Source organism: Salvelinus alpinus, chromosome 5 (genome assembly GCF_045679555.1).
Source record: "Salvelinus alpinus chromosome 5, SLU_Salpinus.1, whole genome shotgun sequence".
NCBI lineage: Eukaryota > Metazoa > Chordata > Actinopteri > Salmoniformes > Salmonidae > Salvelinus > Salvelinus alpinus.
In genome coordinates this window covers 74,786,178-74,929,877 of record NC_092090.1, presented here as the reverse complement: position 1 = coordinate 74,929,877, position 143,700 = coordinate 74,786,178, and the positions used below count along the sequence as shown (strand labels likewise).

At 41.6% G+C, this 143,700-nt stretch overlaps 5 protein-coding genes and 2 long non-coding RNA genes across 12 annotated transcripts; 2 read left to right on the top strand and 5 right to left on the bottom strand.

Moving 5' to 3' along the window:
- Positions 1-244: 244 nt before the first annotated feature.
- Positions 245-3,500, bottom strand: LOC139576783 (E3 ubiquitin-protein ligase NEURL3-like). Its single transcript, XM_071403241.1, has 4 exons — positions 3,365-3,500; positions 1,860-2,360; positions 1,189-1,374; positions 245-826 (listed from the first exon to the last, which is right to left on the bottom strand). The coding sequence occupies exons 1-4, from the start codon at positions 3,423-3,425 to the stop codon at positions 672-674; spliced, it is 903 nt and encodes a 300-aa protein (XP_071259342.1). The 5' UTR covers positions 3,426-3,500; the 3' UTR covers positions 245-671.
- A 2,970-nt stretch (positions 3,501-6,470) lies between these two features.
- Positions 6,471-9,473, top strand: LOC139576784 (homeobox protein Nkx-6.3-like). Its single transcript, XM_071403242.1, has 3 exons — positions 6,471-7,324; positions 8,118-8,287; positions 8,429-9,473. Exons 1-3 carry the CDS (start codon positions 6,916-6,918, stop codon positions 8,657-8,659), a joined length of 810 nt encoding a protein of 269 aa, XP_071259343.1. The 5' UTR covers positions 6,471-6,915; the 3' UTR covers positions 8,660-9,473.
- A 1,009-nt stretch (positions 9,474-10,482) lies between these two features.
- LOC139576785 (uncharacterized) lies at positions 10,483-15,488 on the bottom strand. Its single transcript, XR_011675172.1, has 2 exons — positions 13,943-15,488; positions 10,483-13,184 (listed from the first exon to the last, which is right to left on the bottom strand). It is a non-coding gene; the product is annotated as an uncharacterized lncRNA (long non-coding RNA).
- Positions 15,489-31,965: 16,477 nt separating this feature from the next.
- Positions 31,966-58,987, bottom strand: LOC139576782 (inositol polyphosphate-5-phosphatase A-like). Of its 6 annotated transcripts, none has more exons than XM_071403236.1 (16): positions 58,506-58,986; positions 51,393-51,434; positions 50,946-51,046; positions 50,561-50,648; positions 41,337-41,400; positions 40,600-40,703; positions 40,301-40,353; positions 37,774-37,893; positions 37,477-37,561; positions 37,256-37,351; positions 37,084-37,158; positions 35,949-36,022; positions 35,753-35,864; positions 35,557-35,625; positions 35,328-35,385; positions 31,966-34,567 (listed from the first exon to the last, which is right to left on the bottom strand). In XM_071403236.1, exons 1-15 carry the CDS (start codon positions 58,563-58,565, stop codon positions 35,344-35,346), a joined length of 1,185 nt encoding a protein of 394 aa, XP_071259337.1. In that variant the 5' UTR covers positions 58,566-58,986; the 3' UTR covers positions 31,966-34,567; positions 35,328-35,343. The 6 variants fall into 6 exon arrangements, with proteins under 6 accessions (XP_071259337.1, XP_071259336.1, XP_071259339.1 ...); XM_071403235.1 differs by having other exon boundaries at positions 31,966-34,563; XM_071403238.1 differs by lacking the exon at positions 35,557-35,625 and having other exon boundaries at positions 58,506-58,987.
- Positions 58,988-64,569: 5,582 nt separating this feature from the next.
- LOC139576781 (glycerol-3-phosphate acyltransferase 4) lies at positions 64,570-107,522 on the bottom strand. Its single transcript, XM_071403233.1, has 13 exons — positions 107,337-107,522; positions 102,394-103,080; positions 93,594-93,663; positions 93,185-93,485; positions 76,885-76,959; positions 76,675-76,764; positions 74,909-75,002; positions 74,562-74,677; positions 74,106-74,161; positions 73,882-73,967; positions 71,483-71,611; positions 68,318-68,397; positions 64,570-66,420 (listed from the first exon to the last, which is right to left on the bottom strand). Exons 2-13 carry the CDS (start codon positions 102,565-102,567, stop codon positions 66,312-66,314), a joined length of 1,380 nt encoding a protein of 459 aa, XP_071259334.1. The 5' UTR covers positions 102,568-103,080; positions 107,337-107,522; the 3' UTR covers positions 64,570-66,311.
- A 2,743-nt stretch (positions 107,523-110,265) lies between these two features.
- LOC139576780 (DNA-directed RNA polymerase III subunit RPC4-like) lies at positions 110,266-128,147 on the bottom strand. Its single transcript, XM_071403232.1, has 9 exons — positions 127,958-128,147; positions 117,355-117,523; positions 117,209-117,252; positions 112,349-112,506; positions 112,096-112,220; positions 111,821-111,989; positions 111,481-111,731; positions 111,248-111,400; positions 110,266-110,912 (listed from the first exon to the last, which is right to left on the bottom strand). The coding sequence occupies exons 2-9, from the start codon at positions 117,520-117,522 to the stop codon at positions 110,793-110,795; spliced, it is 1,188 nt and encodes a 395-aa protein (XP_071259333.1). The 5' UTR covers position 117,523; positions 127,958-128,147; the 3' UTR covers positions 110,266-110,792.
- An 861-nt stretch (positions 128,148-129,008) lies between these two features.
- On the top strand, positions 129,009-131,380 carry LOC139576779 (uncharacterized). Its single transcript, XR_011675171.1, has 4 exons — positions 129,009-129,653; positions 129,750-130,075; positions 130,248-130,781; positions 130,894-131,380. It is a non-coding gene; the product is annotated as an uncharacterized lncRNA (long non-coding RNA).
- Positions 131,381-143,700: the final 12,320 nt, after the last annotated feature.

Genomic DNA, 143,700 nt, shown 5'->3' with positions numbered 1-143,700 from the left:
ATAGCGTTTCAATCAGTTACGTCACTTGCTCTGAAACATAGAAGTAGTGTTTCCCCTTGCTCTGCAAGGGCCGTGGCCTTTGTGGAGCGATGGGTAACGACGCTTCGTGGGTGACTGTTGTTGATGTGTGCAGAGGGTCCCAGGTTTGTGCCCGGGTCGGGGCGAGGGGACGCCATAAAGTTATACTGTTACATGAGCTGCATAAGTATTACTTCACAAAGTGAGCAGACCACACTAGGCCGAGTAGCAGTTATGTTCATGGATTTTATTACACATATAAAACACATATATATTTCTACAACAGACAACATGTCTTAAATAACAGATACAAAAAGTAGACAATAAAAATACAGTATGGGTAAAAGGCAGCGATTGATATATGGTCCTAAAACAGTTATATATCAAACAGAATAGTTATCAGCACAGGAAGTCACTCTTATAGAGTAATAGATCACAGTCAAGTAAAGTACATGTACAAGAAAATATAGCTTTACACATTCAAGTCTTTTTGTGCAATTTATGCCAATAGCAGCAGGTTACATTCATTATCTTTTCAGTAGATTGTGCATTTTCATTTCTTCCTCTTCTCAGCCTTATTGTGGTTGTACCTCAACAGCATTTGATCATATCATCATATCAGTTTGTCATGTGATGGTCTGTGCCTGGGGCGTTTAGTTCTTGATGTTCTGGCGACACAGAGGGCAGGATCCAAACTCTTGGATCACTCTGGTGGCACACTGGAGACACAGGCACTGATGGCCACACCGCAGGCTGATACAGGCCTTCTGGCTCATACACACTGCGCAGTCCTCTACACTCTCACAGTCTGCAATCAGAACAGATATGCTCAGTTACATGTGGGACTCGGCTCGGCATGGCTTTGAAGTTAGGGTGGTTAGTGGTGTGGTGTCCAAAAGGTTGCTCACTCGTATGTGAGGCTAACATGTACTGTAGCTACAGTATGTCATTGAACCAGCATGGCTTAGATGTTTCTATAAATGTTTAGCTACACAATAGTACATGTGTGTAAAATGTTAGTCTTGGGAAAATGTTTGGTTTGAAATAGTATGGAACATTATTATTTTAAGAATAGCTAGATGAGAAATCAAGTAATTACATTCAAATGAAGGATATTTTTCATTTAAAAGTTTTAAAACAAGATAGAGTTTGTTGTATCGTGACACTTACTTGATGTCTGCTTATTGGCTGGACATGGAAGAAGATATCTCTCATGCCTGTCATGACAAATTTGCTTCACATTCACATATGTGTCTACATTGAGCGAGGCATGTCTCTGATGAGCAGAACAAGAGGAATGCCGTTGAGGAGCAGGACAGGATTTCCGATTACACAAAAAGTATTTCTTCTCCGAACCTACAAGAGATAACCAGATGTGCGGTTAGTCACTAACAGTTGGACATCAGTAGTTCCTTCCTGCAGTCAATGACCAAAAGCGCCCTCTTTGGCCTCATGGGTGGAATGTTATTAATATTTTTCATAATTTCATAATTAATAAAGATTATTATTAAAAACCTAACGAAAATCCAGTGTTTCTATGCCAAACAATTTTGTTATATTTCAGTCTTCTCTGACGTGTATATATAGCATAATATTGGGATGCAAACTCAAAATGGGATGCAAACTCTATAACTGACATGGTACATGTCTTCTTTTTTAAGCCCATAATCATGTGTGTGAGGTGTATACTTTTTTTTCAAGTAGATTTGTTTACGACTACCAAGAATCACTCTGTGTGACAATGATTTAGCCAACTGCAGTAATAAGTTAAACTAATAGGTCAAAAGAGAAGGACAGACAGACTGTTCATTCATACATGTTCCATTGATTTCTGAACTTACCCAGTAAGAGCACAGAACAGGTCTGCCCATACACGTCAAACATGGCCCACAGGGGCCAGCTGAGGTCTACTCCCTCCAGCAGTTTGTGTTGTCGGCCGTTGGCATTCCTGAAATACAATGTACCGCCATAGGAGACCCAGAACTCCAGCTCTGAGCCTGCCAGGCAGCACATCTCAGGCACAGGAGCGGCCCAGTGACCAGGGATGTCTGTGAGGTCTGGGATGGCCATGGAGGGCAAGGCTCTGGCAATTGGAGGTACAGTGGTGAAGCCTATACGCATGGCTCCACACCAGTTCAGCCCACACTGTTCCACTCGCAGACGCACCCTCTCCTGGGGCCGTATCGGGCGGCTGCTGAACACCAGGCCATGTCTGAAGGTGTCCCCAGTCCTGTCTGCCCGTCTAGCCCCCTGGCTCAGGCTCACCAAAGCCCCCACCGCCTCCCTATGGAAAGTCAAGGGGCCCAGGCAGCGAGGTCCACAAACATGTGCTGGCTCAAGCTCTAAAGAAGATTTGAAAAGGGGAAGTAGGGCTAATCATTTGAATGCTACAGTACCTCAGTCAGAGATGAAATAGATAGCTGTTGTTGACAGACATAATGATTAAAATGATAAAAACAACATAGAAATGAATATCTGAATGTGACTGAGAATGAAACTGCTTTACTGCTTTATGGAATTGATTCTATGCAAGCCAACAAAGTAGATTGCATCGGTATAGGAAAGGCTTTTGTCAAATAATCTTAAATGACAGCAATTCTCATTCACTGATCAATACAAATACTGAATGTTACTTGCAAAAGAGGAGATGAGATTATATTAGTGTTATTATTATTTTAGTTTTGCATTAACACTGCCAGCAAGAAAGGCAGTTACACTATGTTGATAGATAAATATTAAGGAAGAGTCTTGTTTACATCACATTCCTGTTTACAGTGCCCTAAACAATTATCTGATTTGCCTTACATTAAATTGTATCTCCCCATTAACCTGTTCTAAACTTGTGTTTCAAATTAAATCTTTCATTCACATTAATAATAATTTAGCCCCCTCTCACCCTGGACCAGAGAAGCCTCTGGATAGCAGAGTTCTTGTCACTAGTAAATCTAATTCCTAGTCAAGCCATAATAACAATTTAAAAAAATAAAACAGATTATATGGCTGGTTGCCAGAAAATCTCTTATTCAATTGTATATCGTAAATGACAGATGGGTCTTCCTCTAGGATCTACCATATGCATGGGTAACTGCCATGTATAGTATGTCAGTGTTGTGAATGACAAGCTTTACTGTTATCTGTGCCTACCAGAATCCCTTGACGTAAATGTGCATGATACATTGAAGGAAAAATATTGTAATGTTTGTAGATATAAAGATTCATTTTACATAAGACCATTATAATATAAGTGGTTGGTCTACATCTCTGAAAATATACTAGAAGTAGACTTCCCTCCTATTACAATTACAACACAGTTGTCATCATTCATCAATGAAGAGACGATCCTTACCAAGGCTTCTGCTGATCATCTTATACATGTTGCTCTTCGTATCCTCTGTAATGTAATGCATAGCCACATAGTACACCTACAGTAGGTTGAGTAGTTCTGAGGTGGTGGGTGTGTTCGCAGGCTTTATACTCCTCTGTCTGCCCACGTGCCTGTAGTTTATACACACAAGATTACTCATCACAAGGAAAGGAAAGGGGAGGGCTAAGGGGCAGGACCGTACTCTGGAAAAGTACCTACATTCTAACAGAAGAGACCATGTTTTCATTTGCTTTATCTAACACCATTTTCTGTTTTATCCAACACTTTGAGATCTTTGAAAACAGTAACATTTTATATTTTTAAAGCATGATACAAGTAAACTGTGGGAAATCAACCAGAGGTATCACGCCCAAGTGGTTTCACTGTCATTTTACATTATTCAAGTTATGAATAAACCAGGTTCTTTAAGTAGGTATATATAATGTGAAGATAATTACTGCTAAACCAGAAATTACATTATTCTTTCAGCAATAAGGAATTCCCCCATGTCCAATGACTACACATGTAAAGCAGGTAGCTACAGCCTACAACGCAAACAACAGAATGTTGTATGCCTGTATAAAACTTTTCTTTCAATCTTTTTTTAATCCAAGAATTGTAGGTTCCACTTTCTAACCATCGCTATATGCACCACATATTTTTTTCATGGGGAGAGGATCATTTATAACAGTAACAAAAGAAGTAGCCACCTAAAAAGTATATATAATCTTACCTGCCTCGTGAGTTACTGAGAATCAGTTGGGGTTTTCCATTTCAAATGTCTAAAAAATAACTAGAAAACTCTGTGGAAATTCTACATTTGAACCGTTGCATCAGCTCAAACATCCATGATTGATTCAGTGAGACGGTAATATGATAAAGTAGTCTCTATTGGGCCAGGGCCAGGGTGAGGTATCTCACAGGGGACTTGACATGGTGGCAGTGAGTTGACCTCATTGCAAAATAGGCTAATGGCATCACTTCCCTCTCAACTCTACCTCCTTTCAAACTGTTGTTTTTGAAATGATCTTGAAAATGTGCAATGGTAACTCAAAAAGCCTATGTCATTCCAACCTGGACTCATGGGTAGATGTAACATAGTAAATCTAAATCTGTCTCCCTCCATTTAGTAGGATATGTTACGTTTAGCATGTTATGTATTAATTTGTGTATGTCCATCATCCATTTCATATGATATGTTATGAATTGCAATTCGTATGTTATCTTATGATTTGCAATTCATACAACATGTTACTAATTTGCAATACGTATGATATTTTAGGAATTCCAATTTGTTGTGGCTAACGTTAGCTAGATGGCTAACGTTAGCTAGGCTAGGGGTTAGGGTTAGGAGTTAGGTTAAAAAGGTTAAGGTTAGGGGAAGGGTTTTTCTAAAATGCAAAGTTGTTGCAAAGTAGCTAAAAAGTAGTAAGTAATTGTGAGGTTGCTAATTAGCTAAAATGCTAAAGTTGTTCATGGTGAGATTCAACCTGCAACCTTGGGCTGCTAGACCCCAACCAACCACCAACTTTCTGTCTTATGTAACCATACCAAACATAACATATCATACTAATTTGAGTGTCCCGGGTTTATGTTTACTACGTTACCTCTAGTCTATGAGACCAGGCTGGTCATTCAGAACAAGGCATGTCAACCATTTGTGGTTACAAATCAAACTGCTGGTCACCCACTGCTCAAATTGGCCAGGGAAAAAAAGGTGAATTTGGCTGCCCTCTGTTGGAGGTTGCGGCATCAGCAGGTTCAGCATCATGTGACAGGATACAGACCATCCCAATTTACATTCCAAAATCATGTCACCACTTTTGGAAAGTTACTGGACATATCGATAGTAACCAGAAAAAAGTAAGGAGAAAAGTGAGCTAATAGTCACATGTTAGATCTCCCCTCCCCCCACTAAATTGTCTCAGGAAAACTCCAGGTCAGGATTACACAAGATTATGCAACGCTCTTGGCGTTTCCCGTAGACTGCTATCAATCTGTCCTCACAAGAGCAAACAATACCAGTGTTATGAATTTGACTTCTGCTAAATGTGCACATATAGACACAATTATAGAAATCAGAGCAATATGTGTGCATATTACAAATAGACTAGTTAATAATAATAATTCTTATTATTCTCTAATAATAATAAGTTTAATAATTCTCTAATAATTCTCTAATAATTTGTGAGTTTACATTTTGTAATAAATATACCCTTCTACATGCCGTGACGATTTTAATTTGTTTTTTTATCCTAAATAATAACTCAAATATATTTTTTTAATCAATTCACTGTTTACATTTATATTTCCATAGAGTATTAAATACATTTGAATAAAGATGTGGGAAATACAAATGGATTTTTATCTATTAATGGAATGAGTATGAATAGATACAGAACAATGACTCCATTAGAGATGATGCATAAAATGGACAGAGAATAGTCACAGAATGCAACAACATAATAACCAAACTTCCATCAAAAGAGAAATCCAGCTTTATAAGAATAACCACTATTCAAAATATCTTATGAAAAAGCTAGTTGTTTTACTTTCTTTTTAATTGAACCTTTATTTAACTATTCAAGTCAATTAAGAACAAATTATTATTTACAATGACGGCAAATGGAGGACAAAACATACATCAAGACAAGAGACACCACAACACTACACAAAGAGAGACCTAAAACAACACAACATGGTAGCAACACAACATGACAACACAACTTGACAGCAACACAACATGACAACACAACATGGCAGCAACACAACATCACAACACAACATGGCAGCAACACAACATCACAACACATGCAATGGACTAAAACAGAGGAAATATAAATCTGTGTGCCGAAGCTACTTCTTCCTCAGCACCACAGAGGGCCAGCCATGTCAGGCCATCAAAAAGCAACTTGTTCCCACTCCACCTTTTCAAAACACTATTAATCTGCTGTTTTCCAATAGTTGGCTTTGACCAGGGAGCCAATAGAAAGACATGAGAGCTGTGAGACCCTGACCAATCCTAAGCAGGATTCTAATGTGGCCTATCTTTATCAAGGTGCCACTCCACTTCAAGATACTGCTTATTTATGACCCCCGAGGAGAGAGCAGGGAGGAGATATTTGTCTTGAGGAGCAACTGTGAACACTCTTTCTCAGGTGCCACAACACCTGATGCTAATTTTGGAATTACCACGTACAGTGCAATGGCACAAAACAGGTGAAGGAAGAGAGTGAAGAGGTTTTATGCTGGTACCTGCCCTCTGCTGTCATAGCCAGCTAGAGAGACACCTCTGCAGATACCAGTGACCTGGAGTAATCTGGTCCTCAGTTAGGGGACATTGGCATTTGCATCATAGGTCATCATTTGAACATCAAAAGACTGGATTAAGAAATAAGAACACAATCAACAAACCTGTATTCATCCAGCTTGGTGAGAGAGGTGAACTTGAACCTTTGTGGGCCACACTGGGTCTTTTCATGACTGGACCTTGTTAGGTGAGTTGGTGAAATCTGGAGGCGGGACCACTTCCCATGGATCCCAACATACCGGGGTCTTTCCTGTTTAACAACAGCCTGAACCAATTCTCCTCGGACTTAAAGACACCTGTGTGTCAGTTCTCAGTGCCCAACTCCTTCTGCAAGCTCAACCCAGGCCTGAACAGCCAGCTGCAGGCAGCGGGCACAGCCCAAGGCATTAGCAACATTCTCAGCCGTTCCATGATGGGCGCTACAGGCACCACCACCCTGCTCTCTGGATACCCCACCATGGGGGGCTTTGGCACTGTGGACCCAGGGGTCTACTACAGCTGTGCAGACTATAACCCCTCCCTGGGCAGCTTCACCAAGCCTGGCACTGAGTGCCCCATGAAGGGTCGCAGTGGCAGTTGCTGGGCAGAGAGCGGGTGCGAGTGGAGAGGAGGGAGGCAGCAGTGCACAGACAGTGAGTCTAACTCCACACTGTAATCAGCTTAACATCACACCACTCACTAACCAACTGCCTGAGGCAGGACATTGGCTCTTATCAATCATCCATGATATTCAGAGAACTGTATTATTAGCTAGATTATTATCATGTTTTTCTACAAGCTCAAACTAATTAATAAATGTAATTGTGTAAATTACTCTGTAATTGCTGTTTAATTCAAAAACATCTTAGTTAAAACATTTTAATAACTTAATTTATCTCATTCAAGTTTTTAATTCAAGGTTCTGTTAGTTAAAGGTGTAAATATATTGTTGATAGAGTGTACTGTTGTCTTTGAAATACTCAATATTAGATATTGTAATCTATAATGTTATTTTATGTGTCATTGTTTAAAAACTGATTCATCCACTTGACATACATACAAATATTTGGAACCTGATTACATGCTATATCCAAGTATAATGTTGTGCAAGTCACATAAAACCTTTCAAGATTGCTTTTAAAATATCATATATATATGTGAAAAAATGAGGTATTGAGAAATGTATTCTTTCTACTATTATATCTGATAATCTTTAAAACAACCATCCTAAAAATACAGGACAATTGGTTGTATATATGTCCTATGTTTTGTTTATTCATTTTGATTCCTCCAATATAAGAATATTTGACTAACATTTTACAGTTAGGAGATTCATATCTATGTAATTGACCAGGTCATCATTATTTACTCCACTATTAATATGAAGTCCCCAAATGACTCAATTTAAAAAAAAATACTTAACTGTAATATATACTTTATTTCCAGACAGTGGGCATCTAGGAGATATGTCAGGCAGGAAGAAGCACACCAGACCTACATTCAGTGGACATCAGATATTTGCCCTGGAGAAAACCTTTGAGCAGACCAAGTACTTGGCCGGGCCAGAGAGAGCTAGACTGGCCTACTCCCTGGGCATGACAGAGTCACAAGTCAAGGTAAAACAGATCTACATGCATGCACTAACAATTATACACTTCATCTTAATTCAAGTTGTAAAAAGTATTACAATATTGTATAATGTAATGTAAGCTGGTTAAAATAAGAAATCCCACTAAGTAAATAAATGATTTCATCAGGTGTGGTTCCAGAACCGACGCACCAAGTGGAGGAAGAAGAGTGCCTCAGAGCCTAGCTCCACCCAGGCCACACAGGGTGAGCATGGAGGAGAGATTTCGGAGAACGAGGTGGAGGATGAGGAGTACAACAAGCCTCTGGACCCCGACTCAGACGACGAGAAGATACGACTGCTGCTGCGTAAACACCGCCGGGCTTTCTCTGTACTCCACCTTGGACCACACCACGTCTGACACACTAACACAAGCGCACACACAAATCAGATGTGCATGTTGTAGCAAGGGGTATCATGAAACAAATCATTTTGTAGTATAGACCCACAATTTAATATTCAAGCATGTTAAAAAAGACACATTTACAATACAGTAAGTTTAAGGAGAAAAAGGGGTAATAGTTCACTTGAACTGTTGCCTTGACGTACAGTACTGTATAATGAAAACAGAGAGATGTTACATATGTAATGATTGGTGAAACAGTTCAATTGAGAATTGAACATATCAATGCGTTTCAATGTGGAAACTGGTTTACTGTTATGTGGGAAATCCATTATGATAATCTGTTCTGATGGTTGTATCAAACGTGAAAGGAAATTGTTTCTAATGTATAAAGACACATTATAGCAGACAAACTGTATAGATGATTTGTAAAGCATTGATAATGCAGTTTACAGTACCTGTTTTATTTGTACAGAACAAACACAAACACTATTTTGTTTTATCAAATTAATTTGCTTGTTGTACTCCTAACATTCAATGTCCATTTGAATTTGTTCACAGTCAACTGCTGTACAGTAACTATGAACACAGAATACTTATATAATTAACCTTTATTAATTTAACTTGAGAGCCTGGCAATGCTTTTTTCATACTGGCGTTGAGGGCACACATAACTCAAAATAAGTCTTAACATTCTATTTCGACTAATGTGTTGGCAAGCTTTCATGACATTTGAGGGTTTCTGCGCATCCAAAATAAGTCCCATAAGTATAGTGTAAATAAATGATGAAATTTGGAATTGTAAAATAAATTGCGAATTATTTATTGAAAACAATGGTAAAATGATTGTGTCATGCCTTGGTTTTTCTGTAATTGTTTTCAGATAAAAGACAACAATCTCAAAACAAACGACTAATAGCACACTGGATCTGACATTAAAACAGGCACTGAAGTCTATATCAGCAATAGAGATTACAAGTGACAATTAAGACAGATCGGCAGTAGGGAGGCACAATCATTGAGTAGAAGAGAGGGGTCAAAGGCCAATCCCACTGTGATCTATATAGTTACCAGGGTGCTGTGACTGAACTGGCTGGAGTGTTCTGTGTTGAAGACCAATAAATCAGACTCATCAGCAATGATGAAACAATGATGCTATTGTTGATAATGAAACATCAAGCGTTAGGTCGCTCTACAATCAAGCAATGTCTACATCACCAGATAAAGAGGATATGTTAACAGCCACACTTTACAGACTACAAACTTTTAGAAATATTCCCAGAATAATACATAGTGTATCAGATAACTTTCTACCACTGAGAGTTATATACTGTAAACAGAAGAGACAAGGAAGCTAGGAGAAAAGCTGAAAAGCAATATTGATGTCAGTGTTGCCATGGTTGGGAAACGAAACCTCCGAAAATACAGTACCAGCCAAAACTGGTAATGTATGTTACATTTCAGGTGCATCCAGTTCTGGCTGTAAACACTGGAGTGAAACAATTCCTCTGAAATCACATGGCAATGTTTGTGTCAGGCAGGGCATGCCATTACTGGTGTAACAGAAAACGAAAGACAAATAGCGATCATAGTTACCTACCCAAAGAAAAACACTTGCATGACCCTGCGAGAGGTGCAAGTAGAATGCCAACTGAGAAGAATCAAGCTAGCAGCAATAACAATGACATTGGTTTTACAAGGTACCTACTGGGCACAGAAGTCAATTCAAAGTATATTACACGTTGGTTTAGCAGAATTTAATTGAAATGACGTAGAAACAAAGTTGATTTAACCAGTGTGTCCAGTGGGTAGAATCTCATTAAGGGAGAATAATACAGTAATATAATTGCAGTGGTCAACATTTATTTACAAAACTGGAAGCATTACAAGAATGTAGTGTTTTTTTTGTGTGTTCGACCAGAAAATTTGACAAACGACATTAGTCCACTCCATCTAACAATACTACTGGCCTCATGTTGAACTCTAAACCAAGAGCAATCCCTGGAGGGCATTACAATATGTTGACAATACCATAAATCAACTAGTATAAGTATATTATTGAGTGGGACTTGCACTTTCCACGCAGACCCATACATTATTGATAGTAAACTAATTAAGGACATTTGACAGGGTACAGATTACAAGGATAATCTATCTATACATTTGAACTAATGAATCCTTGTCATATCAGTCTATAATTACTTCACAGCAGATTGAGTGTCAGTCAATCAACACACACTACAGAGGAAGATCGATTACAAATGATGCATTTTCTACCTCAAAATAAGAGTACAACATTTGAATAACTTCATTAATAGGCATTAATCATTTAAATGCATTCTGAATATTTGATGCAACAATTAATCAATAAGAAATCCATGATTATATTTTTTGAAGTCTTTGAATTAGTCCTTATTAAAGCAAAATGATGCAAACTATCCATCCATTTCATACAAAACAGAACATGGACAATGAACAAAGATCTGAAGAGGTTGCTACAGCACAAATAAACATAAAACATAGAAAAAGAGAGATACTCAATAAAATAACAGAAATCAAAATAATACATAGGTGTCAAGCTTCAAATTGTTTGAACTTTGCGTGTGTGAACGTGTGCGTGGGTGTGCATGTGTGTGCGTATGTGTGACTGTGGTATCAAACATCCATTCCAGACACATCCACATTCAAATTAAAGAGTGGGATGGTAAACAAGTTATTGTTTAGTAAAACGGTCAAATTGATCACAGTAACTGAAACAGTCCAGAAGATGCTGCCTTGTAAAACAATGGATGCATTATTAAAAACAGAATAACATTGTGTCAGCTCCCCTGAACAAGAGAAATCTCTATTAGTACACTCTTCAATTCTCTAAAAACAAATGAAAGCATATTTATGAATCTCTTAGGAGCTACTTTAAAAGGACCCAGTCATAGTTTGTGGAATAAACCACTTCGTGGTAACAAGAACGTAGCTACCTACTGTACCACCGGCAAAACGCATCAGAAATGAAAATAGACTACATAATCGTGATGTCCTTATAAGGGAGCAGCAAAATCAACTCCTATCAGTGACTGATCTAGCAAGCTTGGTGTCTTTTTGTGCTGATATTGTCTGAATGTGGAACATTTCCATTTAATTGAATATTCACAGAAGCTGACACAACATTTAGCCACCCATGTCTGCTCTGATGTCCGATAGAGTAGACTAACCTTACAGTTGAACCATATGTTTGTACATTACATAGGCCCACCCCATAATATGTCAACGTACAAGCCACCAGAGAGTATACCCAGCAGAGTGTGGTAGCAGGCAGACAGAGCTGTGATCATCAGTATTCAGCAGCATGTAGATGTTATACTTTAGAGTCTGAGGGAATCCAAGGCTCAGGTCCGATGGGAAAGGAAGGCACATTTCCACATTTCATACTGACCTTATGGGCTCCCAGCCTGAATCTGCCCCACTGGTCTTTTACATCATTTTATTGATTTAAGCTGAGTAATTACAACACCATTGAGATTGTAGGTTAGGAAAAATGACCTCAGCGTGGCATTAGGGGGCAAATGGAGCGTTTTGTTGGAGTTCACTGTTCCAAGGATGAGCTGGGATAGTATGTACGTACTGGTAAAATGAATGCTTTCAACAAAAGACTGCACAATATAAGAATGTACAGATAAATGTGTATTACACTACTGCTCTATTCTGACAAACATGCTGAGGGTGCATTGAAATACTGTAGCAGCTTTAGTTTATTGTGTTTGTGAATGTTTGCTTTTAGCATGCTTATATTGATAGTAAACAGTTAAAAAAGTAAGAAAATAAATAAGTAAAATAAAAGACTACTAACATACAAATGAAAAGCATGCATCCATCTTCCATTCAGGAATGAAGGTCAATACTTAATTATAAGCCCTTGACACTTTAAAACCGTTTGAACACCTGAAGTCAGGGTATTTACTTGGCAGAGTGCCAGAGTGTGAGTGTGTGTGTGTGTGTGTGTGTGTGTGTGTGTGTGTGTGTGTGTGTGTGTGTGTGTGTGTGTGTGTGTGTGTGTGTGTGTCCTCACATGTCTCATTCCTCCCATTGGGAGAGAGCTGGTCCCTCCCTGACAAGACCATGGCCTAAACATCAGCAGTCCCACAGTCACATAGTCTATTGTCTTTACGTTGGTCCTATTCCATCCAGCAATCCTATTCCAACGATCCATCACTGAAGAGAGGACTCCCAGAAAATACCCTGTCTCGGTGTACATTTTGGGGTCTGGATGGCAAGACTTATGGCCAAGCACAGGACAGAGCAAATTGTCTGTCAAAAAAATCCATAATGCTGATGATCAAATCTGTGATGATGTCACCCAAGTCATGGCAATCAATAACTTGGAGTGAGAGGAGAATAGAATGTGAGAGGCTTGGTTGGGTGGAAACTGACTGCATGCACTTCAGGGAGAGGCTGGGTGCCGTGACTGGGTAGGAGCTGCTCTGTTTATCCTCTGGTACTGATAGCGGAGTGGGAGTGTGTGATGGTGATGACCAATGTTGGATAGACACTGGCTTACATAATGGGAGAAAAGTTAACTCTTTACCATCCACAAGGAAAACATTCAGTAACATCTAGAAATCATCTAGAAATTCTTTCAATGTGTCAATTAATGATATAGGATTGCTAAAGGAGTTCCTAAAAAACTAAATAAGATAAAAGTCAAAATTGGGTGAAATCCTGCTGGATTCATAGACGGAACCAGGATAGCCATGGCAGACCAGAGAATCACATATTATTTGCTTTGGTATGCTGTCCCTCTCATTGAAAAGCCCTTCCGATAAGTCCTTCCGATGCAAGGCTTTTATTACTGTTAGAACCTTCTGAAGAGGAATCCTCTTTAAGGAGAAAACCATCATATGAAAAAGTCATAGAAATGGCAGCAAAACAAAATCACAGCCGTAAAAATGCCAATACACTGCCCTGCACAATGAATGTCTCTCTGGACGGCGATCTGTCTGGTAATGAATGAAAAGAGGGCCCACATTGGGCTTAGTGTAGCCACCCACAGCGACAGTAGAGAGGATTCTATAGACATAGATGGCCCAGCTACATTATGGACAAACGAGACAGTTTGTCCACAGAAGCACTTCATCTTAGTTCATATCCCAACAGCACTCCACTGGGCCAGCCTGGTCTATGGCTCTCTGGAGAATAAGGCACTGGACAAGATTACGGCCTGTGATCGCTATTTCAGAGACCCCCTGGATATAATCCTGTTAACCTACAGAACATACACTACACACTCACTAGCACATATACTCTTACCACAGAGGGATCCTTGTCAATGGCCATTTGTCTTCAGTGCAAAGGACAAGAAAACAGGCTGGGGAAATGGTTCATCAGTTTAGTCCTGTTTATCAATGGCCATTTTCAAGACGAGACATGTTACATTATATATATACAGTACCCGTCAAAAGTTTGGACACACCTACTCATTCAAGGGTTTTTCTTTATTTTTACTATTTTTTACGTTGTAGAATAATAGTGAAGACATCAAAACTATGAACTAACACATACGGAATCATGTAGTAAAAAAGTGTTAAACAAATTAAAATAGATTTTATATTTGAGATTCTTCAAAGTAGCCACCCTTTTCCTTCAATACAGCTTTGCACACTCTTGGCATTCTCTCAACCAGCTTCATGAGGTAGTCACCTGGAATGCTTTTCAATTAACAGGTGTGTCTTGTTAAATGTTAATTTGTGTCATTTCTTTACTTCTTGATGCGTTTGAGCCAATCAATTGTTTTGTGACAAGGTAAGGGTGGCATACAGAAGATAGTTCTATTTGGTAAAAGACCAAGTCCATATTATGGCAGAACAGCTCAAATAAGCAAAGAGAAACGACAGTCCATCATTACTTTAAAAACATGACAGTCAGTCAATCCCGAAAAAATAACTTTGAAAGTTTCTTGAAGTGCAGTCGCAAAGCGCTATGATGAAACTAGCTCTCATGAGGACCGCCACAGGAAAGGAAGACCCAGAGTTACCTCTGCTACAAAGGATAAGTTCATCAGAGTTAACTGCATCTCAGATTGCAGCCCAAAGAAATGCTTCACAGACTTCAAGTAACAGACACATGTCAACATCAACTATTCAGAGGAGACTGCATGAATCATGCCTTCATGGTTGAATTGCTGCAAAGAAACCACCACTTAAGGACACCAATAAGAAGAAGAGACTTAATTGGGCCAAGAAACATGAACAATGGACATTAGACTGGTGGAAATCTGCCCTTTGGTCTGATGAGTCCAAATTTGAGATTTTTGGTACAACCGCCATGTCTTTGTGAGACGCAGAGTAGGTGAACGGATGATCTCCGCATGTGTGTTTCCCACCGTGAAGCATGGAAAAAGAGGTGTGATGGTGCTTTGTTGGTGACATTGTCAGTGATTTCGAGTTCAAGGCACACTTAACCAGCATGGCTGCCACAGCATTCTGCAGCGATACGCCATCCCATCTGGTTTGTGCTTAGTTGGACTATCATTTGTTTTTCAACAGGACAATGACCCAAAACACACCTCCAGGCTGTGTAAGGGCTATTTGACCAAGAAGGAGAGTGATGGAGTGCTGCATCAGATGACCTGGCCTCCACAATCACCCGACCTCAACCCATTTGAGATGGTTTGGGATGAGTTAGACCGCAGAGAGAAGGAAAAGCAGCCAACAAAAGCTCAGCGTATGTGGGAACTCCTTCAAGACTGTTGGAAAAGCATTCCTCATGAAGTTGGTTGAGAGAATTCCAAGAGTGTGCAAAGCTGTCATCAAGGCAAAGGGTGGCTACTTTGAAGAACCTACAATATAAAACATATTTCGATTTAACACGTTTTTGGTTACTACATGATTCCATATGTGTTATTTCATAGTATTGATGCCTTCACTAATATTCAAAAAATAAAAATTATAATAAAAACAAACCCTTAAAACCTCTACCACTTCTCTCTCCCGGATCCGGGATCCTCCTCATCAAAAAAGCTGACTAGCATAGCCTAGCCTAACGCAACAGGGATATCATATAATATAATTTCATGAAATCACAAGTCCAATACAGCAAACGAAAGATAAACATCTTGTGAATCCAGCCATCATTTCCGATTTTTAATATGTTTTAGAGCGAAAACACAATATATATTTATATTAGCTCACCACAATAGCCAAACACACAACGCCATGTTTTCACCATGTTTCCACCGCAAAGGTAGCTTTCACAAAACCAACAAATAGAGATAAAATTAATCACTAACCTCTGAACAACTTCATCAGATGACAGTCTTATAACATCATGTTATACAATACATTTATGTTTTGTTCGAAAATGTGCATATTTATAGCTACAAATCCTGGTTTTACATTGTGAATACATAGCCATGATGCACCAAATTGTCCGGAGAAATTTTGGACAGTCACGTAATCTAACCAAAAAACTCATCATAAACTTTACTAAAAAATACATGTTGTACAGCAAATGAAAGATACACTGGTTCTTAATGCAACCGCTGTGTTAGATAAAAAAAAAAAACTTTAGTACAACATACAGCATGCAATATTGTGAGACAGCGCTCACCAATTCTCCGCCTTGTTGGAGCCAACACAAACCACAAAAATACGAAATAACATCATAAATATTCTCTTACTTTTGATGATCTTCCATCAGAATGTTGTGCAAGGAGTCCTAGTTCCAGAATAAATCGTTATTTTGTTTTAGAATGTCCATTTCTTCTGTCGAATTAGCAACTTTGGCTAGCCATGTGGAGGGCACATGTCCAAGAAATCTTTGCGCCTGGAACGAAAAATTCCAAAAGTCCCAATAAACGTCGAATAAACTGGTCAAACTCGGTTGAAAATCCTACTTTATGATGTTTTTCTCATATGTATCCAATAAAATCAGAGCCGGAGCATTTCGTCGTGTATACCTAACGCTTTTCAGAAGACAATGTGAGGTTCCCTGGTGCGCAGTTGAATACTGACAAAAGAGCGGACCTGTCACTCCAAAAGCTCTCATTCGGTCTCACATCAAGCTAGACACCCCATTCAACATTCTACTGCCTGTGGACATCTAGTGGAAGGCGTATGAAGTGCATACAGATCCATAAATATAAGCCAGTTGAATAGGCAGGCCCTGACACAGAGCCCCATTTTCAGAATTTTCTCTTCCTGTTTGGAAGTTTGCTGCCAAATGAGTTCTGTTTTACTCACAGATATAATTCAAACAGTTTTAGAAACTTCAGAGTGTTTTCTATCCAATAGTAATAATAATATGCATATTGTATGATCTAGAACAGAGTACGAGGCCGTTTAATCTGGGCACGATTTTTTCCCAAAGTGAAAATAGCGCCCCCCTATTAAGAATGAGTAGGTGTGTCCAAACTTTTGACTTGTACTTTAACTGCCACTGAATCTAGGAAAGTCTCAGAACACCTTAGGACGTTCTGGTGCAATTTCATTTCAGAAAGGAAACGCCACGTTTAACCATTTATTTGATAGAATTACAATGCATAGTCTAGGAGTTAGGTTCTGCTCCTTCAGGGTAGCTCACTGCCAGAGCAAAGCATCATACACAGATGTTAAATAACTACAGGAGGTCAGTACGATATGCTATACCAAATCCCCTGAAGGAAGAAACAGAACCCATACAGGTGAAGGCTGGGGTGGTAATTGGATATCAGAAAACAAAAAGCAAAAAGAGTAACAACTAGTTACACCAGCAATGGCAGCAAGACACACCAGTGCATGAGAACATCATGGAAGCATGTGTAGAACTGGTCAACTTAAATAGACTGCATGTAAGTAAAGTGTGAATCCAACTGGTGCAATAACTGCTGATGTGATCAGCTGATGCCACCACACTCAGGTTTCCCTTTTGAACTGCTTTCGCTTGATATAAAAGTCAAAGTGAAAAAGTAGATTTCTAAGAGTAGCCCAGTTCTGTGATAACTGCAGAAGCAGTTCATTCATGAGACATGCATATTCATAGCAATTTTTCATCATCTAAGCCAGGAAAGCTATTTCCATTGTTTTTGGTGAGCATTATAGATTTCAGTTGCTCACTGCAGACTGTACTGTTTCTGCTGATACTTTTGCCTTTGCACTGAAGATAAATCTGAGACAACAGTATTGGATCAACATTTGTATTCTTAAATGCAACTTACAATTTCAGTTGACTTCTTCTTTCTGGAGCTTTAAAGAGTATTGATTGAAAAACTTGGCCAGTTTTGACGGTCCAAAATAGCCAGCCCATTCCACCTTGAGAGGGCACTTTAATATCCCATATATTTCACACAAAGTCCTATAAATATGCAGACCACTTTTTTTCTACATTAAAGGTGAACTTGTGTGATGATTATATTTTAAAAGTCTTTGAAATAGTCATTATTAAAGCAAAATGATGCAAACTATCCATCCATTTCATACAAAACAGAACATGGACAATGAACAAAGATCTGAAGAGGTTGCTACAGCACAAATAAACATAAAACATAGAAAAAGAGATATACTCAATAAAATAACGGAAACCAAAATAATACATAGGTGTCAAGCTTCAAATTGTTTAAACTTTGCGTGTGTGAACGTGTGCGTGGGTGTGCATGTGTGTGCGTATGTGTGACTGTGGTATCAAACATCCATTCCAGACACATCCACATTCAAATTAAAGAGTGGGATGGTAAACAAGTTATTGTTTGGTAAAACAGTCAAACTGATCACAGTAACTGAAACAGTCCAGAAGATGCTGCCTTGTAAAACAATGGATGCATTATTAAAAACAGAATAACATTGTGTCAGCTCCCCTGAACAAGATAAATCTCTATTAGCACACTCTTCAATTCTCTAAAAACAAATGAAAGCATATTTATGAATCTCTTAGGAGCTACTTTAAAAGGACCCAGTCATAGTTTGTGGAATAAACCACTTCGTGGTAACAAGAACGTAGCTACCTACTGTACCACCGGCAATACGCATCAGAAATGAAAATAGACTACATAATCGTGATGTCCTTATAAGGGAGCAGCAAAATCAACTCCTATCAGTGACTGATCTAGCAAGCTTGGTGTCTTTTTGTGCTGATATTGTCTGAATGTGGAACATTTCCATTTAATTGAATATTCACAGAAGCTGACACAACATTTAGCCACCCATGTCTGCTCTGATGTCCGATAGAGTAGACTAACCTTACAGTTGAACCATATGTTTGTACATTACATAGGCCCACCCCATAATATGTCAACGTACAAGCCACCAGAGAGTATACCCAGCAGAGTGTGGTAGCAGGCAGACAGAGCTGTGATCATCAGTATTCAGCAGCATGTAGATGTTATACTTTAGAGTCTGAGGGAATCCAAGGCTCAGGTCCGATGGGAAAGGAAGGCGCATTTCCACATTTCATACTGACCTTATGGGCTCCCAGCCTGAATCTGCCCCACTGGTCTTTTACATCATTTTATTGATTTAAGCTGAGTTATTACAAAATCATTGAAATTGTAGGTTAGGAAAAATTACCTCAGCGTGGCATTAGGGGGCAAATTGACCGTTTTGTTGGAGTTCACTGTTTCAAGAATGAGCTGGGATAGTATGTACGTACTGGTGAAATGTATGCTTTTAACGAAAGACTGCACAACATAAGAATGCACAGAGAAGGGGGACTCAGTAAGATGGCGCTGACAGAGATGGTCGTCTCGCTTCGAGTTCTTAGGAAACTATGCAGTATTTTGTTTTTTATGTATTATTTCTTACATTGCTATCCCAGAAAATCTTAAGTCTCATTACATACAGCCGGGAAGAACTATTGGCTATAAGAGCAATGTCAACTTAACAACATTACGACCAGGAATACGACTTTCCTGAAACGGATCCTCTGTTCGGACCACCACCCAGGACAATGGATCTAATCCCAGTAACCGACCCAAAAAACGGTGCCGCAGAAGGGGCAGACGGAGCGGCCTCCTAGTCAGGCTCCGTAGACGTGCACATCGCCCACCGCTCCCAAGTATAATACTCACCAATGTCCAGTCTCTTGACAACAAGGTAGAAGAAATTCGAGCAAGGGTTGCATTCCAGATAGACATCCGAGATTGTAACATTCTCTGTTTCACAGAAACATGGCTCTCTCCGGATATGTTGTCGGAATCAATTCAGCCACCGGGCGTCTTCATGCATCGCGCCAACAGAGATAAACACCTCTCTGGGAAGAGCAAGGTTGGTGGTGTATACTTTAGGATTAACGACTCATGGTATAATCATAACAGCATACAGGAACTCAAGTCCTTCTGCTCACCCGACCTAGGATTCCTTACAATCAAATGCCAGCCATTTTACCAGTTATAGTCACAGCTGTGTACATTCCCCCTCAAGCAGACACCAAGACGGCCCTGAAGGAACATCACTGGACTCTATATAAACTGGAAACTATATATCCTGAGGCCGCATTTATTGTAGCTGGGGATTTTAACAAAGCAAATTTGAGAACAAGTCTACCTAAATTCTATCAGCATATTGATTGCACTACGCGCAGGGGTAATACTCTCGACCACTGCTACTCTAACTTCCGCGATGCATACAAAGCCCTCCCCCGCCCTCCCTTCGGCCAATCCAACCATGACGCCATCTTGCTCCTACCGTCTTATAGGCAGAAACTCAAACAGGATGTACCAGTGATGAGAACCATTCAACGCTGGTCTGACCAATCGGAAGCCACGCTTCAAGATTGTTTTGATCACGCGGACTGGAATATGCTCCGGTCAGCCTCAGAGAACAACATTGACCTATACGGTGACTCGGTGAGTGAGTTTATAAAGAAATGCATTGGAGATGTTGTACCCATTGTGATTATTAAAACCTACCCTAGCCAGAAACCATGGATGGATGGCGGCATTCGTGCTGCATTTAACCATGGAAATATTGCTGAATATAAACAGTGTAGTTATTCCTTCCGCAAGGCAATCAAACAAGCGAAATGCCGGTATAGGGACAAGGTGGAGTCGCAATTCAATGTCTCAGACACAAGACGTATGTGGCAGGGTCTACAGGAAATCATGGACTACAAAAAGAAAACCAGCCACGTCACGGATGTCACGCTTCCAGACAAACTAAACACCTTCTTTGCCCGCTTTGAGGATAATACAGTGCCACCATCGCGGTTCACTAACAAGGACTCCTTCTCAGTGGCTGACGTGAGTAAAACATTTAAACGTGTTAACCCTCACAAGGCTGCTGGCCCAGACGGCATCCCTAGCCATGTCCTCAGAGCATGAACAGAGAAGAAGGCAAAGATAACTGAACTAAATGACACTCACTTCTGTCATCATTTAGTGCTTTGAGAGGCTAGTCAAGGATCATATCACCTCCACCTTACCGGCCACCGTAGACCCACTTCAATTTGCATACCGCCCCAACAGGTCCACAGATGACGCTATCGCCATCACACTGCACACTGTCCTATCCCATCTGGACAAAAATAATACCTACAGTTCGGAAGTCGGAAGTCTACATACCCTTAGGTTGGAGTCATTAAAACTCGTTTTTCAACCACTCCACAAATTTCTTGTTAACAAACTATAGTTTTGGCAAGTCGGTTAGGACATCTACTTTGTGCATGACACAAGTCATTTTTCCAACAATTGTTTACAGACAGATTATTTCACTTATAATTCACTGTATCACAATTCCAATGGGTCAGAAGTTTACAAACACTAAGTTGACTGTGCCTTTAAACAGCTTCGAAAATTCCAGAGAATGATGTCATGGCTTTTGAAGCTTCTGATAGGCTAATTGACATAATTTGAGTCAATTGGAGGTGTACCTGTGGATGTATTTCAAGACCTACGTTCAAACTCACTGCCTCTTTGCTTGACATCATGGGAAAATCAAAATAAATCAGCCAAGACCTTAGAAAAAAATGCCTGAAGGTACCACGTTCATCTGTACAAACAATAGTACGCAATTATAAACACCATGGGACCACGCAGCCGTCATAGCGCTCAGGAAGGAGATGCGTTCTGTCTCCTAGAGATGAACGTACCTTGGTGCGAAAAGTGCAAATCAATCCCAGAACAACAGCAAAGGACCTTGTGAAGATGTTTTAAAAAAACAGACTACGGTTTGCAACTGCACATGGGGACAAAGATGATTATTTTGGGAGAAATGTCCTCTGGTCTGATGAAACAAAAATAGAACTGTTTGGCCATAATGACCATCGTTATGTTTGGAGGAAAAAGGGGGAGGCTTGCAAGCCGAAGAACACCATCCCAACCATGAAGCACGGGGGTGGCGGCATTGTTGTCGGGATGCTTTGCTGCAGAATGGACTGGTGCACTTCACAAAATAGATGATATCATGAGAAAGAAAAATTATGTGGATATATTGAAGCAACATCTCAAGACATCAGTCAGGAACTTTAAGCTTGGTCGCAAATGGGTCTTCCAAATGGACAATGACCCCAAGCATACTTCCAAAGTTGTGGCAAAGTGGCTTAAAGATAACAAAGTCAAGGTATTGGAGTGGCCATCACAAAGCCCTGACCTCAATTCCATAGAATATTTGTGGGCAGAACTGAAAAAGCGTGTGCAAGCAAGGAGGCCTACAAACCTGACTCAGTTACACCAGCTCTGTCAGGAGGAATGGGACAAAATTCACCCAACATATTGTGGGACCCTTGTGGAAGGCTACCCAAAACGTTTGACCCAAGTTAAACAATTTAAAGGCAATGCTACCAAATACTAATTGAGTGTATGTAAACTTCTGACCCACTGGGAATGTGATTAAAGAAATAAAAGCTGAAATAAATAATTTTCTCTACTATTATTCTGACATTTCACATTCTGAAAATAAAGTGGTGATCCTAACAGACCTAAGACAGGGACTTTTTACTAGGATTAAATGTCAGGAATTGTGAAAAACTGAGTTTAAATATATTTGGCTAAGGTGTATGTAAACCCCCGACTTCAACTGTATGTAAGAATGCTGTTCATTCACTACAGCTCAGCATTCAACACCATGGTACCCTCCAAGCTCATCATCAAGCTGGAGGCCCTGGGTCTCAACCCCACCCTGTGCAATTGGGTCCTGGAATTTCTGACGGGCCAGGCCCAGGTGGTGGAGGTAGGAAACAACATCCCACTTCGCTGACCCGCAACACTGGGGCGCCTTTTCAACCTCAGGAGGCTGAAGAAATTTGGCTTGTCACCCAAAACCGTGACAAACTTTTACAGATGCACAATCGAGAGCATCCTGTCAGGCTGTATCAACCGCAAGGCTCTCCAGAGGGTGGTGCGGTCTGCACAATGCATCACCAGGGGAAAACTACCTGCCCTCCATGACACCTACAGCAGCCAAAGTCACAGGAAGGCAAAAAGATCAAGGACAGCAACCACCCGATTCACTGCCTGTTCACATCGCTATCATCCAGAAGGCGAGGTCAGTACAGGTGCATCAAAGCTGGGACCGAGAGATTGAAAAATAGCTTCTATCTCAAGGCCATCAGACTGGTAAACAGCAATCACTAACTCAGAGAGGCTGCTGCCTACATTGGCACCCAAACACTGGCCACTTTAATGGATCACTAGTCACTTTAAACAATGCCACTTGAAATAATGCCACTTTAATAATGTTTACATATCTTACAATAATCATGTCACATGTATATACTGTATTTTCTACAATCTATTGCACCTTGCCTATGTCACTTGGCCATCGCTCATCCATATACGTACTTATATGTACATATTCTCATTCACCCCTTTAGATTTGTGTGTATTAGGTAGTTGTTGGGGAATTGTTAGATTACTTGTTAGATATTACTGCACTGCCGGAACTAGAAGCACAAGCATTTCGCTACACTCGCATTAACATCTGCTAACCATGTGTATGTGACCAATAAAATTTGATTTGATAAAAGTGTATTATACCACTGCTCTATTCTGACAAACATGCTGACAGTGCATTGAAATACTGTAGCAGCTTTTGTTTATTGTGTTTGTGATTGTTTGATTTTAGCATGCTTATATTGATAGTAAACAGTTGACACTACTAAAATATAAATGAAAAGCATGCATGCATATTCCATTCAGGAATATCAGAAGGAATGAAGGTCAATACTTAATCGTAAACCCTTGACACTTGAAAACCGTTTCACTAGCTGAAGTCATGGTATTTATTTGGCGGAGTGCCAGTGTGTGTGTGTCCTCACATGTCTCCTTCCTCCCATTGGGAGAGAGTTGGTTCCTCCCGCAGGGGCGCTGTATGGGGGGGAGGGAGTTAGGATGATTCTAAGGGCCTGTGACTGACATGGACGCTAAAAAATTATTAGAACATTAGGTAAAAAAGGTTCAATGTTAAATTATTAACCAATCATCATTAATATAATGTGTTATTTACAATGTACTAATAAAACTAACGGGTTCTTTTTCTTTTCTTTTTTTTTGGCAAAAAGTAAACATTCAGAGAGCCTCTGTATGCCAGGCCCAGGGTCAGCAGCCCTGTCTCCCCGTCCCCATACCCATGAACCAGCCCTACTCCCAACTGAAGAAGGAGTAGACCTGCTAACATGCACGCATTTTGTGTACCAACTACGCAATTCTCTGTCCATGTACGCAGGTACGAGATTCGAGTTAAAAGTACGCATAAATTAATAGGGCCTGATTATTGTTAGTATTTTTCTTACTTTCTTACTCTAAAGTTTCTTTCTCTAATGTGTCAGCAGTTCACTCGCATTTGCTAGTGAAAGAAATGAAATGCAAATACGAAAAATAACTGGTCGCATTTTTGCGAGTGTGATATACATTTCATTCTGCGTCCCATTAGTTGTATTTTCCACGCTACTTTACGAGGATCACGCAAACTGATATACTGTAACTATGATCCACGGGAGTTTAGGAGACTGAGTGATGAAGAATGAATGAGTGTCCGGTATTAGCTATAGAGGCAACGCTTCCAAAATGCCTTTGCACTAGATTCGAGATTTTATAAATTTCTAAAATCTGAAATGATGTATGAGCTGCAAAGAAATGCAATAGGCACCTTTACATAGGCTGAAACACCGGACTCTTCTAGCGAACAGCGTTCAGATTCCCTTTGCCGTAGCCTACGTATTAAGCTTTGCCGTAGCCTACGTATTAAGCTTTGTGTAGCCAGTTTGCGGTCTGTGTCGATGCGATACATTTTTTGTGTTTTTATGTTTTCAAAAATGATTTTGCTTTTAGTGTTGATTATGAACCGTGTCTAAAAAGTCAATGCTTGTGAGCTGGCCCTAGTGATTAGCCCTGTTTGGGAGGTAACAAGCGTTCCTCTACTATAGGCTAAACGTGGGGGCATGTGCTAAGAAAAACGTTATAGATAATTATCTCCATTCTACACTGTACATGTAATGGAATTGATTTGGTACAATTCTATAATTGCGATCAGACTCACAAACAGCGCTCGGTCGAGCGTGCGGTGGAAAGAAAACCCCAATTCGGCGTGTGCTATGCGTGAGAGTTGAACCTCCAATTTGCCACACGTGTCTGGTACTCTAAACAGTTGGACCGGGTTGGCAGGTCTGAAGGAGGTGAGCAGCATTGTGTTTTAATGACATGTCAGTTGGCATAATTGCAATGCATTGAGGACAGGAATGTGATTCTCCAGTCAGAAAAAAATATCACTTGACACAGAGGCTGCCGATTTCAGAGCCTTAAAGGAAGAGATGCAGGCTCTTAGAGTTGGATGGGAGTCTCTCCTGATTGAGACAACACTGATTGCTATGCAAATGTCTGTTGCACCTCGATTTAGCAAGGAACAAAGCCGCCAGAGGAAAAGGAAGATATTCCATGATGAGACCTCTCAAGAGGAGACAGCTCAGGACAGTGCATGTATGCTGTTTCGGACCACAGTGTTTTTTACTGCTATGGACAACATCATAAGTGTCTTGGCCACTAGGTTCCACACCACTGCTGTTCTGAAAGTTGGGCAGATTAGTGAGGATAAAGTCCCTTCTGTGTGCCAACCACTGATCATGTATTCCAGAGATCTTACACCTGAGTTTCAACATGAAGTAAGACACCTGAACACTGTATATGCTGCCACTTTCCCCCCTAACTTGGCCCCTCTTGGTCTCCTGAATGCAATTTGTAAGATGCAACTGCAAAGCATTTTTGGAGAAGTGTTCATTGCTTTATGTATATTTTGCACACTGCCTATGACTGTTGCTGGTGGCGAGAAAGCTTTCAGTAAGCTAAAACTGATTTTTTTTAAACTGTTTGAGGTCCACTATGTTTGTTTTTTAAACATTTATTTAACTAGGCAAGTCAGTTAAGAACAAATTCTTATTTACAATGACGGCCAAGGAACAGGGGCAGAACAACAGATTTCTACCTTGTCAGCTCAGGGATAGGCTTTCCAGTCTTGCCATGCTGTCCATTGAAAGTCAGTTAGCTAGAAAGCTAGACTTCAAAAACTTGATCAGTGACTTTGCTAGCAAGAAGGCTCAGCGCTGGGCTCTTGGTGAGTAAGGCTGAGCAAGGGCCATTGATAACTGCTAAATGGTATTGCTATGGATATTGGATCACTACACATGATGCCCACAGGCTGAGAACAAGACTGAGAACAGACTGAGAACAAGATATATCTCAAAGTAATGGCTGGATTACCATAACATTTGTTGTGCACAATCAAGACCCCAGTGGAAGAAACCTATTGATTTGGTGACCACTTGAACATTGCTCTAGCGCCACCATCAGGCCTTTTCATTTCCACTTTTACAGCTGCTTATTTTCTAGTTGGTATGTATACTTAGTTAAAAAATCTGCTGCTGATTTTTATTATTTTGTTTGTTATATCATTCTATAGATGTTAATGTTAATTTATTTTAATTGAAGAAGTTAATGTATATTTAAGTTATATTTATTTTAAGTTATTCATTAATGTTAAGAGCATTTTTCATTCAAGAATTTGACCATTAAAATTACATTTAGACTGTAAAAGATGGCCTTTGGCACATTTCTTATAGAGGGCAGAATATTGCATGCATGTCTGCAGTGTTATATTTTCACAGCTCACCGTCAGTAAATATCGTACAGTAAATATTGGACTACAAGAGAGTTGCAAGCCTGCAAAGGTAGAGTTATTTAAAGCTTTGAATGGGTTGATTAGGTTCTGGAGGTGTGTGGTTAAAGCAATTGTGCAGGGTTGGTGTGGCTTGTGGTGGAGGGGCCCAATGATTTTTGGGGCCCAAAATCCCTGGCGGCGCCCCTGCCTCCCTGACAAGACCATGGCCTAAACATCAGCAGTCCCACAGTCACATAGTCTATTGTCTTTACATTGGTCCTATTACATCCAGCAATCCTATTCCAATGATCCATCACTGAAGAGAGGACTCCCAGAAAATACCATCTCGGTGTACATTTTGGGGTCTGCCTGGCAAGACATATGGCCAAGCACAGGACAGAGCAAATTGTCTGTCGAAAAAATCCATAATGCTAATGATCAAATCTGTGATGATGTCACCCAAGTCATGGCAATCAATAACTTGGAGTGAGAGGAGAATAGAATGTGAGAGATTTGGTTGGGTGGAAACTGACTGACTGCATGCACTTCAGGGAGAGGCTGGGTGCCGTGACTGGTTAGGAGCTGCTCTGTTTATCCTCTGGTACTGATAGCGGAGTGGGAGTGTGTGATGGTGATGGTCAATGTTGGATAGACACTGGCTTAGATAATAGGAGAAAAGTTAACTCTCTTTACCATCCACAAGGAACACATACAGTAACATCTATAAATTCTTTCAATGTGTAAATTAATGATATAGGATTGCTAAAGGAGTTCCTAAAAAACAAAAGAAGATACAAGTCCAAATTGGGTGAAATCCTGCTGGATTCATAGATGGGACCAGGATAGCCATGGCAGACCAGAGAATCACATATTATTTGCTTTTGTATGCTGTTGTCACGCCTTGGCCATAGAGAGGCTTTTATTCTCTATTTTGGTTAGGCCAGGGTGTGACTAGGGTGGGCATTCTAGTTTCTTTATTTCTATATTTTCTGTTTCCATGTTTTGGCCGGGTATGGTTCTCAATCAGGGACAGCTGTCTATCGTTGTCTCTGATTGGGAATCATACTTAGGCAGCCTGTTTTTCCACCTTAGTTGTGGGTAGTTGTCTGTGTTAGTGGCCTGTATAGCCCTAGTCAGCTTCACGGTCGTTTTTGTTGTTTCTTGTTTTTGTTGGCGACATTTACAAATAAAAAGAAATGTACGCTCACCACGCTGCACCTTGGTCCGGTCATTTCCACCCTGACGACAGTCGTGACAGCTGTCCCCTCATTGAAAAGCTAATTGACAGCCGTAAGTCCTTCAGAACCATGGCTTTTATCACTGTTAGAACCTTCTGAAGAGAAAACCTCTTTAAGGAGAAAACCATCATATAAAAAAGTCATAGAAATGTCAGCAAAACTAAATCACAGCCGTAAAAATGCCAATACACTGCCCTGCACAATGAATGTCTCTCTGGACGGCGATCTGTCTGGTAATGAATGAAAAGAGGGCCCACATTGGGCTTAGTGTAGCCACACACAGCGACAGTAGAGAGGATTCTATAGACATAGATGGCCCAGCTACATTATGGACAAAGGAGACAGTTTGTCCACAGAAGCACTTCATCTTAGTTCATATCCCAACAGCACTCCACTGGGCCAGCCTGGTCTATGGCTCTCTGGAGAATAAGGCCCGGGAGCTGGACAAGATTACGGCCTGTGATCGCTATTTCAGAGACCCCCTGGATATAATCCTGTTAACCTACAGAACATACACTACACACTCACTAGCACATATACTCTTACCACAGAGGGATCCTTGTCAATGGCCATTTGTCTTCAGTGCAAAGGACAAGAAAACAGGCTGGGGAAAAAGGAGGAATACACAACGATTCATAGGTTAAGTCCTGTTTATCAAGGGCCATTTTCAAGACCAGACATGTTACATTATATATATATACAGTACCCGTCAAAAGTTTGGACACACCTACTCATTCAAGGGTTTTTCTTTCTTTCTTTTTTACATTGTAAAATAATAGTGAAGACATCAAAACTATGAAATAACACATACGGAACCATGTAGTAACCAAAAAAGTGTTAAACAGAATGCTGGTACTTTAACTGTCAATGAATCTAGGAGAGTCTCAGAACACATTAGGCCGTTCTGGTGCAACTTCATTACAGAAAGGAAATGCCACACTTGGAGTATACCTACCAAAAGATACACCCAAACTTTATTGCATGAATTACGATCACATCAACAAGAAAATATATGATGACCTAGACAGGTGGAACTCACTTCCCTTAGATCTTAGTAGTAGAATTGAAACAATCAAAATGAACATCCTGCCGAGGTTACTGTATTTGTTCCAATCACTGCCCATAGAAATCCCACCTAAACAGTTTAGGGAATGGGAAAAACGGATATCAAGGTTTATCTGGAAGAGTAAGAGAGCAAGAACTAGATATACAACATTACAATTACCAAAAAACTGGGGGTATGGCCTTACCAAACCTAAAAGATTATTATGTGTCAGCCCAATTGAGACCTCTGGTTTGTTGGTGCAATTCAGAATACGAATCCAAATGGAAAGACATCGAGACTACTTTGACAGAGATACCCATACAGTCAGTTTTGGGAAATAAGGACATGGTAAAATAAATATACAATAGACAAAATCAGTGGATTAATTTCTCTCTGAAGACATGGTTTAGGGTAGTTAAGCAAAATAATTTAGACAGAGATCAAACTGCTGAGTTGGCCCGCATACGACCCCTGCTTCATCCCTGCAACTCAGGACAGCAGATTTAAACAATGGACGCAGAAAGGCATCACATCATTCAGTACAATTATAAGGAATGGGAACCTAGATAACTTCCAGGACCTAAGTAAAAAACATGGCTTGGATAAACAAGATTTTTACAGATACCTACAAGTCCGACACTATTTCTTAAGGGAGATAAAAGTGACTGACCCTCGAGCACCTCCAAAATTAATCCAAGTATTCACTAACGCATACAACTTGGGGAGTAACAAAAAAAACAATTTCAAATCTCTACTTGGGTATTCAATCCTCAAAGAAACATTCTACAAACTAAATTAAAAAGAAATGGGAGCAGGAACTTAACATTGAAATAACTGATGAAACATGGTTGAACATATTAGAGACTCAACAAAGCTCCAACAACTCAAGGTCATGGAGAGAATTCTGTTGGAAGAATGTTATACGTTTCTTCATAACACCTAAACTGAAATCAAAATAGACTGGCTCACCACACCCTTGTTGGAGAGAATGTTATACGTTTCTTCATAACACCTAAACTGAAATCAAAACAGACTGGCTCACCACACCCTTGTTGGAGAGAATGCGGTCTATTGTGGGCAGACCACTCTCATATCTTTTGGTCCTGCCCCGCAATCGAAACTTACTGGGGAGAAATAAGATCTAACATTGGAAAAATAATGGGATTTGACATAGAACAAACATTCATTTCTTTGTACTTGGGTGAAATACCTGACACAATAGAGAAAAGTACCTCTTGAAGGTCCTACTGGCAGCCAGTAAAAAGGCTATCACTAGGAAATGGCTACAAAAAGACCCTCCCACACTGACACAATGGATAGACATTGTAGAAGAAATACACCACCTTGACCTTTGCTTTAAGAACTCAACAGGAGAGAGGTCAGGAATACTGGGATAAATGGGTTTCATACTTGGAAAAGGTCTAATTCAAAGATGCCAATGTAACTAATATGATGATAAAGGTATGAAGTGCACTGTAACTGCCAGATCTTTTTTGTTATTTTATTTTACTTTATTTGTACTTTATTTGTGTTCCTACAATAAAAACTAAGTATAAAAAAAGAAAAGAAAAGAAAGGAAATGCCACGTTTAACCATTTAATAGATAAGATTACAATGCATAGTCTAGGCGTTAAGGCTTAACGCCTAGACTATGCATTGTAATCTTATCTATTAAATAAGATGGCCTTTTTTAAACTCTTAACGGTTAAGCTCTGCTCCTTCAGGGTAGCTCACTGCCAGAGCAAAGCATCATACACAGATGATAAAATAACTACAGGAGGTCAGTACGATATGCTATACCAAATCCCCTGAAGGAAGAAACAGAACCCATACAGGTGAAGGCTGGGGTGGTAATTGGATATCAGAAAACAGCAAGCAGAAAGAGTAACAGCTAGTTACACCAGCAATGGCAATGGCAGCAAGATACACCAGTGCATGAGCACATCATGGAAGCATGTGTAGAACTGGTCAACTTAGAAATCTACTTTTTCACTTTGACTTTTATATCAAGCGAAAGCAGTTCAAAAGGGAAACCCGAGTGTGGTGGCATCAGCTGATCACATCAGCAGTTATTGCACCAATTGGATTCACACTTTACTTACATGCAGTCTATTTAAGAGTAGCCCAGTTCTGTGATAAATGCAGAAGCGGTTCAGAAATGAGACATGCATATTCATAGACATCTTTTATCATCCAAGCCAGGAAAAGCCATTTCCATTGTTTTTGGTGAGCATGATAGATTTCAGTTGCTCACTGCAGACTGTACTGTTTCTGCTGATGCTTTTGCCTTTGCACTGAAGATACATCTGAGACAACGGTATTGGATCAACATTTGTCTTCTTTAATGCAACTCACAATTTCAGTTGACTTCTTCTTTCTGGAGCTTTAAAGAGTATCAATCGAAAAACTTGGCCAGTTTTTACGGTCCAAAATAGCCAGCCCATTCCACCTTGAGAGGGCACTTTAATAGCCCATTCCACCTTGAGAGGGCACTTTAATATCCCATATATTTCACACAAAGTCCTATAAATATGCAGACCGCTTTTTTTTCTACATTAAAGGTGAACTTGTGTGATGTGTCGTCTATGGTATTGTATGTTACATTTCAGGTGCATACAGTTCTGGATGTAAACATTGGAGTGAAGCAATTCCTTAAGAACTTAATCTGAAATCTTATGGCAATGTTTGTGTCAGGCAGGGCATGCCGTTACTGGTGTACCGAAAGAGAAAGACAAATAGCGATCATAGTTACCTACCCAAAGAAAAACACTTGCATGACCCTGCGAGAGGTGCAAGTAGAATGCCAACTGAGAAGAATCAAGCTAGCAGCAATAACAATGACATTGGTTTTACAAGGTACCTACTGGGCACAGAAGTCAATTCAAAGTATATTACACGTTGGTTTAGCAGAATTTCATTGAAATGACGTAGAAACAAAGTTGATTTAACCAGTGTGTCCAGTGGGTAGAATCTCATTAAGGGAGAATAATACAGTAATATAATTGCAGTGGTCAACATTTATTTACAAAACTGGAAGCATTACAAGAATGTAGTGTTTTTTGTGTGTGTTCGACCAGAAAATTTGACAAACGACATTAGTCCACTCCATCTAACAATACTACTGGCCTCATGTTGAACTCTAAACCAAAAGCAATCCCTGGAGGGCATTACAATATGTTGACAATACCATAAATCAACTAGTATAAGTATATTATTGAGTGGGACTTGCACTTTCCACGCAGACCCATACATTATTGATTGTAAACTAATTAAGGACATTTGACAGGGTACAGATTACAAGGATAATCTATCTATACATTTGAACTAATGAATCCTTGTCATATCAGTCTATAATTACTTCACAGCAGATTGAGTGTCAGTCAATCAACACATACTACAGAGGAAGATCGATTACAAATGATGCATTTTCTACCTCAAAATAAGAGTACAACATTTGAATAACTTCATTAATAGACATTGATCATTTAAGTGCATTCTGAATATCACTGATACAACTATTAACTATAAAGAAATCCATGATTATATTTTTAAAAAGTCTTTGAAATAGTTCTTATTAAAGCAAAATGATGCAAACTATCCATCCATTTCATACAAAACAGAACATGGACAATGAACAAAGATCTGAAGAGGTTGCTACAGCACAAATAAACATAAAACATAGAAAAAGAGAGATACTCAATAAAATAACGGAAACCAAAATAATACATAGGTGTCAAGCTTCAAATTGTTTAAACTTTGCATGTGTGAACGTGTGCGTGGGTGTGCATGTGTGTGACTGTGGTATCAAACATCCATTCCAGACACATCCACATTCAAATTAAAGAGTGGGATGGTAAACAAGTTATTGTTTAGTAAAACGGTCAAATTGATCACAGTAACTGAAACAGTCCAGAAGATGCTGCCTTGTAAAACAATGGATGCATTATTAAAAACAGAATAACATTGTGTCAGCTCCCCTGAACAAGAGAAATCTCTATTAGTACACTCTTCAATTCTCTAAAAACAAATGAAAACATATTTATGAATCTCTTAGGAGCTACTTTAAAAGGACCCAGTCATAGTTTGTGGAATAAACCACTTCGTGGTAACAAGAACGTAGCTACCTACTGTACCACCGGCAATACGCATCAGAAATGAAAATAGACTACATAATCGTGATGTCGGGAGCAGCAAAATCAACTCCTATCAGTGACTGATCTAGCAAGCTTGGTGTCTTTTTGTGCTGATATTGTCTGAATGTGGAACAGTATTTAGCCACCCATGTCTGCTCTGATGTCCGATAGAGTAGACTAACCTTACAGTTGAACCATATGTTTGTACATTACATAGGCCCACCCCATAATATGTCAACGTACAAGCCACCAGAGAGTATACCCAGCAGAGTGTGGTAGCAGGCAGACAGAGCTGTGATCATCAGTATTCAGCAGCATGTAGATGTTATACTTTAGAGTCTGAGGGAATCCAAGGCTGAGGTCTGATGGGAAAGGAAGGCACATTTCCACATTTCATACTGACCTTATGGGCTCCCAGCCTGAATCTGTCCCACTGGTCTTTTACATCATTTTATTGATTTAAGGTGAGTTATTACAACACCATTGAAATTGTAGGTTAGGAAAAATGACCTCAGCGTGGCATTAGGGGGCAAATGGAGCATTTTGTTGGAGTTCACTGTTCCAAGGATGAGCTGGGATAGTATGTACGTACTGGTAAAATGTATGCTTTCAACAAAAGACTACACAATATAAGAATGCATAGAGAAATGTGTATTACGCTACTGCTCTATGTTGACAAACATGCTGACGGTGCATTGAAATACTGTAGCAGCTTTTGTTTATTGTGTTTGTGAATGTTTGCTTTTAGCATGCTTATATTGATAGTAAACAGTTAAAACAGTAAGAAAATAAATAAGTAAAATAAAAGACTACTAACATACAAATGAAAAGCATGCATCCATCTTCCATTCAGGAATGTCAGAAGGAATGAAGGTCAATACTTAATTATAAACCCTTGACACTTTAAAACCGTTTGACCAGCTGAAGTCAGGGCATTTACTTGGCAGAGTGCCAGAGTGTGTGTGTGTGTGTGTGTCCTCACATGTCTCATTCCTCTCATTGGGAGAGAGCTGGTCCCTCCCTGACAAGACCATGGCCTAAACATCAGCAGTCCCACAGTCACATAGTCTATTGTCTTTACGTTGGTCCTATTCCATCCAGCAATCCTATTCCAATGATCCATCACTGAAGAGAGGACTCCCAGAAAATACCCTGTCTTGGTGTACATTTTGGGGTCTGGATGGCAAGACGTATGGCCAAGCACAGGACAGAGCAAATTGTCTGTCAAAAAAATCCATAATGCTGATGATCAAATCTGTGATGATGTCACCCAAGTCATGGCAATCAATAACTTGAAGTGAGAGGAGAATAGAATGTGAGAGACTTGGTTGGGTGGAAACTGACTGCATGCACTTCAGGGAGAGGCTGGGTGCCGTGACTGGGTAGGAGCTGCTCTGTTTATCCTCTGGTACGGATAGCGGAGTGGGAGTGTGTGATGGTGATGACCAATGTTGGATAGACACTGGCTTACATAATGGGAGAAAAGTTAACTCTTTACCATCCACAAGGAAAACATTCAGTAACATCTAGAAATCATCTAGAAATTCTTTCAATGTGTCAATTAATGATAAAGGATTGCTAAAGGAGTTCCTAAAAAACGAAATAAGATAAAAGTCAAAATTGGGTGAAATCCTGCTGGATTCATAGACGGAACCAGGATAGCCATGGCAGACCAGAGAATCACATATTATTTGCTTTGGTATGCTGTCCCTCTCATTGAAAAGCCCTTCCGATAAGTCCTTCCGATGCATGGCTTTTATTACTGTTAGAACCTTCTGAAGAGGAATCCTCTTTAAGGAGAAAACCATCATATAAAAAAGTCATAGAAATGGCAGAAAAACAAAATCACAGCCGTAAAAATGCCAATACACTGCCCTGCACAATGAATGTCTCTCTGGACGGCGATCTGTCTGGTAATGAATGAAAAGAGGGCCCACATTGGGCTTAGTGTAGCCACACACAGCGACAGTGGAGAGGATTCTATAGACATAGATGGCCCAGCTACATTATGGACAAAGGAGACAGTTTGTCCACAGAAGCACTTCATATTAGTTCATATCCCAACAGCACTCCACTGGGCCAGCCTGGTCTATGGCTCTCTGGAGAATAAGGCCCGGGAGCTGGACAAGATTACGGCCTGTGATCGCTATTTCAGAGACTCCCTGGATATAATCCTGTAAACCTACAGAACATACACTACACACTCACTAGCACATATACTCTTACCACAGAGGGATCCTTGTCAATGGCCATTTGTCTTCAGTGCAAAGGACAAGAAAACAGGCTGGGGAAAAAGGAGGAATACACAATGGTTCATAGGTTAAGTCCTGTTTATCAAGGGCCATTTTCAAGACCAGACATGTTACATTTTACTGTATGTATGTATGTATGTATGTATGTATGTATGTATGTATGTATGTATGTATGTATGTATATATAAATAAATAAAGGTTACTTTGTGGTCGCCCATGCAGACATTAGGGCCCAGTATGTTGTAAACCACACTGCTCTCTCCCTCATCCCTCTGAAATGAAACAACATTTTTTTTAATAGGCCTATAGAAAGTGCCTCCATGGTAAATAAATAAATGAATCAAGTCGTCAGTAAGTGTGGATGGCAGAGCGTTGCCAGCGCGTTGCCAGCTTACTCACCTTGTGGATGATGTCTTGGGCAGTGTGAGACATAAGGATACGGTCGCACCAGGAGGGGCAGCGAGTGTTCATGTACTGGGTGGGTTTAGTGTAGTCTTCACTATAGGGGTAACTGACAGAGACAAACAGCATGGCATCTTCAGGTAGTAGTAATAATGACCGTAATAGTGACAGGGCTGTCAGGGATGAGGCTTACCTGGGTGGAAACCGGATTTCTTCCTCTGCAATGACATCTTGAAAGGCTGCAATCTCCTTGTCATATTTCAAAATCTGAGCGATGTAGAAAGATTAACAATTACTGGAGGACCCAAAACTTGTAATCTGCTAAACATAAACATCTGCATAATGTGAAAATTCTATTTCATAACTATCTCTGTGGTAGGATGTAATTTAATTAATGAATTTAATGAAGTATCTTCTGTGGTTGTTTTCTGTTTTAGAACTGGTAGCCAAGGCAGTAATCAAATCAAATGTTACACGTCACCTGCGTCGTAAACAACAGGTGTAGACTAACAGTGAGATGCTTACTTACGGGCCCTTCCCAACAATGCAGAGAGAAAGAAAATAGAGAAATAATACAAATAATAATAGATACACAATGAGTAATGATAACTTGGCTATATACACAGGGTACAAGTAGCGAGTCGATGTGCAGGGGTACGAGGTAATTGAGGTAGATATGTGCATATACAGCAAATAGGAATAAAGTGGCAGACAGTAAACAGTAGTAGCAGCTATGCGATGAGTCAAAAAAAGTTAGTGCAAAAAAGGGTCAATGCAGATAGTCCGGTAGATATTTGGTTAACTATTTAACTAACTATTTAGCAGTCTTATGGCTTGGGGGTAGAAGCTGTTCAGGGTCCTGTTGGTTCTAGAAGGTGCATCCACTTGCCATGCGGTAGCAGAGAGAACAGTCTATAACTTGGGTGGCTGGAGTCTTTGACAAGGTCTCTGACCTCCTCCCTATAGGCTGTCTCATTGTCGTTGGTGGTCAGGCCTACCACCGCCGTGTTGTCTGTAAACTTAATGATGGTGTTGGAGTTGTGCACGGCCACACAGTCGAGGGTGAACGGGGATTACAGGAGGGGACTAAGCACGCACCCCTGAGGGGCCCCTGTGTTGAGGGTCAGTATGGCGGCTGCGTTGTTGCCTACCCTCACTACCTGGGGGCGTCCCGTCAGGAAGTCCAGCATCCAATTGCAGACGGAGGTGTTCAGTCCCTGGGTCCTTAGCTTAGTTATGATTGTTGTCATGGCAGTGAGCGGTAGACCATGATATTAATATGGGTGGGGTGTAAATTTGTTGATGTGTACAGTAGAAAATGTTCTCACCGCTCTACCGTTGTCCTCTCTGAACACTGCCTGGTGCAGGTAGGCAAACATCTTGGTCTCAATATGGAGAAGAATCTTGAGATGAAGGAATTGGGGATACAGTAAACATCTGAATCTGAATAACAACAAGGAGACAGTAGGATGGAAGACGTGGATGGATGGGGAGGCTCACCTTGTGGTCATTGTCCTTTTCCTCACAGATTATTTTCTCCACCTCGTTACTGCTGTCCTTCTTCACTGTCTGCACCTCTGCTGAAGTGGACAAGTTCTAGAACACACACAAACACACCACACACAGTTAGGTTAAAAAAAGTCAACAGTCAGCTGACCATTAGTAAGGTTTCCTGATTTTCTGATTCTGATTAAATTCTTGAGGAAGTGGGTCATATATACCTGGACCAGGCTAAGGGTGTCCAGGCGGAAGTTGAAATCCCCAAACAGGAAGAAGGGGAGTGGAGTATAGCTGCTCTCTGATATCCTGGGAGGAAATGACACCGGTATGAGTCAAATGTTTTAGCCTATAAATTGAGTCCTCTATTTTAAAATGATTGTAAACGCAGATCTACATACACTTGCAAACCAACTTGCAGACAACTATTTTTTTATCTAGATTCCCAAGTGGGTTTACAGTATCTCTCTCAAGTAGGTGCACTTGAGTTGTTCTTCAAAGCTGAGAATGGGCAGGCTAACCTATTGATGACATATCTGAGGGCCTTCTGGCGGTTGGCTGAGTAGATGGAGGGACTGGCATTACAGGCAATGAGGTTGGAGGCATCATGGAAAAGGTGTACGTTGACTAGGTCCAGACCCCTGCAGAGAGCACACACACACAAAATGAGAATTGTCAGACATATCTATGAAAAAAGGAAGCATTGTGAAGATATTTGTTCTCCTATTCGATTTAGAAGCGTCTCTGTGTGTGTGCTGTTCAGTGATGGCAGTTATGAAGAGTTTAGTTATTAGTGAGGGCACTTGAGGTAATGCTAGTCCACAAACAAACACATTATTCTTCTGTGCCGAGCATTCACTCCTTTTCTGCTGCTGCCACCTGAAAACAATGAATGTGCATCCAACAGACGGCTATGTTGACTCACAGGGTGACCTTGTAGCACTCTGCCCATAGACTCCTTTTGTCTAAGAACTGGTGTTGGTGACACAGGAGAGCAAGCAGTAACTATTGTGCAGAGGAAACAGAGGGTGTTTGCTGAGCTTCAGCTTTAACCACTGCATTCATTGAGTAACGGGATGACAGCCGGCTCTCTATCTATTGATGAGCTGTGACAGTAGAGTACGTAGAGTCGAGAAGAGTAGAGCAGTAGGTCAGTAGACTAGAGCAGGGGTTCCCAAACTTTTTGCTTCGTGACCCATCAATTGAGGTGTCTTTTGAGTCGTGACCCACCATGAGGGTTGAGCGGTGAAAAAACATACACAGACAAAAAAATAAGTAAAGAATATCATCTTGTTTGAGGAGAAAATGTTGCAGTTTTACAACTACTTTTCTGAAATTCTACACATTTTGCCATGGATAATTCTGTGTTCTTATGCTTAAGCATTAAAACAAAATCAATGGGGGCCTGATTGTCTAGTTTTTTTTTGGTGATTGTAAGTTCTCAAAGATTCTAGGCTATTATTTTGAAATACAGTGCATTCGGAAAGTATTCAGACCCCTTGACTTTTTCCATATTTTGTTACGTTACAGCCTTATTCTAAAATAGATGAAATAGTTGTTTCCCCTCATCATTTACACACAATACACAATACCCCATTAAAAAAACGGAAATATCACATTTAAATAAGTATTCAGACCCTTTACTCAGTACTTCGTTGAAGCACATTTGGCAACGATTGCAGCCTCGAGTCTTCTTGAGTATGACGCTACAAGCTTGGCACACCTGTATTTGGGGAATTTCTCAAATTCTTCGCTGCAGATCCTCTCAAGTTCTGTCAGGTTGGATAGGGAGCATCGCTGCACAGCTATTTTCAGGTCTCTCTGGAAATGTTTGATCAGGTTCAAGTCCGGGCTCTGGATGGGCCACTCAAGGACATTCAGAGACCTGTCCTGAAGCCACTCCTGTGTTGTCTTGGCTGTGTACTTAGGGTCGTTGTCTTGTTGGAAGGTGAACCTTCACCCCAGTCTGAGGTCCTCAGCGCTCTGGAGCAGGATTTCATCAAGGATCTCTCTGTACTTTGCTCCGTTCATCTTTCCCTCAATCCTGACTAGTCTCCCAGTTCCTGCTGCTGAAAAAGGCACCATGCTTCACAGGTTTCCTCCGGACGTGACACTTGGCATTCATCAGACTAGAGAATCTTGTTTCTCATGGTCTGAGAGTCTTTAGGTGCCCTTTGGAAAACTCCAAGCGGATTGTCATATGCCTTTTACTGAGGAGTGGCTTCCGTCTGGCCACTCTACCACAAACGCCTAATTGGTGAAGTGCTGCTGAGATCATTGTCCTTCTGTAACGTTCTCCCATCTCCAGAGAGGAACTCCCTGACTCTTCTTCTCCCCCGATTGCTCCGTTTGGCCAGGAAGCTAACTATAGGAAGAGTCTTGGTGATTCTAAACTTCTTCCATTTAAGGATGATGGAGGCCACTGTGTTCTTGGGGACCTTCAATGCTGGAGAAATTTTTGGTACCCTTCCCCAGATCTGTGGCTCGACACAATCCTGTCTCTATTGACAATTCCGTCGACCTCTTGGCTTGGTTTTTGCTCTGACATGCATTGTAAAATGTGGGACCTTATATAGACAGGGGTGTGCCTTTACAAATCATGTCCAATCAATTCAATTTACCACAGGTGGACTCCAATCAATTTGTAGAAACATCTCAAGAGTCTGAATACTTATGTACATTTGTTATTTCTGTTTATAATTTGTAATAAATTAGCTAAAATTTCAAAAAACCTGTTTTCGCTTTGTCATTATTGGGTATTGTGTGTAGACTGATGAGGATGATTTTATTTAATCCATTTCAGAATAAGGCTGTAATGTAACAAAATGTGGAAAAAGTCAAGGGGTCTGAATATTTTGCAAATGCACTGTATATAGGTCCTTTATCTTTTCTACATACTTTCTATTTGGTTTAAGTCATCTAAGTTTACACGGAAAGCGTTTTTTCCTTCTGAACATCTATGTAAAAAATAAAAAATATATAAATTCTACGCACAAAGAAATGGCAACCCGACCCACCGTTTGGGAACCACTAGACTAGAGTACGTACTGGTTGTGAATGATCCACCGGGTCCTCATGAATCCCTTCCTAGACCATTTGAACTGCAAAACACATCACAAACAAAAAGTTATACAAATGAATATTTTGTATGTTAAATGTTCACCAAATACTGTACCACCATTTAGCTAACTAATTGGAGGGCCATGCTGGTAATTATTGATTATTCCATACAATTTGTCTCATATCCCTGTCAGATAGACTCCCCCTTTAGCCCCCACTCACATATTTGTTCCAACACCTCCTGGGTCACCCTGAACTTTACCCCCCCACCCTACACACACACTCACATCGGGCCAGAAATTCTTCGGGAATTTTTCTTTCTCCATTGTGGTTACCCCGTCCAGGGATCCCACATACTTGTTTTGTCCAGACACTGCTTTAAAATCCTTAACTGTGAGGGGGAGAGAGGTGGGAAGCGTAAAAGAGTGAGAAAACATGCAAACACCAATCAATAAAGTGATGTTAAGCTGATGACAGCAGCATACGTGACCAGAGGATCTATAATAAGGCCATTAGGCAGTGTTTGGTCGCTGTGCTCCAATCTGACTGGCGACACAGAACATGGCAGGCCTGGGATTTTTATGGCTTTTCCATAAGCCTTTTCTGAAGATATTTGTCATGCCTAACGTGACTGGACTATGCACCAAGAAAATAACACATCCCACTTTCAATTCAGATTCCCTGATATGTTTAGCCAGAAGAGGTGGCCATCACACTGCAGTGTTCAAAAGATGTTCCGACTTATTATCAAAATACACAGATGGGAATCTCCAGACTGACATACCAAATTGCTCTTACCTCCTAAACTGTTTTGTGACAAACTCTAATTATATTATAATAATGATACATTACAAAGGGCCAAGTTTGCACACCAGGACTGATACAGATGTTCTGAAATTATCGCCACGTGCAGGGCCTGAATGGAAGTGATAAATCATAAAGCGATAACAAAATGTCCTTAATCTTATTATTATTAGTCAAAGTCAATAATGACGTGATATAGATATGATTGTAATGTTCTTACCATTAAAATCATATTGGTAGATGTTTTTCAATGACTTGTGGATGAAGTACATGCTTCCCAGGGCCTGTAAGGACAAGGAATACAATACAAGCTCCTTTAAACAATTGCTGAGAATGTCAGTTTGCTGCAGTGATGATAAAGTTTAGAGACATTATCAAGCTCTCTCATGTTCCAATATTGCATTCTTCCAGAAATACAGTTGAAGTCATCTCTAGGAGACACAACGCGTCTCCTTCCTGAGCGGTATGGCGGGGGCATGGTCTCATGGTGTTTATCCTTTTGTACTATTGTTTGTACAGATGAACGTGGTAAATTGCTCCCAAGGATGAACCAGACTTGTGGAGATCTACAATTTTTCTTGGCTGATTTCTTTTGATTTTCCCATGATGTCAAGCAAAGAGGCACTGAGTTTGAAGGTAGGCCTTGAAATACATCCACAGGTACATCTCAAATTGACTCAAATGATGTCAGTTAGCCTATCAGAAGCTTCTAAAGCCATGACATTATTTTCTGGAATTTTCCAAGCTGTTTAAAGGCACAGTCAACTTGGTGTATGTAAACTTCTGACCCACTGGAATTGTGATATAGTGAATTATAAGTGAAATAATCTGTAAACAATTGTTGGAAAAATTACTTGTGTCATGCACAAAGTAGATGTCCTAACCGACTTGCCAAAACTATAGTTTGTAACAAGACATTTGTGGAGTGGTTGAAAAACGATTTTTAATGACTCCAACCTAAGTGTATGTAAACTTCCAACTTCAACTGTACCTTGCACAGACTTCCCTCAAAGTTTGTTTCAATTTAAAATATCAACGTCATCATTTCTTGCGAAACAGCTTGATTAACTTCAACATGCTCACGCGACATGCTAGGGCACACTGGTCCGATATAGCACATGTAGGCTTCACTGGAAACCTTCGGTCATAATGACTTAAAGAAACAACTTAATTTCTGATTCATCAAGGAGTATCATGCAACATGATCTGATTCCATAATATTTACATCATTATCATCTTCAGTAGTTCTAGTCTCCTTTCACACACAGCCACCCAGTCTCTCAATCCTTCCCTCTTTCAAGCAATTATATTATGCTCAACTCACTCTTGTCCACAGAAACACATAGCTTTACTGCAATAACATGTACACAGTACACAATCAAATGTGCACACACCACACACACACACACACACACACACTTTAGCACCCAATCATCCCGATGTGACCATTTTTTATGTACTAACTGCCTGCTCTGATTAATCATGCCTTCTGAGATCAATAAAGACAGAAAATTAAAACAATTGAAAATGTATTAAACAGTAGGGCTGCCGTGCCGGCTGCGGGCCGAAGAAAAAATTTGGCGGCACCCAGAGGGTCTCGGGCGTGTCACGTTCCTGACCTGTTTTCTCTTATTTTTGTATGTGTTTAGTTGGTCAGGGCGTGAGTTGGGGTGGGCATTCTATGTTATGTGTTTCTATGTTGGTTTAAATGGGTTGCCTGATATGGTTCTCAATTAGAGGCAGGTGTTTGACATTTCCTCTGATTGAGAACCATATTAAGGTAGGATGTTCTCACTGTTTGTTTGTGGGTGATTGTCTTCCGTGTCTGTGTTTGTCGCGCCACACGGGACTGTTTCGGTTTGTGTAGTCTATTCCTGTTCTGCGTGTTTATGTATGTTTTCCAGTACAGGTCTGTCTACGTCGTTTTGTTGTTTTGTTTATTCTCAAGTGTTTTTCGTGTTCGTCTTTTCGTTTAAAAAAATTCATTATGTCCGTTAACCACGCTGCGCTTTGGTCCAATCCCTACTCCTCCTCTTCAAGCGAAGAGGAGGAGAAAAACCCTTACAGGGCGTGATTAGGGTTGCAAAGGGTCCAAAGGGTCGGAAACTTTCCGGTCAATTTCCAGAATTTTTCACAGATATTTTCCATGGGAAGTTAAGCCCTGGAATTTGGGGAATTTTGCTTAAATTCAACAAAAAAAGTTAGCTTATAACAGTAAAACATTTTGTGGGATACACATAAGGCAATTCTAGGTCTTGTGGCATATTTTGGTTAAACTATCCCTAATTCAATGGAATTGCAACCCTCTGCATGCACAGTGCATTCTTCCATCACATGTGCAGATGATTCTCAAGATCTTGCACACTACTACACTGTCTTAGCCAAGGACTACATGCTTTCTGTTAAGTTTTGATTACAATATTGGGTGGGGTGAATATATTTTTTATGACATACATGATTTTTTGTCAACTAGTAAATAGTAGCCTACAGCAAAGTGTGTTTAAATCATTTCTAACTTGTTAACAATTTCTGCTAGTTAGTTTTTGCTACCATGTGTATTTTAGCTTGCTTGAGCCTGCTAACTGAGGAGTGTTAGTTCAACTGTTGCCATACATGTTTCATTTTAAAACACTTATATTACAAAGGAGTTGTTTAATCTAGCTGCTTAACTATATAGCTGTACATGGAATTGTACTTGGAGTTTTTTTTACAATTTTCCCCCCTAATCTTTACAGGAAAATGCCACGGCACTATCTGATGTGTGGAGACATTTCACTGCAGCTAATGTAGAAGGAAAAGCTGTGTACATTTGCAAATAGTGTGCCAAATCATATGTGAAGAATGCAACAAAGATGCAGAATTATCTGGCCAAGTGCATAAAGTTCCCTCAGCTCTCACAACAAGCAACCTCTGACAAAAGTCCCTCTACTTGTATTCGAGGTGAAAATGATGAAATAGACACCTTATCGATAGCAACAGCTCATGGTCCTCCTGGAATCAGAAGTTTTTTTTACTCAATGGAGGAAGGTAGTCAGAGAAATGCTGATGAATGTCTTGCTCGAGCTGTGTATGCAACTGGTTCACCTCTGATGCTCACAGGAAATGGGTATTGGAAGAGATTTCTGAATGTTCTTTGCCCAGCATACACCCCTTCCAACCAGACATGCTTTATCTACTAATTTGCTGGATGCAGAGTTCAACAAAGTTCAAGTGAAGGTCAAGCAAACCATAGAGATTGCAATCATCTCTGATTGGTGGTCGATTGTTCGTGGGCAAGGAATAATTAACTAAATCATCTGCACCCCTCGACCAGTATTCTACAAGAGCACAGACACAAGGGACAACAGACACACCGGTCTCTACATTGCAGATGAGCTGAAGGCAGTCATCAATGACCTTGAACCACAGAAAGTATTTGCACTGGTGACAGACAATGCTGCTGTCAGGATTTGGCCAGGATTGTTCCGGTTTTGGCCACTAGATGCCCCCATTGTGCTTTTTTGACCCTTTTGTTTTCCCTTGTTTCCAGTTATTATTTGCACCTGTGCCTCGTTTCCCTTGAATGTATTTAAACCCTTAGTTTTCCTCAGTTCTTTGCTCTGTGTTTGTATGTTAGCACCCAGCCATGCTGTGAACATTTGTTACTCCTGTTGGATTCTCTTGAGGTACTCTGTTTTTGTTCTTGTTTATTTATTTTTGATTGTTCTTTTGAGGTTTTTTCCCTGCGGTAACTACCACCTTGTGGATTTACCTTTTGTCTTGGAAGATTACCTTTTTTCTCTTGGAATTACTTTTGACGTTGTGGATTTATATTTTTGCCTGAAGTACTTTTCTTTTTACTTTATTAAAACACCATCTCAAGTACTGCTGTGTCTGCCTCATCTTCTGAGTTCTGCCGACTATTAGTGGCTCAGTTTGCTAAGTGACTGTTTCTCACACCGGAGACCCGAGTTCGTAACCGGGTCCTGACAGCTGCGAACATGAAGGCTGCTTGGTCTAAAGTGGAGGAGTCCTACCCTCACATCACACCCATTGGCTGTGCTGCTCATGCATTGAATCTGCTCCTCAAGGACATCATAGCACTGAAAACAATGGATACACTCTACAAGAGAGCCAAGGAAATGGTTAGGTATGCAAAGGGTCATCAAGTTATAGCAGCAATCTACCTCACCAAGCAAAGTGAGAAGAATAAGAGCACCACATTGAAGCTGCCCAGCAACACCCGTTGGGATGGTGTTGTCATCATGTTTGACAGTCTCCTGGAGGGGAAGGAGTATCTCCAAGAAGTGGCCATATCACAGTCTGCCGATATGGACAGCCTCATCAAGAGGATCCTCCTGGATGATGTATTTTGGGAGAGGGTGGTAAGCAACCTGAAACTCCTGAAACCTATAGCAGTACACATTGCACGGATTGAGGGAGACAATGCCATCCTGTCTGATGTTCAGACTCTGCTTGCAGATGTAAGAGAAGAAATCCATACTGTCCTGCCCACTTCACTGTTGCGCTAAGCAGAGGAAACTGCAGTTCTGAAACATCAAAAAGCGTGAAGACTTCTGCCTGAAGCCCATACACGCCGCAACGTACATGTTGGACCCAAAGTATGCTAGCAAGAGCATTCCATCTGGTGCAGAGATCAACAAGGCCTATGGTGTCATCACTACCGTGTCTCGCCACCTTGGCCTGGATGAGGGCAAGGTTCTTGGCAGTCTGGCGAAGTACACTTCCAAGCAAGGGCTTTGGGATGGAGATGCATTATGGCAGTCGTGCCAACATATCTCATCAGCCACCTGGTGGAAGGGACTCTGTGGATCTGAGGCTCTTTCCCCTGTTGCCTCCATCATCCTCCAAATCCAACCAACATCAGCCGACACAGAGCGCAACTGGTCCTTGATGGGGAACACACACAACAAAGCACGCAACAGGCTGACCAATGCAAGGCTTGAAAAATTGGTGGCCATCCGGGCAAATTTGAGGCTTTTTGAGCCTGACAACGAGCCATCCTCAACAAGGTTGGAAAGTGACAGTGAAGATGAGGCCTCAGAGTCTGATATTCAAGAGGTGGACATTGAGGAGGTCCAGGGAGAAGACATGGAAGCCTGAGAGGAAGACAACCAAAGCTTTAGTTTCTAGACGATCCTTTTACAGATATATTTTGAAAACATTTTTGGGAGATGCGATGGATCATTGGAGATCATTCAATATTCCCTTTTTTTGTTGTTCAGTGAAATCATCCTATGTGAATAGTCAACTAATTTAATTAAAGTCCAATTCGTAACTAAATTGTTTTGTTTTATTTATATTGGAAGGATTTAATCATTTGCAATTATGTCTACTTATGATAAGGTAAAAGGTTTCTGTTTCTGTCTCCATATCCATTCTATATACTTCCGGCCCTTCCTTGGACACTGTGCTATCTAACCTCCAAACGAGCTTCAATGCCATACAACACTCCTTCCGTGGCCTCCAACTGCTCTTAAACGCTAGTAAAACCAAATGCATGCTTTTCAACCGTTCGCTGCCTGCACCCGCACGCCCGACTAGCATCACCACCCTGGACGGTTCCGACCTAGAATATGTGGACATCTATAAGTACCTAGGTGTCTGGCTAGACTGCAAACTCTCCTTCCAGACTCATATCAAACATCTCCAATCCAAAATCAAATCAAGAATCGGCTTTCTATTCCGCAACAAAGCCTCCTTCACTCACGCCGCCAAACTTACCCTAGTAAAACTGACTATCCTACCGATCCTCGACTTCGGCGATGTCATCTACAAAATAGCTTCCAACACTCTACTCAGCAAACTGGATGCAGTTTATCACAGTGCCATTCGTTTTGTTACTAAAGCACCTTATACGACCCACCACTGCGACCTGTATGCCCTAGTCGGCTGGCCCTCGCTACATGTTCGTCGTCAGACCCACTGGCTCCAGGTCATCTACAAGGCTATGCTAGGTAAAGTGCCGCCTTATCTCAGTTCACTGGTCACGATGGCTACACCCACCCGCAGCACGCGCTCCAGCAGGTGTATCTCACTGATCATCCCTAAAGCTAAAACCTCATTTGGACGCCTTTCCTTCCAGTTCTCTGCTGCCTGCGACTGGAACGAATTGCAAAAATCTCTGAAGTTGGAGACTTTTATCTCCCTCAACAACTTAAAAAATCTGCTATCCGAGCAGCTAACCGATCGCTGCAGCTGTACATAGTCCATCTGTAAACTACCCACCCAATTCACCTACCTCACCCCCCATACTGCTTTTATTTATTTACTTTTCTGCTCTTTTGCACACCAGTATCTCTTCTTGCACATGATCATCTGATGATTTATCACTCCAGTGTTAATCTGCTAAATTGTAATTATTCGATTTATTGCCTACCTCATGCCTTTTGCACACATTGTATATAGATTCTCTTTTTTTCTACCATGTTATTGACTTGTTTATTGTTTACTCCATGTGTAACTCTGTGTTGTCTGTTCACACTGCTATGCTTTATCTTGGCCAGGTCGCAGTTGAAAATGAGAACTTGTTCTCAACTAGCCTACCTGGTTAAATAAAGGTGAAATAAAATAAATAAAAAAATATGATATGGTAAATATATCCAATGCAAAAAAACATCTATATTTAAATGGTATTAATATGAATTTGCATATATTTCCCATATATTCCCACAGAAAGTTTCCACCTCTGAATATTCCCCAAAACGTGCAACCCTAGGCGTGACGGGCCGCTCTATTCCCCCCCCGGCATGAGAGATCGCTCCCTGAAGAGACCATTCATCTTCACTGCCAGAGCGATCCTCATTTAATGGGACGGAGCTGTCCCTATTACAACCAGTCAGGGTGACCAGCGATTAGGGACGGACCTGTCCAAGTTGGGGAAGGAGGGGACGGGGGTTAGAGGAGGAAGAGTAGGTTCGGACTAAAGTGACGGTTTTGCAAGTTAAATCTAACATCGGCTGACTTCAGCTGAATCGCTAACCTGAGTTATAGCAGTTATTAAATCAAATCGAATGCATTAGTTTGAAAGAAAACATGGTAGGCTGGTTTGAGTGTTTACCAACTAATAAACATTGTCTAATGTCTATATAGTGACGTTATCAATAGCAATTACATTTTGGGGGGATATCCTTAAAACTGTAAAACAATTTTATGACCGTGGAAGTCTGCTGTGCCTTTTGTTTTTTAAAACACACACAGAAAGGTTCTCCTCCACATACTCTGCCAAGGACCCATCTTCATCAATCAGGTTTGTGCACAGTTGAATAAAAAACGATTGACTTACAAGTGATTTTTTATCAAAACACCATTTATACAGGGAATGCATGCATGCCTGCCCCCCTCCTCACAGCCCCTCTGAACATAGAGACCCCCCTCCTCTTCTGGCCAGGGAGCTGCTGATCCACAGCCGAGGGGAAACAAATTGAAAATCAATGCTGGTGGCACAGGCGAAATGAGAATGTGGCATTGGGGGCTGCAGCTCTCTTAGGGCAGGTGGGGGGGGGGGGGGGGGGGGGGCACAAACAACCAAGCACAGGGGAAACATAGTCCCAGATGTCCGCCACTCCCCTCAGCCCTTATTTATTGTTTACAAATGGGCTGGGATCAATAGTTTTAATCTAGAGTTACATTTATTGACTTTGGCCTGTCTCCCCACACCTGGACATTGACTTTCCCCTCCACTTCACACACCTCCGAGTGTAGACAGATCCATTGACCCCACTGTCATGGCTCCAGTGTTGGGGTCTAGCTTGGATGGGTTTAATCCTGTGCCACTCTGCACATGATGGGGATGGACCCTCCCAAGATTGGATTTAAGCAACAACTAGGCCTGTGTGTTGTGTTGACCAGCCCATTTATAAACCAGGCTCTGATATGACATGGCTCATTTAGAACCAAGGTGGCTCAGAACAAGCAACACTGGAAACAGTCTTTATTCCAGGTACAGAGGCCATTAGAGGGGAGGCTGAAGATGGAGCTGGTCTGGACAAGTGTGGAGATTGAGACACTGTCCAGGACCCAGACAGCCTCCTGACAACTCTATAATGATAGTTTAGCGCTGCACAGACACACAGCCGTATATATTGTAGTCACATAAAGAGAGAGTTGGGGGGCCAGAGGATAGATGAGGATATAAGACTAGCGGAGAGCCAAGAGCAAGTGTATAAACCAGCCTTTAAACACATCACCTCTGTCCGTACTCACACTTTATAACTTTCAGAGTGTACTGTACATTATACTCTCTTTGAGATACCCCCCACACATTGTCATGTTGTAATTAACTATATGGGAGGATACAACAGTGTCCTTTCACAGGTGAAACAAACTCAGCACGTAACCTAAAGTCTTGCCTTGTGACATTCACACTGAAGTCAAACTAATATCACCCTAGTTCCAACGGTTAAATATACTATGATCTCCTAAGTCAATGATAAATCTGAACTGTCCAGTGGGTTAGGGTCCACCATGCACTTCATTCATGTTGTAGGAGTTTGGTCCTCCTTTGTACTGTACTCTTGAGGAAAGCGTGTCACAACATGGATACATGCACTTTTTCAGGCCAAATTGTTTGCTACCCTGTCTTTGTGATGCAACAATCATTTAAATCCTCACCCTATGGTCATGTTAAACACATTGTATTGGGTATACTTAAATGTCATATTATTTCAATAAAACCAAAAAGCATTAGACCATAACTTGTACAGAATGGATGTCCTCCTGAACAAAGCATTTTGCATTGGAAAGCAGAACATGTAAATGTATCATGTGTATGTACAGTACCATGTATTTGTAATGTTCTATTATGCTATATTTACCAAAGAATCCCTGTTTCTCAGTCTAAAAATACCCAACATAGCATTGATGAGAAGCCCTGGTCCTCATTGGAGCTCTAGTGTGGAGCAGGGCCCCACCTTGTGGTCACAGAGATGAATTGCTGTCTAAAAAAAGTGGTGTCTGCGGAGGTACTGCAGGGTCCACGGCCAGATCTCAAAATATTAATACACTAATAAATGTTCTCTCTGATGCCAAGTGCGGGAGCTTTAATATTCCCTAAGGCCCGAGACTTGATTAGTCCAACCATGCACTGCGGAAGTCATAGTAAAACTGCAAGAAATTATATTTTTAATCGCACTCTAAAGTAGGAATTGTGTTCTGATATTATGAGGAGGTCCCTGATGAATTTGCTATCACAAATGGGGTTGCCTATGCAAAAAAGTTTGGTAATCCCTGCTGTAGGAGATACTAGGTCTTCTAAAGGCAAAGACACAAATGGTAACCCTCGTAAGGGCTTTCACAACATGTTATTGCTTTACCTAAGCCTCCTGTACATCAAGCTCCACTATATCGATGTTATTAACTGAGCTAGAGGAACCAGACATGGTGGTTATAAAGTCTTTCAATTAAACTTCTGTCAGTTGATCAGTGCAGTCCTGTAGTACTCACCGTGAAGCTGTCCACGTTCTTAAAGTGGTTGTCCACATAGATGCAGACCCTGTCAAAGTCCCTCATCTCCTCACTGGACTCAATGTTCCTAAAGACCAGAAGAGGATAAACTGAACAACTCAAAGTCTGATACACTGAAGTAACTGTCTCTAACACTGTACACTTGTGTTTGGACACTCTCTTATATAGATAATGGCAGTTGATGTCCTGAGGTTATGATAACATTATTCAGACCACAGTTAAAAACCCTTCTACCACATTACCTGCCAGATGAATCATGAAGTTATACTGTATCTGTTGGTCATAAAACTGTAAGGAGTCTGGGCAGCATTTGTGGATACTTTTGAAAGTGTCCCATAGAGAGTTTGGCACAGTGATGTCTTACCAGAAGAAGTTCTCCGCATGGCCCATATTGACCATGTAGTCCTTGCCTCCAACCTCCTGGAAGTGCAGGGCAATGAAGCGTGGTTTGTGACTCTGGACAGTCTGTGACAAGACATAGACATCAGGCAAGCCATTAAACTACCACAATCATGTGCCATAATGGTGGTCAAATGTGGGGCATCCTACTGAATTCTGGTAAGTAAATGTTATTTCTTAAGATGACATACAACTTTGGAATTTGACTATGCATAATGTGTTGGCTAAATAGTGGAAAGTGTCTTCTTCACCTCTTTGGGAATGGAGACAGTATCTAATCGATTTATAAGTCCACCATCCAGGAGGGCTCATGGTTCAGTCTCAACATGAGAGGATGGCTTAAGGTGTTTGCATGTCAACAGTAAAAATGTGAGAACCCATAGTGGACACCTGAGAGGGATCCCAAACTCACCCCAAATAATTCTCGAAGCCAGTCACTCTCAATCTCACCCACCTGTGGGTTGAAAAAACAACAACATTTAAATTCACACATGGATTCTACCAAAAATAATAACCGAACAGTTGAGATATTGAAAACAAAGGGCATAAACAGAATGGTTTAAATGAGATCCTAGGGTCCTATCTTGTCAACCCAGGTTTACCAATCAACCCTGCCAGGCACCTTTCCTATACACTGACCAAAGGACATGTTTAATTATATATTAGCACTTGACAGTGGAAGATATAAAACATTCATGAGGTAGGCAGGCGGATAAGCACAACACGACAGTCTTGTCAAATGTTTTGTTGGGACATACAGTAAGATTTATGCAGATAAACAGCCACACACCAACAGGTACAATTATATGTTAAATATATATATATATAACCTATGCAATTAAAAAACAAATGTCCCTCTGGAATGGTTGTAATATGTTTATTACATAAGTGGCATAAAGAATCAGACTCTAATCTGTAACATTATTAGCAAGCCTGCCTGTTGATGTATACAGTGTAACAATGTGAGAATGAATTAACATGTATCCTTCCATTTTGTTTAATGTCTGTTCTTCAACAAAATATTTCCAGGGAACCTCTGTGAGCTACTAAGTATCCAGAGTACAGTGTGTGTTTGTGTTTCCCCCAGTGCCAGGCCAGAATACAGACTGTGCTGTATTCTCCAGGGCCAGCCGGATGCAGGCCAATCTGCCAGAGCGTAGCAGCACAGCAGTGGCTTTGCATAGTGCATTTGCATGGCCAAATGACTGCTGCTGCCCACCATGCCCGGCTGCCCAGGCACCATGACCTGACGGGAGAGCAGCTCATCCATAATACAGGTGTCTGACTGAAGAAACCCAACTGCATGTGTCCTGTACTGTCTTTTCCCAATGAATCTTATCCATAAAAAAAGCATGATTAGGCCTAAAACAGATGCTGAGATGCCATTTTATTTGCAAAGGTTTTTATTGAAGGGCTTGGTGTCTGAAACATTTCATTACAGTGCCTTGTGTCCATTCCTTTCAGTTTCTCAGGGTGCAAGCAGACAAAGTTGCGTGAAAGTTGCTTTGGGTAACTCCAGCCTACCCTTGTAAGTCCATCTGAAGTGCTTTCCAAGTAAGAGAAAGTGTTTGCCAAAGAAAGTGAAACTTGGCAACCTGCTGTTTCCTTATGCTGATCCAAACACCATGGCAACCCAAATTAATTTACACAATGCTCTTTAAAAGGTAGAGAACACCAAGATAAATATGTCGATCTAACATTGATGACTATTAATGGTAATTATATTATTTCCATTGCTATTGTTATGTTCCCAAGCAAGAAAACCAAAAATGTCGCTCAAACATAAAGTGTGAACTAACAAAAAGTAACTGAACAACAACCAAAACAAAAGAGCAGGGGTTTTAGGCAGGGTTCTGAAAGACACTCGTGGTGGTGTCCACTGAAAATTGACTAGCCACAACAACTGGAACCTAAAAGACACCCACCATGAGCGCCCACTAAATTTGCCCAAGAAGAGGCAGACAAAAAGATGAACCCATACCAAACTTAAAGACAGGAAGCAAACCAAAAATGTGGAACATTTCTGCAAAATTAATGTTTTTCTAGAACTCAAATAGGGAGCGCCAACTAAAGGTGTTGACCCTCCACATCTCTCAAGACAACTGGAGCACCGGCCAGCCACTCTTAAATAGCACCTGGTCCAGCACAGGTGAAACACCTTCCCACTAACGACATGGCACAGGTATAACACATACATACTAAAGAGGTGACAACAATCGGTGGCATCTACAGTACGTGCCAAAGTCCAACCTCAAAAAATAAATGGAAAAACCAAAGTCTGGAACAGTTTTGACCTTAACTTTATACTGCACCACAGGTGATGTTTGTTGCCAGAGGTAATGTGGGCATGTTTAATAGCAGAAGTCTGGAACTGAGACTGAAACATTTCATACAGTGCATTCGGAAAGTATTCAGTCCCCTTGACTCTTTCCACATTGTGTTATGTTACAAGTCAAGGGGTCTGAGTACTTTCCAAATGCACTGTACATGTCCTGTAGCACCATCACTCTCTGTTCCATCATAACCTCTAAAGAAAAGTATGCCTAACAATTCTAAACCTAGAGGTGATTTGCACTGTTCTCTCCTTGACAAGTAAAGTTCCTTTAATTTAATGGCCTGGTGACCTTTTTGTGACGTTAGCAATCAACACCATAGTACCCTCCAAGCTCATCATTAAGCTGGAGGCCCTGGGTCTGAACCCCGCCCTGTGCAATTGGGTTCTGGACTTCCTGACGGGCCATCCCCCAGGTGGTAAAGGTAGGAAACAACACCTCCATTTCGCTGATCCTCAACACTGGGGCCCCACAAGGGTGCGTACTCAGACCCCTCCTGTACTCCCTGTTCACCCATGACTGCGTGGCCAAGGACACCTCCAACTCAATCATCAAGTTTGCAGACGACACAACAGTAGTAGGCTTGTATACCAACAACGACGAGATATCCTACAGGGAGGAGGTGAGGGCTCTGGGAGTGTGGTGCCAGAAAAATAACTGCTCACTCAACATCAACAAAACAAAGGAGAAGATTGTGGACTTCAGTAAATAGCAGAGGGAGCACCCCCCATCCACATCGACAAGACAGCAGTGGAGTAGGTGGAAAGTTTTAAGTTCCTTGGCGTACACATCACTGACAAACTGAAATGGTCCACCCACACAGACAGTGTGGTGAAGAAGGCGCAACAGCGCCTTCTCAACCTCAGGAGGCTGAAAAAATTTGGCTTGTCATCTAAAACCCTCACAAACTTTTACAGATACACAATTGAGAGCATTCTGTTGGGCTGTATCACCGCATGGTACGCATCTGCACTGCCCACTACCGCAGGGCTCTCCAGAAGGTGGTGCGGTCTGCACAACGCATCACCGGGGGCAAACTACCTGCCTTCCAGGACTCCTTCAACACCCGATGTCACAGGAAGGCCAAAAAGATCATCAGGGACAACAACCACTCGAGCCACTGCCTGTTCACCCCGCTATCATCCAGAAGGCGAGGTCAGTACAGGTGCATCAAAGCTGGGACAGAGAGACTGAAAAACAGCTTCTATCTCAAGGCCATCAGACTGTTAAATAGCCATCACTGGCACAGAAGCTGCAGCCTATATGCACAGACTTGAAATCATTGGCCACTTTAATAAATGGAACACTAGTCACTTTAATAATGTTTACATATCTTGCATTACTCATCACATATGTACAGTTGAAGTCGGATGTTTACATACACCTTAGCAAAATACATTTAAACTCCGTTTTTCACAATTCCTGATATTTAATCCAAGTAGAAATTCCCTGTCTTAGGTCAGTTAGGATCACCACTTTATTTTAAGAATGTCAAATGTCAGAATAATAGTAGAGAATGATATAATTCAGCATTTATTTCTTTCATCATATTCCCAGTGGGTCAGAAGTTTACTTACACTCAATTAGCATTTGGTAGCATTGCCTTTAAATTGTTTAACTTGGGTCAAACGTTTTGGGTAGCCTTCCACAAGATTCCCACAATAAGTTGGGTGAATTTTGGCCCCTTCCTCCTGACAGAGCTGATGTAACTGAGTCAGGTTTGTAGGCCCCCTCAAGCCATTTTGCCTCAACTTTGGAAGTATGCTTGGGGTCATTGTCCATTTGGAAGACCCATTTGCGACCAAGCTTTAACTTCCTGACTGACGTCTTGAGATGTTGCTTCAATATATCCACATCATTTTCCTCCCTCATGATGCCATCTATTTTGTGAAGTGCACCAGTCCCTCCTGCAGCCAAGCACCCCCATAACATGATGCTGCCACCCCCGTGCTTCACAGTTGGGATGGTGTTCTTCGGCTTGCAAGCCTCTCCCTTTTTCCTCCAAACATAACAATGGTCATTATGGCCAAACAGGTCTATTTTTGTTTCATCAGACCAGAGGACATTTCTCCAAAAAGTACGATCTTTGTCCTCACGTGCAGTTGCAAACCGTAGTCTTGCTTTTTTATGGCGGTTTTGGAACAGTGGCTTCTTCCTTGCTGAGCAGCCTTTCAGGTTATGTCGATATTGGACTCGTTTTACTGTGGATATAGATACGTTTGTACCCGTTTCCTCCAGCATCTTCACAATGTCCTTTGCTGTTGATCTGGCATTGATTTGCACTTTTCGCACCAAAGCACGTTCATCTCTAGGAGACACAACGCGTCTCCTTCCTGAGCGGTTTGGCAGCTGCGTGGTCTCATGGTGTTTATCCTTTTGTACTATTGTTTGTACAGATGAATGTGGTACATTCAGGCATTTGGAAATTGCTCCCAAGGATGAACCAGACTTGTGGAGGCATACAATTTTCTTTCTGAGGTCTTGGCTGATTTCTTTTGATTTTTCCCATGATGTCAAGCAAAGAGGCACTGAGTTTGAAGGTAGGCCTTGAAATACATCCACAGGTACACCCCCAATTGACTCAAATTATGTCAGTTAGCCTATCAGAAGCTTCAAAAGCCATGACATTTCTGGAGTTTTCCACGCTGTTTAAAGGCACAGTCAACTTGGTGTATGTAAACTTCTGACCCACTGGAATTGTGATACAGTGAATTATAAGTGAAATAATCTGTCTGTAAACAATTGTTGGAAAAATGACTTGTGTCATGCACAAAGTAGATGTCCTAACCGACTTGCCAAAACTATAGTTTGTAACAAGACATTTGTGGAGTGGTTGAAAAACGAGTTTTAATGACTCCAACCTAAGTGTATGTAAACTTCAGACTTAAACTGTATATAATGTATTCTATACTATTCTACTGTATATTGGTCTATGTCGCTCTGACATTGCTGGTCTATATATTTATATATTCAATTCCTTACTTAGATTTGTGTGTATTGGGTACATGTTGTGAAGTTGTTAGATATTACTTGTTAGATATTGCTGCACTGTCAGAACTAGAAGCACAAGCATTTCGCTACACCCACAATAACATCTGACTAATACAATTTGATTTGATTTTATCTAGAAGTATAGCCCTATAACAGAAAACATGGATTTCCATCTTTCTTGTGTAAATATGCCTACAAGATTACTAGTCTCTGGTGAGACTAAAGGCCCTAAAATGTGAGGCATAACCTTTTCTCCATGTTTGGAAGGGTTTGTTTAAACGTATTAGGCGGCCATATAAGAAGAAAAGCATGAAGAAACCCCTGGGAAGATAATCATCTGTTTACAGATCTCTTGAACCCACAATGGGATCTGACATGTTTTCAACTGGGCCAGATAGGGCAACCGGAAACATGGTCCTGAGCCAAATTTCCATTAGTGTAACCCCCCTCCCCCTCAGTCACAATGACAGCAAAGCCCCGATTTCCCAGAGACCACAGCACAAAACTAATGCACTGGTGTTTGCATTTCTCATCACATCACAACCACTTAAAGTAGGTCTACTCATATGTTATTGATTCCGTCCTGTTATTACCACATATACAAATTACTATATCAAGGCAACTGTCTCCATGATCTCAACTCACAATACTTGCCTCTTCAAATATTTTACCAGATTTAATGGAAAATGACAATTAGTTCAAAGAAAACAAGCTGACTTGTATTTTGTGCAAACGTTTCAGCCTCACAGCCATTGACAGGGACTTCCTCGGAATGAAATGAAATAAGTAAATGCACAATGTTGTCTAGGGCCATGAAGTAATTGCTTTAGGTAGCCAGCAGATCCAACAAGCATTCCTGTGTAGATTAACACACCATGGAGCCGGCACGAGATGTAGCTCGGAAAATGTATCTCAATCCAGGGATGACAAACACATTCCAAAATGCCTGCTGTGGCTTCTGCTACCTAGCATGAGGACCAAAAGGCCAGTTTTCTGGAAAAACTACCAGTTGTTTAATCTTCAATTGGAATAATGGGACAGTTCTGAGTACAACGCATTTCTGATCCCATGGATTGAGGTACATTTTCCAAGCCATATCTTGTGCTGGCTCTGCTGTAATTTAATCTACACAAGAATGCTGTCCGACCATGTAAACAAGAGGGCCAGCCCCAGGACCGAGTTTGGGAAACCCTGCTTTAGGCTACTGTGCATAATGTGAGTTGTTATTGTGCAGCAAAACTAGCCTATTTAAAATTACACCCAAATATGGACAATTCCATGCTGACCATGATCATTGCCTATTTCAGTCATCATGTGTAAAATACTTATAGAGTAAGGCCTACTGTGGTACCAGCATTGTATTGATATATGTTGTTAACCCGTAGTAACTAATAACAGGTGTTAGGCCTACAGTATTGAAACAATATAGGCATACACATCTAATTGCCAACAATGTTGCCTAGGCTACAAATTATATCAAATCACTTGTTTCTGCAGTAGCCGAGCGGGAGCTCAGTGAATAATAAAAAGTTGCGCACTGCACTTTCGCGGCAATAACTTCAAACGTGTCGTTGTTGCACGCCATCAATTTCCTGTTTGATTTGAACTGGGACCCGTTGTTGCTTGATAGGTAGATTCTCTCCGCGAATCTGTCAATATGATGTGGGAACACGCACGCGCCTCAAGAATCATGCCGCAACAGCTCACGATAAATACGGGGTGAGTATAACTATAGACAGAGGACTTTCAGTTGTATAGGCCCATCGAAGTGAAAACAATGTGTCGTCAGAAGCCACAATGACATTAAACAATTGACTTCAAAGTTTGAGAAGAAAGCATTTAGGCTACAGAAATCATGGTTGTCATGATTAAATGTAATAGTCTAAAGAAGTAGCTTAATGTAAAATATATATATATATATATATATATATATATATATTATAGGGCCTATAATAATCAAATTAAATATTGGATCGCGTGCCCGATACCAGCCTGTGGGAGTTGAACTGGTCTCTATTCGAATGTAGTTAACTACAATGTTACAGCTAGTAGAATTTGGTCTTGTAACGGTTCTGGTGTCCTCTGGCAGGTGTAGTAACTGCTTACATAGGAATCTCGCTGTTCCACTTGGGACATTTTGATTCACCATTCAAAGTGACTTAAAACAGGTTATCGTTAGGTGAAATGGTGTTAATACTTACATTGTCGAATAATGACCCAACATTTGCGGTGACAAGTAGAACGTCAGTGTACGTTTCCATGATTACGATCGAATTCCAGAAATAGTCTGCAGGAAGAACTCTTGTACACGCGATGGTCAAATGTTGTACGTGTGTTAGCTACAAACAGTTTACTGATTATGGTGGTGTATTGTATATGTCGCTATAACCTGCCCTTAATAAGTCGGTCGTATAATTAATTAATCCTGATCATTTATTTCTGCTCTTCTCTTGCCCGCTTTTTGTTGATGGCTGGTGTCGTTCGCCGTCTTGATTCTATATCCTTGGGAAGGAGTTATCTCCAAAGTCTGCTAAGAAATGGCAGAGCAGGCAGGAAAGGATTTGTATATCTCTTCATGGTAACTGGACTAGGTTCTTAACCGATTTAAACCTGTAACAGTGCATGTGCTGCTTGCGCCAGAACAGTTCGTCCTGCCCCGCGCGACCAGATCTTGTTGTCAATGTTGTGTCATGAACTTCGGAGCTCCGCCCACGGCGCTCAGTTTTTTTTATACCGCTATTTATATTTTACAAATAAGCCTACCTTTTACTATGAAAAACCACAGACGCCTAATCCAGACCTCAAAACATCCAAACACCGAAATATATAGGCTAGTAGCATTTATATACAAGCTATGGCTAGTGTAGCCAACTAGAGGTTATACCTTCTAATTATAGCTCACGTCTGTGACTAGTCTGAGACTGGGGGGAATGATTATGAATGGTTGGGCCTGAAAGCTGTTAGCCTGTCAAATACCAGATATTAGGCTACTTCACAAATAATAAAACAAACTACATTAAACATTAAAAAAAACACATAGCCTATTAATTTATAGAGATTGTGTATCATGTTCAATCTGTTATTGTCAGTGGGCTGGCAACATTTTGCTCTACGCCAAATGTTCAAAGACCACAAGATAAAAGACCAGGCACAGTTCTGATTAACTACTCCATCAAGCTCTGACACTGCTGTTGTAAAACATAACTGGTTGACTTATTTCAATGATGGAAACAAAAGAGCCGAGCTGTGTGATTTAATTGGATTGACCCATCTCACCATCCTTTATTCGTAACCTGCACCATTTGGATGTGTGCCCACCACTGTCTGTCACCATGCTTGACAAGATAGAAATATGTTTGTTTTACACTTATGCTATGATTTTTGAGCAGACACTACATTGACAGTGCTGCACTAGAACAGCCACATTTTTAGTGGTACACTGAAATTGTGAAGATCATAATTCTGACTCCACATTCAGCTTTTCACTGACCTCACAGCCTACTCTGTTACTTGATAACAGGACAAACTACAGACCACTTATTATGGTGAGCTGTTGAACAATCAGGTCAGACCTTATTTTATAGTAAAGACGCAATTTAACTGTAAAAATGTAATACCTTTTAATGACACAGTCATGATGTTTTCACTTGTGTCAAACAAATTACTTCAAACAGTAGGTTATCTTCACACATTCATCCAAAATAATTCCAGCATCCCAACAGCCACTTCAATTCGCAAGTGGCTGAAACTATCTCACCAGAGAAAGCATCCGAGCGAGCGACACAGCAAACCTCTGTCTCACTACATATATGTAGCCAATGTATCGGTTGCTGTCTGGCCAAAAAGAGTATGACATGCCGTACTCTTTTTGGCCAGACAGCATCGGAAACATGGGCTACATATACAGTGGGTATAGAAAGTCACCACCCCCTTTCAAAATGTTCACCTTTTGTTGCCTTACAGCCAGAAATGAAAACACATAAAATCAGACTTTTCTCAGCTTTATTTACACACAGTAACCCACAATATCCAAGTGAATTCTTTGACATTTTTATAACTTAACAGTAAAATACCCTATTTGGATAAGTGAACATCCCCCTGAGTTAATACTTGTTGGAACCACCTTTTGCTTGAATTACAGACATGCAATATTGCAATTCCTTGCAGAATTGTTCAAGCTCAGTCAAATTGCATGTTGACAGCTCATGGACTGCACTCTTCAAGTCATTCCACAGATTCTCGATGCGATTTAGGTCGGGGCTCGAACTAGGTCACTCAAGGACATTCACCTTCTTGTCCTTCAGCCACTGTACGGTTGCTTTGGCGGTGTGCTTTGGGTCCTTGTCATGTTGAAACGTGAACCATTTTTCCCATTTTCAAATTCCTTGTAGAGGGCAGGTTCTCCTTAAGAATCTGTCAGTATTTTGCACTGTCCATTTCCCCTTCTATCCTGACAAGTGCTCTAGTCCCTGCTGAAGAGAAACACCTCCACAACAGGATGCTGCCACCGCCGTGCTTTACTGTAGAAATGGTGTTCTTTGGCTGGAAAGATGTATTGGGTTTTCACCAGACATATCAATTTGCGTTCACGCCAAAAAGTTAGATTTTGTTCTCATCTGACCACAGCACCTTTTTGCCACTTATCCTCGGAATTTACAATGTGCTTTTTGGCAAAGCTCAAATGAGACTTGAAGTGGCTTTTTTTGAGGAGTGTTTTTTTTCTTACCACCCTCACATAGAGGCCATATTTGTGGAGAGCTTGTGATATTGTTGTCACATGAACACATTGACCAGTCTTTGCCATAAAGGTCTGAAGCTCCTTCATTTCAGTCATCAAAAGGTGAACATTTTGAAAGGGGGTGGTGACTTTCTATACCCACTATACAGTGGGGAGAACAAGTATTTGATACACTGCCGATTTTGCAGGTTTTCCTACTTACAAAGCATGTAGAGGTCTGTAATTTTTATCATAGGTACACTTCAACTGTGAGAGACAGAATCTAAAACAAATATCCAGAAAATCACATTGTATGATTTTTAAGTAATTAATTTGCATTTTATTGCATGAAATAAGTATTTGATACATCAGAAAAGCAGAACTTAATATTTGGTACAGAAACCTTTGTTTGCAATTACAGAGATCATACATTTCCTGTAGTTCTTGACCAGGTTTGCACACACTGCAGCAGGGATTTTGGCCCACTCCTCCATACAGACCTTCTCCAGATCCTTCAGGTTTGGGGGCTGTCGCTGGGCAATACGGACTTTCAGCTAACTCCAAAGATTTTATATTGGGTTCAGGTCTGGAGACTGGCTAGGCCACTCCAGGACCTTGAGATGCTTCTTACGGAGCCACTCCTTAGTTGCCCTGGCTGTGTGTTTCGGGTCGTTGTCATGCTGGAAGACCCAGCCACGACCCATCTTCAATGCTCTTACTGAGGGAAGGAGGTTGTTGGCCAAGATCTCGCGATAAATGGCCCCATCCATCCTCCCCTCAATACGGTGCAGTCGTCCTGTCCCCTTTGCAGAAAAGCATCCCCAAAGAATGATGTTTCCACCTCCATGCTTCACGGTTGAGATGGTGTTCTTGGGGTTGTACTCATCCTTCTTCTTCCTCCAAACACGGCGAGTGGAGTTTAGACCAAAAAGCTATATTTTTGTCTCATCAGACCACATGACCTTCTCCCATTCCTCCTCTGGATCATCCAGATGGTCATTGGCAAACTTCAGACGGTCCTGGACATGCGCTGGCTTGAGCAGAGGGACCTTGCGTGCGCTGCAGGATTTTAATCCATGACGGCGTAGTGTGTTACTAATGGTTTTCTTTGAGACTGTGGTCCCAGCTCTCTTCAGGTCATTGACCAGGTCCTGCCGTGTAGTTCTGGGCTGATCCCTCACCTTCCTCATGATCATTGATGCCCCACGAGGTGAGATCTTGCATGGAGCCCCAGACCAAGGGTGATTGACCGTCATCTTGAACTTCTTCCATTTTCTAATAATTGCGCCAACAGTTGTTGCCTTCTCACCAAGCTGCTTGCCTATTGTCCTGTAGTCCATCCTAGCCTTGTGCAGGTCTACAATTTTATCCCTGATGTCCTTACACAGCTCTCTGGTCTTGGCCATTGTGGAGAGGTTGGAGTCTGTTTGATTGAGTGTGTGGACAGGTGTCTTTTATATAGGTATCGAGTTCAAACAGGTGCAGTTAATACAGGTAATGAGTGGAGAACAGGAGGGCGTCTTAAAGAAAAACTAACAGGTCTGTGAGAGCCGGAAATCTTACTGGTTGGTAGGTGATCAAATACTTATGTCATGCAATAAAATGCAAATTAATTACTTAAAAATCATACAATGTGATTTTCTGGATTTTTGTTTTAGATTCCGTCTCTCACAGTTGAAGTGTACCTGTGATAAAAATTACAGACCTCTACATGCTTTGTAAGTAGGAAAACCTGCAAAATCGGCAGTGTATCAAATACTTGTTCTCCCCACTGTACATGTCCTCTGCCCCGATGATGATGGCAGTATTATCAGCAGCACCTTTCTTTTTACTAAATGCATTAGGTCATTTTTCTGTTAAAATAAATATACATTTTTTTATTACTTGTTTCTACTGTTATGAGAAAAACTTGGGATTGTATTAATATGAAATAAATAATTGATCTATTATTAATTATTATTCGGCTCTATGGATTCATTTACTTTTTGGGGGGCCTTTTGTGTCAACAATGTGGCCTCATTAACCTGGGTACAGCGGCCAGGCAAAACCCCCCTCCCTCCCCATTTCCTTTGCAACTTTGAAGCTTCTTGCAGATTTAGCTGCTGCTGAGATATTAGAAAAAAATTACTAGTATCTTTTTATTCTGCCCAGTTCCCATGATGATGCCAGGTCTGAGACAATTGCCTCTTCTGCCTAATGATATGCCCGCCACTGTCCTTACCATGTAATTTGCTTCCAAGAGGGGTTGCATTATTTTGGTCTTAAACTAGCCTCGGTCTGAATCTGCATAGAAAGAGTAAAGATAGTTCATAGTAAAGCACAGAAAGGGGGCAGAGGCCCAGGACCCTTAATAGTGCTTGCCGCGAGTTGCTAAACCATGGAATGGTTTACACAACCAACCTTTGAGGTTTGCACACTGCTTCCTATTGCTCCTCTGCATATTGTGTGCTTTGTCCAGCCGTGTCAATAAATCCATTTGAAGCCTGGCAGAGCATTATGTTGCCCTGTCCATCAGCAGTGTAAACAAAGTCACCTAAAAGGGAAATTCCCCCTGAAAGGCTACTGAGGTAGTTCCTCACTGTTGAGATGCAGGCTGGGTACTCAGTAAAATCACTGGAAATACTTTACCCTGGCAGAAAGCAGTCCTGGCTGGACAACACGTCCCTGAGTGCATGGTCAGATATTGGATTGATATAGAATATATCACCCTCAAAAGGAAGGTTTTCAATCCTCACAATTTACATTGCACTAGTGGCCCACAGCCCACTGCATTATAAATGAATTAACAGTAGGTAGGCACTCTGCCCGCAGTGGACAACTGGGCACAGAATATTGTTCAGTAAGCCAAAGGTTAGCACAACCCTATCAACCATTCAGATTCCCACAAAAAAAGTATTTATTCAACCCAATCAACCATTATTAAAGCAGCACAGCCTCGGGCCAGCAGGCCCAATGCTGGCAAACTTTCATAATGGAATGCCAACTTCATGGTTTGAATGCTGATGGAATGCTGATTCTTAAGGGTTCCAGATGTCACAAAGGCCACTCTTTTCAACATGCCTATCCAAGTGTTTTCATGTAACACATGATTGGCAAACTGGACTGCATAATCTCCTTCCTGCTTAGAAAGGAAGACACAGATCATAGATGAAGACCACACACAAAAGGGGACTTGGCTCCCTGAGTATTAGACATGTTCTGGAAAGGGTCTCGTTGAACATACTGTATGAAGGAACACCAAATATCCCATCAATAACACACCAAGCAAAAGTGGTCAGGTAGCCAACAAAATATTGAAAGGAACCTGGTACAGGATAAAAGGTACGGTCAACTAAGCAACAACTGGCAACCTTCCTTACCTGAATGCAAGCTTCATGCTTTGAATGCTGATGGAATCCTTCTTCTTATGGGTTCCAGAGGTCACTAAGGCCACTCTTTTCAACAAGCCAAGTGTGTTTTCTTGTATACTAATGAGGAGTACTGAAAAGAATGGCTTGCATTGACAGAGCTCTTAGCATCTCATTTTACATCAATGAAACTTGCACAACTTTGATATCCTCATCCTTGGGTTTTTATTGGTCAACATTGGACAGATTTTGATCTAAACGTCTATACCCTTGGTACAGCAATGTATAAAGGGATGAGAGAACCAAACAGGAGTTTGAGGAAGGCGATGGCCAGGGATTTCCACTAGGCTTGCACTGCAGCCGCGCAGGGAATCAGTCTAACTCTGCAGCTGTACTTTCATTTTCTCCTTCAGGCCCCTTCACTTTCTGGAGTGCATTTGGCATGAGAATTCCCACAGTAGATGATGAGAAGCCTTCATGGAAGTATTAATAGAGCAGCTAGGGAACAAGGCATATTTTTCACATCCATGGCCCGGTATGATATCACATTTTAACCATGTTATAACAAATAATTAGTAAGTAAACAAATTAAAAGCATACAATGCTGCTTAAACCACAGCTATCGTGAGGTGTCGATGGCAGAGGCCTCAGTCTTTACACAGCTCAGAAAGTAGCTTCACGGTAGATAAGGGTGGGAGGCAGAAGTAAGTGTTAATTGAGATAAGGTAGGCTAGTTTAGATGTGACGAAAGTTGAGTATCTACTACATTTCAACAACCCCCACCAGTCACTGAGAATGTATATTCTTCACAACAGAAAAAAAAAAAAAAAACAAGCTCCACTTTAACATAACTCCTATATTTTACACATGAATACAATGCTTAAAGGCCCAGTGCAGTCAAATGTGATTTTCCTGTGTTCTATATATATTTCCACATTATGAGGTGGGAATAATACTGTGAAATTGTGACAATGATAATAATGCCCTTTTAGTGTAAGAGCTGTTTGAAAAGGCCGACTGAAGTTTTGGTAGGATGGAGTCTTGGCCTGCCTGGTGACATCACTAGGAGGTAAATTAGTTAATAGACCAATAAATAAGAGTTCTAACCCTCTCTGCCAATAACAGGCAGTTTTCTGTTTTCCACTCACCACTCCCAGACAGTCATAGCAAAATTCTTGCTTGAGAAATTGCTCTTTGCTAAGCTTTCCTGGTTTCTTTTTGACCATTTTAATTGAAAACAATCACATTAAGGTGCTTCATTGTTACCCAGAAATTATTTGATATTGAGATTAAAACAGCTGCATTGGACCTTTAAAACAAAAGGCTTTTTTCATCTAAAAAAACAAACAATAAAAAAGTATTAGAAACATATTTACGTGGCACCTCACCATCTTGGTCGTGTTGGGAACAAGCCATTCATGCATTTCCCAACATGGTCACAGTTTTCCCCTTCAGTACAAACTTTACAGTGCTTCTCTATGTTGCATTGCTACAGTACATCCCCACACATATCTCTTGTAACTTAAAGAACAATTATGATAATAACTGTCATTATTACTATTAACAATAATAAAACAAAAAAAGAGAAACAATAAGAACAAGACATATACATTAACTCAATGAAGGACATACATACATTAGTCACTCAAAAGACAGTTTTGTCACCATCAGGGAAGGCAACAAACCATCTTAGTGAGCAGCTTCATGACACACTGGTACAGTAGAGGCCAGTTCATTAGAAACAGAGGACAGAGACAAGGCCCAGAATGGGCTGTAACAGCAATGAGAACTTGAAATGCCAAGCTGAGGCAGTGACTGAGAAAGCCAAGTGAAATATTCCTGACATGAGGGTGGGAGTATTCCAAGTAAAAAACTCCATTAGACTGTCCATTCTGTGGTCCCCAAGTGGGTCTCTGATCATCTTAAACTCCTTGCATTTGTCTTCAAGAACGACTGCGGTCCTCTTGGGTCCCCACTAGCATTTTGCTGTATAACTTTTGTTGCTCCTCTTTGAAGGTGTCTTTTACCTTCCCTCGCTTTAAACCTCCATCCCTACAAAGAAACAACAACATAATTCACAAATCCATTACACCAGGGATCATCCACTAGATTTAGCCAAGGGCCGATTGTTTCTTGATTAAGGGGTAAAGGGATCCGGAACATAATTACAAATAATTTGTAGACTGCAAATTGACCACAAGAAGCCCAAACAGATATAATATTTTCAAAAACATAATCATTTCATTTAAAATCTCTCCATTATATGTGGGAATAATTTGGAAAAGAATTCCAAAAATCTAATCACTAAGGTGATTTGCTGGTGTTTTTACAGTCTTATTTTGGGGAACCCTGCATTACACTGTATTCTGTGATGCCCACAAGGCGATACATTAGAGCAAAACTGAGCTGGGTTTAACAATGATACAGACAATGTACAGTGCCCTGCAAAAGTATTCACCGCCCTTGGCGTTTTTCCTATTTTGTTGCATTACAACCTGTAATTTAAATGGATTTTTATTTGGATTTCATGTAATGGACATACAAAAAAATTGTTCAAATTGGTGAAGTGAAATGAAAAAAAGAACTTGATTAAAAATATTTTTTTTTATGGAAAAGTGGTACGTGCATATGTATTCACCCCCTTTGCTATGAAGCCACTAAATAACATCTGGTGCAACCAATTACCTTCAGAAGTCACATAATTAATTAAATAAAGTCCACCTGTGTGCAATCTAAGTGTCACATGATCTGTCACATGATCTCAGTATATATACACCTGTTCTGAAAGGCCCCAGAGTCTGCAACACCACTAAGCAAGGGGCACCACCAAGCAAGCTGCACCATGAAGATCAAGGAGCTCTCCAAACAGGGCAGGGACAAAGTTGTGGAGAAGTACAGATCAGGGGTGGGTTATAAAAAAATAACCGAAACTTTGAACATCCCACGGATCACCATTAAATCCATTATTAAAAAAATTGAAAGAATATGACACCACAACAAACCTGCCAAGACAGGGCTGCCCACCAAAACTCAAGGACCAGGCAAGGAGGGCATTAATCAGCGAGGCAACAAAGACCAAAGATAACCTTGAAGGAGCTACAAAGCTCCACAGCGGAGATTGGAGTATCTGTCCATAGGACCAATTTAAGCCGTACACTCCACAGAGCTGGGCTTTACAGAAGAGTGACCAGAAAAAAGCCATTGCTTAAAGAATAAAATAAGCAAACACGTTTGGTGTTCGTCAAAATGCATATGGGAGACTCCCCAAACATATGGAAGAAGGTACTCTGGTCAGATGAGACTAAAATTAAGCTTTTTGACCATCAAGGAAAACGCTATTTGTGGCACAAACCCAACACCTCTCATCACCCCGAGAACACCATCCCCACAGTGAAGCATGGTGGTGGCAGCATCATGCTGTGGGGATGTTATTCATCGGCAGGGACTGGAAAACTGGTCAGAATTGAAGGAATGATGGATGGCGCTAAATACAGGAAAATTCTTGAGGGAAACCTGTTTCAGTCTTCGAGAGATTTGAGCCTGGGATGAAGGTTCACCTTCCAGCAGGACAATGACCCTAAGCATACTGCTAAAGAAACACTTGAGTGGTTTAAGCATTTAAATGTCTTCGAATCGTCTAGTCAAAGCCCAGACCTCAATCCAATTGAGAATCTGTTGTATGACTTAAAGATTGACTTTGGGGGGGGGTGAATAGTTATGCACGCTCAAGTTTTCAGTTTTTTTGTTTCACAAGAAAACATATTTTGCATTTTCAAAGTGGTAGGCATGTTGTGTAAATCAAATGATACAAACCCCCCAAAAATCTATTTTAATTCCAGGTTGTAAGGCAACAAAATAGGAAAAATGCCAAGGGGGTGAATACTTTCGCAAAGGCACTGTGTAACCCATGTGAACATAAGTTCTCAGATGTTTGCTATGGGTTACTCACCATAGCAAGTCCACCAGCCCTCCTTGCCTGGCGATAGCTGCTTTAACCCGATTGGCAAACTGGACTGCATCCTCTCCTTCCTGTTCAGAAAGGAAGACAAAGATCATAGATGAATACCAGATCGACACACAAAGGGGACTTGCCCATCTGAGCATCAGACATGTCCTGGAAAAGGTCTTATTGCACATATTGTATAAATGACCAACAGTTATTCTTTCTATTGGCTACAGCCACTAATGGAAAAAATTGGCATGTAGTGCAGTATCAAGTCAAGTTTGATAAACTGGGATATTGAATAAAGCATGGGCCATGCATCAGAGGAAAGAGAATAATCTCTAAATGTGGATTGATCTGATTCTGTGTGATGCTGTGTAACTAGGATCCCCTGGTGACAGAGAGACTGGAGGCTGCTCCAAAAGCCTGCTAAGTACTAGTTTCCATTCAAACAGCAGGTGGAAAATTTGATCAAAGGGCAGGACACCTCTGAGGACCAGTTGGATCCTAGCCCACTGAGTTCCTTCCACTCTGACATTTAGAGAAAGGAAAACTTCCCAAACTTCCCTCCTGCTTTCTACATCAAGATGGGATGGTCGGTCAGTCAATGGCCAGAGCCCCAAAGCTGGCCAACCCCTGCCTCTGAACACCATGTTTTAGAAGTGGATGGTTGTACACGACCCTTTCCTGTTTTTCATGAGCGAGGCCTGACCAAGTTCACATCCACACCCGGCTCAAAAGACTCTAAAATCATTATCTAAATTCCTTACACCAAGTCACATACATTAAGTGCACATCCACAATCCTGGCACACATGGCTTTGTCAAGCTCTGGTTGTGCAATCAGCCTTAATGTACAACCTTTCCCTCAAAGTGAGCAAGACAAAGGAGCTGATCGTGGACTACAGGAAAAGGAGGACCGAACACGCACCCATTCACATTGACAGGGCTGTAGTGGAGCAGGTCGAGAGTTTCAAGTTCCTTGGTGTCCACATCACCAACAAACTATCATGGTCCAAACACACCAAGACAGTCCTGAAGAGGGCACAACAACACTTTTTCCCCCTCAGGAGACTGAAAAGATTTGTCATGGGTCCCCAGATCCTCAAAATGTTCTACAGCTGCACCATCAGAGCATCCTGACTGTTTGCATCACTGCCTGGTATGGCAACTGCTCGGCATCTGACCGTAAGGCACTACAGAGGATAGTGCGTACGGCCCAGTACATCACTGGGGCCAAGCTTCCTGCCACCCAGGACCTATATACTAGGCGGTGTCAGAGGAAGGCCCAAAAAGACAGTCACCTAAGTCAGAGTGCTCTCTCTGCTACCGCATGGCAAGTGGTACCGGAGCGCCAAGTCTAGGTCCAAAAGGCTCCTTAAAAGCTTCTACCCCCAAACCATAAGACTGCTGAACAATTAATCACAAAATACACAAATGTACATTTGTGGCCTGCTGGAGGTCATTTTGCAGGGCTCTGGCAGTGCTCCTCCTGCTCAAAGGCGGAGGTAGCGGTCCTGCAGCTGGGTTGTTGCCCTCCTACGGCCTCCTCCACGTCTCCTGATGTACTGGCCTGTCTCCTGGTAGCGCCTCCATGCTCTGGACACTACGCTGACAGACACAGCAAACCTTCTTGCCACAGCTCGCATTGATGTGCCATCCTGGATGAGCTGCACTACCTGAGCCACTTGTGTGGGTTGTAGACTCCGTCTCATGCTACCACTAGAGTGAGAGCACCGCCAGCATTCAAAAGTGACCAAAACATCAGCCAGGAAGCATAGGAACTGAGAAGTGGTCTGTGGTCACCACCTGTAGAATCACTCCTTTATTGGGGGTGTCTTGCTAATTGCCTATAATTTCCACCTTTTGTCTATTCCATTTGCACAACAGCATGTGAAATTTATTGTCAATCAGTGTTGCTTCCTAAGTGGACAGTTTGATTTCACAGAAGTGTGATTGACTTGGAGTTACATTGTGTTGTTTAAGTGTTCCCTTTATTTTTTTGAGCAGTGTATTAAAGGAGGTGAATGCTGATTTGAAAACCGACTCAAACCAGGATTTATTTGCATCAGAAATGCAAACTCTGGGTGACTTGAGCATGTCCTAGGTAAATCATGCCAAGATGAGGTCAAAGAAAGGAGTGCATCATATGCATCCATTCAATATTAGTAACACTGGTGGATTGAAATGAGAGGCTGTGCAATGATACTAATATTAACCACACGAAAAAGCAAACTTCAGGGAGGTTAGCTTGACTACACCTTCTAAAATATTGACAGTATTAACTTCACTGGGGCTAGAGCGTGCTCATAAAATGTAATTTAACTGCCATCAAACCATGCACAATGGCCAGGAAAAAACATAAGGTCTTACACGGAACCCAAACCGGCTGCGCGTGTGGGCCATCGTGCAAACATTTATTTTGTCCCCCTACACCAAACGCGATCACGACACGCAGGTTAAAATATCAAAACAAACTCTGAACCAATTACATTAATTTGGGGACAGGTCGAAAGGCATTAAACATTTATGGCAATTTAGCTAGTTAGCTTGCACTTGCTAGCTAATTTGTCCTATTTAGCTAGCTTGCTGTTGCTAGCTAATTTGTCCTGGGATATAAACATTGAGTTGTTATTTTACCTGAAATGCACAAGGTCATCTACTCCGACAATTAATCCACACATAAAACGGTCAACCGAATCGTTTCTAGTCATTTCTCCTCCTTCCAGGCTTTTTCATCTTTGAACTTATATGGTGATTGGCATCTAAACTTTCATAGTATTACTACACCGACCGGCAACACAGTTTGTCTTTCAATCACCCACGTGAGTATAACCAATGAGGAGATGGCACGTGGGTACCTGCTTCTATACACCAATGAGGAGATGGGAGAGGCAGGACTTGCAGCGCGATCTGCGTCAGAAATAGGAATGACTTCTATTTTAGCCCTTGGCAACGCAGACGCTTGTTGACGCGCGCGAGCAGTGTGGGTGCAATAATTGAATAACAGATTCGTAAATTTATTTTGCAACGCTCGCGCACACGACGCGAGCAGTGTGGTCAGCCTGTTGGGGTGTTGAATCAATGTCACAGCTATCCTCCAACCTGTCAGTGATATTTCTGAGAAAAATTGAATTTAAAATAAAAAAGGTGAGTTTTTTCCCAAACTAACCTCTCTGGTCATGGGTGGCAGGTACCACACACTGCACACAATGGCCCAGCTGCTCATCATCCTCAGCAGGTAGTTGACCATCCCAAACTGGCTGCTGTTCCAGAAGGCATCTCCAAAGCGGGGGTCGTACTGTTGGGGCCGGAGGGACAGGAACTTAATACTGATTAATACTGGAAGACAGAGGGGAAAACACACCGCACACGTACACATGCGCACGCACACACATACATAGGGCTGTTGCGGTGACCGTATTACCGCCACACCGGCGGTCACGACTCATGAAGGCAGTCAAATTCCATGTGACCGTTTAGCCAAGGTAATTAGGCTTCTCCAAGCTCTGATGCTGCTGCTGGTCATTAGTAGCCTACCAAACTTGCTAACTGCCTGGTACTCAGCACTCATTAACTTTGTATAGGCTAGGCCTACTATATCTATTTCTCAACTTTCCTAATATTAAGCACATTGCTTATATTTACAACAGGAGTATAGCCTACCTGGCTGGCATGAAAATGAACCATGTGAAAAGCGTCCTCCATTCGCTATTTGAGTGCATAGATGATATGTATTTTTTCCCGCCGCCCCTGTTTCGATATATGATAATGGTCCATTCTAAATCACAACAAATTTCACACATATATTATTAGTATATGTAAAGACAAGACTAAATCAAGAATAGTCTGATGAGTGACAATATTAGCCTATCACTTGTGAATTATATATTCTCACTTGTGAATGATTCCCACCCAGCATAAGCAACAATGGCTTTTTTGTGTGACTTTTTTCGAATCATAGTCGCACACCTCATGTAGCCTAGCCTATATGTTTTGATACGGTTTGTATCACAACTAAAGTGGCCAAATAAATTCTTAAAATTAAGCACATTAATCTGCTTTACAACGGGCATAGAGTCTAACTGGCAGCACGTGAGTTTCAAGTTTGGGAAAGATAATTTTCACCAAAAAATTCACCTTTATAATAAAAGCATTACATGAATAATCGCATTTGCGGTCACTTTTGATAATTTTGATAGTTTTCCACTAATGGGACATTTGCGCTTTTAGCCTACTACCATGTGCGTATTGCTGCGCTTATAATGTGAAGAAATAGCCTAATAGTTTATCAACATTTTAAGCTAAATATTCTGATCTGTTGCATAGATTTTTGTACTATGGGGGATAGTAGACTGACATAGGCTAGTGCTTTTGTTTGTTAGGCCTACTTGTTAGGCCTACTCATCTTGTTGGCTGACGAAAAGTAAATGTGGACAGTTCTTCCAATATCTTCAACATGCACCTTGGAATTGGATAAGGACGCGCGCAGTTGCATCCCCGATGTGTCTGTCTTCACTTGTAGCCTGTGAGAAAGACCCGATCATGTGATGGAGAGCCATGTGAGTTAGAGGTGATTCAGAGAGCTCAGCAGTCAGGGAGAAGCGCACAGCGGCCACTGGCTGCAAAAAGGCATGGATGCTTTTAGGATGCATTACGGCCACACAAAGGGGATGCCACCCTGAAATTCTGGGCATTATCAAGTGCTTGTCAAATTGGGAATGAGTGACTGATGTAGTGTGTACAGCCTGTGCAAAAAACAAAGCAGAGCTCATGCCTTTCAAGCAATTTTTTTCAAATCATCATTAGAGTCATGCATCATGCAGCCTTAAAATGTATTAAAAATCTAAACATATAGGCCAACGTTTGTAGAACTAAAGTTACATTAATAACTCTAAATTAAGCAGATAGGAGTACTTATTTCTTTGTAAACCGCTCCACACAGAATAGCTGCATGGGCACACTCCCCCAAATCTTTTGAAGAAAATATCCTTTCTATTTTATTCAGCTTTGTTCAATTGTATTCTTCATACTATAAAATAATGCCAAGGAATTCTAAGCAAATCTTGTCTGCTAAATTAACTAGTGTAGGCCACATCCATTTGGCATAGCCAGATCAGGACCTAACATAAGGACAACTCAGAGTATGCTATTCTGTTCTTCTGAAATAGACTACATTTTCTTCATATCATGCTTCTTTAGACCTGTCTACAATAAATAATGGATTTATTGTGAAGGTGAAGGCTATATTAAATGGATTTATTAGACTTTTTAAAACGTAGATGTTCCAAAGGTCTGCATCAGTGGCTTGTGTGGAAGCCAGGAGATACTAAATGTGTTTATGTTAATTAATGATCAATTACAGTGAGACCGACAGTTATTTGCTTGACAATAACCGCCTGACAAAATGTTGTGACCGCCACAGCCCTACTGACACACACGCACGCACCACAGCCCTACTGACACACACGCACGCACGCAAACGCACGCACGCACGCACGCACGCACACACACACACACACACACACACACACACACACACACACACGAGAGAGAGAGATCTACTCTCACCTTGATGGCCACAGGGTAGACTGTGGAGCCAATCTCAAAGCTGCCCTTTTTGAACATCATTACTGAAGTGTTGTTGATGCAGGTGCCTATGGGGAAAAGGTTAGTGTTTACAAATGGGGATAGGAAATGGTATTAAGGTAAGAGTAACAGTAAAAACCCAGTAATAGAAACTACTGTAGTAATGTTCAAAGCAGTAACTAAGGAAAAAAACGAAAACTACTCACCTTCAGGGAAAATGAGAATAGGCAGTTTAGTTTTGTCTTCTACATGATCACTCAATCTGCAACAATATATTTTTGTACGTTTACAGTACATTGATTTCAATCCAGTTTGACTAGCTTTATCAATACACAAACACTAATCCCCATATAAAGTCTAATCAAAACATTTTGGTCACAGTAACCTTTAATTGAAAGTTGTCAATTATCCATTTAAGTTCTTTAAATGTATCTGCTAAGGTACAGCTGAGTTAGTCTGGTACATGTGTGTGTTTAAGTGAGAAAGACACAAAGGAGAAGCAGTAAAAGCACAGCTTCATTATCAACGCATCGTGCCGTCAACTTTAAACAGCCTCCCCACAGTCTGAAGTCAAAAGGACTTTGAGTTTAGTATCAGCCAGACTACAGCTGAGAGACTTCCAGCTAAAAAGCATTAAACAAAGTGCACATATGCATTACTACCTTTTGGCCACTAGATGTCGGTCTTTGACTTCAGAGCGTTCAAACCAAATATGTGGGCAGGCTTTCACCATAGACTTCTGGATCACGCCCATCAAACCACCATGGATTTGCCCAACCTGGAACACAAACAGACACACATACAGGTGTGGTTTAACAAACATCTGATGATACAGGTCTCAGATCTCACAAAATTGGAGTGCTTGCTTCAGCTGTCTAAAAGTTTGTTTTGTGGTAGTAGCACACCAATAACTTTCTAAATATGACACATATCGTTCAGTAATTCAGTGCTGTAGTAGGTAGCCTTGTGTTTGACTGCTGTGCCATTTATCATGGGTGTTGGGCCTTACCATTGCATAGCAGCCATCGCTTGCCAGGATGATGACATCAATGGGTGAGGTGTGGTTGGCAACACAGATCCCTCCATTCTTGGGCTTGTTTTCACTGGGAGGATCGAGAGAGAGACAGAGGGGGACAGGATGAGTGTCAGGGGACAAGTGAGTATCAGGAAATTACTATTCCAGTGTAAGCTAGAGCCTAACAACTCAGTAGATGATGGAACATGTAGTCCTAATGGGTTTGAGGGAGAAACTCAGTGCCCTCTCCTTCACCTCTCCCTAATTAACATGAAAGTGGGAGGAGGCTAATGATGTTGGAGTTCAAAGCCAGACCCCCTGAGCATGCTGGACTCTGGTAGGAGCCCAAATTCCGAGGAGATAATGTTGCTGATCGTGTTACCAAAAGAGAGAGCCCATCTTACACCACTTCTGTATTTTTAGCCCCACCCAGACTAGAGAGACACATGGTGTAACAGGCCCAGCACTACATGTAGATTCCTTCAGGGCTAACAGGCAGAGCAAGACGGGACATAATTCATACTGAATACACCACATTCCTATAAAGAAACGTCTATTATTATTATTAGTAAACGTCTATCACCTATTAGAAACGTCTTTAGTTTATGATCAGTTATTTTTATCCCAATGGATAAGTCTTTCAAAACATTTGCTCTGAGGGACAATTTCACAGACAGAGATTAGCCTAACCCTTCTGGTCCTGGACTTAACGGTTTATTTGAATGACTAGGCCTATTGTTTAATTACACTCCCTGACTATGATGACTCATATTATTTTTTATTTTTTTTAACTGCAAAACAAAGGGTATCTTGACAAGTTCATATGACAAGTTCCCTCTCTGACCTAGAGTTGGGGATGAGAAGGACTGTATTTTTTCAATATGATAGAGACGTTTCCCTTTTGCAACATTTCCTCAAATGTTCTTCTTTACCTTATCTCATTTGAACCAGCATTGGCTAGTAAGGGCTTTGTCAAACAAACATGTGACTAGTGGTTTTGTAAAGGCGGTGCTCTACAGCAGTTATTCAAATCAACACATCAAGACAGGTCTGGGGGCAGTGTCTGGCATTGTCTCGCACCACAACAACTGAGGATCAATACAAATTCATCACCAGATGACATTTGAACCTGACAGAAAACTGCCTGCATCATGTCAAAGGGAATGTCCACTGTAGCATAAACTGTCTAGGGTAGAGTGGTGTAGTGTAGAGTCTGGGTAAATATAATTAGTCCGATTAACTTCCGGTACTACTTCCTGCTTAGCTGTGCCTGGACTGTTCTCCCACAGCACAGACTATCACACTGTGGGTGTTAATGCCAGAACAATGATGGATTTGCATGTTTCTCTGCCCCTGCTCCCTTTGGTGACACCTAGCCTGGTAAAGTCCAGGGCAACAGTTTGTGCTGGATGCCTCTAAGGGTACTCTAACCCAGACCTAAATGGAATGTGATGGCCTTGATGGAGCAGCCCTTGCTTTGTGTGTGTGGGTGCCGGGGGGTCGTGGCTACAGGCTTTTGAACTCCACCTAAGCGGCCTCTGCTCAGCACAGTGGACATGAATGTAGATTGCTACTGGCTCTCAGTGACTACTCCACTCATTGCTCAAGAATTCAAACTGATTTATTGATGTGGGCTCTAATACACAGACCAGTAGTGTTCATCTTTCAACAAAGGTATATAGTGCATGTCGTTCCTAATAATGCTTTCTACGTGTTTTGCATTAATATTCTGTGTGTTGAGTGCCGTTTCTGCTGCTTACCTGTCGTGGTAAGTGATGATGGCAGTGAGAGCTCTTACACAGATCCGGTAACACATCAGATGCACCTGCTCACTGAGGAAGTTCTTCATCCTTCAGGAAAAACAAGGAAAACAGGGCCTGAGTCTCAACACTTACTATGTTGTTCCTACCCTAATTACAATGTTACTACTCCGGTAATAAGGAATGTGTTACAATTATGAGAAATCTTACCTCCCATTTGGAAGAAACCCGATGATGGAGGTGAGTACGACCAGAAGACCCACCCCGGTGAAGGCAAGAGTTACCCTGTCAGAGAACACACACAGAGCTCCAGTCAAACACAGCCCATACAACCCAGTCTATTCATAGACGTCTGTGCATATCAGAGAACATATAGAGTATAGGCCTATTAAAGGTTTCTAAACCGACAGCTGGCAGTGCTTTCACTCTTGAATGCAATCACTTTTTGACTGCATCCCTTTTGATTTAAACAAAACTTTCCATACAAGTTTGCCCATGGAAGTAGTGTTCAGAAAGTGACTTTTTGGACCACAATGCCAAAACAATTAGGAGATAAAGATGCTCAAAGTTGGTCCATTTTGAATTCCTCACCATACCACGAGATATCCATGTCTTCATCACTGGAAAATATAAACGGGTGAGTTTTATATAATTTAAAAGCTTACAAACAGGGTTGTCAAACTATTTTATAATTTAATACCGTTAATTATACAAACTATGAAACGTTTTAACCATCAACGTCAGTTATCTAAAACGCGTAAATTCAAATTTTTTTCCGCATGTGTTGTAGCTTAGACCCTACTTTACATCATCTTTGGTTTTTGTGTTGCCATTTCTTGAGACACAACATGCTCTTGAATACAGTGGATGTCATTTCAATCATAGAAATATAATTCATAGAATGGACCTATCCCTTCAGACCACTGCAATTTGGCTGGTATACCATTGAAATGTGAATTGAATTGAAAATGTAACTTCTAAATACTACCACAAAGATGGCCGCTGGTCACCCCAATGTCAAATGCCCATGTTTATTCTATTATCTATATTTATAATATTTCAATAAGTTTCCTATGGAGAATTGACAGTATCATTTAAAACAGTCCACACATTCTTTGATGTGTGGACCTCCAACCATCTTTGTAGTACCATTTGAAAGTAGAAATTTCTATTTTATTCCCATTTTAGTACATTTATCAGCCAAAACATGACACCCGATCTGTATTCAAGAGCATGTTGTGTCTCAACCGATTGTGGGCACAACAGAAAAACCTCAGATAATGTCTAAGGCACTGCATCTCAATGCAAGAGTAACAACAGTCCCTGGTTCGAAAACAGGCTGTATCACATCCGGCCATGATTGGGAGTCCCATAGGGCAGCACACAATTGGCCCAGCGTCATCCGGGCCGTCATTGTAAATAAGAATTTGTTCTTAACTGACTTGCCTAGTTAAATAAAGGTTACACAGACACACACACCACACTAACCGAAAAGTTATTTTGTTGGCATTTACATATGTCCCCATTACCAGTAAAGCATAATCAAAACCTATTTCTTTCACTTACTTGCTGTGCTGTGCTGTGCTGTTTCATTGTTCATTTGTTCAGTTGTTTCATTCTCAACCAGGATTTCTATGGAACGCCGTTTGTGTCTTTGCGTGTCAAAAAAGATACACGTCAAATAACACTATTTGACGTGTCAAATAAGCTTGTTGACCAATCAGGACCTGAATATGACTGCACGTCACATAATAATTTAACACGTTTATACATTTTTTACGTAGTTATTACACATTGATTACACTATCACTCATATTTCATATGTCACAACAATTCATCGATACGTATGCTATGATGCTGGTAAAGTTGTCTCGCGCACCTACAGTGCTGGTCATAAAAAAAGCTAGCTAGCTCATGGATGCATACAATGTTCTTCAGCAAAAACATAGCAAAACGACAATCTGTTTCTGTAGCTATAGTTAGCTATCTAGCTATATAGCTAGGTGTCATCTAAAATAACCGTAATTTATAAGACAGCTCTTATTTGATTAATGGTGGTCGGACCCATCTATGTGAAGCTAGCCACAAAAATTAATTACATTTTTAAGGCTAACCGCAAAGTCAACTATTTTGAAGGCTAACCGCAAAGTCAACTATTGTGCCTAATCGTTATTGTGGCTAGCTTCACAACACATAACCCAGTCCGGTTGAGACTCACTAGCCAGATGAAGCTAGCTGGCTGCTTATAATGTTAGCTCTGGGCAACAGGGTAGCTGGCTAGCTATTTATTTTCAGGAACTGAAGTTCAATTTCAATAGTTGAACAACAAGTGGTAACCTAGCTAATACTTACAAGGATTCCTAAATCATTGCTAAGAATAATGAAAATGACTGCAGTTTCTACTGGTCATTGCTTTCAGGCTGGTTGTATTGGTGCTAGCTAGGTACCGAGCTAAAGCTAGCTACCCCAGAAGTTGCGGTCAAACAAATGATGCTTTATTACCAACGCCGTGTTGTAAACACATCGTTCGTGGCCAGTGTTTGCTTGTTTGCAGACTTTTTTGTACAGCTTTGACAGTGCTACTGTATCTTTTTTGACATGCAAAGACCCAAACAGCGTTCCATAGTATGTATGTCGTGAAGCTAATAGCAGTGACGCTATTACTGTGCAACTCCGGTAGGGCAACATCTGAAAAACAGCGCACTTGGTAGTGTGTACCGGTGTTCAACCAGTCGGCGAAAGCCAACATCACCCACGACAGAGAACGGTTGATTGTCAAGGGTAATGAATTCCATTATCTTGGCTTTAATGGATTTCTCCTTTGGGTTGTCTCGCTGAGATGACTGTTCGACTTGTTGACTGCTCGATCCACATAGCAGACATTGTGTGGGCTAGGTTAGGAATGCTGTGTTGTACGTGTAGCGCAAAATTTTACATGGCGTCATTACGTCACATACCTACGTTATATAGGTATGCACAGTAGCTTTGACATCGGTTTTTAACATCGGCGTTAAACCAGATATCGGGCCGATACCGATGTTGGCATTTTTAGCTAATATCGTCCGATTCCGATATGTTCACCGATATATCGTGCATCCCTAGTAATGACCATGCTGTTTAATCAGCTTCTTGATATGCCACACCTCAGGTGGATGGATTATCTTGGCAAAGGAGAAATGCTCACTAACAGGGATGTAAACCAATTTTTGCACATGAAACATGGGACCAACACTTTACATGTTGCATTTATATTTTTGATCAGTATAAAATATATATAAAGTACCAATCAAAAGTTTGGACACGCCTACTCTTTCAAGGGTTTTTATTTATTTCTACATTGTAGAATAATAGTGAAGAAATCTATACTATGAAATAACACATATGGAATCATGTAGTAAGTAAAAAAGTGTTAAACAAATCAAAATATATTTTAGATTCTTCCTTGATGAAAGCTTTGCACACTCTTGGCATTCTCTGAACCTGCCCCATGAGGTAGTAATCTGGAATGCATTTCAATTAACAGGTGTGCCTTGTTAAAAGTTAATTTGTGGCATTTCTTTCCTTCTTAATGCGTTTGAGCCATTCAGTTGTGTTGTGACAAAGAAGTGGTGGTATACAGAAGATAGCCTTATTTGGTAAAAGACCAAGTATGGCAAGAACAGCTCATATAAGCAAAGAGAAACCACAATCCATCATTACTTTAAGACATGAAGGTCAGTCAATCCGGAAAATGTCAAGTGCAGTCGCAAAAACCATCAAGTGCTATGATGAAACTGGCTCTCATGAGGACCGCCACAGGAAAGGAAGACCCAGTGTTACCTCTGTTGCAGAGGATAAGTTCATTAGAGTTACCAGCCTCAGAAAATGCAGCTCAAATAAATGCTTCAAAGAGTTCAAGTGACAGACACATCTCTACATTGACTGTTCAAAGGAGACAGCGTGAATCAGACCTTCATGGTCGAATCGCTGCAATGAAACCACTACTAAAGGACACCAATAAGAAGAAAATACTTCCTTGGTCTAAGAAACACGAGCAATGGACATTAGACCGGTGGAAATCTGTTGTCATAACTCTCCCGTGACGATCTGAAGGATCAGGTTACAGTGGGTCCGCTCTACAGTGTGCTCTCTCTCGTAGAGGGGGAGAGCGGGAAGTCGGCTGTTTTATGGTCGGTCATAAAATATGCTGCCCCTATGCTCTGAGGTGTTCGATGGAATGTAAACTGTGGAACACAGAGAGAACCTTGGACATTAAAACTTTGAATAATTAAACAATATTTGTATTTTTGAGAATGTGGGAGTGGTCCGGGAACACTTAAGGGACAGTCATGACGAGTGTGTTTTATTTGGTGATCTCATGAAGGACAGGAAACACTCATTACTGTGTCTTTGGTTGTGTACACTTCTTAATTATGGGGTTTACATCTAAATATTGTGAAACGTATGTGATTAAACATGAAACTATTTATGAAAAGATGTAATGTGATGTTACCCTTCTAAATGAGAAAATATGGGTTTTCATATAAAGTTAACCAAATCAGGGGCCACGCCCACGTGAGCATAGACATTACGTCGGCGTCATGGACCGTATATATATACAGTGGGGAGAACAAGTATTTGATACACTGCCGATTTTGCAGGTTTTCCTACTTACAAAGCATGTAGAGGTCTGTAATTTTTATCATAGGTACACTTCAACTGTGAGAGACGGAATCTAACACAAAAATCCAGAAAATCACATTGTATGATTTTTAAGTAATTAATTTGCATTTTATTGCATGACATAAGTATTTGATCACCTAGCAACCAGTAAGAATTCCGGCTCTCACAGACCTGTTAGTTTTTCTTTAAGAAGCCCTCCTGTTCTCCACTCATTACCTGTATTAACTGCACCTGTTTGAACTCGTTACCTGTATAAAAGACACCTGTCCACACACTCAATCAAACAGACTCCAACCTCTCCACAATGGCCAAGACCAGAGAGCTGTGTAAGGACATCAGGGATAAAATTGTAGACCTGCACAAGGCTGGGATGGGCTACAGGACAATAGGCAAGCAGCTTGGGGAGAAGGCAACAACTGTTGGCGCAATTATTAGAAAATGGAAGAAGTTGAAGATGACGGTCAATCACCCTCGGTCTGGGGCTCCATGCAAGATCTCACCTCGTGGGGCATCAATGATCATGAGGAAGGTGAGGGATCAGCCCAGAACTACCCGGCAGGACCTGGTCAATGACCTGAAGAGAGCTGGGACCACAGTCTCAAAGAAAACCATTAGTAACACACTACACCGTCATGGATTAAAATCCTGCAGTGTACACAAGGTCCCCCTGCACAAGCCAGCGCATGTCCAGGCCCGTCTGAAGTTTGCCAATGACCATCTAGATGATCCAGAGGAGGAATGGGAGAAGGTCATGTGGTCTGATGAGACAAAAATAGAGCTTTTTGGTCTAAACTCCACTCGCCGTGTTTGGAAGAAGAAGAAGGATGAGTACAACCCCAAGAACACCATCCCAACCGTGAAACATGGAGGTGGAAACATCATTCTTTGGGGATGCTTTTCTGCAAAGGGGACAGGACGACTGCACCGTATTGAGGGGAGGATGGATGGGGCCATGTATCGCGAGATCTTGGCCAACAACCTCCTTCCCTCAGTAAGAGCATTGAAGATGGGTCGTAGCTGGGTCTTCCAGCATGACAACGACCCGAAACACACAGCCAGGGCAACTAAGGAGTGGCTCCGTAAGAAGCATCTCAAGGTCTTGGAGTGGCCTAGCCAGTCTCCAGATCTGAACCCAATAGAAAATCTTTGGAGGGAGCTGAAAGTCCGTATTGCCCAGCGACAGCCCCGAAACCTGAAGGATCTGGAGAAGGTCTGTATGGAGGAGTGGGCCAAAATCCCTGCTGCAGTGTGTGCAAACCTGGTCAAGAACTACAGGAAACGTATGATCTCTGTAATTGCAAACAAAGGTTTCTGTACCAAATATTAAGTTCTGCTTTTCTGATGTATCAAATACTTATGTCATGCAATAAAATGCAAATTAATTACTTAAAAATCATACAATGTGATTTTCTGGATTTTTGTTTTAGATTCCGTCTCTCACAGTTGAAGTGTACCTATGATCAAAATTACAGACCTCTACATGCTTTGTAAGTAGGAAAACCTGCAAAATCGGCAGTGTATCAAATACTTGTTCTCCCCACTGTATATATACAACATTTTAAATAGTTTGACAACACTGTATGCTTTTAAATGTTATCAATCTCAACTGTTTATCTTTTCCAGTGATGAAAACATGGATCTCTCATGGTATGGTGGGAAATGCAAAATAGGTCAACTTTGAGCACCTTTATTTCTTGAATAGTCTGACATTCAGGTCTAAAAGGTCACATTCTGAGCACTTATACAATGTAAAAATATGTATTGAAGGGTTCATTCATATCAAAAAGGGTGCTGTCAAAAAGTGATTGAATTCAAATAGATTTACCCTCTTACTAACAGGAGCTGTCAAGTGGACACAGATTACTCTCTGGATTACAGGTTGACCGATGAATCAGAATGGGTGATTTCTTTTACACCTTTATTTAACTAGGCAAGTCAGTTAAGAACACATTCTTATTTTCAAATGACGGCCTAGCAACGGTGGGTTAACTGCCTTGTTCAGGGGCAGAACAACAGATTTTTACCTTGTCAGCTCTGGGATTCGTTTTTGCAACCTTACGGTTACTAGTCCAACGCTCTAACCACCAGCATTAACATTGCACTCCACCAGGAGCCTGCGTGGCTGGCTGACTACCTGTTACGCGAGGGCAGCAAGAAGCCAAGGTAAGTTGCTAGCTAGCATTAAACTTATCTTATAACAAAACAATAAATCTTAACATAATCACTAGTTAACTACACATGGTTGATGATATTACTAGTTTATCTAGCGTGTCCTGCGTTGCATAGAATTGATGCGGTGCCTGTTAATTTCTCATTGCATCACAGCCTACTACGACAAACGGGTGATGATTTAACAAGCGCATTTGAGAAAAAAGCACTGTCGTTGCACCAATGTACCTAACCATAAACATCAATGCCTTTCTTTAAAATCAATACACAAGTATATCTTTTTAAACCTGCATATTTAGTTAATATTGCCTGCTAACATGAATTTCTTATAACTAGGGAAATTGTAACTTCTCTTGCGTTCCGTGCAAGCAGTCAGGGTATATGCAGCAGTTTGGGCCGCCTGGCTCATTGCGAACTGTGTGAAGTCCATTTATTCGTAACAAAGGCCAGAGTTAATTTTCCAGAATTGTACATAATTATGAAATCACATTGAAGGTTGTACAATGTAACAGCAATATTTAGACTTAGGGATGCCATCCATTAGATAAAATACGGAACGGTTCCGTATTTCACTGAAAGAATAAACGTTTTATTTTCTAAATTAAAGTTTCCGGATTTGACCATATTAATGACCTAAGGCTCGTATTTCTGTGTGTTATTATGTTATAATTATATTTGATATTTGATAGAGCAGTCTGACTGAGCAGCAGCAGGCTCGTAAGTATTCATTCAAACAGCACTTTCGTGCGTTTGCCAGCAGCTCTTCGCAATGCTTCAAGCATGTTTATGTTGTTTATGACTGTTTATGACTTCAAGCCTATCAACTCCCGAGATTAGGCTGGTGTAACCGATGTGAAATGGCTAGCTAGTTAGCGGGGTGTGCGCTAATAGCATTTCAAACGTCACTCGCTCTGAGACTTGGAGTAGTTGTTCCCCTTGCTCTGCAAGGGCCGCGGCTTTTGTGGAGCGATGGGTAACGATACTTCGAGGGTGGCTGTGTAACGGATCTCCTCTTCGTCTGAGGAGGAGTAGGAAGGATCGGACCAATGTGCAGCGTGGTAAGTGTTCGTCATTTTATTAAAATGCACTGAACACTAAAATACAAAATAAACAAACAAAGACCAACCGAAACAGTTCCATCTGGTAACTAATACAAAGACAGAAAACAACTACCCACAAATCATAGTAGGAAAACAGGCTACGTAAGTATGGCTCCCAATCAGAGACAACGATAGACAGCTGCCTCTGATTGGGAACCACACCAGGCCAAACACATAGAAACACAACAACATAGAAAAAGAACATAGACTGCCCACCCCAACTCACGCCCTGACCAAACTAAAATAGAGACATAAAAAAGGAACTAAGGTCAGGACGTGACAGGCTGTTGTCGATGTGTTCCTGGTTCGAGCCCAGGTAGCGGCGAGGAGAGGGACGGAAGCTATACTGTTACAATGGCAATACTAAAGTGCCTATAAGAACATTCAATAGTCAAAGGTATATGAAATACAAATGGTATAGAGAGAAATAGTCCTATAATAACCTCAACCTAAAACTTCTTACCTGGGAATATTGAAGACTCATGTTAAAAGGAACCACCAGCTTTCATATGTTCTCATGTTCTGAGCAAGGAACTTTACTTTCTTCTCCAACACTTTGTTTTTGCATTATTTAAACCAAATTGAACATGTTTCATTATTTATTTGAGGCTAAATTGATTTGATTGATGTATTATATTAAATTAAAATAAAAGTGTTCATTCAGTATTGTTGTAATTGTCATTATTACAAATAAATAAATACTTTTTTTATTTTTTTATTTTTTTAATCGGCCGATTAATCGGTATCGGCTTTTTTTGGGTTCTCCAAAAATCGGTATCGGCGTTGAAAAATCATAATCGGTCAACCTCTACTCTGGATACACATAAATGTATTGATTACCCAAGTGAAGTCTACTCTCATTAATAAGAACCATGTTATCCTGCGCCCATATGGGCATGTGTGGTAAAACTGGCTGGCAGGCAGGCAGCAAGTCTAATCCAGGTGAATCCCAACTACACACGGCTGGGCTGGAGGAGAAGGTGCAGATATGGATTTAGCAGAGCTCATTAGCTCCATATCGCATGTGAGGAAAGGTGAGTGTGTAAGCAGGAGGTGATCGAGGCTAACAGACTCAGAACACTGATCTAAAGTGGTTGTAGGGGCTCACTGCCTGGTGTTTATTTATTTTCTTTACCCCTTTTTCTCCCCTACAGTCTTGTCCCATCGCTGCAACGCCCGTATGGACTCGGGAGAGGAGATGGTCGAGAGCCATGCGTCCTCTGAAACACGACCCTGCCAAGCCGCACTGCTTCTTGGCACACTGCTCACTTAACCCGGAAGCCAGCCGCACCAATGTGTCGGAGGAAACACCGTACAAACTGGCCATTGTGTCAGCATGCATGCGCCCAGCCCGCCACAGGAGTCGCTAGAGCGTGATGGAACAAGGACATCCCGGCCGGCCAAACCCTCCCCTAACCCGGATAACACTGGGACAATTGTGCACCGCCTCATGGGTCTCCCGGTTGCGACACAGCCCGGGATCGAACCCGGGTCTGTATTGGCGCCTCAAGTACTGCGATGCAGTGCCGTAGACCGCTGCGCCACTCGGGAGGCTTGCCTGGTGGTTTTAATTAAAGTCACTGTTTGGGGAGAGCCCTACCTGCCCCCCCAGGCATAAACCAGATTACAATCTGAACTCACCCCTGATGTCCTAAAGAAGTAAAAGGACACCTCTACCTCTTCCCGCTCCATAGCCAGATGACAGCTGTTGGGCATGCTTTGAGGAGGCTTAAATGAAAAGCTATTGCCATGTAATTAGTCATTAGACAAAGCTACTTAGCCTAAAGCTAAATTTTTCTAGAGATTCACCACAAAATGACAACAGTGAGATGAAAGAAAGAGGCCATCAGTAGTCCGCACCGTGACTAAACTTACAAACTAACGTGGGAACAAGAGGCACCTATGAGATATCACCAGGAATTCCATGGCAATGGTCAAGCCATAAAATACTTGATACTATGATCAGATACTTTGCAATGCAATCTGAACACTTTTCATATGGGACAAACTGTAGCCTAGTAGGCTATAGAGTTAGAGGCTATTCTCATTGACGTACATTTAAGGAGAGGCAGTGCGACGAGATTTCAATTTACATAATATGTACAGAAACTTTTCAATTTACATTACATCTTTGCCTTACCTTTCATTGTGTCTGGCAATGTGACATTCTTGCTCTGCAGCTTCAAAAGTACCGTAATTATCAGCATCACAGTTGCCACTAAGCTTGCAAATTATTAAACTACGTGAGCAACTGCTCTAAAACATATTAGCTACACTCTTGAATAATGCAACCAAACCATATTACGCTCTTGAATAATGCAACAATTCACAAGCATATGCAGACAATTAAAGGGTTTATTTTCTTGTTTGTACACGCATTAGCTAAATGTTATTGTCTTGCGAGCTACACTGCTAGCTAGCTATGCTAGCAAGTAACGTTAGCATATTGAACGTTTACCCCTCTCATACGAATATAAAAGTACAGTTTCAGTGTATTAAAGTTACATTCGAACAAACAAGGCTTAATGCTATCAATATGGAAGTAATTCCATAAGGTAAATGCAAAATTGCCCGATCCCACCTTTGACAAGAGGAATACCAACACGGGTGCCCCCCAGGAGTGTGCGCTCAGCTCCCTCCTGTACTCCCTGTTCACTGATGACTGGGTGACAACGCACGACTCCAACTCCATCATCAAGGTTGCTGACGACACAACAGTGGTAGGCCTAATAGCCAACAATGACGAGACAGCCTACAGGGAGGAGGTTAGTGCCTTGGCAGAGTGGTGCCAGGGGTTACATCACTGCCTTGCAGGGCAACTCCACCACCCGCAACCGCATGGCTCTCCCAACACATCATCGGGGGCACGCCGCCTCCAGGACATCTACAGCACCCAGTGTCATAGGACGTCCAAGAAGATCATCAAGGACCTCAGCCACCCGAGCAATGGCCTGTTCACCATGCTACTGTCTAGCAGATGGAGACCGGGCAGGTACATCAAAGAAGGGCCAGAGACACTGAAAAACAGCTTCTATATTCAGGCAATCAGACTGTTGAAAAGCCATCACTAGCCGGATACCACCCGGTACTCTGCCCTGCACCTTAAGAGACTGCTGCCCCATGTACGTATATAGACATTGAACACTGATCACTTTAGAAATGATTACCTACTGTTTTACCCACTTTATATGTATATTCTGTATTCTAGTCTCATGACTCATCTTATATAACTATTGCTGTACACACCTTTTCTATTCATATACTGTCTATACACACCATTTATATATACATTTATATTCTGGACTCTGACATTGCTCGTTCTGATATTTCAAAATCATTTTTTTTTTTTTACTTTTTGGAGAATATGTGTATTGTTATTGTATTGCTAGATATTACTGCACTGTTGGAGCTAGAAACATAAGCATTTCGCTGCACCTGTGATAAAAATCCGCAAATCTGTGTACTGTAACGATTGTCGTCGGGAGAAGGAGAGGAGGACCAAAGTGCAGCGTGGTACGTATCCATAATACTTTTAATAAAGATGAACACGCGAACATAAACAACAAAACGACCAACGAACAGTTCTGAAAGGTGCAACAAACACTAAACAGAAAATAACCACCCACAACTAACAGTGGGAAAACAGGCTACCTAAGTATGGTTCTCAATCAGAGACAACGATAGACAGCTGCCTCTGATTGGGAACCATACCAGGCCAAACACAGAAATACAAAACATAGAACAAAACATAGAATGCCCACCCACATCACACCCTGACCAAATAAAAAATAGAAACATACAAAGCAATCTATGGTCAGGGCGTGACATGTACGCAACAAATAAACGTTGATTTTGATTTGAAAACGTTGATAATTCCCCTGGTGCTCAGCGTCTTGCTGCATACTTCCTTCCTTGAGCACCCAAATGGGGGAAAAACACAGTTGTGCTTCCCTTTTCTTACAGATACAGCAACATTTTTAGAATGTAAGAGGCTGTTAGTGCAGATTCAGGTGAAAACTCAATAAAACAAGTCTCAAATATAATGAAAATGTCTATACATTTCTGCTGTTTCAAAAACATTGCTCTGCTATTAGTATTTGTACTGTATGAATGTTGGTCTTAACGAGACAATTCTGTTGATACTGCCCTGCTTACAGCGAGTCAACTGTTGGATGAGACCTCTAGAAGTAGTGAGAAATACCGAAGTTTACATGTCTCTTGAGAATCGCTACCTATCAAAATTCTTCTTAATTCTCATCAATGAGAACAAACCCTTAGTGGCTGTATCTGGAACAAATACTATCAGAATGAAAGTTGCTTATCGTTTTCAGATAAAACAGCTGTTTATGGGAAAGAGATTTTTCTCTCTATGTTCACTTCTTGCAACTGCAAACATGGGACAGCGAGGCCAAGTGCATCAGGTCAGTCTCTGTGTGCAGCAGGGGCTTATTAGTAGCCTATAGAGGGAGACTGTGTATCTGGGTCTACAATGGTGGCCTGGCTGGCTCATGGGTGATTGGATTTAGGCCAGACTGGTTTAGTCCTGGGTCACTGCCCTTTTGTCTGCCCAGCAAACTCTCTCACTCCTGGCCCTGGGGGGGATATCTCCATACTTAATGGAAAGTGATGGCTTCCTCTCAGCTGAACGCAGTGAAAACGTACATACAGTGCATTCAGAAAGTATTCAGACCCCTTGACTTCTTGCACATTTTGTTACGTTACAGCCTTATTCTGAAATGGATTAAATAGTTTTCCCCCCTCATCAATCTACACACAATATCCCATGATGACAAAGCAAAAACAGGTTTAGACATTTTAACACATAATTTTTTTTTTACTGAAATATCACATTTACATAAGTATTCAGACATTTCTCTCAGTACTTTGTTGAAGCACCTTTGGCAGTGATTACAGCCTTGAGTCTTCTTGACGCTACAAGCTTGGCATACCTGTATTTGAGGTGTTCCTCCCATTCTTCTCTACAGATCCTCGCAAGCTCTGCACAGCTATTTTCAGGTCTCTCCAGAGATGTCTGATCGGGTTCAAGTCCGGGCTCTGGCTGGGCCACTCAAGGACATTCAGAGACTTGTCCCAAAGCCATTCCTGCATTGTCTTGGCTGTGCGCCTAGGGTCGTTGTCCTGTTGGAAGGTGAACCTTCACCCCCAGTCTGAGGTCCTGAGTCTTCTGGAGCAGGATTTCATCAAGGATCTCTCTGTACTTTGCACCATTCATCTTTCCCTCACCTGATTTGTGGAGTGCTGCAGAGATGGTTGTCCTTCTGGAAGGCTCTCCCATCTCCACAGAGGAACTCTGGAGCTCTGTCAGAGTGACCATCGGGTCCTTGGTCAACTCCCTGACCAAGGCCCTTCTCCCCCGATTGCTCAGTTTGGCCGAGCGGCCAGCTCTAGGAAGTCTTGGTGGATCCAAACCTTTTCAATTTAAGAATGATGGAGGCCACTGTGTTCTTGGGGACCTTCAATGCTGCAGAAATGTTTTGGTACCCTTCACCAGATTTGTGTCTCGACACAATCCTGTCTCGGGGCTCTACATACAATTCCTTCAACCCCATGGCTTTGTTTTTGCTCTGACATGCACTGTCAACTGTGGGACCTGACATAGATAGGTGTCAGCCTTTCCAAATCATGTCCAATCAACTGAATTTACCACAGGTGGGCCCTAATCAAGATGTAGAAACATCTCAAGGTTGATAAATGGCAACAGAATGCACGTGAGCTCAATTTCGAATTTCATAGCAAAGGGTCTGAATATTTAGGTAAATGTGACTAGTTTCAGGAAACTAGGCATATGTCGGCGTCACCACATCACAGGAGCACCATTTGAACGTAATGGCAGAAATGCCTTCTGGAACATGTGAACCTTCATGTGCCTTAATAACAAACGTGTATGCCATCTGTAAATATGAATAAAATGGTTAAATTACGAGCCTAGCTTGTTTAGCCATGGAAAAAGACAGAAACATTACCGCTAGCCATGATTGGCTGGGATAATGAGTGGTCTGGTCATGCCGAGAGATTAGCTTGGATTGGTCTCCCATGTAGCACGCTTCTGTTTATAATATGAGCTGGTCAGTACGTGTAGATCATCCTTTCTTACACTGCTTTTTTGAAAGATAGTAGAACTGCATAAGTTTTGCTCTCCACTTTCTGGAAGACCGAGTTTGGAAATCAATGGAATTAGAGTATGATAGCTAAGGAAACTGAGAAAATTCTGGCGTTTGATTGCAAATATGTAGACAGAATCGAAAAGAGAACACCCAGAAGGCTGTTGTATAAAACACCTGTCTCCCGATTACATCTTCAAACTAAGGGCAACCATGGCATCCGTGACAGAGGGAGAAGCGTCCATCGATGTAGCTAGCTCCATTTTCTGATATTACACATTTCTAATTTTGTCAGAAAGTCGTTTTAATTTCAAGTTAAAGTGTACTGTTAGCTAGCTAGCTAATGTTAGCTGGCTGTTTAGCTAGCTAACGTTACTTGTATGATCTGTTTAGTAATATTATTCTTATCGCAGAACCATTTGCATTGCTAGTTATAGTCTAATGTTAGCTACTAACATTGAACCTGGTTGGTTAGCTACCTGCAGATTCATGCAGGGTAGTAACGTTATGAGTTGGAATTATGGTTCATTGTTTAGCTAGTCAGCTACATGTCTAAACAAAAAACTCCACTATGCTAGTAACTATTTCAATAGAATGTTTATGATGTCACTGCGACAACTGTCGATAGACGTAGCTGGTAAATTAGTTCTGGCTATCTACTCCGATTTCAGAGCACTCTAGTCTGAGTGTGCCCGAGCGCAGAATATCTGACACATTTACAAATGCTCAATACCGGTTGAATATGGCCTGTGTCAGTAAACGTTGGCAAAAAAAGCGTAATTAGGGGGCCTCACGAGTGGCGCAGTGGTCTAAGGCTGTGCCACTAGAGATTCTGGGTTCGAGTCCAGGCTCTGTCGCGACCAGGAGACCCATGGGGCGGCAGGTAGGACTCTCCCCAATCAGTTACTTTAATTAAAACCACCAGGCAAGCCTCCCGAGTGGTGCAGCGGTCTACGGCACTGCATCGCAGTACTTGAGGCGTCAATACAGACCGGGTTCGATCCCGGGCTGTGTCGCGGGAGACCCATGAGGCGGTGCACAATTGGCCCAGTGTCGTTCGGGTTAGGGGAGGGTTTGTCCAGCAGGGATGTCCTTGTCCCATCGCGCACGAGCAACTCCTGTGGCGGGCCGGGCGCAGTGCACGCTGACATGGTCGCCAGGTGTACGGTGTTTCATCCGACACATTGGTGCGGCTGGCTTTCGGGTTAAGTGGGCATTGTGTCAAGAAGCAGTGCGGCTTGGTTGGGTTGTGTTTCGGGGAACGCACGGCTCTCGACCTTCGCCTCTCCCGAGTCTGTACGATTGTCGATGAGACAAGACTGTAACTACCAACTGGATACCACGAAATTGTGGAGAAAAAGGGGTACTTAAAAAAATATATATAAGCATAATTAAATTGTTGCCAGCAGCACAGTTGCAGTCACCAATGCTCTGGATAACATAAAAACAGCCTAAACAGCTCTGCTAGGGCGAATAAAATGGTCAGAGTGAGCTGTTCTCTGATTTGTATCTAGCAAGCTAGCCAACATTAGCCAGTTAGCTTGGATGCTTGACTGTTGCTGTTAGGTCAGAACGCTCGGATCAACCCTACTTTTCAGCAAGAGCATCCAGTGTGCGCTCTGGACGCTCCAAGAGCGAAATGCTCGGAATTTACGAACGGCGAATCCGACAACACTTTGAGTTTACGAAAGCCCAGAGCACACTGGCACTCCAGATTAAATTTATGAACACACCCGTAGTATAAACCAACCTAGGTGTCTTGAAGTCTTTGGTTGTTTAACACATAGCCTCATATGTGAATCCTAAAAGAGATGGGTGGGGCTAAAGCGTTTAAGAGGGTGTGAACGATGCTGAATGGGTGTAGACAAAGAAGAGCTCTCCTGTAGATACCAAAACATTCCAGGGCCATTTTCTCAAAAGTGAGGTTACAAGTTTATCAACTTTCAAAGCAGAATTACTTTCCCATTGTTTCTCAACTATAGTGTATGACATACCATTTTCTAGCTCTGAGTCTCTACTTTTATCCAATGTAAAAAACACTATTTCAAATTTTGCTGAATAAAACCGAATCGATCCGGTCGGTCACAAATATGGTATTTCTGTTTAAAATTTTTGATAAATCTGCAAACATTTCTAAAAACCTGTTTTTGCTCTGTCATTATGGGGTATTGTGTGTAGATTGATGAGGGGAAAAAAACATTTAACCAAGGATGTAACGTAACAAAATGTGGAAAAAGTCAAGGGGTCTGAATACTTCCCGAATGCACTGTACATAGATTACAATGAATTCCCATGATATAATAAGAGTGTGTCATATGTTCTCTAGGAGAAACAAGGAGAGGTGTCTGAGGTCAGCCTGTCCATCTTTGTTTACACATGTCAGAAAACAGAGAGTGCTATTACTGAACCAACCAGCACCACATCTGATCCCTTCCCCTAACCTTGACCCGGTCTTACCTGAGAGGCAGAAGGAAGCCGTAGCGGATCACCACCCCCAGCCCCCACAGGACAGTCAGCCTCAGACTGATGTGCTGGAAGTTGTAGTTGCTACGGGTCAGCAGGTTCCATGACTCCAGCTCCTCAGCAGAAAACCTCTTGGTCACCTCGTCGTCCATGATGCTCTCAACTCCTTGCCGGCAGAAGTAGAAGATGTCGGACATCTCAAACTCGGAGGCATGGTCCAGGTCCCGGTTACTGCCACTGCGCCGGATCTCCTTGATCTCCTCCTCCAGGGAGGTGGGCTCCTTGGCGATGATGGCTGCAATGCACCAGGGAGACACGGGAAATGGTTAACCACTACCAATTTACCCATCAGACACACTCATTAACAACAACAACACACTCATACACAGAGCCCGTCACTCACCATTAGAGTAAGGCTTGTACAAGAGATGGTTGTTGTCCTTGGCTCCTCTTTCAATCCTATGTGTGGCCCACTACAAGCAGAGTCATTTAAAGTAGACAGATATTAGCTTACATTTTGTAGAGAAAAAAAACTTTCTGGCTCATTCAGACAATAATCCATTTCTAAACAATAGACTGACCAAATAAAATGTCATAAAATGACAAACAGCTTCATGCCTTATTACAGATATGATATGTCGGTTTGATAGATTAGATAATAAAATGACAGCTAGGCCTATATAGATATGTCCATTGTCTTTTATCCACAACACTTGAGTTCATAAAGACTTGCAATAAATTGCAGACATTATCTCAACAAGTGCCATTTTCAAAAGGCCTATATTTCAGAACCTGAAACAGTAGAACATCAAATCTGTTAACGCTACTATGGTGATAAGGTATTGATATTAGTCGGTGTTACAACTCCAGGGCAGACAGATATTGTGAGGGGAGTCTGTCTCCACAGAAATCATTAGAATGATTAGATTGTAATATTTTATTTTCCATTTTTACATGCATTCACATAGTAGTTGTTTGTTTTATGTAGGCCTAAAAGAACAGTCACCTAAGCTGAACACACTGCAGATGTGAAAACTGTATCTGTATGTGCACACCTAGACAAATGCTCATCTAGTAAGAGGCTGGAAAAGAACAGAGTGTTCCCCATGCCTTAGCAATAACAGGCAAAACAGGAAGGATGAAGTGGGAGGGGATCTGCTGTTCTCAACCTTCACTCAACCCCAGGCACTAAGCAAGTTCACACAACACATTACATCTTTATAAGATCCTGATGTTCACTAAGACAGACAGACAGAATTCTGCTGCCAGAACATTCCAATCTGCTCAAGCATCCATCTTATACATCCATGATATTCCAATACAGTTCTGAGAGCCAAATGGCTAATGGAAGTAGCTCAGGGAACCTAGCTAACAAAAATGCTAAGAAAATAAGGTGTTCACATTCTAAAAGGCTTTACCAGGCAACTGGTCTTGCCAGTAGTTGAGGTTCATCTGATCAACTGCTGCACAACATTCCTCTGACAGGACTGGACATTTACTAGACTGACCTGTGGAGCACCTGTGGAGAAGATCACTTGAACAGAGGTAGATGCAAAGCATCTTTGCTACTACGTGGTGCATTGCCAATGTCAACAGCGCTACAGACGGACACAGTTCTCTTTAGAAACTGAAACTGACCGTTACGCCTTTTGAAAGAACACTGTTCACCGAGGGGAGATTTTACAGTTGGGTACAACAAAATCCTTACTGACATCCAAATACCATGACATGTGAATCATAAGACTAAAGGGCAGCTTATAGGAACACCAATGTGTTTGCTTGGGTGTAGGCTAGTAAAGGAGGAGCATAGCAATCCTGTTGAGTCAGTAAACTGGAACAAGGAAAAGCAAGGCCAACACATCAATTACGGCAGAGGGGTGTGGTAGCACATGATTATGATTATGCAAAAACATTGCTGGTGTTTGATACCTCTATATACTCACTGCATAGGTTAGATTGAGTTCCAAGCTCCCTTGTCCATTCTCTACTCTGCAGTTGCTGAACAGAAAGTGCTATGTCATCAGTCTGGTATAAAAGAGAGCCAGGTATATCTTTGCGAGATTACCCTTCTCTGCATGAGATCTGGTATACTAAGCATGGAGAGAAAGTTCCTGTCCTTACCCTAGATCAGAGATCATCAACTAGAATCAGCCGCGGGACAATTTTTTCTGGAGCGGATAGTCGGGGTCCGGAACTTCATTATAAATCATTTGTAGACTACAAATTGACCGCAAGAAGCCCAAACATAAATAATATTTTCAAACCTTGCTTACATTTGTATACGATCATGTGTCTCTCTATTATGTATGGGAATACTTGGGAACAGATTTCTTAAATTAAAATCATTTGGAGCTGATTTCCTGGTGTTTAAAGGCTTTTATGTCCCCCAAAAATAATAATAATATAATAAAAGTTTTTTTGGGGGGCCAAATAAAACACCCGCTGGCTGCCAGTTGGAGACCCTGCCCTGGATAGCAAGACGATTCCCAGAGCCCAGCTCACACATAGGCCGCTACATGCACATATACCGGTTATGAGGTTACATTCGTGACTCAAGTTACCAGCAGCACAGGATGTGATTTCCACATGTTGGAGACTTTAATCATTTAAGCAATACCAAGGTCTTGTATTTGCAGAAACCAAGTGAAATATAACCTGTCATATAATCACCTAGTTTCCAACAATCTGTCATTTTAACCCTTTACTTCTACCATAAAAATGCTGGTTGACTAGACTAGGCACTACTGCGAGCTGAAAAGCTCTCATATGTCAAGCCCCTGCCATCTCCCTCCGGACCATTTCTTTTTGGCACTAGAATTCTCTCTCAAAGGGGTTCGCTGGAAACTGCTGACAGGCTTACTTTCGACACTTAAGAAAGGAAAGGAAGAAAGAGGGTGATAACCTTCTCTGGTTTCAGCTCTAGTTCAGTTTTGGCAAGGGCTCACTAGTGAGATGTGACCAGGCAGCTAGGCTCCCACCAACCATTGAAACTTCAGATTCATCATATTGAGAGACGCTTTTTAACCATCAGTAGGCTAAACAAGGACAGAATGGTTGATCAAGTAGGGTCAGAAGCACAGATCCTACAAAGTAAACTTCATGCCTAAGGGTCTATTTTCATTGACAAGAATTAAAGATAATTCTTTAGAGATTCTCGAGAGGTATCGATTGTCGAGAGACATTACTGCAATGTTAACTTGCGTATTTCTCACATCTTGAACGCTACCTTCGGAGGTTGCACGCAACACTCGCCCGACAGTTGCCCCCCTCTAAGCAGGGCAGTGTAAACAGAGTTGTTTCGTTGAGCCCAACATTCATACAGTAATTTGTTTTAAGGTCATTTTAATTAGCTGAAACTATACTTTTATATTCGTATGAGAGGTGTAAATGTTCATGTTTGATATGCTAACGTTACTTGCTAGAATGTTTAGCTAGCTGTGTTATTGTCTTGCAGGCTACATTTAGCTAATGCGCGTACAAATAAATCATCTGCAAGAGTTCGACGCAGTGGGTGATGAAAAAAGTGTACGAGAGGATTGTCCACCTGGCTGTGGAGCGCAGAAAGGACAAGTCTGTTGTCTACAAGAAGCCAGAGTCACTGCCCCCAAAACCCAACATCTCTGCCAACATCGCCAACGCCTGCTAAACCAGCTGCCATTAATACCAAACACACAAAAAAATTCACCAGCTGAAGAACATTCTGGAACCTGCCTTGAACATTCAACCAACACAACATCCATATTCAGTTACACTGACGTTGTAGTACAATATAAAATTCCTAGTATGCTCACAACTGCATTGTGGTATAGATATGGCTAGCTGTTGTACATACTGTATGTATATAACAGTGTTTTATGTAATCTTTTTTACAAGTGTACTGCTCACCAGAGCCCGGACTTGAACTCGATCGAACATCTAGAATGTCTCGCCTGATCCCGCCTGCCTTCCGCTTTTGTGGACATTTATTCCCATTGACAATATACTGAGTGGTCAGTATATTGTCAGCATATAGATCATCTTTGATCACTATCACTAGCTAAACATTATCTAGGTAGCTAACTTGATTCTTCTTAGATGTACTGCTAAAGTTAAAAATAATTGGATTTATGTAAACATGGGCTAGAGAAGGTTTCCTTTGACCATATTTTTTGATCCAGTCTCGACACTATTCTTTTTAAATATGAGTCACATAGAGATTGACATAAGAATTTAAAACGGGTAAATCCATTTGAATTCAATCACTTTTTGACTGTTTCCCTTTAACGTCAATTATCAGATTCACATATGTTGTAGCTTAGACCTTACATTTTCTAAGGTGTTTGTGTTGTGGCGGCCATAGGTTGAGACAAAACATGCTCTTGAATAGGTCGATATCAAAAAAACTTCACAATACGGTGCAGAGCGTTCAATTTGGCTGCTGGGGGGGCATGGAGACCCCCAGCTCCGCTAAAACCATTGAGAACTACGTGCCATTTTCAAGGGATTGTTAAATATTATAAATATTTGGTTTTTAATATCATCAGGATAGTCAGAACGATTAGTCAACATTAAGTTCTATCAGAGTTATACAAATCACATTTTATTGGTCACATACACATTGTATTGGTCAAATACATATGTTATTGGTCACATACACATGTTATTGGTCACATACACATGTTATTGGTCACATACACATGCTATTGGTCACATACACATTTTATTGGTCACATACACATGTTATTGGTCACATACACATGCTATTGGTCACATTCACATTTTATTGGTCACATACACATTTTATTGGTCACATACACATGCTATTGGTCACATTCACATTTTATTGGTCACATACACATGTTATTGGTCACATACACATTTTATTGGTCACATACACATTTTATTGGTCACATACACATGTTATTGGTCACATACACATTTTTAGCAGATGTTATTGCGGTTGTAGCAACATTCTTGTACAGCAAGTAACTGCCTGCTTTTCATGATCAGTAAACATCAATGTATTTTCAGATACATGAAGCTGGGTATTCTATCCATTTGGCATGTAGCTAGCTAGCTAAGCAAACAACATGTGTCATTTAGCTTACTTAGTCAGAGATTAGGCTTTTGGAAAGAGCTTGGACAGTCCTCGTCCAGGTAAAGTTGTCAGTCGGACTACAGTCATCACCACTGTAGATGGCAAGCAAATCAAACAATATTTGGATACAAAACTATAATATTAAAACTATAATTTAATATGTACAGAGGGATCTGTTAACAGGATTGCATTAACAAAAAGTAAACAAATGTTTGCATTTCAGAAAAACTAAATTTGTTGCAGTTTTACAGCAAATTTCCTGCAATTCTACACATTTTGCCATGACTTATGTCATGTTATTGATATCTGAGTGAGAGTAACTAACTGTTTTTCATGGTTCGGGCTAGGCCCATTAGTTCCAGTGAAGGGAAATCTTAACGCTACAGCATACAATGACATTCCAGACGATTCTCTGCTTCCAACTTTGTTGGGGAAGTTTGGGGAAGGCCCTTTTCTGTTTCAGCATGAAAATGCCCACGTGCACAAAGCGAGGTCCATACAGAAATGATTTGTCGAGATCGGTGTGGAAGAACTTGACTGGCCTGCACAGAGCCCTTACCTCAACCCCATCGAACACCTTTGGGATGAATTGGAAGGCTGACTGCAAGCCAGGCATAATCGCACAACATCAGTACCCAACCTCACTAATGCTCTTGTGGCTGAATGGAAGCAAGACCCAGCAGCAATGTTCCTAAATCTAGTGGAAAGCCTTCCTAGAAGAGTGGAGGCTGTTATAGTACTCCATATTAATGCCCATGATTTTGGACTGAGATGTTCGATGAGCAGGTGTCCACATATGTTTGACTATGTAGTATACGTTTCGAAATTTCACATTGTGTATTTTACTATTCTAACTCTCAACAGTAATTTGAGACCTAGACTGAGTTCCTAAATAAAATAGTTTTTTTTAGGCTATCCTCACATATCTGAAATAACATGATCAATTGTTTTTTACTGATCATAAAAATAATGCAGTTACTTGCTGTGGGCTATAACTCTGATAGAGCTAAATGTGCGCAATTGTTTTGCATGAAAAAATCGGAAATTTGTAGTTCTGAATAAGCTCCTCAAGAGGTGATGATATTACAACCAAATAGTTAATATTTATTTAACAATCCCTTGAAAACGGCATGCAGTTGTCAATCGTTTTAGTGGAACCTGGGGGTCTCCTTGCCGCCCTGCAGGCAAATTGAATGCTCTGCACCTTATTGTGACGTTTTATTGATAACGACCAATACAGGGTGGATGTCATTACATTCATAGAAATATAATATATAAAATGAACCTTTCCTTCAGACCACAGCAATTAAGCTGGTACATCATTGAAATGTAAATTGAATTGACTACCACAAAGATGGCCGCCATTCCATCCACCGTCAAATGTCAACTTTAGACATGACCATTTTTTCTATTATCTACATTTCAATATGTTTCCCAAGGAGGATTGAGGTATAATTTCAACAACATATATCCCATTCAAGTCAACATTCTCTGATGTGTGGACCTCTAACCATCTTAGAGTTACCATTTGAAAGTTGAACTTTCAATTGAATTCCATTTTAGTACATTTATCAGCCAAAACATGACACCCACCCTGTATTCCAAGAGCATGTTGTGTCTAAAGAAATGGTTGGCACAACAGAAAAACAGATTATGTAAAATAGGGTCTAAGCTACAACATACAGTGGGGAGAACAAGTATTTGATACACTGCCGATTTTGCAGGTTTTCCTACTTACAAAGCATGTAGAGGTCTGTCATTTTTATCATAGGTACACTTCAACTGTGAGAGATGGAATCTAAAACAAAAATCCAGAAAATCACATTGTATGATTTTTAAGTAATTAATTTGCATTTTATTGCATGACATAAGTATTTGATCACCTACCAACCAGTAAGAATTCCGGCTCTCACAGACCTGTTAGTTTTTCTTTAAGAAGCCCTCCTGTTCTCCAATCATTACCTGTATTAACTGCACCTGTTTGAACTCGTTACCTGTATAAAAGACACCTGTCCACACACTCAATCAAACAGACTCCAAGCTCTCCACAATGGCCAAGACCAGAGAGCTGTGTAAGGACATCAGGGATAAAATTTTAGACCTGCACAAGGCTGGGATGGGCTACAGGACAATAGGCAAGCAGCTTGGTGAGAAGGCAACAACTGTTGGCGCAATTATTAGAAAATGGAAGAAGTTCAAGATGACGGTCAATCACCCTCGGTCTGGGGCTCCATGCAAGATCTCACCTCGTGGGGCATCAATGATCATGAGGAAGGTGAGGGATCAGCCCAGAACTACACGGCAGGACCTGGTCAATGACCTGAAGAGAGCTGGGACCACAGTCTCAAAGAAAACCATTAGTAACACACTACGCCGTCATGGATTAAAATCCTGCAGCGCACGCAAGGTCCCCCTGCTCAAGCCAGCGCATGTCCAGGCCCGTCTGAAGTTTGCCAATGACCATCTGGATGATCCAGAGGAGGAATGGGAGAAGGTCATGTGGTCTGATGAGACAAAAATTGAGCTTTTTGGTCTAAACTTCACTCGCCGTGTTTGGAGGAAGAAGAAGGATGAGTACAACCCCAAGAACACCATCCCAACCGTGAAGCATGGAGGTGGAAACATCATTCTTTGGGGATGCTTTTCTGCAAAGGGGACAGAACGACTGCACCCTATTGAGGGGAGGATGGATGGGGCCATGTATCGCGAGATCTTGGCCAACAACCTCCTTCCCTCAGTAAGAGCATTGAAGATGGATCGTGGCTGGGTCTTCCAGCATGACAACAACCCGAAACACATAGCCAGGGGAACTAAGGAGTGGCTCCGTAAGAAGCATCTCAAGGTCCTGGAGTGGCCTAGCCAGTCTCCAGACCTGAACCCAATAGAAAATCTTTGGAGGGAGCTGAAAGTCCGTATTGCCCAGCGACAGCCCCGAAACCTGAAGGATCTGGAGAAGGTCTGTATGGAGGAGTGGGCCAAAATCCCTGCTGCAGTGTGTGTAAACCTGGTCAAGAACTACAGGAAACGTATGATCTCTGTAATTGCAAACAAAGGTTTCTGTACCAAATATTAAGTTCTGCTTTTCTGATGTATCAAATACTTATGTCATGCAATAAAATAAAAAATGAATTACTTAAAAATCATACAATGTGATTTTCTGGATTTTTGTTTTAGATTCCGTCTCTCACAGTTGAAGTGTACCTATGATAAAAATGACAGACCTCTACATGCTTTGTAAGTAGGAAAACCTGCAAAATCGGCAGTGTATCAAATACTTGTTCTCCCCACTGTATGTGAATATGAATATGAGTTTACACGTTTATTTTTGCACCATTTTATAAAGTAGTTTGACAACCCTGTTCATAAGCTTTTAATTTATATAAATCTCAATCGTTTATATTTTCCAGTGATTTAGACATGTCTCATGGTAAACTTTGAGCATCTTTATCTCTCAAATGTTTTGGCATTCAGGTCCAAAAAGTAACTTTCTGAACACTTATACAATGGGAAAATATGTATGGAAGGTTTCGTACAAATCAAAATGGGTGCTGTCGAAAACAGATGGAATTCAAATGGATTTACCCAAAACCTTACTCTTTTGGCAGTAGCCCATTATATTGACAAGCATGACATTGTTGAGTCAGTGATTATTCTTGTGTGCTATTACACACTCATTATATAAAGTGTACACCACATGTTCTGCCTCAGCCTCCCTGTGACAACATAAGGGTTTGGCAAGACTTCATGGGAAGGAAATGAAGCACAGTGAAAATACAGACCTGAACTGAACTCACACAATGGAGCTTTGATGTAGGAGGTTAGGGATTGGAGGTAGGGAGGGAGCGCATGACCTACACAAAACTGCATTCCCATTCCTAAGCCCCAGTTTAGGTCAAGTGCACGTTCACACAGGGAACTGCCACATCACTGCACGGTGAGCATAATCCATGCACTCCACTCAAGTCTACTTCAGTCATAAATGTTGTGTGAAATGTATATGCCTAGCATCCATTATTGATCATTCATATTAATCATACGTGTGCAAATGTCAGATGTGATGTCCTCTCTGACCAGAAACTGATAACATCAATGAACCCCTGCAAACAGTCAAGTGGTTCACACTCACCTCAAAGATCTTCAGTAGTGTTTTCATGTAGAGCTGTCGAATGCCAAAGGACACTCCAAAGATGGCAGGCACGATGATGAAGACCAGCAGTAGGGTGAACCACACCGTGAAGGAGATGCCCAGGAGAATGCACAGCAGGTTATCAAAGGGGTTGAAGTCTAAGAACAGGCCCATCTTGAGGCTTTAGGGGGAAATGTGGGGATCCTACTACACAGAATATAAAGGCTAGCCAACAGCAGGAGAGGACAGTGCCTCACTTGTTAGCCTTTTAGGACCTTGGTCTCAGTTCTCAGCCAGAACAGGGCCTTCATTAAGACGTCTGAGGGACCAGACTCCTCCTCCAACTGGCCAGTGAATCCATGGCTGTAGAGGACAGCATCTTGCTACTGCCTCTCCCAGCTTTATAAATATGTTACAGCAACTGGGCCTTCCAGTCAAGTTATTTTCTTTTGCTTCCTATCATTCAAACTTAATGTGGTGCATTGGTCGACAATGAAAAACGGAGAAGAACTCAACAAAAAAGAACAATTCCATTCTGCACTACTCTAAAAAAAAAAAACATAAATTTGTTTAAAATGTGTCAAAATTGAACAAAAGCCTTTGCTTTTGGAGCCTGAAAGGGATTGAGAATATTGTGTTGAAATGATCCAAAAGTAGCAAGTCTCTTCAGCTGAGCATCCCATGCACCTGAAAGAAATTTAAACAAAAACGGAAGGTTAGTCTACTCTGTTTGTTAACAAAGGCAAAGGACTCTGGTTACAACCATTGAAAACTCCCAGGTGTCCCAAAGATATTAGGCCTTCAACTCAACTCTGCACCTCAAAGCCAGAGTTGAGAGTTTATTGTTCCCCTCTAATCAGTGACTGATTTAGACCTGGGACACCAGGTGTGTGCAATTAATTATTAGGTAGAACAGAAAACCAGCAGGCTCCGGACCTCGTAGGGTAAAAGTTGAATACCTCTGGCCTAGGATTAGGTGGTATACCGTATTTTACGGTAAACCGGTATTGATGCACAGAACGGTTTGGGTTTTTACTTTACCTTCTATAACGGTATTTGAATGTTTGGATTGTTAAATGTGATACGCCGTGTGTAGCGTCTGTTTTTATAGTTTACTCTGCTACCTGAGTCATCTCTCTCCGCTCTCCCTCTTCATGCCGCTTTCCACACAGACCTAGCCGCGCCCCGTCACTCAAGGAGCGCATTTGTTGTTGCTTGACCATGAGACACTTGTATTCAGTCTGCATGGTCAATGCAGCACAAGCAACAATGTTGATGACAATGATGCTGTTTTCACTTCTTCTGCTTCTTAACAGTGCATAAGGAAAGTATTCAGACCCCTTGTCTTTTTCCACATTTTGTTACAATACAGCCTTATTCTAAAATTGATTAAATTATTTGTTTTCCTCATCAATCTACACACAATACCCCATAATGACAAAGCAAAAAGTATTTTCTAAATTTTTGCAAATGTATTAAAAATTAAAAACAGAAATACCTTATTTACATAAGTAATGGGCTATTTTTGAACAGTCATCAAACTCGGAATTCCAACTCGTGAACACAGGCCTCATTCTACAGTCGTGGCCAAAAGTTTTGTGAATGACACAAATATTAATTTTCACAAAGTCTGCTGCCTCCGTTTTAATGATCGCAAATTGCATATACTCCAGAATGTTATGAAGAGTGATCAGATGAATTGCAATTAATTGCAAAGGCTCTCTTTGCCATGCAAATGAACTGAATCCCCAAAAAACATTTCCACTGCATTTCAGCCCTGCCACAAAAGGACCAGCTGACATCATGTCAGTGATTCTCTCGTTAACACAGGTGTGAGTGTTGACGAGGACAAGGCTGGAGATCACTCTGTCATGCTGATTGAGTTCGAATAACAGACTGGAAGCTTCAAAAGAAGGGTGGTGCTTGGAATCATTGTTATTCCTCTGTCAACCATGGTTACCTGCAAGGAAACACGTGCCGTCATCATTGCTTTGCACAAAAAGGGCTTCAAGGATATTGCTGTAAGATTGCACCTAAATCAACCATTTATCGGATCATCAAGAACTTCAAGGAAAGCGGTTCAATTGTTGTGAAGAAGGCTTCAGGGCGCCCAAGAAAGTCCAGCAAGCGGCAGGACCGTCTCCTAAAGTTGATTCAGCTGCGGGATCGGGGCACCACCAGTACAGAGCTTGCTAAGGAATGGCAGCAGGCAGGTGTGAGTGCATCTGCACGCAGAGTGAGGAGGATGGTTTGGAGGATGGCCTGGTGTCAAGAAGGGCACTTCTCTCCAGGTAAAACATAAGGGACAGACTGATATTCTGCAAAAAGGTACAGGGATTGGACTGCTGAGGACTGGGGTAAAGTCATTTTCTCTGATGAATCCCCTTTCTGATTGTTTGGGGCATCCGGAAAAAAGCTTGTCCGGAGAAGACAAGGTGAGCGCTACCATTAGTCCTGTGTCATGCCAACAATAAAGCATCCTGAGATCATTCACGTGTGGGGTTGCTTCTCAGCCAAGGGAGTGGGCTCACTCACAATTTTGCCTAAGAACACAGCCATGAATAAAGAATGGTACCAACACATCCTCCGAGAGCAACTTCTCCCAACCATCCAGGAACAGTTTGGTGAAGAACAATGCCTTTTCCAGCATGATGGAGAACCTTGCCATAAGGCAAAAGTGATAACTAAGTGGCTCGGGGAACAAAACATCGATATTTTGGGTCCATGGCCAGGAAACTCCCCAGACCTTAATCCCATTGAGAACTTGTGGTCAATCCTCAAGAGGCGGGTGGACAAACAAAAACCCACAAATTCTGACAAACTCCAAGCATATAAAAGCCTTTGACACTTATGAAATGCTTGTAATTATACTTCAGTATTCCATAGTAACATCTGACAAAAATATCTAGACACTGAAGCAGCAGACTTTGTGAAAATTAATATTTGTGTCATTCTCAAAAGTTTTGGACACGACTGTAGAGCTCCGACTTTCCGACCTAAAGATCACTGACGTCATGATTTCACCTTGTATTTTTTCAAGTTCCCATTTGTTTTGAAAGCACCATAAAACTCTGACGTTGCTTCCAAAGGCAGTTTGGAATTCAGTAGTGAGTGTTGCAACCGAGGACAGACTATTTTTACGTGCTATGCACTTCAATACTCGGTGGTCCCATTCTGTGAGCTTGTGTGGCCTACCACTCCGCAGCTGTGCCGTTGTTGCTCCTAGACATTTCCACGTCACAATAACAGCACTTGCGGTGCCACGTTGAAAGTCACTGAGCTCTTCAGTAAGGACATTCTACTGCCAATGTTTGTCTATGGAGATTGCATGGCTGTGTGCTCAGTTTTATACACCTGTCAGCAACAGGTGTGGCTGAAATAGCCGAATCCACATACTTTTGTATATATAGTGTATTATGTGAATTGTTAAGCACATTTTTTATCCTAAACATATTTAGGCTTGCCATAAACAAAGGGGTTGAATACTTATTGACTCAAGACATTTCAGCTTAATTTGTACAAATTTCGAAAAACAAAATTCCACCACATTACGGGGTATCGTGTGTAATGCCCTACAAATGCAAAACGCAGTAACTAAGTGTGAATTTGGTTCTGCACCTAGGTAAAATGTGTTTTATATTGTATATTTGGTTATCTCCTCAATGACTATTGAACCAAGCATTCCATAACAATGAAAACAGTATATTTTAAATCAGGGGAGGATGGAGAACTATCTACACTTTTTTGGAAAAAAATTATAATAATAAAAACTGCCATATGTACATCTTTGGGCAACATGACCAAATTCATATAGAAATGTGTGGTAGATCAGTCACTCATTGAACGCAAGCATAATAAGTGGTAGATATGTTCTATGTGCAAGGTTCTATGCTTCCTGTTCTTAAGTTTTGTTTTTGCGTCTTCTACTTCCAGTTTTGTACACTAGATTCAAACAGCTGAAAATAAAATATTTTTGTTTATGGAAAATATATTTCACAATGGTTTAAATGGTACAATGATTATCTACACTATACTTGCTTGTTTCGTCACAAACTGAAATTAGGCAAACTATTAGAATTCTAGGAACCAGGTAATGGAGGAGCGACTTCTGCATAGTGCACCTTTAATAAAGTTTGAAATCCGATTTTTTTTTTTAAATGGACATAAAAAATGTGTAGATTGTTCTCCATTCTCCCCCGATTCCGAATATAAAATGTTCATTGTCATGCTTGGTTCAATAGCTGTCGAAGAGAGAGTACCGAATATCCAAATATAAAACAAATTTTACCTCAGTGCCTAACCGAACCATATACCTATATGCTCTCTAAAAGTTTACTTTCCTGTGGATATTGTTTGAAATTTCAGACAAACCGCACAGACAACCGATATAGTAAGTTTAAATGTAATTGTATTTAACATTATGGCTTGTATGAATATTTACACGATTTTACAGGTATTCGTTTCAGGCTGTAGTTACATACCAATTAATTGTGTATTACACAGCCAGATCAAATCAGACTAACGTACAGCTAACCAGCCGTTTCTGGTGTTATAGCTAGCCAGGAAAGCTAGATAGCTAGCTAGGCTGGCTGGCTATTTACAGTATAATTACATTATTTTGGGTGTAGAAATAGAGGGCTATTGTACCGTATGATAATCGATAAAATGATGCAGGTACATTTAACAAAAAAATTATGTCATTAGTATCAGATAGGCTTTAAGATTTTACAGAGTTGCTAGCTACAGTAATGTGTCACGATTCATGCATCCATCCCCATATATCAACATCACACTACTAGCTGGCAAGCCAACTAGCTAGGCTAGTATTAAACTGTCGGGTTTTGAGTGCTAGCTAGCTAACGTTAGCTTTCTATAATGGAAGACGACGTTGACACGATACGAACAATTAACTGAAACGTTTTTAGTTACATGAATATACTCACTGGTACCCAAGGCTGTTCGATCAGCAACGATGTTAGCCGTCTTTGTATCGCTTTGTGTCGGACCTCTCACATTGTTGTCTCCACCCGGTGGCTATCGGATAGTTGCGTAGATGCAACGTGATGAAAGTATTTCTGGACGAACTATGATGCTGCGCATCAGATGTTCCTGCGATAATCTCGTTGGTTTTGGTGTCTCGTGTTTATCAGCAAGAACAAAAACACCCTCCCTCCTTGTCTCTAAACTGACATCTGGTGGTGGGACGTGGAAACACTGAAACATGGCTGAGTACTGACCACAAAAGACACATTTGCAATGCGTAACAGTAGGTCCAATATTGAGGGTAACGTTAATTAATCATACATCTGATTTAGCTAGTTAAAGTAATCCACGCTAGACTCAATATAAATCCTAATCTCACATCATGATTTACAGTTGAAAATATATGGATTACACAAAAAAATTATCAAGTATAACAAGTGGATGAGTGAGTTCCATTACAATACACAGAAGAGTCATTGGACGAAGGCGTCTTCTGTATGGGGGAGATTTGTTAATTAAGAGCCTCGATTCTCAAATTTAACATTAACACGCGTCGCTTACGGTACGGTTTTGGAGGCATAATGATCTTTCATATCAGAGAGAAATAATTTTCTAAAAAACAATAGGTTAAATTGATATACACCTTGATACAGTTAGTGTTCCCACATGGCCATATGAGCGCCTTTTTATGGAAGACAAGAGGTGACCACATAGCACAAGAGCTGACCAAATAGCCGCGGGAAGTAGTTTGGGGGTGGGAGGGCTGCAACTTCTTTGCAATGCCGATGATGTCTATATTGGTCTGGGCCCAGTGCACAACTTTTCTGAAAAAAATGTAAACTAAATGTATTTGAGTGTTTACCAGGATTTGAAATTTGAGTCTGACAACACTTGTGGAATATATAAATACTTGCTTAATATGTTTTCCAGTTTCTTGAAATACTTTGCAAATGCAACTTATTTATATGTGAAACTGAAATGGTTTATTAATTCCTGTTTCATTTTAGTAGTTGCTCTTATTCACAGCGGTGAATGCACAAATTTTTCGTAATGGTCCCCCATGGGGATTGAAAAACACAACCCTAAGCATTGCAAGCGCCCTGCTCTACTAACTGAGCTACGTCACAAAGCACTTAATGTCTCAATGTACTCAATTACTGTATTGTGCATCGTTTTTCTCCATGGTGATGGAAAGTCTACAGATACAAACCTAGATGACCAACCTACTGTGCATTCAGAAAGTATTCAGACCCCTTGACTTTTTTCACTTTGTTACATTACAGCCTTACTTTAAAATTTATTTAAAAAATAATTCCCCCTCTCTCAATCTACACACAATACCCCATAATGCCAAAGCAAACCGTTTTTTTGAAATTTTTGCAATAGTATAAAAAAAATAAAACGGAAATAACTCGTTTACATAAGTATTCAGACCCTTTACTCAGTACTTTGTTGAAGCACCTTTGGCAGTGATTACAACTTCGAGTCTTCTTGGGTATGACACTACAAGCTTGGCACACCTGTATATGGGGAATTTCTCCCATTCTTCTCTGCAGATCCTCTCAAGCTCTGTCAGGTTGGATGGGGAGCGTCGCTACACAGCTATTTTCAGGTCTTTCCAGAGATGTTTGATCGGTTTCAAGTCCGGGCTCTAGCTGGGCCACTCAAGGACATTGAGACTTGTCCCGAAGACACTACTGCGTTGTCTTGGCTGTGTGCTTATGGCCGTTGTCCTGTTGGAAGGTGAACCTCAAATCAAATTTTATTTATTAGCAGATGTTAATGCGAGTGTAGCCCCAGTCTGAGGTCCTGAGTCCTCTGGAGGAGGTTTTCATCAAGGATCTCTCTGTACTTTGCTCCGTTCATCTTTCCCTAGATCCTGACTAGTCTCCCAGTCCCTGCCACTGAGAAATATTCGCACAGCATGATGCTGCCACCACCCTGCTTCACTGTAGGTATGGTATTGCCAGGTGATGAGCAGTGCCTGGTTTCCTCCAGATGTGACGCTTGGCATTCAGGCCAAAGAGTTCAATCTTGGTTTCATCAGACCAGAGAATCTTGTTTCTCATCGTCTGAGAGTCCTTTAGGTGCCTTTTGGCAAACTCCAAGCAGGCTGTCATGTGCCTTTTACTGATTAGGAAAGACACACACCTGTCTATATAAGATCCCACAGTTGACAGTGCATGTCAGAACAAAAACCAAGCCATGAGGTCGAAGGAATTGTCCGTAGAGCTCAGAGACAGGATTGTGTCGAGGCACAAATCTGGGGAAGGGTACCTGCAGCATGGAAGGTCCCCAAGAACACAGTGGCCTCCATTATTCTTAAATGGAAGAAGTTGGAACCACCAAGACTCTTCCTAGAGCTGGCCGCCCGGCCAAACTGAGCATTCGGGGGAGAAGGGCCTTGGTCAGGGAGAGGACATCAGGGAGGTGACAAAGAACCCGATGGTCACTCTGACAGAGCTCCAGAGTTCCTCTGTGGAGATGGGAGAACCTTCCAGAAGGACAACCATCTCTGCAGCACTCCACCAATCAAGCCTTTATGGTTGAGTGGCCGGACGGAAGCCACTACTCATGTCCAATCATTGAATTTACCACAGGTGGACTCCAATCAAGTTGTAGAAACATCAAGGAGGTTCAATGGAAACAGGATGAACCTGAGCTCAATTTCAAGTCTCATAGCAAAAGGTCTGAATACTTATGTAAATAAGGTATCTGTTTATTATTTTTAATGAATTATCTTTTTAATAAATTTGCTATTTTTATTATGGGGTATTGTGTGTAGATTGATGAGGAACATTTTGGATTTAATCCATTTTATTATAAGGCTGTAACGTAAAATATGGAAAAAGTCAAGGGGTCTGAAGAATACATAAATCACACAGGAACTTTTCTTTGTTCTTTTTATTCATCTTACATCCAAGTAAAATTTAATCTTACATCCAGTAATTTAGGTATGTTTTTACAGGATACTACAGGGGCAATATTACTTTTCCCACTTATCCCTCACGAGCATAGACCTGATAGTATGATCTGCTTATAACACTTGAATAGGACATTTGGAATTTGGCACATTCATGAAGAGAATACTGTACCTTCCATTTATTGGAGTCACATAGCACATCTTTTTTAGAACACATCTCAAAATATATTCTCCCATCACTTTCTGCAGAGAGAAAAATAAATACAATGTTCTGTAAACAAGCTGTCTATTCTTACAAAATAGTGGTAGATCTGACTTTATTACACATTCTGCAACTTTCCAGGACCAATTAACCACAATGGACACCTGAAAAAAGCTGGGTGTTGTCTGCTTGTGGTACTACTGTCCTTATAGACCTGATACAGCACTGCATGGTCTGTGTGTCTTTCTGGATTAGGTCCCCACTGTAGTGTAGAAATTGCCTAATGCTTCGTCACACTCTGTTCTCCAACAGGGCTTCAAAGTCTGGAGAGCAGACCAATTTGTGTTTGATGTGTCCCAGCACTGACAAGTCACCAGTCCGGCCCTCTCCTGTTCCAACTGACACCAGCTCCTAATGGAATTAGAGAGAGGGGGGGGGGGGGGGGTGCTTGTCAGACAATGACATACAAGACAAACATAAAATAATATGTATATGTTTACATACTGTACAACTATAAAACTACAGAGAAGTGAAGATTTAAAGGGAAATTCAACTTCTTTCAACATCAAGTTGAAAGAACATCAGCACCACCCCCAACATCAACATGAAAACGGCAGGTTTCTATGTTTTGTAGTAAAAAAGATGGAAGATAATTATTTCCAGTGACATCATCCTGAGACTGATATCATCTGGTGTGCATCATATGATTTTAACCAACTATGAGCAGCCAAAGGTTGTTCTCTGACCTGGAGGAAAGCACACGAGGTTCCCAGAGCCACATCTAGTGTGACATGCCCCAGTATGAGCTGAACCCGACCAGACTTCCGCACCAGCAGCCGTCCAACCGGACCCTCCTGCAGGTCCCTCAGATGACAACTGTTTTCCTCCTGCTGCTCCTCCTATTCCACAGAGGACAGACATGCAAACTGATCGTATACACAGTAGTCTTGCTCTCTGAACCACATATTTAAATACCTACTTGAGATTCCGTTTTCAAAAGCATGGACTGTCCATCCTCCGACTGCATCTCTGTCTTCACTGGCCTGACCTCTTGGGTGGGCGGCTGCCCTGGTAGGGAGTCAGGGAGCTGAATGAAGAACAGCTCCTCTTCTTTGGTCTGACTCCAGCTCTCCAGCAGCTCAGGTAAAACGTCAGGCTCAGGGAGAGGAGGTGGTCTGAAAGTGGGTTCCATCTTCTTTACCTCTGGCGCATCTTCTGGCTCCTGTTTCACTGAAGAGGGAGGGAGACACATGGCTAGACAGTTGGAGCCCATTGTGTTGCCATTTTGTTTCATTTTAACTGACATGGATTATTGTTACCTTTGAGTGCATTTGTGCCGTCCATGGCCTCACTATCCTCTTCAGTCTTGTCTGGTTTGGAGGAGGCTGTCACATCACTTTCCTCCTTGAATCCCCACCCTGACACAGCCAGGGGCAGCTGGACAGGACAGCTCCTTACATCACTCCGTAGGTGAGGGTCATCCAGGAACTGGTGGAAATTAGTTGAAAATTACTTTTAAGTAAGTGGGCAAGGAACTAGATCATAAATGCACAGGCCGACAGCATGATAAGACATGGGTACATGGAGGACTCACATTGTCTCGTTCCAGAGCGCGCAAAATTTCTTTGGTCTCTTCCTCTGTCTCCCTCTTCTCCTTCTTGATGTTGATGATGGGTGAGGGACCCACACTTGGTGCATCTCTCTCACCTTCATAGCCACCTGATTGGAGCACAGGAAGAAACTCATGGGTTAAAACACAAATCATGATACATCAATATGGTCTACACAAAATATTACACCATATAACATGTAATGGAATCCCAGCTGAATGAATGACCCAGCCATACCTCTTTTCTTAATCGTTATCTCTGCAGGCCCCTGCTCAAAGATGGAGTGGGACTGGATGACCTCTGGACGTCCCCGGCCCCGACCGCCCCTACCACCTCGCTCACGACCCCGATCGTTCTCCCTCCTCTCCCTTCTTTGTCCACCCTCAACCTTCTGCCTATGGTAGAAGAAAGTCAAACTCTCAACATATGGTCATTCCTAAGATCCAGTATGTGCTGGAAAACATTTCAGAATCATGCATTGTATTTCAATTTTTGTCACTTAGCAGACTTACAGCTAGCGCATTCATCTTGAGATCTGTGTGTGTATATACAGTGGGGCAAAAAAGTATTTAGTCAGCCACCAATTGTGCAAGTTCTCCCACTTCAAAAGATGAGAGAGGCCTGTAATTTTCATCATAGGTACACTTCAACTATGACAGACAAAATGAGAAAGAAAAATCCAGAAAATCACATTGTAGGATTTTTAATGAATTTATTTGCAAATTATGGTGGAAAATAAGTATTTGGTCAATAACAAAAGTTTATCTCAATACTTTGTTATATACCCTTTGTTGGCAATGACAGAGGTCAAACGTTTTCTGTAAGTCTTCACAAGGTTTTCACACACTGTTGCTGGTATTTTGGCCCATTCCTCCATGCAGATCTCCTCTAGAGCAGTGATGTTTTGGGGCTGTTGCTGGGCAACACGGACTTTCAACTCCCTCCAAAGATTTTCTATGGGGTTGAGATCTGGAGACTGGCTAGGCCACTCCAGGACCTTGAAATGCTTCTTACGAAGCCACTCCTTCGTTGCCCGGGCGGTGTGTTTGGGATCATTATCATGCTGAAAGACCCAGCCACGTTTCATCTTCTAATCTTTTTATGTGGGAGAACTTGCACAATTGGTGGCTGACTAAATACTTTTTTGCCCCACTGTATATACACACACAGTTGAAGTCAGAAGTTTACATAGACTTAGGTTGGAGTCATTAAAACTCATTTTTCAACCACTCCACAAATTTCTTGTTCACAAACTATAGTTTTGGCAAGTCGGTTAGGACATCCACTTTGTGCATGACAAGTCATTTTTCCAACAATTGTTTACAGACAGATTATTTCACTGTATCACAATTGCAAGTGGGTCTGAAGTTCACATACACTAAGTTGACTGTGCCTTTAAACAGCTTGGAGAATTCCAGAAAATTATGTCATGGCTTTAGAATCTTCTAATAGGCTAATTGACATCATTTGAGACAATTGGAGTTGTACCTGTGGATGTATTTCAAGGCCTACCTTCAAATTCAGTGCCTCTTTGCTTGACATCATGGGAAAATCAAAAGAAATCAGCCAAGACCTCAGAATCAGCCAAGACCACATGGTTCATGTTTGGGAGCATTTTCCAAACGCCTGAAAGTACCACGTTCATCTGTACAAACAATAGTATGCAAGTATAAACACCATGGGACCACGCAGCCGTCATACCGCTCAGGAAGGAGACGCGTTCTGTCTCCTAGAGATGAACGTACTTTGGTGCGAAAAGTGCAAATCAATCCCAGAACAACAGCAAAGGACCTTGTGAAGATGTTGGAGGAAACCAGTACAAAAGTATCTATATCCACAGTAAAATGAGTCCTATATCAACATAACCTGAAAGGCTGCTCAGCAAGGAAGAAACCCCTGCTCCAAAACAGCCATAAAAAAAAGTCAGACTACGGTTTGCAACTGCACATGGGGACAAATATTGTACTTTTTGGAGAAATGTTCTCTGGTCTGATGAAACAAAAATAGAACTGTTTGGCCATAATGATCATCGTTATGTTTGGAGGAAAAAGGGGGATGCTTGCAAGCCGAAGAACACCATCCCAACCGTGAAGCACGGGGGTGGCAGCATCACGTTGTGGGGGTGCTTTGCTGCAGGAGGGACTGGTGCACTTCACAAAATAGATGGCATCATGAGGATGGAAAGTTATGTGGATATATTGAAGCAACATCTCAAGACATCAGTCAGGAAGTTAAAGCTTGGTCGCAAATGGGTCTTCCAAATGGACAATGACCCCAAGCATACTTCGAAAGTTGTGGCAAAATGGCTTAAGGACAACAAAGTCAAGGTATTGGAGTGACCATCACAAAGCTCTGACCTCAGTCCTATAGAAAATTTGTGGGCAGAACTGAAAAAGCATGTGCGAGCAGGGAGGCCTACAAATCTGACTCAGTTACACCAGCTCTGTCAGGAGGAAGGTGCCATATAATTCACTGTATCACAATTCCAGTGGGTCAGAAGTTTACATAAACGAAGTTGACTGTGCCTTTAAACAGCTTGGAAAATTCCAGAAAATGATGTCATGGCTTTAGAAGCTTCTTATAGGCTAATTGACATCATTTGAGTCAATTGGAGGTATACCTGTGGATGTATTTCAAGGCCTACCTTCAAACTCAGTGCCTCTTTGCTTGACATCATGGGTAAATCAAAATAAATCAGCCAAGACATCCCAAAGATATTGTAGACCTCCACAAGTCTGGTTCATCCAGCAATTTCCAAACGCCACGTTCATCTGTACAAACAATAGTACGCAAGTATAAACACCATGGGATCACGCAGCCGTCATACCGCTCAGGAAGGAGACGCGTTCTGTCTCCTAGAGATTAAGGTAATTTGGTGCGAAAAGTGCAAATCAATCCCAGAACAACAGCAAAGGCCCTTGTGAAGATGCTGGAGGAAACAGGTACAAAAGTATCTATATCCACAGTAAAACGAGTCCTATATCGACATAACCTGAAAGGCCGCTCAGCAAGGAAGAAGCCACTGCTCCAAAACCGCCAGAAAAAAGCCAGACTGCGGTTTGCAACTGCACATGGGGACAAAGATCGTACTTTTTGGAGAAATGTCCTCTGGTCTGATGAAACAAAATAGAACTGTTTGGCCATAATGACCATCATTATGTTTGGAGGAAAAAGGGGGAGGCTTGCAAGCCGAAGAACATAATTCCAACCATGAAGCACGGGGTGGCAGCATCATGTTTTTGGGGTGCTTTGCTGCCGGAGGGACTGGCGCACTTCACAAAATAGATTACATCATGTGGATATATTGAAGCAACATCAAGACATCAGTCAGGAAGTTAAAGCTTGGTCGCAAATGGGTCTTCCAACTGGACAATGACCCCAAGCATAATTCCAAAGTTGTGGCAAAATGGCTTAAGGACAACAAAGTCAAGGCATTGGAGTGGCCAGCACAAAGCCCTGACCTCAATCCCATAGAAAATATGTGGTCAGAACTGAAAAAGCATGTGCGAGCAGGGAGGCCTACAAACCTGACTCATTTACACCAGCTCTGTCATGAGGAATGGGACAAAATTCACCCAACTTATTGTGGGAAGCTTGTGGAAGGTTACCCAAAATGTTTGACCCAAGTTACACAATTTAAAGGCAATGATACCAAATACTAATTGAGTGTATGTAAACTTCTGACCCACTGGGAATATGATGAAAGAAATAAAAGCTGAAATAAATAATTTTCTCTACTATTATTCTGACATTTCACATTATTAAAATAAAGTTGTGATCCTAACTGACCTAAAAAACAGGGAATTTTTACTAGGATTAAATGTCAGGAATTGTGAAAAACTGAGTTTAAATGTATTTGGCTAAGGTGTATGTAAACTTCTGACTTCAACTATATATATATATATATATATATATATATATATATATATATATATATATATATATATATATATATATATATATATATATATATATATATATATATATATATATATATATATATATATATATATACACACACACACTACCGTTCAAAAGTTTGGTGTCACTTAGAAAAGTCCTTGTTTTTTAATGAAAAGGTAAAGAAAATTCTATTAAAGTAACATCAAATTGATCAGAAATACAGTGTAGACATTGTTCATGTTGTAAATGACTATTGTAGCTGTAAACGGCTGATTTTTTTAATGGAATATCTACATAGGTGTACAGATACCCATTATCAGCAACCATCACTCCTGTGTTCAAATGGCACGTTGTGTTACCTAATCCAAGTTTATAATTTTAAAAGGCTAATTGATCATTAGAAAACCCTTTTGCAATTATGTTAGCACAGCTAAAATCTGTTGTTCTGATTAAAGAAGCAATAAAACTGTCCTTCTTTAGACTAGTTGAGTATCAGGAGCATCAGCATTTGTGAGTTCGATTAAAGGCTCAAAATGGCTAGAAACAAAGAACTTTCTTCTGAAACTGGTCAGGCTATTCTTGTTCTGAGAAATTAAGGCTATTCCATGCAAAATTGCCAAGAAACTGAAGATGTCGTACAACACTGTGTACTACTCCCTTCACAGAACAGAGCAAACTGTCTCTAACCAGAATAGAAAGAGTGGGAGGCCCCGGTGCACAACTGAACAAGAGGACAAGTACATTAGTGTGTGTAGTTTGAGAAACAGACGCCTCACAAGTTCTCAACTGGCAGCATCATTAAATAGTACCCGCAAAACACCAGTCTCAACGTCAACAGTGAAGAGGCAACTCCGGGATTCTGGCCTTCTAGGCAGAGTTGCAAAGAAAAAGCCATATCTCTGACTGGCCAATAAAAAGAAAATATTCAGATGGGCAAAAGAACAGACACTGGACAGAGGAACTCTGCCTAGAAGGCCAGCATCCCGGAGTCATAATGTACTTGTACTCTTGCTCAGTTGTGCACCGGGGCCTCCCACTCCTCTTTCTATTCTGGTTAGGGCCAGTTTGCACTGTTTTGTGAAGGGAGTAGTACACAGCGTTGTTCGACATCTTCAGTTTCTTGGCAATTTCTCGTTCCACCAAGGACAAAGGAAGAGCTTCATATATCGTCACAGACTGAACATTTGAACTTACTCTTCTTTAGCTTTGCGGCCAATAATGTTAGGGGTGAAAGTTTTCTGAAAGATAAAACATGGGAGTCAAGATTTACTTCGTTAAACAAATACAAAAGTTGTGGTGATAGACCATTACAAACACTGTATACAATTCACTGAGCCTACCTTTTTCACACCTCCCAGGGTGAGGTCTCTGGAGCGCATGGAAGGGAGACGGCCAGGGGAGATAGTAGCTGGTAGCCGGCGTCCCATCACCAAACCCCTGCCACTCCCTCCGGGCGTTGCCGGAGTGTGAGATGGGCCACCAGGGTTGCTTGAGCCTGGCTCAGCCATCCTGGACAAAGCAATTAGAAATAACTTATTTGAAAAGCTAAAAACAGATGACAACTATCCACACACCTTTATTCAAGAAGTCTTCAAAAGAACACCTACGCTCCCCTCTGTATTTATGTGGATAGTTAAGCTAAAAATGTGTAGATTTGGTTCTATACTCCAGCATTTTGGATTTGAGATCAAATGTTTCATATCAGGCGATAATACAGAATGTCACCTTTTATCTGAAGATCATGCCCCCCCCAAAAATGCTATCCTCTCAACCATTGCCAAAAACAGTGGAGGTCACAATGTTTTAGGGGGTATGATCATTGTTCCTTACTTTGTCATTCATCATTATTCTGGATTCATTCATAATTATCCATAATCATGGTACATTGTTTCCCCTATATTAATTTAGCAGTGGCAGGCCACTCGGATGGTAACACATTCAGTGTAAACTTAAACGACTCAAACCAAATATAAAGTAGAAAATATATTGGAGCTAATTAATTTTCAATAAGATCTTTGAGAACCTACAATCACCAAAATAAAGAAACTAGACTGTCAGGGAGAATCTAAAATTCCCAAAATGTCATGGCATGAGGCCCCATTGATTTTGTTATTATATTTGAGTCACTCAGATATAGAATTTCAGAAAATTTGGCTCTAAAACTGCACATTTTCTCTCAACCTCATGACAAATGTGTAGGATTGCAGGAAACTAGCTCAAACTGTAAAAATCTTTTCGGCACTTGGCAAAACCAATGATGTACACAGTGTACAAAACAAAACTCTTTCCATGACAGACTGATCAGGTGAATGCGGGATAAAGCTATGCTCCATTATTGATGTCACCTGTTAAATCAATCAAGACCAGTGGTCGAAAAACAGTTCACTGATGAAAAAGGACAAAGGAGGCTGACTTGTGCAGAGCAACAGATGGGCTAGAGTTAGTCAACTGACAGTCCAGTACAACATTGGTGCCCAAAGACCCATAAAAGAATGCACAACTCGTCATACATTGACACAAATGGGGTATGGCAGCCGATGACTTTACATTTACATTTACATTTAAGTCATTTAGCAGACGCTCTTATCCAGAGCGACTTACAAATTGGTGCATTCACCTTATGATATCCAGTGGAACAACCACTTTACAATAGTGCATCTAACTCTTTTAAGGGGGGGGGGGTTAGAAGGATTACTTTATCCTATCCTAGGTATTCCTTAAAGAGGTGGGGTTTCAGGTGTCTCCGGAAGGTGGTGATTGACTCCGCTGACCTGGCGTCGTGAGGGAGTTTGTTCCACCATTGGGGTGCCAGAGCAGCGAACAGTTTTGACTGGGCTGAGCGGGAACTGTACTTCCTCAGAGGTAGGGAGGCGAGCAGGCCAGAGGTGGATGAACGCAGTGCCCTTGTTTGGGTGTAGGGCCTGATCAGAGCCTGAAGGTACGGAGGTGCCGTTCCCCTCACAGCTCCGTAGGCAAGCACCATGGTCTTGTAGCGGATGCGAGCTTCAACTGGAAGCCAGTGGAGAGAGCGGAGGAGCGGGGTGACGTGAGAGAACTTGGGAAAGTTGAACACCAGACGGGCTGCGGCGTTCTGGATGAGTTGTAGGGGTTTAATGGCACAGGCAGGGAGCCCAGCCAACAGCGAGTTGCAGTAATCCAGACGGGAGATGACAAGTGCCTGGATTAGGACCTGCGCCGCTTCCTGCGTGAGGCAGGGTCGTACTCTGCGAATGTTGTAGAGCATGAACCTACAGGAACGGGTCACCGCCTTGATGTTAGTTGAGAACGACAGGGTGTTGTCCAGGATCACGCCAAGGTTCTTAGCACTCTGGGAGGAGGACACAATGGAGTTGTCAACCGTGATGGCGAGATCATGGAACGGGCAGTCCTTCCCCGGGAGGAAGAGCAGCTCCGTCTTGCCGAGGTTCAGCTTGAGGTGGTGATCCGTCATCCACACTGATATGTCTGCCAGACATGCAGAGATGCGATTCACCACCTGGTTATCAGAGGGGGGAAAGGAGAAGATTAATTGTGTGTCGTCTGCATAGCAATGATAGGAGAGACCATTTCCAGAACTTTCCAGAGTTCCACTTCTTTCTTGTTTTTTTGCTGAAACTGCAGCTGCAGTGGGCTAAGGAATGAAAACAAAAACACTGCCTGGACTGAGGAATCCTGGATCCTGCTGTTTTACGCTGATGGGAGGACAAGGGTATGGCGAAAACCACAATACATGCATCCATCATGTTGTGTGTAGACGTTGCAGGCGGTGGTGGTGTGGGGTTCGTTTTCATGGCACACATTGGGCACCTTGATAAAAGTGGAGCAACGTCTGAGGTCGAAGGAATTGTCCGTAGAGCTCCGAGACAGGATTGTGTCGAGGCACAAATCTGGGGAAGGGTATAAAAAAAACTTCTGCAGCATTGAAGGTCACCAAGAACACAGTGGCCGCCATAATTTATAAATGGAAGAAGTTTGGAACCACCAACACTCTTCCTAGAGCTGGCCACCCAGCCAAACTGAGCAATCGGGAGAGAAGGGCCTTGGTCAGGGAGGTGAACAAGAACCTGATGGTCACTCTGACAGAGCTCCTCTGTGGAGAGTTTCTCTGTGGAGATGGGAGAGCCTCCCAGAAAGACAACCATCTCTGCGCACTCCACCAATCAGGCCTTTATGGTAGAGTGTCCAGACGGAAGCCACTCCTCAGTAAAAAGGCACCTGACAGCCCACTTGGAGATTGCCAAAAGGCACCAAAAGGACTTTCAGACCATGAGAAACAAGATTCTCTGGTCTGATGAAACCAAGATTGAACTCTTTGGCCTGAATGCCAAGTGTCACGTCTGGAGGAAACCTGGCACCATCCCTACAGTGAAGCATGATGGTGGCAGCATCATGCTGTGGGGATGTTTTTCAGCGGCATGGACTGAGAGACTAGTCAGGATCGAGGGAAAGATGAACGGAGCAAAGTACAGAGAGATCCTTGATGAAAACCTGCTCCAGAGTGCTCAGGACCTCAGACTGGGGCGAAGGTTCACCTTCCAACAGGACAACGACCCTAAGCATACAGCAAAGACAACGCAGTAGTGATTCGGGACACGTCTCTGAATGTCCTTGAGTGGCCCAGCCAGAGCCCGGACTTGAACCCGATCGAACATCTCTGGAGAGACCTGAAAATAGCTGTGCAGTGACGCTCCCCATCCAACCTGAGAGCTTGAGAGGATCTGCAGAGAAGAATGTGAGAAACTCCCCAAATACAGGTGTGCCAAGCTTGTAGCGTCATACCCAAAGAAGACTCGAGGCTGTAATCACTGCCAAAGGTGCTTCAACAAAGTACTGAGTAAAGGGTCTGAATTAGTGATTCACCAATATGACATTTTTGGCCGATACCGATATCCAATATTTTCCTTGCCAAAAAAAAACGATACCGATAATCAATATTTAAAATTTTAGCGGCCTTTTAAGTATTCTAGTACAGTTAAATAGTTAACACACACACAGGCGGACGCAGCGTTCTAAGGCACTGCATCTCAGTGGAAGAGGTGTCACTAAAGTCCCTGGTTCAAAACCAGGCTGTATCACATCTGGCCGTGATTGGGAGTCCCTTAGGGCGGCACGCAATTGGCACAGCGTCGTCCGGGCCGTCATTGTAAATAAGAATTTATTCTTAACTGACTTACCTAGTTAAATAAAGGTTACACAGACACACACACTGACCAAAACGTTATTTTGTTGGCATTTACATATGTCCCCATTACCAGTAAAACATAAATCAAAACCTATTTCTTTCACTTACTTGCTGTACTGTTTCGTTGTTCAGTCATTTCATTCTCAACCAGTATTTCTATGGAACGCCGTTTGGGTCTTTGCGTGTCAAAAAACATACACGTCAAATACACATCATAATCTGTTTCAGTAGCTATAGTTAGCTATATAGCTAGGTGTCATCTAAAATAACCCTAATTTATAAGACAGTTCTTATTTGATTAATGGTGGTCGGACCCATCTGTGTGAAGCTAGCCACAAAAAGGATTAGCCACAATAGTGGACTTTGGGGTTAGCCTTCAAAATAAAAATATGGCATAATTCTACTATTTGTATTCATTTGCATCACTGTCAATGGCATACTTTTATTTTGAAGGCTAACCGCAAAGTCAACTATTGTGCCTAATCCTTATTGTGGCTAGCTTCACAACACATAACTCTGTCCGGTCGAGCCTCACTAGCCAGACCAAGCTAGCTGGCTGCTTATAATGTTAGTTTGGGCAACAGGGTTAAGTAGCTGGCTAGCTATTTATTTTCAGGAACTGAAGTTCAATTTCAATAGGCGAACAACAAGTGGCAACCTAGCTAATACTTACAAGGATTCCTAAATCATTGCTAAGAATAATGAAAATGACTGCAGTTTCTACTGGTCACTGTTTTCAGGCTGGTTGTAATGGTGCTAGCTAGGTAACAAGCTAAAGCTAGCTACCCCAGAAGTTGCGGTCAAACAAATGATGCTTTATTACCAACGCCGTATTGTAAACACATCGTTCGTGGCCAGTGTTTGCAGACTTTTTTGTACAGCTTTGACAGTGCTACTATATATTTTTTGACACGCAAAGACCCAAACGGCGTTCCATAGTATGTATGTCGTGAAGCTAAGAGCAGTGACGCTATTACAGTGTAACTCCGATAGGGAAACATCTGAAAAATAGCGCACTTGGTAGTGTGTACCGGTGCTCGACCAGTCGGCGAAAGCCAACATCACCCACGACAGAGAACGGTTGATTGTCAAGGGCAATGAATTCCATTATCTTGGCTTTAATGGATTTCGCCTTTGAGTTGTCTCGCTGAAATGATCTTACTCTTCAAATGACTGCTCGACTTGTCTGCTGTGTGAATCGAGCAGTCAACATTGTGTGGGCTAGGTTAGGAATGCTGTGTTGCACGTGCAATGCAAAATTTTACGTGCCGTCATTACGGCATGTACCTACATTATATAGGTATGCACGCTATCTTTGACATCGGTTTTTAACGTCGGCATTAAACTAGACATCGGGCCGATACCAATGTTGGAATTTTTATCTAATATCAGCCGTTTCCGATATGTTCACCGATATACAGTGCATCCCTAGTCTGAATACTTATGTAAATGTGATATGTTTTTTATTTTTAATACATTTGCAAAAATGTTGTGTGTAGACTGATGAGGGGGAAAAAACTATTTAATCCATTTTAGAATAAGGCTGTTACATAAAAGGTGGAAAAAGTGAAGGGGTCTGAATACTTTACGAATGCACTGTATATATAAATATATTTTTTTGTTGTTGACATAATTTAAAAGCATGCTAAATGTGTTGAATTGAAGGAAATTAACTTTAAAACGGCAACATTTTGCCAAGAGGGGGCCTCAAATTTTGGTCGGAGACTGTACCATTAGCCATGCTCACCACCCCAACTTTGACACCGCTGCTGAAGAAAATCCTAAGGCAACCACTGTGGTAGCATCCAAATTAATGTAGAAGTGTTCAGAAGCATCTTCTATTCTTATTTTCAATAAAAGTGACTCCAAAATGATAATACATTATTTACCATTCAGTTCCTATTGAGCAAAACATAATCAAAAACAATTAAAACAAACTGCAAATGCATCCAACAAGTTTGTAGTCACAAGCTTGATGTAGTCATTGCATGCTAAGAATAGGAGACAAAATACTAAACTTTTAATACACTAAGTGAATTTGTCCAAATACTTATGGGGGGAAAAAAAGAACTTCAACTCATTGAGGGCTTGATGATTAGTTGACAAGTTGAATCAGGTGTGCTTGTCCAGGGTTACAATAAAAATGTGTACTGTTGGGGCAACTCGAGGACCAGGGTTGGGAAACACTGTTCTATACTGTTGCCTCATATTAAACATTGTATCTGACACCCAAAATGTTGGAGTATAAATATGACGGGGAGTGTATATGCATGTAACCCATTCATAGACGCTACTATCTTTAGCGCCTATAGACCATAGTATCTTCTGGCCGGGCAAGTTTTTTAAAGGGCGACTGCACTTCCTGATTTGGCCTCGTTTTTCATCAATGTTCATTAAGAAAGGCCAAGACTGCAGGCAAACAAGAGTTGTCTTGGGGGTGTGGTTTGATGTTTGTTGTGATTGAATGGCAAAGATACACACAAGGGCAGTAGTGAGTACAGCAAGGTAAGCGAAGCTAGCTTTGCAATGGAAAGAACAAAGTTTAGAAGCTGAGGACACTGACATGCTGACCACACACCGCTCACGTCGCGTGCGTGAGCATTGCAAAATAAATGTACACATACATTTTAGTCAATCATTGCACCCACACTGCTCGCGCTCGCCAACGAGCGTCTGCGTTGCCAATCGCTAAAATAGAAGTCAGTTCTATTTGTGACGCTGAACGCGGTGCAAGTCCTGCCTCTCCCATCCCCTCATTGGTTTATAGAAGCAGATAACCAATGAGGAGATGGCACGTGGATGATTGAAAGATGAACGGAGGTCGGTCGATCGTGGTAATACACCTTTATGAAAGTTAGATGCCAATCGCCATATAAAGTCCAAAGAAGAAAGAGCTTGAAGGAGAAGAGATGACTAGAAACGATTCGGTTGACTGTTTTATGTGTGGATTAATTGTCGGAGTAGAGGACCTTGTGTATTTCAGGTAAAATAACTCAACATTTATATCCCAGGACAAATTAGCTAGCAACTGCAAGATAGCTAGCAAAATTGGCATAAATGTTTAATGCTTTTCGACCTGTCCCCAAATTAATATAATTGGTTCAGAGTTTGTTTTGACATTTCAACCTGCATGTCGTGATCATGTTTGGTGTGGGGGGACAAAATTAATTTACACGATGGCGCACGTCCGGTTTGGGTATGGTGTGACTCGCCATCTCAAGCTGGTCAGCTAATTCAGTTCTATGCTTAGGCTAAAGCCTGCGCTGACCTTGTGTTTATCCAAGCTGACAGAAGCTATCTAGCATAGCTTGGTTATGGCTGCAGCTGGCTATCCCATCTACCTGATATTTCTCTGTCAAATCAGTTATGGCAAGAGAACAGGTATCCCCTGTTAATAACCTCGTTATTGTTATTTTATTGTGTTCCCCCCTTCCACTACTCGCTGTTTATTATCTATGTCACTTTGCAAATTACCTCGATTAACCTGTACCCCCGCACATTGACTCGTACCATACCCCCTGTATATAGCTTCGTTATTGTTATGTACATTTCTAGTGTTACCTATTGATTGATTTAATTTTTTACTTTAGTTTATTTAGTAATATTTTATTAACTCTATTTCTTGAACTACATTGTTGGTTAAGGGCTTGTAAGTAAGCATTTCACGGTAAGGTCTACACCTGTTGTATTCGGCGCATGTGACAAATACAATTTGATTTGATTTTAACACTGCCCCTTTAAGACAAAAAAGCTCTTTACCTGACTTGCTTTTCAAAGATGGATAGAATGTACATGTTTTGTGCTCTTGTAGGAAGCAATCACTCCCACATTGCTGACTACAACTTAGCTATAACTGGGCTAATAACTCATTAACTAGCAAAGAATATGAACAAATGTGCACACATGACTACATGCAGCTCTTGCTTTGATCTCAAAACAAGCCCATAACCACGACCGCTCATGCTGTAAAACAGTCTAGTTCAAAGTGAATGGCACAAATCCATATATGGCAATGGTCTATTTGCATATAGGCCTACTGCAGCTCTGATTGGTTATGGCGCACCGGTCTGTGTAGAGTACGGGCCTGAGTCGTGCCTGTCAATGCAATAGAATCCTACTCCAATGCACTCTGCCTACAACAAAAGCTCTTGCATAGTTAGTTTTACACACTTAGTCTTGCATAGTCCATTTTTTTTCGGTAGGTTGCATTGAAAGTGGCTGATATTGCGTTGATTCGATCACAATTCCCACAGTAAAGGGAAACGTTGATAGTGTTAAGTAACGGGGAAAACTCTAGAAAGTTGAGTGAAGTTCAATCTCCTGCTTCTTTGCTCTACATGGCAGTCCCTGGTGAGCTGCGCGCTTAGTGGGAACATTGATCATTACCCAGGTGCACCTTGTGCTGGGGACAATAAAAGCCACTAAAATGTGCAGTTTTGTCAAACACCCCAATGCCATAGATGTCCCTGTGAGGGAGCGTGCAATTGGCATGCTGACTGTAGGAATGTCCACACAGCGGTTGCCAGAGAATGTAATGTTAATTTCTCTACAATATGCTGCCTCCAACGTCATTTTAGAGAATATGGTAATACGTACAACCGGCCTTACAACCGCAGACCATGTGTAACCCCGACAAACCAGGACCTCCACATCCGACTTCTTCACCTGCGGAATCGTTTGAGACAAGCCACCCTGACAGCTGCTGAAATTGTGGGTTTGCACAACCAAAACATTTCTTCACAAACTGCCAGAAACCATCTCAGGGAAGCTCATCTGCGTGCTCTTCGTCCTCACCAGGGTGAACTGACCTGACTGCAGTTCGGCGTCGTAACCGACTTCAGTGGGCAAATGCTCACCATCAATGGCCACTGGCACGCTAGAGAAGTGTGCCCTTCACAGATGAATCCCGGTTTCAACTGTACTGGGCAGATGGCAAACAGCGTGTATGGCGATGTGTGGGAGAGCGGTTTGCTGATGTCAACGTTGTGAACAGAGTGCCCCATGGTGGCGGTGGGGTTATGGTATGGGCAGGCATAAGCTACGGACAACGAACACAATTGCATTTTTTCCCCCATGGCAATTTGAGTGCACAGAGATACCGTGAAGAGATCCTGAGGCCCATTGTCATGCAATTCATCCGCCGACATCACCTCATGTTTCACCCCATGTCGCAAGGATCTGTACACAATTCCTGGAAGCTGAAAATGTCCCAGTTCTTCCATGGCCTGCATACTCACCAGACATGTCACTGATTGAACATGTTTGGGATGCTCTGGATCAACGTGTACGACAGCGTGTTCCAGTTCCGGACAATATTCAGCAACTTCACACAGCCATTTAGGAGGAGTGGAACAACATTCCACAATCAACAGCCTGACCAACTCTATACGAATGAGATATGTTGCACTGTATGAAGCAAATGGTGGTCACACCAAATAATGACTGGTTTTCTGATTCACGCCCCTACTTAGTTGAAGGTATCTGTGTGGCCAACAGATGCATATCTGTATTCCCAGTCATTTGAAATCCATAGATTAGGGCCTTATGAATTAATTTCAATTGACTGATTTCCTTATATGAACTGCAACATCTTTGAAATAGTTGCATGTTAAGGTTATAATTTTGTTCAGTGTAATAACACTTTGGATGGTGCATCAATACACCCAGTCACAACAAAGATACAGGTGCTTTCCATCAGCCACTGGGAGATGAATTCACCTTTCAGCAGGACAATTACCTAACACACAAGGCCAAATCTACACCGGAGTTGCTTGCCAAGAAAACAGTGAATGTTCCTGAGTGGCCGAGTTACAGTTTTGATTTAAATCTATTTGAAAATCTATAGCAAGACCTGAAAATGGTTGTCTAGCAATGATCAACAACCAATTTGACAGAGCTTGAAGAATTGCAACACAATCCAGGTGTGGAAAACTCTTGGAGATTTATCCAGAAAGACTCATAGCTTTAATCACAGCCAAATGTGCATCTACAAATTGACTCAGGGGTGTGAATACGTATGTAAATTAGATATTTCTGTATTTTATTTTAAATACATCTGCAAAACATTCAAAAAAAAATTTGGGACATTATAGGGTATTTGTGTGTAGGTGGGTGAGGAAAATAAATATTGAATCCATTTGGAATTCATGCTGTAACAACAAAATGTGGAATAAGGCAAGGGGTATGAATACTTTATGAAGGCGTGCACTGAGCCATGCATTTAAAGGTCTTTTTTGCTAACAGTGATTGGGTGATATTATTAGCCTAAATCATGACGATCCAATCTATTCATCACATTACGAATAGTAGGCTCTTTTACATAAGTCAGCAAATGCGATGATACATGGAATGCTTCATTTTTATGGTGAAAATGTACTCCCCCAAACTTGAAACTCACGCACAGCCTATGGCGTTATGTTTCTAGAACCGTATCGCAATTGAAAGAATCGATTTACGTTTATATTTAGTATTTGGCTGCCAGAGCCAGTCTACCTCTAACGTACAAGGTCCTTGGACCTTAAGGAGTAAGGGTAAAGTTAGGCTCCTTAAAAGTATAATGGGCTAATACAGAGCGCGCCTTTAATGTTTGTCTTTGATACCAAATTCTTCAAGTTTTACAGGGCCTTTTTGTTAGGCCATTGGTATAACAGTTAATCAAGGAGTTACTGTCAACACATGTTAGCAATGCATGCTGGTTACATTATCTAGCTAGCTAGGACTCTGACAATGCGTTTTCAATATAGTTGCCTTATTCAAATTACCTGGTTGCTTCTTTAGATGTTCACCAAACCAAGAGAATTGCGTTTAAATTGACTGCACCCCTTCAATAAGCAAAACCGTGGCGATTTCTTACGTCATTGGTCAACAACAACAAAAAGTCAGCATTATCTGCAGTATAGCGCCATGACTGCTAGACCTGACATACTTGAGTTTTTCGCGGATCACGTGCGCGGAATTCTTCTTCTACTTCAATAATATTATGGCGGTTGGTTGGAGGTGCATGTCGCCACCTACCGTACTGGAGTGTGTAAATCAATCACAAGTGCTGCTATTTTTTGAAGATCCGGTAGCATGGAGTGATATTTTCTATTGTGAATGTCATTGACACCACCCTTAGCCGGGCGGTTTAGAGGTCCACCCATAAAAAAAATCAGTTTTAAAGATAATTTCGTGCAATTCTACATATTGTCATATGGCTTAGGCCCATGACCTAGGTGAGATACAAATGTTTAAAAATCACACGTCAGGTGTAGTCACGATTATTTTAAAATTGAATACACACTCAAAACCCGATGACTTGGTTTGAAGTTACCTTGAGATTATTTGGGCATGGGATTTAGAGTATGCTAACTGGGGGACATTGAATTAGATTGGTTTTTCATTAGAACATGCTAATATTAATGATACTGTAGCCATAGGATGGATTGCAGTCTCTCCTTGTCTACAAGAAACCAACATGTAAATATATTACTAATTTGGCTGAACTATCCCTCTAAAATGTGACCCAATTCAGGAAACTAGGCATATGTCGCAAATCAGACTTCACAGGAGAGCCTTTTGAACATAATTTTTTTTTTTTTTTTATCAAAATGCGTTTTTTGGAAGAAATGGCTTCTCGAACATGTGAACTTTCATGTGCCTTAATATCAAACTTGTAACGTTATGTCATCTGTAAATAAAAATAAAATGGTTAAATTACGAGCCAAATTGGTTTAGCCACAGAGAAAGCAGGAACATTTCAGCTAGCCATGATTGGCTGAGATAATGAGTGGGCTGGACATGCCGAGAGATCAGTTTGGATTGGTCTGCGGTGTTGCACTTGTGTCTATAAAATGAGCTACTCGTAATGTTTAGATTATCCTTTCTACTGCAGTTTTTCTTCTCGGAAGATACTGTATAACATTAGCCATGGAGAACTGCAAATATGTTGCTACTGCTCTCAATAACATTTATGCCCTGAATTTATCAGGCGCGATCAACTAAGGTCAGTGGGAAAAAGTTGTGATGGACTACTTTCTGGAGGACGATCGTGCCATGCTAACTCTCTCGGACTCTGAAAATGAATCAGACGATGAGGAAATCCCTGATTTAGGTAAAAACGTTACATGTCTAAACAAAAGACTCCAAGTTAAAACATGCCGTTAACTAGCTAACGTTAGCGGAGGTTAGATGGCTGGTTTGCGAACGTTACTCTATGGATTGGGATTTTTGTTAATTTTTTTAGCTAGCTAACATTACATGTCTAAACAAAAGACTCCAAGTGAAAGCTTGCTGGTTACACCTGAAGCATGAGGACTTGCTGCGAGTGGTGAACTTCATCAACAACTACGCAGAGGCTAATGCAATAGTATTACCAGGATGCCACCCAGGACAGACACTTTGGTGGAAAGCTGCTGCCATCTCATGTGACAAAAGCAGTGGTGCGGTGTCTCTACAAAGAATCGATGACAACACTTGGTATGTAAAGCATAAACACCACATTTTGATTATTTAATTGACCTCCAACATAATTATCACTACTTTTATTGATCTCGCATTTTGTCTGTTTTCCAGAGGTACGTGTTGTCGGGCTGTCTTCCTTCAGGAATCTGTGGAGAAAATTGCTGCCCCACATCTCAAGCACTAAGCTGAGGACAGACCTGTGGTGGCAGTGCCAGAGGAACAACTATCAGGTCTTCAGATCTGCCAGAAGCTGTTAAGTCAGCCAAGCTGAAGAAGCAAGAGCAGCATCTCCTGCTTGTTCAGAGTGAGCGGTCTGTCTACCAGAAAGTGGTTGCTGAATGCAAGACTATCAAGACCTGCAGTTGTCTCTGTGGGCCCCTACTGAACCAGGAAGCAAAGACATCAGGATGCGTTGCATCTTTAATTTTGCTCAACAAGTAAGCAACATGTCCTCCTTTATACTGATTAAGGGCATAGATAGATATACACACAAAAAAACAGAAATAATAAATAGATAATATGGGAGGCAGGCAAATGCATTTCACTGTGTAAAGACAGAATGACAGGGATGAGACAATTAATTGCAATTTGTCTTAATGTTCTTTGCAGGTGCACTATCCTTCTGACCCTATGCAGCCAGGTCCAATCTACTTTATAACTCCTCGCAGGTGTGGATTGTTTGTCTGCTGTGAAGGAATACCACAAGTCAACTACTTGATTGATGAAGGCATGTCATCCAGCAAAGGCAGGAGCACAGTCATCAACTACAGAGTTGGGGAAATGCGTGTGGACCCTAATTGTGATAACTACAGTGGCCAGAACAAGTTTGTGCTCTGGTATTGTGCCTGGCGGACCATGCACTAGCTCCACCATGGTCTGGACCTTCACTTCCTGATCACAGGCCACACCAAGTTTGCCCCCGACTGGTGCTTTGACCTCATCAAGCAGCGCTTCAGAAAGACCAGAGTGAACACTTTGTCTGAGATTGCTGGTGTTGTGAAGGACAGCGCTGTGACGGGTCAACATCCCACAGCTGGTTGGACTGGAGGATGGTACGGTGCAGGTGGAAAGCTATGGCTGGTAACAACACCTGACTCCGTACTTCAGGCCACTGCCACAGATCAAGCAGTACCAGCTCTTCAGGTGAAAATCATTTTCATTGCATGAGATTATTCTTATGTAAAATTGGGAGGTGCATTGATGTTGTGCAAGGTTGTAATGTCTTCTAATATTTTTGTTATTTCCTGTTTTACAGCTTCGATGCTCTGGAGTCTGGTGTTGTTGCCAAGGAGCGTTCAGACTCAGTTGGGACCAGGTTTCCAACGCTGACAATCTTCCTCCCGTAGACGATCTGTCTGTACAAGCACCACCTGGACGGGATACAGCTAGACAAACTTATCTTGAGAAGATCAGGGAGTTTTGCGATGAAGAGGCTATGGACATCACATGCCCTGCACCAAGGGCAGGACAGAAACAGGCTCTCTGAATATAGGTTCATGCGTGGTTCGGACGGACCAGTCATCAGCACTATCTGCACTGCCTCTATTCAAATGACTCAACTAGAGGTCGACCGATTATGATTTTAACACCGATACTGATTATTGGTGGACCAAAAAAAGCTGATACCGATTAATCGGCCAATTAATTTTTTTATTATTTGTAATAATGACAATTACAACAATACTGAATGAACACTTATTTTAATATAATACATAAATAAAATCAATTTAGCCTCAAATAAATGAGACATGTTCAATTTGGTTTAAATAATGCAAAAACAAAGTGTTGGCGAAGAAAGTAAAAGTGCAATATGTGCCATGTAAGACAGCTAACGTTTAAGTTCCTTGCTCAGAACATATGAAAGCTGGTGGTTCCTTTTAACATGAGTCTTCAATATTCCCTAAAGTTTTAGGTTGTTATAGGACTATCTCTACGATTTGTATTTCATATACATTTGACTATTGGATGTTCTTATAGGCACTATATTATTCTCCCTCGCCGCTACCTGGGCTCGAACCAGGAACACATCGACAACAGCCACCCTCGAAGCAGCGTTACCCATGCAGAGCAAGGGGAACAACTACTCCAAGTCTCAGAGCGAGTGACGTTTGAAACGCTATTAGCGCGCACCCCGCTAACTAGCTAGCCATTTCACATCAGTTACACCAGCCTAATTTCAGGAGTTGATAGGCTTGAAGTCATAAACAGCGCAATGCTTGATGCATTGCGAAGAGCTGCTGGCAAAAAGCACAAAAGTGCTGTTTGAATGAATGCTTACGAGCATGCTGGTGCCTACCATCGCTCAGTCAGACTGCTCTATCAAATCATAGACTTAACTAGGTAGTCAGGTATGCTCATCCAGAAGCGGTGGTCCTAGTGGCCATGCACTTTAATGCAGGCAAACTTAAATCTGTTTTACCTCATTTCAATCGGACTCCACACTTCCCTTTCCCACCTGGACAAAAGGAACACCTATGTGAGAATGCTGTTCATTGACTACAGCTCAGCGTTCAACACCATAGTGCCCACAAAGCTCATCACTAAGCTAAGGACCCTTGGACTAAACACCTCCCTCTGCAGCTGGATAAATGGACTTCCTGATGGGCCGCCCCCAGGTGGTAAGGGTAGGCAACCACACATCTGCCACACTGATTCTCAACACTGGGACCACTCAGGGGTAGTGCTTAGTCCCCTCCTGTACTCCCTGTTCACACCATCATTAAGTTGACAGTGGTAGGCCTGATCACTGACAATGAGACAGCTTATAGAGAGGAGGTCCGAGACCTGGCAGTATGGTCCCAGGACAACATCTCCCTCAATGTGAGCAAGAAAAAGAAGTTAATCGTGGACTATAGGAAAAGGAGGGCCGAACAGGCCCCCTGTTACGAACCCCTTTTGCCCTGCAGTCTAGGGGGGATGGAAATGAGACCCGTAATATATCTCATGCAAATCACACCAGTGAAAAAGTAACAGTGAGAACAAAAAACCACAGACAACTTAAATCTACCGTCAAACACTTCAGGTTTATTTCAAACACACGGTAAATTGGGGTGTGGGAAAAAGGGGCTGAGCTGGACCCAAGGAAAGAAATAATAAAATATCCAAACAAACCCCTAAGTTAGTCTATCCTGCTTTAAGAACAGCTAGCTAACTAACCAAAAATACAGAGGGTGGTCCGCCCAGTTCTAACTAGGCTATTTAGACACTGTTTTCCTACGGGTAATGTAGGCCCATGGGCGACTTGTCTGGTTATCACCTTTTCCCACCAACAAACAGTCATACACCATAACAATACAATACTCACAGGATAACGGACAAAGTGACATGTAGGTGCAAAAACAAAAGAGAGATCTCCAGAGAGAACTGATTGGGATACTTTTAAACCAAGGGAAAGGGGATGTGATTGGGTAAGGGAAAAGGAGCAGGTGTGTCTTCTGATTAGCGACTGATTGGCGACCGATTAGGGAATGATGATTGCCACCTGTGAGTAGGGGAGAAGGAGAGAAAAGAAATACACACAGGATACCTGTATCCGTAACACCCCCATTAACATCGACGGGGCTGAAGTGGATTGGGTCGAGAGTTTCAAGTTCCTTGGTGTCTACATCACCAACTAACTATCATGGTCCAAACACACCAATATCAATGTGAAGAGAGCACGACAACACCTTTTCCCCCCCCAGGAGGCTGAAAATAATTGTGATGGATCCCCAGATACTTAAAAAGTTCTACAGCTGCACCATCGAGAGCATCATGACCGGTTGCATTACCGCCTGGTATGGCAACTGCTCGGCATCTGACCGGAAGGCGCAGAGGGAAGTGCGTACGGCCCAGTACATCACTGGGGACAAGCTTCCTGACATCCAGGACCTATATACTTGGAGGTGTCAGAGGAAGGCCCAAAAAATTGTCAAAGACTCCAGTCATCCAAGTCATGGACTGTTCTCTCTGCTACTGCATGGCAAGCGGTACCGGAGCACCAAGTCTAGGACCAAAAGGCTCCTTAACAGCTTCTATCCCCCCCCCCCCCCCCCCCCGCTGCTGCTACTCGCTGTTTATTATCTATGCACAGTCACTTTACAAATTACCTCGATTAACCTGTACCCCTGCACATTGACTCGGTACCGGTACCCCCTGTATATAGCCTCGTTATTGTTATGTACATTTCTTGTGTTACCTATTGATTGATTACATGTTTTTACTTTAGTTTATTTAGTAAATATTTTATCAACTCTATTTCTTGAACTGCATTGTTGGTTAAGAGCTTGTAAGTAAGCATTTCACGGTAAGGTCTACACCTGTTGTATTCGGTGCATGTGGAGCGACAGGTAGCGTAGTGGTTAGAGCGTTGGGCCAGTAACTGAAAGGTTGCTGGATCGAATCCTCGAGCTGACAAGGTAAAAATCTGTTTTTCTGCCGCCTGAACAAGGCAGTTAACCCACTGTTCCTAGGGCGTCATTGTAAATAAGAATTTGTTCGTAACTGACTTGCCTTACATTTGATTTGATTTCAAATAGCCTAATTACGCCAGCAAAATTGGTATTATTTAATTAGGCTATTTGACGTAATTAGGCTATTTGAAATCTGATGTCAAATTTAATTTGTCACATTTATTTTTATTTTTTAAGTACTGGTGACAAACAATTCATTCCGATTATTGCATAGATTGTAATAGACAGCTATGATGTGCGTAAAATACTTATTTGAAGGTTGTACTGATTATAATAAGCTAATGTCGAGTTATTTTACAGCTATGTGTTGCGCCATGTTTGTTGACAATATACAAGGCATTCTGGGTGTCACGTACACTTCTGTCAGACCAAAGATGTTATGAGGTGAAAGATTGGTTCACTCATCTTTCGAGTAAACTTCCGGAAGTGAATGAAGGGAAGTGAATGATTGTAGACGACACACGCCCTTTAACATTAATACTGTAAACAGACCAGATTCATCTTGTCTACTCTTATTATCTTTGGTTGATACGAAAAAACAAACATGGCGGCGCGCAGAAACTACCCCTCGTTGGATTACTTTCGATTTCTAGAAAGTGTTTTACTCAATTATTTAGATCAATGTTGAGCTCACTCGTGATGTGATGAATTCTAAACAGTAATTGCTATTAGCTAATTCATATTGTGGTTTCTGTCAGCCGAGAGTTATCTAAATATGACCGCTTCTGTTACGTCTATCTTTCCTCAGTTAACGCTAGGACTAATGTAGCCTACTTTTTCCGTTTGCATGATTGTGTATGCTGTCGCTACTTCTGTGAATGTCTGCTCAAGGGCACTTCGACAGATCTCTCACAAGGCCAAAAACGGAGACTCGAACCCTCCAAGATCCCCCCCACAGTTCCCCAAGAGCTGTCCCTCAACCATCCGAGACCCCTCCCACAGTCCCCCCCCCTCTCCGAAGAAATGTTTTTATAACAAATAAAAATTATTCCATTCCCCAACCCGCAGAACCCCCCCCCCCCCCAATGCACCAACAACCAAGAAAATGAAATGAAGAGAAAAAAGACAAAGGAAAAAACAATGGACATCAAGGCCAACTAAATCATAACAACAAGGCCAACTATATGTTTGAGTGCATTTCTGGCACTATTTACATGTGTGTGTCTGTATGTGTGCATTTGAATGAGAGCGTGTGTATATGCATGTGTACAAACACCTGCATATCATCAGCCTCGGGCAAACAGGCATTGGCTGTAAAAACACTGCCCCTCAGATTCATTCTGTTAAAGGAATTTTTAATTCCTATATGTTCATCAACCAATTCAATTAAAACACTCTGCCCATTCATAAGAATTTGTAAGATACTTATTTGCATAAAATGGACAGAAACCAGTCTCAAAATCAATCAATCAATAGCGTTTATTCTCGAGAGTACTGATCATAGTACAATTTACATCAGGTTATATAATAAAAATGACGTCATAGGTTTTAAAATGTCCTTCCTCCACTCGGATACAATGGTAATACAGTTCACAAGCCTTCTCACATTGTCTGCCACCTGTTAAACAATAACAAACTAATACCAGCCCAAGGTCTCTCCCCTCCCTGGGTAGAGACAGAATGTCCTGTAAGGAACACAGCATTCCAGCCTGTCTGACGATAGCTTCATTCGTTTCTAACAAGGAACAGACAGTCCTTGTTCTAATTCTTGATTAAAATTACACACATTATATTCAGCACTATGATTAGAATAATGTTCATACATCCATACAGTAACACAGTAGAATTCTGTTTAGTTATAGTTTTAAGCTAAATGTATACATTATTTAGTCATTATTCATCAAAAACCCATAACACATTCAAACATACTTTTCATTATGTTTTATTTTGACTTTATTTTTTATACTTTTATCTTTGACCATCATTCTAACCCCCGCCCAGCAACTCCACTCCCACTTGTCTCCAATTGCCCATCCCACCTATCTCTGCTGGCCACCCTCTTCGGATTTCTACGGAACATATATCTTTCAACTATGCTGTGATGTTTAATGTACAATTTCAATCTGTCTAGTTGAATAGAATCCACAGATTGCGAGTTGAAGAGAAATACTTTTACTAAGAGTATTAATATATTAGTAATTGGCTGGCCCGGTCTTTCCAGATCTCTCATCAGTATTATTTCTAGGGTCAATTTTAGATCAATGGTATGCATTTTCAGCCTTTCCTGAACCTGAGACCAGAAACAGGCTACCTGAGGGCAATACAAAAAATAAATGGTCTATTGATTCTGTATCCTCACAACAAAATCTGCAGAGCTTCGAGGATTTTATGGCCCAAATATTCAACATTTTGTTGATGGCAAGAATTCAATATAATAATTATAGCTGAAAAGTCTTGAATCTTGCGTCGTTTTATATATCAACTCATACAAGACATCGGGGTCCGCGACGGGGCTGGTTTTCTTTTTGTAGTCCGTGATTGACTGTAGACCCTGCCACATACCTCTCGTGTCTGAGCCGTTAAATTGCGACTCTACTTTGTCCTATACTGATGCTTGGCTTGTTTGATTGCCTTGCGAAAGGAATGGTAGCATTGCCTTTCCCCCGAATCCGAGGTCCTGAGTGCTCTGGAGCAGGTTTTCATCAAGGATCTCTCTGTACTTTGCTTCATTCATCTTTCCCTCGATCCTCACTAGTCTCCCAGTCCCTGCCGCTGAAAAACATCCCCACAGCATGATGTTGCTACCCCAATGCTTCACCGTGCAGATGGTGCCAGGTTTCCTCCAGACTTGATTCTTGGCATTCAGGCCGAAGAGTTCAATACTGGTTTCATCAGACCAGAGAATCTTATTTCTCATGGTTTGAGAGTCTTTAAGTGCCTTTTAGCAAACTCCAAGCGGGCTGTCATGTGCCTTTTACTGAGGAGTGGCTTCCTTCTGGCCACTCTACCATAAAGGCCTGATTGGTGGAGTGCTGCAGAGATGGTTGTTCTTCTGGAAGGTTCTCCCATCTTCACCTCCCTGACCAAGACGCTTCTCCCCTGATTGCTCAGTTTGGCCAGGCGGACAGCTCTAGGAAGAGTCTTGGTGGTTCCAAACTTCTTCCATTTAAGAATGATGGAGGCCACTGTGTTCTTGGGGACCATCAAAGCTGCGGAAATGTTTTGGTACCCTTCCCCAGATCTGTGCCTCGACACAATCCTGTCTTGGAGCTCTACGGACAATTCCTTCGACCTCATGGCTTGGTTTTTGCTCTGTGGGACCTTCTATAGACAGGTGAGTGTCTTTTCAAATCATGTTCAATCATTTGAATTTACCACAGGTGGACTCCAATCAAGTTGTAGCAACATCTCAATGATGATCACTGGAAACTTCGAGTCTCATAGCAAAGGGTCTGAATACTTCTCTAAATAAGGTATATATATACAGTTCAAGTCGGAAGTTTACATACACCTTCCTGACATTTAATCCAAGTAAAAATCCAGTTAGGATCACCACTTTATTTTCAGAATGTGAAATGTCAGAATAATAGTAGAGAGAATGATTTATTTAAGCTTTTATTTATTTATTCACTTTCCCAGTGGGTCAGAAGTTTACATACACTCAATTAGTATTTGGTAGCATTGCCTTTAAATTGTTTAACTTCGGTCAAACGTTTCGGGTAGCCTTCCACAAGCTTCCCACAATAAGTTGGGTGAATTTTGGCCCATTCCTCCTGACATTCCTACCATTCCTCCTGAGTCAGGTTTTTAGGCCTCCTTGCTCGCACATGCTTTTTCAGTTCTGCCCACAAATGTTCTATTGGATTGAGGTCAGGGCTTTGTGATGGCCACTCCAATACCTTGACTTTGTTGTCCTTAAGCCATTTTGCCATAAACTTTGGAAGTATGCTTGAGGTCATTGTCCATTTGGAAGACCCATTTGCAAACCAAGCTTTAACTTCCTGACTGATGTCTTGAGATGTTGCTTCAATATATCCACATAATTTTCCTCCCTCATGATGCCATCTATTTTGTGAAGAGCACCAGTCCCTCCTGCAGCAAATCACCCCCACAACATGATGCTGCCACCACCGTGCTTCACCATTGGGATGGTGTTCTTCGGCTTGCAAGCTTCCCCCTTTTTCCTCCAAACATAACGATGGTCATTATTTATTTAACCTTTATTTAACCAGGTAGGCAAATTGAGAACACGTTCTCATTTACAATTGCGACCTGGCCAAGATAAAGCAAAGCAGTTCGACACATACAACAACACATAGTTACACATGGAGTAAAACAAACATATAGTCAATAATACAGTGAAAAAAAAAATAAGTCTATATACAATGTGAGCAAGTGAGGTGAGATAAGGGAGGTGAAGGCAAACAAATATATGTATAAATAAATAAAAATATAAAAGGCCATGGAGGCGAAGTGAGTACAAAGTTGGTTGGTTTGCAGTGGAAGAAAGTGCAAAGTAGAGACAGAAATAATGGGGTGCAAAGGAGCAAAAATAAATTAATAAATAAATACAGTAGGTAAAGAGGTAGTTGTTTGGGCTAAATTGTAGATGGGTTATGTACAGGTGCAGTAATCTATGAGCTGCTCTGACAGCTGGTGCTTAAAGCTAGTGAGGGAGATAGGTGTTTCCAGTTTCAGAGATTTTTGTAGTTCGTTCCAGTCATTGGCAGCAGAGAACTGGAAGGAGAGGCGTCCAAAGGAAGAATTGGTTTTGGGGGTGACTAGAGAGATATACCTGCTGGAGCGCGTGCAACAGGTAGGTGCTGCTATGGTGACCAGCGAGCTGAGATAAGGGGGGACTTTACCTAGCAGGGTCTTGTAGATGACCTGGAACCAGTGGGTTTGGCGACGAGTATGAAGCGAGGGCCAGCCAACGAGAGTGTACAGGTCGCAGTGGTGGGTAGTATATGGGGCTTTGGTGACAAAACGGATGGCACTGTGATAGACTGCATCCAATTTATTGAGTAGGGTTTTGGAGGCTATTTTGTAAATGACATCACCGAAGTCGAGGATTGGTAGGATGGTCAGTTTTACAAGGGTATGTTTGGCAGCATGAGTAAAGGATGCTTTGTTGCGGAATAGGAAGCCAATTCTAGATTTGACTTTGGATTGGAGATGTTTGATGTGAGTCTGGAAGGAGAGTTTACAGTCTAACCAGACACCTAGGTATTTGTAGTTGTCCACATATTCTAAGTCAGAGCCGTCCAAAGTAGTGATGTTGGACAGGCGGGCAGGAGCAGGCAGCGATCGGTTGAAGAGCATGCATTTGGTTTTACTTGTATTTAAGAGCAGTTGGAGGCCACGGAAGGAGAGTTGTATGGCATTGAAGCTCGCCTGGAGGGTTGTTAACACAGTGTCAAAAGAAGGGCCAGAAGTATACAGAATAGTGTCGTCTGCGTAGAGGTGGATCAGAGAATCACCAGCAGCAAGAGCGACATCATTGATGTAAACAGAGAAGAGAGTCGGTCCAAGAATTGAACCCTGTGGCACCCCCATAGAGACTGCCAGAGGCCCGGACAACAGACCCTCCGATTTGACACACTGAACTCGATCAGAGAAGTAGTTGGTGAACCAGGCGAGGCAATCATTAGAGAAACCAAGGCTGTCGAGTCTGCCAATGAGGATGTGGTGATTGACAGAGTCAAAAGCCTTGGCCAGGTCAATGAATACGGCTGCACAGTATTGTTTCCTATCGATGGCGGTTACGATATCGTTTATGACCTTGAGCGTGGCTGAGGTGCACCCATGACCAGCTCTGAAACCAGATTGCATAGCGGAGAAGGTGTGGTGGGATTCGAAATGGTCGGTAATCTGTTTGTTGACTTGGCTTTCGAAGACCTTAGAAAGGCAGGGTAGGATAGATATAGGTCTGTAGCAGTTAGGGTCAAGGGTGTCCCCCCCTTTGAAGAGGGGGATAACCGCAGCTGCTTTCCAATCTTTGGGGATCTCAGACGACACGAAAGAGAGGTTGAAGAGGCTAGTAATAGGGGTGGCAACAATTTCAGCAGATAGTTTTAGAAAGAAAGGGTCCAGATTATCTAGCCCGGCTGATTTGTAAGGGTCCAGATTTTGCAGCTCATTTAGAACATCAGCTGACTGTATTTGGGAGAAAGAGAAATGGGGAAGGCTTGGGCGAGTAGCAGAGGGGAGGGCAGTGCTGTTGTCCGGGGTAGGGGTAGCCAGGTGGAAAGCATGGCCAGCCGTAGAAAAATGCTTATTGAAATTCTCAATAATAGTGGATTTGTCGGTGGTGACAGTGTTTCCTATCTTCAGAGCGGTTGGAAGCTGGGAGGAGGTGTTCTTATTCTCCATGGACTTTACGGTGTCCCAGAACTTTTTTGAATTTGTGTTGCAGGAAGCAAATTTCTGCTTGAAAAAGCTAGCCTTGGCTGTTCTAACTGCCTGTGTATATTGGTTTCTGGCTTCCCTGAAAAGTTGCATATCACGGGGGCTGTTCGATGCTAATGCAGAACGCCATAGGATGTTTTTCTGTTGGTTAAGGGCAGTCAGGTCAGGAGAGAACCAAGGGCTATATCTGTTCCTGGTTCTAAATTTCTTGAATGGGGCATGCTTATTCAAGATGGTGAGGAAGGCATTTTTTAAAAATGACCAGGCATCCTCTACTGACGGGATGAGATCAATATCCTTCCAGGATACCCCGGCCAGGTCGATTAGAAAGGCCTGCTCGCTGAAGTGTTTCAGGGAGCGTTTGACAGTGATGAGTGGAGGTCGTTTGACCGCTGACCCATTACGGATGCAGGCAATGAGGCAGTGATCGCTGAGATCTTGGTTGAAAACAGCAGAGGTGTATTTGGAGGGCAAGTTTGTTAGGATGATATCTATGAGGGTACCCGTGTTTACGGAATTGGGGTGGTACCTGGTAGGTTCATTGATAATTTGTGTGAGATTGAGGGCATCAAGCTTAGATTGTAGGGTGGCTGGGGTGTTGAGCATGTTCAAATTTAGGTCGCCTAGCAGCACGAGCTCTGAAGATAGATGGGGGGCAATCAGTTCACATATAGTGTCCAGAGCACAGCTGGGGGCAGAGGGTGGTCTATAGCAGGCGGCAACGGTGAGAGACTTGTTTTTAGAGAGGTGGATTTTTAAAAGTAGAAGTTCAAATTGTTTGGGAACAGACCTGGATAGTATAACAGAACTCTGCAGGCAGTCTTTGCAGTAGATTGCAACACCGCCCCCTTTGGCCGTTCTATCTTGTCTGAAAATCTTGTAATTGGGGATGAAAATGTCTGAATTTTTGGTGGTCTTTCTAAGCCAGGATTCAGACACGGCTAAAACATCCGGGCTGGCAGAGTGTGCTAAAGCAGTGAACAAAACAAACTTAGGGAGGAGGCTTCTAATGTTAACATGCATGAAGCCAAGGCTATTACGGTTACAGAAGTCATCAAAAGAGAGCGCCTGGGGAATAGGAGTGGAGCCAGGTACTGCAGGGCCTGGATTCACCTCTACATCACCAGAGGAACAGAGGAGGAGTAGGATAAGGGTACGGCTAAAAGCTATGAGAATTGGTCGCCTAGAGCTACTAGAGCAGAGAGTAAAAGGAAGTTTCTGGGGGCGATAAAATAGTTTAAAGGAATAATGTACAGACAAAGGTATGGTAGGATGTGAATACAGTGGAGGTAAACCTAGGTATTGAGTGATGATGAGAGAGATATTGTCTCTAGAAACATCATTGAAACCAGGTGATGTCATCGCATATGTGGGTGGTGGAACTGAGAGGTTGGATATGGTATAGAGAGCAGGGCTAGAATCTCTACAGTGAAATAAGCCAATAAACACTAACCAGAACAGCAATGGACAAGGCATATTTACATTAAGGAGAGGCATGCTAATCGAGTGATCAATAAGGGTCCAGTGAGTAGAGGTTGGTTGGGGTCGTGGCGATCCAGACAGCTGGCCGGGTATATGGCTATCGGTAGCAGCATAGGATGGAGGTCTGTTTGTAGATACCTCGTGCGTTTCCGTCGGTAGGTTAGTGGGGTTCCGTGTAGTGGGGTTCCGTGTGGTAGAGGGGATCAATCCAAATTGGCAAAATAGATATAGTGACCCAAGGAAAAAAAAAAAAATAATAATAATAATAATAATAATAGTTGTCCGATATACTTGTTCAGATAGCAGCCGATAAGACAGCTAACGATTAGCGGGCCTCAGATGAGCGTTCAGGTAACGTCGGGACGGAGGTGCCAGTTGGATAAATCCCTCGGGCAGATAACGTCGGCAGTCAGTCGCGGCAGTCAGTCGTGAAGGCCCGGTGGGGTTCCGTATCTGCAGCAGCAACAAAAGAAACGGGTCCGGATGGTGATGGAACTCCTCAGCTGGCTAGCTCCAGAATGATTTGAGTTTGCTCCGGGGTCGACGTAAGCCAATAGTCACACGGTGTGCAGCTAGCTAGCTGCGAAATCAAGGTGCAAGTGTCCAGAGCCTGCGGCTGGAATCCGGGGAAACTGAGAGAAAAAAAAGTCCCGGAATGCTCCGGTCCGAGTCGCGTTGCACAAAAGTGCCGGTAGATTATCGAGCTAAAGGAATAGCTGATGACCACTAAACGTGGGCAGCTGAAACACCAACGCTAGCCAGCAAACCGGCTAATTTCGGGGCAGCTACAGATTAGCTTCTGGCTAGCTATCGGAGTAGCTTCTGGTTAGCTTTCAGGCTAGCTTCTGAATTAGCCCCTGGCTAGCTTCCACGATGGATTTTCAGATTGAGGTAAATAATACTTTTTGTAATTGGTGAAGCGGGTTGCAGGAAAGCTTTTGCAGGAAAGCTTTTGTAGTTGAGTTCTTGGATAATAAAATAAATAAAAGATATGCGAAGAAAGGTGTAAATATATATATATATACAGGACACGACAATACGGAACAGAAAAAGACGTCTGAACTGCTAAGCCACCTTGGACCTAATGGCCAAACAGTTCTATTTTTGTGTCATCAGACCAGAGGACATTTCTCCAAAAAGTATCTTTGTTCCCATATGCAGTTGCAAACCGTAGTCTGGCTTTTTTATGGCGGTTTTGGAGTAGTGGCTTGTTCCTTGCTGAGCGGCCTTTCAGGTTATGTCGATATAGGACTCGTTTTACTGTGGATTTAGATACTTTTGTACCTGTTTCCTCCAGCATCTTCACAAGGTCCTTTGCTGTTGTTCTGGGATTGATTTGCACTTTTCGCACCAAAGTACATTCATCTCTAGGAGACAGAACGCGTCTCCTTCCTGAGCGGTATGAAGGCTGCATGGTGTTTAACGTGGTACCTTCAGGCATTTGGAAATTGCTCCCAAGAATGAACCAGAGTTCTTGGCTGATTTCTTTAGATTTTCCGATGATGCCAAGCAAAGAGGCACAGAGTTTGAAGGTAGGCCTTGAAATACATCCACAGGTACAACTCCAATTGACTCAAATTATGTCAATTAGCCTATCAGAAGCTTCTAAAGCCATGGCATCATTTTCTGAAATTTTCCAAGCTGTTTAAAAGCACAGTCAACTTAGTGTATGTAAACTTCTGACCAACTGGAATTGTGATACAGTGAATTATAAGTGAAATAATATGTCTGTAAACAATTGATGGAATAATTACTTGTTTCATGAACAAAGTAGATGTCCT

What these genes read in the sequence shown, in the direction of transcription:
- LOC139576783 (XM_071403241.1), bottom strand. Translation starts at nt 3,425, where the DNA reads ATGCATTACATTACAGAGGATACGAAGAGCAACATGTATAAGATGATC. An exon ending in CTGTTCTGTGCTCTTACTGG is followed by an intron (nt 1,375 to 1,859) that starts GTAAGTTCAGAA and finishes TATCTCTTGTAG; the next exon opens with GTTCGGAGAAGAAATACTTT. An exon ending in AGCCAATAAGCAGACATCAA is followed by an intron (nt 827 to 1,188) that starts GTAAGTGTCACG and finishes TTCTGATTGCAG; the next exon opens with ACTGTGAGAGTGTAGAGGAC.
- LOC139576784 (XM_071403242.1), top strand. Translation starts at nt 6,916, where the DNA reads ATGGATCCCAACATACCGGGGTCTTTCCTGTTTAACAACAGCCTGAAC. An exon ending in GAGGCAGCAGTGCACAGACA is followed by an intron (nt 7,325 to 8,117) that starts GTGAGTCTAACT and finishes CTTTATTTCCAG; the next exon opens with ACAGTGGGCATCTAGGAGAT. An exon ending in TGACAGAGTCACAAGTCAAG is followed by an intron (nt 8,288 to 8,428) that starts GTAAAACAGATC and finishes TGATTTCATCAG; the next exon opens with GTGTGGTTCCAGAACCGACG.
- LOC139576782 (XM_071403234.1), bottom strand. Translation starts at nt 58,565, where the DNA reads ATGGAAACGTACACTGACGTTCTACTTGTCACCGCAAATGTTGGGTCA. An exon ending in CGGTGGATCATTCACAACCA is followed by an intron (nt 37,894 to 40,300) that starts GTACGTACTCTA and finishes TGCTCTCTGCAG; the next exon opens with GGGTCTGGACCTAGTCAACG. An exon ending in AAAAGGACAATGACCACAAG is followed by an intron (nt 37,159 to 37,255) that starts GTGAGCCTCCCC and finishes CTTCATCTCAAG; the next exon opens with ATTCTTCTCCATATTGAGAC.
- LOC139576781 (XM_071403233.1), bottom strand. Translation starts at nt 102,567, where the DNA reads ATGGGCCTGTTCTTAGACTTCAACCCCTTTGATAACCTGCTGTGCATT. An exon ending in GGCTTCCTTCTGCCTCTCAG is followed by an intron (nt 76,960 to 93,184) that starts GTAAGACCGGGT and finishes GTTCTCTGACAG; the next exon opens with GGTAACTCTTGCCTTCACCG. An exon ending in GCGATGGCTGCTATGCAATG is followed by an intron (nt 74,678 to 74,908) that starts GTAAGGCCCAAC and finishes TTTGTGTTCCAG; the next exon opens with GTTGGGCAAATCCATGGTGG.
- LOC139576780 (XM_071403232.1), bottom strand. Translation starts at nt 117,522, where the DNA reads ATGGCTGAGCCAGGCTCAAGCAACCCTGGTGGCCCATCTCACACTCCG. An exon ending in GCGCTCTGGAACGAGACAAT is followed by an intron (nt 111,990 to 112,095) that starts GTGAGTCCTCCA and finishes AATTTCCACCAG; the next exon opens with TTCCTGGATGACCCTCACCT. An exon ending in CCTCGTGTGCTTTCCTCCAG is followed by an intron (nt 110,913 to 111,247) that starts GTCAGAGAACAA and finishes TAATTCCATTAG; the next exon opens with GAGCTGGTGTCAGTTGGAAC.